Source organism: Phocoena phocoena, chromosome 19 (genome assembly GCF_963924675.1).
Source record: "Phocoena phocoena chromosome 19, mPhoPho1.1, whole genome shotgun sequence".
NCBI lineage: Eukaryota > Metazoa > Chordata > Mammalia > Artiodactyla > Phocoenidae > Phocoena > Phocoena phocoena.
The window spans coordinates 37,716,117-37,859,091 of NC_089237.1; the positions used below are offsets into that span (position 1 = coordinate 37,716,117).

Below are 142,975 nucleotides of genomic sequence, written 5' to 3' on the forward strand. Positions count from 1 at the left end.
TGCCCGTCTCTGTGGTCCGCGCTTTTAGCCGCGGCTCGCGCCCATCTCTGGAGCTCCTATAAGCAGTGCTCTGAATCCCCTCTCCTCGCGCACCAGGAAACAAAGAGGTAAGAAAAAGTCTCTTGCCTCTTCAGCAGGTCCAGACTTTTCCCCGAACTCCCTCCCGGCCAGCCGTGGCGCACTAACCCCCTGCAGGCTGTGTTCACGCCGCCAGTCCTCTCCCTGGGATCCGACCGAAGCCCGAGCCTCAGCTGGCAGCCCCGCCCACCCCGGGCGGGTGAGCAGACAAGCCTCTCGGGCTGTGAGTGCCGGTCCGCACCGATCCTCTGTACGGGAATCTATCCGCTTGGCCCTCCGCACCCCTGTAGCTGTGCTCTCCTCCGCGGCTCCGAAGCTTTCCCCCCTCCACCACCTGCAGTCTCTGCCTGCGAAGGGGCTTCCTAGTGCATGGAAACCTTTCCTCCTTCACAGCTCCCTCCCACTGGTGCAGGTCCCATCCCTATCCTTTTGTCTCTATTTATTCTTTTTTCTTTTGCCCTACCCATGTACATGGGGAGTTTCTTGCCTTATGGGGGGTCTGAGGTCTTCTGCCAGCGTTCAGTAGGTGTTCTGTAGGAGTTGTTCCACGTGTAGATGTATTTCTGGTGTATCTGTGGGGAGGAAGGTGATCTCCACGTCTTACTCTTCCGCCATCTTCCCAGAAGCCTCCTGCAGTTTCTTCCAAGTCCTCTTTAAACCAAAGTTTACATCCAATCATTAGCTCAAATTCATCACCTCTCTTTGAGATGAACTGTAGTAGATGAGTTGGCCTGCTTAAAAAGATCTGAAGAGAGATACTCTTGTTCCCTAGGGCCCTTGTGAGTTGTCATTTGTAGGGGAGGTAAAAGTGTGTGTGTGTGTATGATTTCAAATCCAGGTTTCATTCTTCATTAGCTGTTTGAGGCACGGGGAAGTTAAGCAGCATGATCCAGGTCAGTTTTCTCATGTGAATGATGGACATAATATGCATCTCATCCAGATTATGAAATGAGCAATTTGTTTCAAGCACTTCTCACATTATGTTTAAAATAAAGCATTAACATTCCTTTTTGTAACAGCCTTTAAGAACCTATGTTTTCCGGGAGTTCCCTGGCGGTCCAGTGGTTAGGACTTGGCGCTTTCACTGCTGGGGCCCAGGTGGAAGAGCTAAGGTACTGCAAGCCGCTTGGCACAGCCAAAAAAAAGAAAAAACAAACAAACAAAAAAAATCCTATGTTTTTCTCATGTAACATTACAAAGTCAACCAAACCAGGGAATCAAAGCCAACTGAAGTAGATTCCTTTAGTTTCGTTGATCAAAAGTAGGTGGAAATCTTCAGCCAGTGGAAATCTGGCCACCCATTTGCAGAGTAGGGGCAGGACTGACAGAAAGTTAAATCCCTCAGGCATGTTGGAGAGAGAGTTAAGCACTGGCAACAGTTATGTCCCAAATCAGTGATTTTCAAAGTGCTCTGGAGAGCCTTAGTGTTCTCTGGAGAGCTTCAGGGGGTGTCAGTGAGAGGAGGCAACGGGGGTGCAAGCCTGACTCTTGCTCCATGTGAACTCTTCATTATCTTTTAAACTTTTGCTTGAATCATGGTCTCCAAACAACATGGTGGGAATTATGATCAATGGACTCACTGATCACAGTTGATTTCTCTTCCTCCTCATTTGTAGAAAACCAGGGCTTCTACTTTCCTAGGTACTCATGTCTGTTGTGTGTCCCTTGCAAGGGACTGCAACTAGCCATTGGTGCCCCTCATGATGAGGCTCAGGCCTGTGTGGATTTACCATAGACAGACTGGCACCTTGTCCTTAGCTCTGGACTTGGGTTCATTCACAAGGGCATCTGCTCCATTTCCCTGGTTTGATGTTGACTCCGCCTCTCCACAGAGTTGGATGCTGGTGTCTCACAGGAGCTCAGCATGTGATTTTAAATTCAGATGGTCAGATAGCTAAGAAAGTGCTGATAGCTTATGCTGTGGTGAAATATGCTTTTGTTTTGTTTTGTTTTCTGTACATAACTGCTTTTGTATTTTGTTCCCCTTATCCCCAGCTGGCAATATTTTAATTAAAAGTTGAGATGAGAGAACATGGGGAAGTTTGTGGAGAAACGTGCTTGCCTTTTGTTTAATCCTACCACTCCAAAAAATGCTTTAAGCCCTTTGGTAAGAAAATAGAGAATTGAAAAGTGAGAAAAAGCCAGACAATGTGTTTTTCAAAAATATCTTATTTTGTTTTTTCTTGTCTTTTAAAAAAAGACTCAGAATTCAAACGCCTTTGCTCTCCCAGCTCTATATTATTGCTTCAAGAAATGATCAAGATCACTGAACCCTTTCATTCCTAAAGCATATAAAAATAGACACATCACATATCTATCTATCTATATATATGTCTATTTATGATTTTTAAATGGCAAATTCAGCACAGGACCTAATCTAAATCAAATATGAATTCCAAACCTGAATGTCACTGATAAAATTAAAATCAAGAATTGTTTCTAAAAGGGATGCTCCTATATATTACCACTCATAAGGTTACAGTGGGAAGAATGCATTATTTTACTTCTTCCATCAGATGGTTTTCTCTGTTCACTTTTGCAGAAAAATAGAAGTTGCAGGTAACAAGGAAATAAATTTATTTCTGTTCTCGCTGTTATAGCCTTACTCATTTTCAGCTGCCCCCTCCCAGTTACATGTAGTCTCTCACTAATGTGGTCTTCTTCCTGACATTTTTCCTGAGCTTCTCTTCCAAGGGAAGAAGCAAACATACTTGTAAGCTTCTTCTAGAAGCATAGTTGGTTGACTTTTGCCACCTTTTCTTTTTCATGATATAGTATCAGTAAAGCCGCCCTTAGCCTGGTTTATTTTCCCAGAGTTGGGCCAGTCCACAAATGATCTTTGTAAACAAGCTGATAAGAGGTGCCAGGAAAAAAAAAAAAAAAAGCTATTTTAAGGATTTCTCCTTTCTTTAGATACAGATATTGTTGAAGGCTTCACTGGGATTTGCTGTCTTCTATTTTGGAGACCCTGTAATTTACACAGGAATAGTTCTTTTAGCATCAGCCCTGCCAAAGACTGAATGTTTGTGTCTCCCCCAAATTCACATATTGAAACCTAATTCCCAGTGTAATGGAATTTGGAGGTGGGGCCTTTGGGAGGTGATTAGATTATGAAAGCAGAACCCTCATAAATGGGATTAGTGTCCTTATACATCTCAGAGAACTCCCTTGCCCCTTCTACCATGTGAGGACACAGTGAGATGACAGCTGTCTATGAACCAGGAAGCAGGTCCTCACCACACACCAAATCCAATGGTGCCTTGATCTTGGATTTCCCAGCCTCTAGAATCCGGGGTGGGGAGTGGGGAGGTGGGGGAAATAGGTGAAGGTGGTCAAAGGGTGCAAAATTCCAGCTATAAGAGGGTTAAGTTCTAGAGATCTAATGTACAGTATGGTGACTGTAGTTAACAATATTGTTTTATATACTTGAAAATTGCTAAGAGAGTAGATCTTAAATGTTCTCACTAAAAAAAAAAAAAAGTAACTATGTAAGGTGATGGATGTGTTAACTAACTGTATTGTGTTAATCATTTCACAATATATACATATATCAAATCATCACAATGTACACCCTAAACTTACATAATGTTATATGTCAGTTATATCTCAATAAAGCTGAAGAAGTTTTTTTAAAAAGGGATCAAAAATATACATTTGTAAAAAATTTTACAGTTATGATTTCTGGACTTAGATGTAGGGGGCTACATGTGACTTTTATAATGGTGCTTCTCAAATTATATTTACATACTTGGTATAATAATAAATATTTGTTTTATTCATTTATCCATCCATCAATGTATTTGTCACAGGTCTGCATCAAAACAGAGCCCAAGGCAAGGATTAATTCTGATGCAATCAGCACGCATTCACTTGGCAGTTAAAAGGATAGGGAAAAAGAAAATGAGTCGGGGAGAGATGAGAGACATTCAAAGAAAAGTGGCTACTGCTTTATAATAAGTCACAACAGACATAGCTGATTGCTCAGTAGATCCAATACTTAAGATCAGAGGATGCTTTGGGACAGAGAAGCTGTTCCTTGGAATGGTACCTTGGAGGGATAAAGGATAAGAGAATTTGTCTTCTGGTTCCTTCTCCTCTTCCATCTTCTGTCTCTCATTGGTTAATGTTTGTCTTATTGGGAGTTAATGCCTCCAAACTTCTGGGCTGCTTTTTAAATCTCTGTTGGCAAGCATTATAGAAGCCATTTGGTGTGGCACCTTGGGTCCACACTGATATGATAGGCAGAAATTACTTTTACGATTAGCAATTTTGCATCCCATTTGCAATATTTTTACTTACTCCAAGGTCATGAAGATATTTTCTTATTTTTTTTTCCAGGAGCATACTGTTTTATTATTCACTTTTAGATCTACAATTCATATAAAATTGATTTTTATGTATGGTGTGAGGTAGGAGGCCAATTTTTCAATTTGCATTTTCAGTTGGCCGAGCATCAATTATTATAAAGGCTATCTTTTTCTCATTTTATTGCAATTTCACTTCTGGACTTAAAAAAATTCTTTTTTCATTGGTCTTTTAGTCTTTCCTTGTACCAATATCCAACAGTCTAAATTATTAGAATTTCATAATTAAGTTTTGATGTCTAGTAGTGTAAGTGCACAGCTTTGATCTTCAAAACAAAGTTTAGACTATTCTTTGCATTCCTATAAAATGTTAGTATTGACATCATTTTGCACGCATAAACATCCTTGAAATTTTTATTGGAATTGCATAAGATCTACAGATCAATTTAGGGAAAATTGATAACTTTAAATCATTGAGTTTTGCATATTTAAACATGACTTTTCTTTCCATCTTTTTATCCATTTTTTCTTTTGTTCCATCTTTTTGTTCTTAAAATTTTTTTTTCTCAATAATAGTTTTTAATTTTCAGTACGAAAGTCTTGCACATTGTTCTTAGATATATTTCTGGGTAATAGATATTTTGGGATGATATTTTGATAAATTTTTTTTAAATGATTTTGTTTCTGGTGTTTATTAATACAATTGGTTTTTGTATATCAACCTTGTCATTAGGAATTCTTGCTAAATTCACTTATTATATCTAATATATTATCCATAGAGTGCTAAATTTTCTATGTACACAACCATGTATTAAATAGTTTGTAAATAATCACTCTTTTAGTTTTTCTTTTCAAAATTTATATATATATATATATATATATATATATATATATATATATATTTAATCCTAAAGCCTTGACTAGGCACTTTTTCATTATTAAATGCTGAATCAAATTGGTAAGCAATGACATTGCTTTATCATTCCTGATCTTGGGGAAATCTTTTAATATTTCACCTTGAAGTTTTTTACATGAAAATGTATAAAGTATGATTTTTTAAAAGATGTGATTTATCAGATTATGTTCCCTGCTATTTCTAATTTGCTGAGAGTTTCATTGTGAAATCATGAAAGAGTTTGAAGTTTATTAAATGCCTTCCTTGCATCTGTATGATGGTAGATTTTCCCCGTCATTTTATTTTCTTAATTGGTGCATTACATTGAATTTTCAATGCTAAACCAATCTTGTTTAGAAGAAGTACCAATTGGTTGTAATATATTTCCCTATATATTGGTGAGTTTTATTCTGGTCAGGAATGTGTGTCTGTATTCATTAAAAAAATAGGTCTGTCTCATCAGATTTTGATGTCAGCTTATTCTGCCATTATAAAATGAGTTGGGGTTTTTCTCCATTTTTTCTTCTGTTCTGTGGAAGAGGTTATATACTGTTGGGGTTATATACTCTTTCTTAAATATTTAGAAGAATATACTAGGAAAGTAATCTGATTTGAAATTTTATTTGTGGGAAAATTTAATAACGGATTTAATTTCTTTAAATTTGAGTATAAAACTATTCAGAATCCTTATTTTTTCCTGTATTTCTTTTAGTTTAAGTTGTATTTATCTAGAAAAATACAACTTATTCATTTAATTTAATTTTCAAATTTATTAGCACAAAGATGTTGATAATCACATCTTATTATCTTGTTAACATCTGTAGAATTTGTAGAGATGTCCCTTTGTTCTTAACTGAAATTGATGGTTTGTGCATTCTTTTTCTGTTTTTATGAATCATTTTTGTTAGGAAGCTGTTAATTTTATTATATTTTCAAAGAAACAGTTTTTGTATTTGTGGACTTATTATTTGATGTTTGTCTTCTATATTATTTTCTACTCTTGTTTCTGTTACATCTTTCCCCCTGTTTTCCTGTGGTTTTATTTTCTAGTCTTTATTTTTAAAGACTTTCTTTTTGAAATGGATTCTTAGTCATATCTCTTTTCTAACACATGTATTTAAGAGTAGCTTTAGGCTTCCCTGGTAGCACAGTGGTTGAGAGTCCGCCTGCCAGTGCAGGGGACACAGGTTCGTGCCCCGGTCTCGGAAGATCCCACATGCCGCAAAGTGGCTGGGCCCGTGAGCCATGGCCAAAGTATTGACACAAGAAGAAACAGGAAAATGTGATACATAGGAGATGATCAATGGAGACTGGCCCTAAAGCGACACAGAGTTTGCAATTAGCAGACAGTGATTTTAAAGTAGCTCTTATAATTGTGCTGAAGGATGTAAATAAAGTATGCTCACAATGAATGTAAAGATAGAGCTAATTTCAAGCAAAAAATAAAACAAAACACTATGAAAGAGAGCCAAACACAAATTTTATTTATTTTTATTATTATTATTATGTTTTGCGGTATGCGGGCCTCTCACTGCTGTGGCCTCTCCCGTTGCGGAGCACAGGCTCTGGACGCACAGGCTCAGCGGCCATGGCTCACGGTCCAGCCACTCTGCGGCATGTGGGATCTTCCTGGACCGGGGCACGAACCCGTGTCCCTTGCATCGGCAGGCGGAATCTTATTTTTTACTAATTTGTATTGGAGTATAGTTGCTTTACAATGTTGTGTTAGTTTCTACTGTACCAAAAAGTGAATCAGCTATACATATACATATATCCCCTCTTTTTTGGATTTCCTTCCCATTTAGGTCACCACAGAGCATTGAGTGGAGTTCCCTGTGCTATACAGTAGGCTCTCATTAGTTATCTATTTTATATATAGTATCAATAGCGTATAGATGTCAATCCCAATCTCCCAGTTCATCCCAACCCGCTTTCCCCCTTGGTATCCATACACCAAATGCAAATTTTAGACCTGAAATATATATCTGAAACAAAAAAGTATTATAATTGACATTTATAAATTTAAAAAATTCAACTTCAGAGAGATTAAGTAATCTTCCTGATGTCGTACTAACAAGTGATAGAATTAGAGTTTGAATCCCAAGTCTATTTGGCTTTAAGGACTTTATTTTCTCAACTCACTAGGAAGGACTTAGAGATCAGTAGGAGTCTGTGGGAAAATGGAAGTGGATTGTGAACTTTTCTGAAACTCTGGTGAGACTAGGGAACCTTGTGTAAGGCTTTGCTGTGGTCCCTGGGAGCAACCAATGGGATTATCTATCCATGGTGCTGCAATGTGCCCACCCAAAACTCCATGTCTACCTACCAAGCCATTTCTGATTATTTGCACCAAGGAGTGGAAAGAGAAGTGAAGATAAACCATAGCAGCTCATGCTTTAGAATCTATCCATTTTGTCTTTCAAGTCTAATGCAATACACTGCCCCATCCATTGCTCTCCTTGGGTTTTGCCCATGTTCTGCATGAGTTTTTTTCCATGTTTTGCAAAAATCTTTTCCTCAGAGGTTGTGGGTAGAGAGCAGGGGCGGGGGTCTTCATGTATTTGCACCGCCTTCCTATAGCTAAGTTCTACTTAAATTCAACTCTTATTTGGTGAGTTTAGTGATGTATCTAATGCTGTACATGGTGTTGTGGAAGGCAGAGAAAGATGAGATCCACACCTGCTCTTCAGGAGCACCCACTTGAAAATGAACACAAAGAAGGAGAAGGAGAAGGTCAGCTGCGTGGGCTCAGTTTCTACTGTGTGTCCTCAAAAGACCTACCTTGGGGCTTCAGAGGAGGGTGGATGTCACTGTGAGTTGGGAGCAGTTACAAAAGATTTTCTATAAGAGGTAGGATATCACCTAGTCTATAAAGGCTAGGCTCAGGAGAGGAAGGGAAAAGATAATTCTAGGACACAGTAGGTGCTTGATAGATATTTTTTAAATGAGGGAATGTGTTCACAGTCATTTTCTTCCTGGCTGTTTTTAAGCATCTGCTTTCAAAAATGATTGTTTTAAATATTAAAAACAGTCTATTTTAACACTATCTGTAATAGCTCCAAACTGGAAACTACCCAAATGCCCATCAACAGTGGAATGAATAAATAAATTAAGATGTGTTTGTACAATGGAATACCATATAACAATGAGAAGGGGCACTCGAGAATGACATGAAACATGGATGAATCAGATGAATCTCAGAAGCACGATGTTGTCCAAAAGAAGGCATACACCAAAGAGGACCTATTATAGGATTCCGTTCATAGAAAGGACAAAACGAGGCAAAGCTCATCTATGGCGCTGAAGTCAGCGTGGGGAATTGATGGCAGTGAGTGCCAATTGGTGGAAGAAGAAGGGGGAGATTCTCGGGGACTGGGGAGGTTCTGGTTTTTCATCTGGATATTGATTACATGGACAGTTCAGCTTTTGAACATTTTGTTGGGCTGCCTGCTTATGATAAGTGCATTTTTCTGTAAGTATGTTGTATTTCAACAAAAAGTTAACAAAAACAGGGTATGTTCCCCAACTTGACTTCCCAGATCCTGTGCTCTTTTGCCCTTTCTCATTGATATCAGGTGGCATGACCCCCTGATGGTCATTTTCAAAGAATGGCACGTGTTGCTCTAGGAATCACCTTTCCTAAGACCAGGCGAGAAAAGGCAGAGCTCCCATTTCAATGATTGGGAAACTGAGGCCTGTATATGGGAAGTAACTTGTCTTTTTATCATACAGCGAGTCAAGGAAAGAAAGAACGTCTGTCTTTAGGGAACCTCTTTTCTGTGGCCCGGATAATAGATTCCTGCCTAGCCTGATCCACCTGAAGAGACAAAGGATGTCACAGGAAGTCAGAATGATGGTTGGGAATTGCCTGGAGGAGTTCAGAGGGCTTTGGAGCCCCTGGCCACACTGCCAGGTCCATGTAAAACAGCATCTGGAGGGTCCCGGGCCTGCCACCTGCTTTTGTGAGATTTGAGTGAGTCAGTTCCTCTCCTTGGACCTGTGCCCTCAACTGTAAGATCAGAGATCGCACTTGACGACAGTTCTAGTTTTTTAAGGTCTAGATCTGAACTAGGGTCATCCAAGTTTGATTAGGCATAGTCTCTACTGTTCTCCACCCTCAGGGTCTGTGCTGGGTCAGGATTAAAAAAGGAAGTCCTTAGGCCATTTAAAAAGCATTCATTCTTTCATTCATTCAGTGTCCATTCCTTTATTGAGCATCTGCTCTACGCTAAGTACTGTGCTGGGGACACAAAGATGAATGACAATGCCACTGTCCTAGAGGAACTGACTTTCTGGGGGAAGAGATATAGTAAATCGTTGTAAAAAATGTGACGAGTATTGCACATACAGGTAATTATTGAATGCTACGGACACACAGAAGAAGACTCAATTCCTGCTTTGGGGGTGAGGTTAGGCCAGGAAAGGCTTTTAAGAAGAGGTGATATTTGAGCTGGACCTGGAAAAAGGAGCAGGTCAGACTGGGGAAACTGGGGTGGAGATCATACCCTTGACAGAGACAACAACATATCCAGAGACAAAGGAGTGGGGAGGAAAAGGCATTTCTGTGTGGCTAGAACTGGGGACGGGGAGAGAGGGGAGAGGTAAGGCTATAGGTTTAGATGCCAAGACAACCAGCTTGGGGGTGGGGAGTGAGCATACATGTCCAGAATGAGTATGAGACCGTGTGAGGTGGCAGGGACCTGTGAGGGGCCCCCTCCTCACATTTTCTTCCTCGTCTTTGTCCCACATTTGGATGAGATTCAGATTTCTGCTGCACAAACCCAGCGCCCCGAGGCTCTCCAGTCAATAAGCTCTTTAAGGAGCCAAAGAGAGGCAAGATCAATGCAGTTGTCATTGATCTCACCTCGGCAGCCGGTTAGCACCAGGGACTTGGTCGGCCTGGGAGCCCCTCACTAATGCACTGCGGAACTCAGATTAAACTGGGAGCCCCCAGCAGCCCTGGGGAGAGCTTCTGCCCTCCCCATATGCCGGGGGTGGGGTGGGGGGAGTAGAGGAGGAGGGACTCTTCCACCCAGATGAACACCGTAGATTCCCCAGGGAGACAGCTAGGATCGTGTCATTCCCTTGCTTAAAATCTTCCGATATCCCCCATCAACTGCTGGGTCTGTGCAGACTCTCTCATAGGACAAGTGTGCCCCCTGTGATCTGGACCCTGGGTGCCCCATCCAGCCTTATCTTGTGCACTTTCCCCTCAGCCTCTGAACTCAGTCCAGAAAGACTGCCTCCCGTTCTTCCAACTCACCATCACTTGAATAGGGTCACTTAGGAGGCTCTTATGTAACATATCACATGACATTTAATTCTCAATATGGTTCTATGAGTCAGGAGGATGAGTAATAAATGTCTCATTTTGCCCAGGGGGACCCTGAAACCCCCAAATCGTAAGTAAGTGGCCAAGCCTGGGTGCCAAAGCCGGAAACAGACAAACCAAGATCCCAGCCTATCGTCAATCTGAAATTGTTTTCCACAGAGCCTCCTCTGCGGCCATTAGCCCTGCAGCCATCGGCCCTGGTTCCTCTCCCTGTCTGCTTCTCTTCCCTTGGACAGCCTTTCCATAGCGGAGGGTGGTGGCCTCCCGAGAGCCTGCGGAGGCGGTCCCAGTTCTCCCAACCTCATGGGGCAAGGCAGGGAGGCTGGTGTGGTGGCCCCAGGGAGCTCCAGACTGGAAATCAGAACTGGGGTCTAGGTCTCTGCCACCCACAAGTTTCATGGACCTGGACCTGTCTTCCTAGAGCCGTATGGGCAAAGTGGGGACTTTTCTGTCCCTGGACACAAAATGGGGACAACAGCTTTCAAGGCAAGGTCAAGGAGATCACATATAACAAAGGCTGTGTACAAGTATCATCAGACTTGGGGAAGAGGCTTGGCCCAGATGTTCACCCCACCTCTTCCTGAGCTTTGCCCTCTGACCTTGCCTTCCCATCTGCTCTGTCTCTACAGTGTCATTAGCTCTTCTCACATTGCCCACAGGCGGCTGGCCAGAGCATAGGAATCTCACTGGCATGCCCCGTGGTAGTTTATTTAGACACACGAGCTTATTTAGCGAGAGATGGAGATGGATCTGTGTCTGTTTCCCTGGGGCCTTTGAAGCAAGGGACCAGGGCCTCTGTCTGACTGAGATGGTGGGAACCCTGCCCTCCTGCTGCTGTGGGAAGTAGAGGAACTCCCCAAGAGCACCCATCCCACAGCTGGACATCGTGAAGCAGGAGAGCATAGTGAGCCACCACCAAAATCTGATAGGTGTCCTTGCAAGGTCACCTTGGAGGCAGGTGAGGCAGCCCAGGATCCTCAGGGACCCTTCCTACAGAAACGTCCTGGATGGGGGCGGAAGGGCCGGGAGGGGAAATGAGTGGGAGGCGGAGACAGAAGTGAGAGAGGGGTCAATTCTCCTTGCCCTCGTCCCGCGGGGGGATGGCAGTGGTAACAGAGCCCAGGCCACCTGAGGCCAAAGTCAGGACCAAAATTCTCAGGGCAGAATCACTAAAAGGGGAGAGAGCCCAGGTGAGCAGGCCCTCAGGCTCCACAGCCCCTCATCCCTTCAATCATATTTAGTACCCTAGAGTCATGAGCCCTTGGGTCCCGGGAGAGCAGACACCATTTGGCCTACAGTATTGTAAGATACTTCTTTTTTGATTCAAAATTACATTTTTTTCCCTTATGATGTCCAGGACTCCAAAGAAGTCAGGCTGCAACCTGCTTGAAGAAGAGGAAATTTTCTGGATAATCTGGACCTCAAAAGTCTGCTTGGGTGGCCAGGAGGGCTCAAGGATCCAGGTGCCCAGGAAGCCAGGTGGTGCATCTGATCTTAGAATTTGTTTTCCTTTGATATTTTCCCCAAATTTTTGAAGCTCAGATACACAGAATTTGAATAATTATTGAATATAATCTTTGTTACACTCTCCTCCGGTCCATGTTTGGCCCTATTTTTCGTTCATTCATTCATTCACATTAAAAATAAAATAAGTACCTTTAAAGCCACCACCCAGCATAAAAACTAAGACCTTAACAATGCTGGCTACCTAACTGTGTGGCTTCCTCCTGTCCACCCCATCTCCTTGCTTTCCTCACCCAAGGTAAGTATCACTGTGAGTCCTATATCTGTCATTGGTCTGCTTTCTCTTTTAATATACTTATTTTATTGTATCTAAATGTTTTCCAGAATCTTTGCTGATCCCTCCTCCTCCCTCTCTTTAGGGAACTTGTAGCTGTAGAATACAGGAAATGAGATGTGAGTTGCTCCATTATTTTTAGCTGCAATAAAACTCTTACTGAAACCATCTTGGCATCCAGTGTTCTCTGAAGCAGAGGGGACAGAGGAGGAGGGAAATTCTCCTTCCGGAGAGGCCACTCTTTAATGAAGTGGCGTGAAAGATGTGCTTTGCTGGGCAGAGTTCAGAAGGGTGGGCTTTCTGAATAATCTGCCTCCTTCTAAGCCTTCACTTAATCCATCTTTGTCTGCAGCCTGGAGCCTTGTATAACTGACATCCCACCCACCCCCCCGCTACTCCTGCCCAGCCCTGGCAGAGCTGCTCCCTAGAAGCCCTGGGTCTAGGTGGGCCAAGTTTATTCTCAGGGATTCCGGCCAACAAGGGCCCTCTGGAGGACACAGAGCAGGCGCTGACCCAGGACGCTCCGGAGATGTGATTATTGGAAGGGGAGGAGGGCCCTGGTGTCGCACCCTGGACTTGCCGCAGCACCGCCCACATCCCAGGCTGCCGCAGTGCCAGCGTGAGCCCCGGGCCCTCCACGAGGCTCTTCGTGGACTCCTCCCTTGCTGCTCCTCAGGCCAGGAACCAATTTTACCCATGAGTGAGTCTGCATAATCCTCTTCCGGTCCCTGTCCACTGCTTTGGGGGGCTTTGGTGAGGGCGGAGAGGGAAGCTGCCTGGGCTGGGAGGGCCTGAGCCACGTCTGGGCCACAGAGGGAAGCAGTAGAGGGACAGGCCTGACCTCAGCTGCCAGTTCAGCTACCTCTGCTGTTGGAGATGTCCAAGCTCTCCCCCTGGCTGGTCCAACCACGACTCTCATTTCCTCCAAGAGGAAAGGGAGGCTCGAATGAGCCCAAAGGAGGCCACTTGGAGCCCACTATCAAGACCCCAGTCCCCATTAGATTTTTGGCATAGGTGGATTTGGGGTGGAGTCCCGGTGGGGAGCATCTGCCCTGAACCCCTTTCTCCTCTTTAAGGCTGAGGGGTGGGGTAGGAGAAGAACACTGCCCAAGCTGAGCTAGAGATGCAGCAGGGGGCCTGGGATAGCTGAAGACTCCCCAGACCAGGAGGATCTCTAGAGAGAGCCCCTACCCTAGACTTAAGGATGGGGAAACTAAGGCCCACAGAGGGAACTCGCTCAGTTAGGATTTCCCAAAACCAGTCTGGCAGGATAACTCCAGCGCATCACTCCTGTCACCCACTCTGAAGCCCTTGTACGTGCCCCTCCCAGGAGTCTGTTATCCTGAACACCTCATATCCCAGCGGTTAAGCACAAGGCTGGCATCAATGGTTTGGAGTTCAGAGCATGCCTCTGTGACCACAGGCATATGACACAGCCTCTCCAAGCCTGTTTCTTTACCTGGAAAAAAGCAGGGTGCTAATAATCAAGTTTATCCTCAAGGCTTGTTGTCAAGTTTGAAGGAGATGCTGCAAGCGCCCAGCACAGTGCCTAGAGCATAGTAAACAGTCAAGAAACCCTAGTAGTTGTGATTGTCATTGAGCCAGCGGGCTCCTATTCATCCTTCACAGCCCTGCCCAGACAGCCCCTTCCCTGTGAAGACCTCCTTGCTAGCCCCACACACAGACCTGGTAACTGACCCCTCACAGCTATAGCTTCATCCTGGGCAAATATCATGTTCTCTTATGGCTGGTTTACACATGGACCAACTGTGCAGGCATGTGAGCTCCCAAGGGGATGAGGTGTGTCTCACTCTCCTGTAGTGTCTTACAGGCTGCGATGGGGCCAGGGCTGAGCAAATAGCACTTCAGTGATGGGCACTGGGTTGGAGCTGTCTTGACTTGCTGGTACCCAACCTTGCAAGCCGGCTCTTCTTTTGTCCTTCATGTCCCATCTTTGAGGCCATTCAGGTCTGCATTTGGTGGGCTTTGCTGCCCTCTACTGACTGCAGAGGGCAGGACAGTGCCTCGGGTGAGGGTGAGGGTTGAACTGGGGCAGAGAGGCAGGAGCTGAGTGAGAGTTTTACTTCTCACTACACAGCCTTACATATCCGTCTGCATCTTGGGCTTCGACCCCTCTGAGCCCACAGGGAAACCAACAGAAGATTGTGTGCCGGGTGGGCAGACCTCTAGAAGGGCTATCATCCCATGGGAAGCCAGCCCTGCACGGTGCACAGAGGTCCCACCCCAAAGCTGGTACCAGCCCGGTTCACCCTGGAGCTCACTTCTCCAGCAGAAGCCTCTGAGGGCGAGCCCTGGGCCACCCGGCTTTACACACACAGGTACCAGGTTCACTCATTTGCTCACAGCTATCTCCTGCCTTCTGGGAGTGTGACAGATTGAAAGAAGATGGTTCCAGCTGAGAGAGTCCTATAATTATCAACTGCAGATTATTTTAATTAAAATGCTTTGCATCCTCAGCTCTTAATTTCTAAAATGATTATAAATGTTATTAATAAAGAAAAATCCTTGAAGTGTGATCCATAAATCTCAGCCTGGGCTGAGATGACAGGGCGAGCCGATACAGCAGAGGAGGCCCTGCCCAGGGCTGAAACCGCAGAGGGTAGAGAAGAAGGAAGGGAGAAGGGAGGTGAGGCGGGCTGGAAGAAAGGGAATGGAGGAAGGACAAACCCCCTATGCATTCTTCCTGCTTCACCTCTGGATCCTTAAGCATTTGGGACTAAGAAAGCAGACCAGCTCTGGGTTTGGAACTTGAGTCTGCTGTTTGCTGTATGACTTTGGGCAAGTCAGGTGACCTCTCTAAGCTTCAAGTTTCTCCTCTAATGATGTTTTCATCTTTCAAGTTTCTCATATAAAGAATGGAAATGACTGCCGTCTGGTAGGGTTATTCTGAGGCATGTTGACAAAGCGTGTAAAGCGCTTGTCACATTGTAGCAATTTTTGGTTAGCTCTGGCCCCATCCTCAGGAGGGTTCCTAGGAGTCTTCTGTTGCTTCATAGCTCCATTCTCTGGCTGTCCTAGGCTCATGGTAGGTGGACCCCTCACACTCCAGGAGGGGCCCTCAGGGGTGTGATTACTGTCAGCCCGAGTCTGGAACCAAGGGAAGGCCCTTCAGCTTTCACTGGTCTCGCATCACGGAAGGGCAGGGCAGAAGGAGGAGAAGAGACCAGCCCTTTCACCTGACATGCAAGGAAATGGATTGGAGAGCCAGAGAGGGAAATGTCTAGCCCAAGGTCGCTCAGCAAATTTCTGGAAGGTCGTTTTACCCATTTTAGCAGATGGCTAAAGCCTGACTTTTTCATTTATTTTAAGCCTGTCTTTCTAATGGCTGAGAACAGATCCCCTGAACAAGGAGATGATGCTGACGATAACATTGACGAGGTAGACGGGGGAAGGGGTTGGCAGTGGGAGATGGAGAGGGCGAGGACCGGCCTGGGGTCACGACAGCTAGCTGCCACGTGCGCCCTTGGGCCCATCGCTTCTCTCCCTGGACCTTAGTTCTCTCCTTGGTAAAACTGGGATGATAATCACTGCCCCACTGAACTCCCAGGCTGGTGGTGAGGATCAGATGAGATGATGAATCTGAAGTTGCTTTGTAAGCTGGAAAGCGTGAAGCAAATGTAGGAGATTATTAACATTAATATTAATGAACTTACTCACAGTTGGCCACTGGCCACAGACAAGATGGAATGCTGCGAGTCTGGCGGAAGACGAACTTTTCCAAGCCTCTGTTGGGTTTGCAGAGGGGACAGGGATGGAGATTGTTCTCCGTGGTCATTTCCCAGATTCTTATAGATGGAATTACTTAAGGGAAAACCCCTCAAGATTTTCAGCCAAGGGAGCTGGTAGTGCGCCCACGGCACTGGAGGATGGTGCAGGAGGCACTCCCCTTCCCTGGTTGGCACAGCTATAGAGGTTGCTGGCTTTGTCGTTCAAGGCTGATCTCTTCTTGGGGCTCAGGAGGTCCAGGGCTGAGGACCAGGCCCCTTCTGTGGACCCCACTGAATGCAAAAGGGCTCCCTTCCCTATTTGTTTCCCCTCTTCCATCCTCAGAAGACTAACCCATTCCTCCTTGGGAAAACCGCCAGGTCAAAGAGATGAGGATGGAGTCAGGCTCCTGCATCCTCTTTCTAGCACATTCATCCTCTTCCCTCTCCCCCCACACTCACTCGGGAGTCTTGCTTCTAAGCATGAAGCTGTGCACAGTGTTGATCTGTGTCCTGGGCGAATCCTCCATTCATTCATTCATTCATTCATGTGTTCTGTAAAGGTTTGTTCAAAGTCTGATATGTGCCAGGCACTGGGATGCAGAGGTGAATGTCCCTGTCATTAGGGCTCAAAGGCTGCTGTAGGTGACAGATGACAGAAGTGCAAACAGGCCCTTGTGCCACCCTCTGTGGTTTGGAGCTATGGAAACATACCAGAGCCCAGGGTAAGGGGAAATTTTCAGAAAACATTTCCTGGAGGAAGCAATTCTGAGCAGAGGCTTGAGGGAGGATACATAATGTTCAGAAACCCCATTACTTAATGCAAATGGAACATTCCAGTGTCTCAACTCACAGAATAAGGAGGCACAGATCCACAGGCTTCAGGAACTCTGCTTCCAGCTAAACACCCAACTGGCCACAGTTCCTGAGGATGTAGAGACTTCCACAGCTTCTGCCCTCAGGGGCTGGGGAGTCAGAGTCCTAAGATGGGACTTCCTAAGAACCCCATCTCTGCCTCTAACAGACTGTGCCCTCTGGTCTCTGCACTTGAAAGATGAGACCAGGTTGTGAGGATTCTGAGATCACAGTGTGAATAACGCTCTGTCAAGGAAGAGCCATGCTGTCACTCCCTATTATTTTATTATCCAGCTGGAAGTGTTCTGATATGCCCAGTGGGATGGAGGCTTGGTACACTTCAGTATTTGCTGATTACTTTGTACCAACTGTAGTGTTTAACAATGTGAAGATTTGCAAGATGTCTGTGTGCGTGTGTGAAAGAGACAGACACAGAGGGAAGTGGGGAGGGTATTTGCGTGCTGGCTTGGCACAGAGGGCCCTGTGCCTTGAGGGTCACACATACACACTTGTGGGCTGTGGTCCACAAATGCCCACCCACTTCTGCCCCTGAGCACAACCACACTCTTGACAACTCACACCTTGCATCCCACGAGCGCCCTGGAGCAGCCCCGGTGCACACTCGCTCGCTGTGTCCCTGGGCATCTCTCTCATCGACACCTCAGTTAGAACTCACATCCTGGTCCCCATACCAGCTTAACTGCGGATTTAGATTATCCATAGGTGCAAATACCCCTATAATAAAGAGATGTTGCTGAGCCCTGGGATGAGGAGTCCAAATTCCGCAGGGTGAGGGAGAGAATATTCTGGCTGGTAGGATTCTGGAAGAAGAAAGCATTTTAGGACGATGGACCTTCCAGGTGGAAGGGACAGCATGAGCAAAAACAAAGAGGCCGGCTACGGTAGGCTGAGTCTTGGGGATGGCAGCGGTGTGGACAGAGGGGAGGACGGAGCAAGGCATGAGAGCCATGGTTGGGCTCACCAGGTGCCATGCTGGTCATTCCATTAGTCAGGGGCGTCTGGAATGTGGCTGGCTTTGACTGCCAAGTGGAGCAGTTGGTGATGGGCAGTGAGGCTGGGTGTTGTGCAGAGGACGCGAGCAGCCACACCTGGGCTTCTGGGAAATGAATGTGCAGCTGTGTGCTCGGTGGGCCCGGGGGAGGCTGGAGGCAGGGAGGCCTGTGAAGAGGCGGCTGGGGCAGCTCAGGAGAAGGACAGTGGGGAGGTTAGCCATGGGGGTCAGAATGGAGAGAGAGAGAGAATAATGGCGCGAGAGCCCAGATGTGAAGCTTGTCTGTCTCTGAATCACGGGGAAGATGCTTCTAGGGAGCCAGAGAGGAAGGGCAGCTTGGTGGGGGCAGGGGGATAGCAGCCTTGGTGATTGGACACCTGAGCCCACCCCATCCCTCCCCTTTGTCTGCAGAGGTGAGAAGCACCACCCAAGGAGCACCTACTGTGTGCTATGCATGGGGCCTGCCAGGCAGCTGTATCATCCCATTTCACAGATGAAACAATGGAGGCTAAGGATGTGTGTGACTGGCTGGAATCACAGGATGAGGACTCAGGTCTGACAGCACAACCAATGCTGGTCTCACCCCCTCCCTCCCTCCCTCTTGCCTGAGCTGGCACTGACAGCCCTCCCCTCCCCACCAGTTACATGCCCACCAGGCTCCTGTCTGGCACAGCCTGGGCCAGCCTGAGGCATTCCTGTGAGCCCAGGAGGGTGATAAGAGCTCCCTTCTGGCTCCTCACCTTCAAAGAGCCCAGCGCTCTATTTGCAGCTGCTTACTCGGCAGGCCCTTTGATTTGCAAGAGAGGCTGGCGGCAGGGCTGTCCCTGGCCACCAGCAGAATTAGAGATCTGGCTTCAGGTGAAAAAACTTCCTTCCTCCTCTCTCCCTCTCCCTTTTTTCCTTTCCTGACTCCTCTTCTGACTTTTTTTTTTTAAAGCTTATTTTTAACAAGGGATTTGAAACTTCAGATGCCTCAAAGCTCTGGGACAATGGGAGATAGAGGGTTGATGCTGATTGGCTGGAGAGGGGAGTGGCTTGGAAGCAGGTCTGGACCACAGTAATGTCCCTTAGCACTGACTGAGCACCTAAGTGCAGACATCAAGCTGGGTGCTTGACGGCCATCCTCTCCTCCCCACGCCTCTGTGAGGCAGACTTAATTCATTCTCCATGTGGAGAAACAAAGTTTTGTTCCAGGTCACGTTGCTGGTAAGGGGTGGAGTCTGGCTGTACCCACTCCCTGGGCTGGGATGCTGAAGGGACTGGGACCCCTCCCAGACCCTGTCCCACCATGAGATAGAAAGCATAGGGGTTCAGATCTTTCTTTGCCTTCCCTGCTCCCAGACAGATTCCCGGACATTCAGAGATGTGCTTCACAAGCCTGATTTCATCTTTCTGGTCAACCAGGAGGACTTACTGAAGGGTGCTCCTTCCTTCCTTGGCTGTCCCCATCCTGGGTAATTTGGGACTTTAAAATCTTAAGGACACTAGCTCAGCTCTGTGCAGCCCCGGTTTGGGACTAGGAGAAGAAAACCCCAGCCTGGGAACCCCCAGAGTCCTCACTCGGCCCACTCTGTGACAATGGGCAGACTTTCCAAGGAGGTGGCCGCCATCTTCCTGTCCCTCTTGTGGGAGGAGAAGCACGAGGTGGGAGGGGACAGCATGGGATGGCAGTGGGAACCTGGCTTTGGAGTCCAACAGATCCGGGTGACATTGGGCAGCAGCCTCTCGTCACACTTAGGAGAAAATCCGGAACATTCTACAGAGCTGGTGAGGTCCTGCCTGGTCTGGGCCTGCCTCTGTCTCTGCTGCAGCCAGCTATATCCTCTCTTCGCACAGGTCCCAGCCACTCCAGCCCCAGTCACCCATCCCTTCCCTCCTCAGGGCCTTTGCATATACTGTCCCCTCTTCCTGGGACACTCTTCCCTCACTTCTAGATGGTTCCTCTTCATACCTTGGGCTTCAGGGAAGCCTGCCTATCCCAGACCATCTAATCTGCCACTGTCCCCCTGTCATCTACTCAGCAACACTTGTGGCTGATTCTGACCCTGCCATGGGGACAAAGGATCGGCTCCAGTTTGTACATCTTTGCATCCCAAGGGCCCACCTGGAGCCTGGTCCAGCCTAGGTCCACCAGAAGTACCTACTTACAAATCATTGAATTTAACCTCTCTGGCAACCTCCGCTTCTTTATTTGCAAAATGGGTGTAGTGACATCTACCTCATACGGTTGCTGCAAGGGCAAAACGAAGTAAAGCGCTCAGCATGAAGTTCCAGGAAATACCAGCCTCTATTCATATTCATATTCATTCCTGAGTCGAACTGGTTAGGCATGGCTGGCACACATGAGCATCTTGGAAACTTGCAGTGAGGAAACCCAGATTCGGAGAGGCCGCTCAAGGCTGTCTCCTAGGCAGGCTGGCCACCTGGCTGCCTGGGGCTCCTTCCTGCTCCGTCCTGGCCTCCTGCTGACCGTGGATAATCGTACGGCCTCCTCTTGCCTCAGCGTTTCTAATGTGGCTGATGGGATGCATGATGCAAGGCCTCGGGGCAGCGGGGGAGGGGGGGAATGAGTGGGCCGGCGGAGTGCTTCCCAGGAGGAACCAAGAGCCGCGCCTCCACCCCCTTCCCTGCCCCCATAACTGGCTATTCAAGGCCCTTGGTCTGCCTTCCAGCTCAGCCATCCCCCGCCCTTCAGCTGACTTCCCTCCCTAGCGAAGGACTTTTGCACGAGCAAAGCATCTCCAGCGACTGCCTTCTTGCCACCTGCTCCTGTGGCTCTCTCCCCACCTGAAGCCATAAATACATATGCAAAGGCCAGGATATTAATTTGTGTTTGAGCACGGAGCCGCGGACGCTGCCGAGAAAGGGGATTCGGCGGTGGCAGTGGGTGGGAGGCAACAGATGGCCTGATGGCTTTTACCTGTTGCTAATTTGTTAGGCACCAATTCCTGGTTTGTGCTTCGTTGTGCCCAGACCCCGAGACGGCAGCGTGCCGGGCACTGGATGGCCCACGAGTGCTCCCGTGGGGTGATGGGTCAGGTGCCTGCCTGGGGATTAAATGTTGAAGTCTGGAAATGAACGGCTCTGCCTTGTTCTCTCTTGACTGGACTCTGGTCCCTCTTGCTGGCTGGGCACGAGGACCCTCAGAGCATATGCAGCAATGAGGAGGATGCTGAGTCGGGGCAGCCAGCCTTACCCTTCTGTTAAGCGGCTGTGTGACCTTGGGTGGGTCACTTAGCATCTCTGGGCCCCATCTGCCTGTCAGGGAAATGAGCATAATCACACCTGCCCTATCTACTTTGCAGGGTTGCTGTGAGTGTGAGCTGAGATAATGGATCTGGGAGCACTTTGACACGTGGAAGCCTCTCTAATAGCGAGGCATTATTTGCTAGCAGAGCAGTTAAGAGCTTGGATTCTAGAGTCAGTGAGGCCGGAACTGAATTCTGACTGTCACTTATAACTGTGAGGCCTTGGGTAAGAAACCTAAGGTTCTGGAGGCTCAGTTTCCTCACCTATGCAGCAGGTGATACCAGTCCCTACCTCAGGGGTGCTGGGAGGAGTAAAGGAATTAATGCCAGGGCTGGTCCCAGCTTTCCCAGAATGCGGTCCCAATGAGCCATTATTAGTTTGCTATGGCTTTCCCTTCAAGCCTCGGCTAAGCATCACCTGTGCTGTGAAGCCCACTCTGATCTGTATCCCCGACCACTGTGGACTGTCTTCTCCTGGTGGAATTTGTTCGGGGTTTACTTCTTCCCCATTAACTACAATCTGGTGGGATGGTAATCTGGAGCCTGTGAGCCTGTCACCAAAAGGACAACACGTGAATAAGCACAGCCATCCAAAAGCATCTTCTGGAGTACAAAAGAGGCGACAAACCTCAGAAAACAGGGAGCTCATGCACCCACGGGGCAGGGCCCACAGCAGAGGGACACTGCTCTCCCCCTTCCACACCTGGCCCTCCAAGTGGTCCTGGGACCCATCCACGTCTGAGCCGAACTCCCCAGCCTCCCTTCTGATTCTTTGAGCCTCAGATATATTTCCAAGAAAGTTCCATTCGCTTCATTGAGCTTATCTTTCAAGAACCTGGCTTCTACACCTCTAGGCCTTATACGTATTTCAATGACAGCATGGAGGAACTTTCTTTTGAATGTTTTCTATATTTGTCTCCATTACTTCTTTGTTTTGTGACGTTGGGCAAATCCTTTCACCTCTGAGCCTCAGTTTCTTCTTCTGTATAATGAGGGGTGGGATGGAGGGTAGGGCTCCCTGGATTATTGTGAGGATTAAGTGTCCTGCTAGTGTCAAGCATATCACTGGCACTCAGAGATGACCGATCGATTAACCTCTATCAGATGAGGATAAGTGACATTGCTTTCATTTGAAATCATGGAGGAAACCAAGGCCTGCAAGGTTGTCAGGAAAGTATCCTTCTGAGAAACTTGCTTAAGGGCTTATTGACCGAGAAATCATCTTCTCTCTCCTTTGCCTTTGAGTCTCTCTCAGGGAAATGCGCAGTTATTAGAAGAGGGAATGGAAGGTGGCAGAATGTTCTCTTGGGCCAAGTTGGGGACAGGGGATGGGGGGAGGTTGGGGGAGGGGGGAGGAGCCAGGGCCATGGTCGGGGGAGGCAGGAGCTGTGGCAGGGTGGGCTGGGTTCCCTGCTGCTCCTGTTTGGAGTGGGAAGAGAGGGAGAAGAGCGGAGGGAGAGGAGGAGGGGGGGGAAGGCGGGAGGCAGGAGGTGGTGATAAAGACTCTGACTTCCCTTTCCATCCCTCCTCATTTCCACCGCACCTCCCCCTCTCCTCTTATATTATTTAATTCTACATGTAAATAACGCCCTCCCTCAGTCATGCCCCCGCTGGCCCTACCTCTGTGGGTAACTCAAGGAGCACACATCAAATGGTCCAAGAGTTTCTCTTCTTGAACTGACGCCTTGGAGAGGGCTCTCCTGCTTATATCTCTCCTGTAGTTTTTCCTCTCTTAGGCGGGAACAACACGGGGTGTCCAGAACAAGGGCACATGTAGTTTGAATGAGGATTTTCTCAGGTACCAGCTGGAGACTTGGGGCAGCTTACAAATCCCTCTCGCTAGGCAGTGTGCCTGATGCTCAGAGCTGCTACCATCTGCCTCGCAGAAATTCCTGTATGCAAGGTACCTAGCACAGCACCCAGCCCAGGTGCAAGAGCTGATGCCTGCCCTCCAGCCTGACACACGTTCAGGCAGTTGGTGCAGGGACCCCACTGCATCACAGGAACACCTCAGTGTCCGAGGCAGGTGCGTGAAACCAATTCAGTGCTACAGAGCCTGGTCACGTAAGCCAGCTGGACCCAGGGACAAGTTATTTGTGCTATTATTGAATCTGTCCCATGTTCACCTAGATTCTGCCCTTGATCTTTAAAACACCTCTCTTCTCCAAGTCAGTTCTGCCTGGCCACCCTCCCCTAGAGCTAAGAAAACAAGGATGGCAAGAGAGGAGCCCCCATTTTGGGCCAGCATAGTACTAGTGCCTCTGTATACCTTACTCCTCTAATCCTCACCAGAGCCCTTGGAGGCTGGTCATCTTGTGTCTTTTGTGGGTGTAAACACTGAGGTTTAGTAAAGTTAATGACCTTCCCAGTTACGTGGCTGTTGGAACTAGGGCTGGAACCCACAGGCACCTGACCGCCTTGGCGTCACGCTGGTTCCTCCCTCTGTCTCTCAGCTCCTGAGCTTTTACTGCCCCAGCAGCAGCTATAGACTCTTCCATCCCTTCTGACTCAGGAACCACATAATTCTATGACATCTAAACTTTTGTAGACTCTAAAGCAACTTCCTTCTTCATACCATTTACTCCCACTATGTTCCATCCCCCTGGAAGGTATACTGACCACACATATTAATAGTAACACATATAATGATGGGAAATATTTAGAATAGACCAATAGGAAATGTGGTGGGGTTGGAGGGTTAAAGGTCTGGCTCTATGTGTGCTTGACCAGGAGATGCTGCAGAGCCCAGCAGGAGGAGGCTTACCCTTAATCCCAGATTAACTGATGTTTACTGAGAAGTGGCCACTCTTGGAAATCCAGCAACCAGTTCCTTGGAAAGTGGTGCTGCATTTCATCAGAAACCTGTGGGGAAAATTGGTGATGGGAAAATAAAATTGAGAAGCTTGGGAAGGCTGGGAATGATGATGAACTCAGCTGCTTAAAAAAGACAAAGGGAGCAGTTCTCAAAGGAAGGAAGTCCCCAGGGCAAGGCAGGACCCCTTTTCCTCACCCCTCATACATCATCACCGGGCCCCTCCAGTTTGTGTGCAGATGTGTAAAAGGCAACATCTGGGTGAGGTTTGAAAGCTTACGAGACTCTGCATATTTTATGAGAATTAATATGTGTTTAATTTAGGTGTTCCAGTGCCCCACGCAAAAGTTTTCATGCACTTGTGGGGAAGTGAGAAAAACATAAGTGAGTTTTCCACAAAGCTAAATTTATTCATTTTCAATAGGATTGTCTTTTTTTTTCTGGGATTCTCTCTTTCCTCCTTTCTTGGTGTTAAAACATTTATGAAACTATGGTGATAGTAGACTAAACTTGATTTCTTGAGCATCTATGCTTGGCAGGCTGTAAAGCCGGCAACCTTATGTTGAATCCTCTAATTTTCTCTTTAAAAATTTTGCTGGGGCTTCCCTGGTGGCGCAGTGGTTGAGAGTCCGCCTGCCGATGCAGGGGACACGGGTTCATGCCCCGGTCCGGGAAGATCCCACATGCCGCGGAGTGGCTGGGCCTGTGAGCCATGGCCACTGAGCCGGAGCCTGTGCCCCGCAACGGGAGAGGCCACAGCGGTGAGAGGCCCGCGTACCGCAAAAAAAAAAAAAAAAAAAAAAAATTTTGCTGAACTACCAAATCTCGAAGTCTGAGGACCACTGGGTTGCACTATGTCAGTCATCATTTGTATCAACTCTCTTCCTAATCTTGGAGCAATTTTTTTCTGCTTAGTACAAACAGTCTTTGAAATTCAGATACCTCAACCCTATACTTAAATTTAATAACTTGTTTTTTGGCCTACAGTATTACAGGTATTATACTCCACATATACCGTAATTTGGGGATAGGAGATATTTATTTTATAAGATCGTGTCTTTTGCTTTTCTGTATCTGTTACTCTGCTGTTGACAAGTCTTGTGGTCTGGGGTGGGCCTCAGCTCTTTCCGGCTTTGGTTTTTCCATCCGTCCTGGGAGCAGGTGAACCAGATCATCTTTAATGACCTGTCCAGTTTCCACCTCCTTTGTTCTTGCACTTTCTACTTCTGAGCCCCTCAGGGCCACTCAGCCCTGATTCTGGAGTTTTGGCTTCCGAGCACCAGTGGGTGGGACCACTCCCCCTTTCCAGGACTTGGGTCTTGAATAAAACGGAGACAATTCTATCCACTTGGAGAAGGCAGTCCTTTGGGACATGTGTTATCAGGTGCTCTGCTGAGCACCCCAAGAGTCACAGGCTTGGAATCTGTTGTGAATTCCTCCTCTGGGACCTGCGTCTGATGGACCAGTGCCAGGCTCCTGTCTGCCCAGCCATGTTTCTGGAGAGCAGGGAAACAGGCTTTGCAACAGGAAAATCAGAAAGGACACAGCCTGAAAAGTCGTCAGAGAGACAAACAGAGTTCTCTCTGTCTTGTTATTTACAGAGGGTTTAATTCGAGTGGGCAGAGGTGAGAGCAGACAGGGCCGAGGCAGGACCGAGTGGGAGAGGGCTTTCTAACAAGACAACACCCTGTATGCACAGTGACTCACAGCCCATGGGGAGGGGGGCGTTGGTGGATCATCTCCATCCATACAACTGAGGTCCAGAGGGGAACTTGTTCAGCAAATGTATGGCTAAGCATTTGGGTGGAGAACCCAGGCACTCTGACTCTTGTTTGGTGTTGTTTCCGGAACATCTATTCTGATGCCTTGTCTTTGATAGAGTAGGATACTGGGGTCTAGAGACGCAAAGAGACCCACAGGTCATCTAGCTGCTGAGTGACACATTAGGGACCAGATCTGACTGCCTTGCCAGGGTCTCCTGCCTGTAACCGGCAAAGGGTTAGTGATGTCGCCCATCTGTCTCTTATTTCAGAAATTGCTTGTCTCTGTGCGTCCCTCTCCCTACATACATCATCCACTGACATCACACAAAAGTCTCCTCCATTATAAAAATACAAAGAGAATTTAGACAATAAAGCAAAGTAGGACGCAAAATGGTCCTACCACTCAAGCATTAACTTTTGGGTGCATTTACGTCCTTTGTTTTTCCTGTATGTGATATGTGATTCTTTTTTTTTTTTTTTCCTTTTCACATAATTGAGTTCATATTGACTAGACCATTTCATGCCCTGATTTCACTCACTATTATAAGTATTTTCCATGTTATTACATACACTTCATAAATGTCATTTTGAAGGCAGGAAGCTTGCTAGACCAACCCCTGAGTGTTGGACATTTAGACCGTTTCCAGTTTTTCACTGCTACACACAATGCTTCAAAGAGCAGCTCCATGTAGGATGGCTTTGAATATTTAGGATGATTTTCTTGGACTGGAATTTTAGGGAGAATACTGCACACAGGTGCTCCCATGGCTGGCTCTCCCATGGGCGGCCCAGTCTTGGGGGTCCAAGACAGAAGGCTAACAGGTCCCCTCTCCTCTTTCTACAGCCTTTTCTGAAGGCTATGTTGATTTCTTTTTCTCATTATTCACTCAGGACCTATAAGTTCTTTCCCAAGACTCCTCTGTTAAAACCTGTCACATTCACCAGGATATTCTCTCTCTCCCCACCCCTCTATCTCTCTCTCTCTCTCTCTCTGTTGAAAGTGAAGAAAACTATTGATTGAAAATAGAATATATTGTTTCAATAAACTGAAAAGTTTCTCACTTCAGATATAGCTGGATCCAGGCACTGAAGCAATATGATCAGAACCTGGTTTTTCACTGACTCTAAGCCCAGTTCTGTTGGTGGCTCCATCTTGAAGTCCACTGTCAAGAAGACTTTAGAAGATTAGTTTCAGCCTGCCTGTTTCCAAGCCTGTAGGAGAGAGACAGAGAAACAATTTCTCCCTGGTAGCTCCTATGTAAACCCCAGAATTCACTCTGATCGGACTAACTTAGCTGCTCACTAACTCCTGAACTAATCACTGTCATTTGGCCTGACCTTAAGTTTAGGCAACTTGGATAACATGTGTGCCTGGGGCTGGGGTTGGCTCTGCTTGTTCCAGAGCCCGTAGATTAGGAGAGGTGTTCCCTGTGAAGTGTGCTTGGGGCATTTATTATCCCAAGAAAGGGGAGTGGAACCAGGAGGGAGAACACAAAACAATAGTTGCTGCTCTATTTGGGGAAAGACTCAAAAGCATAGCATTTTGGACCTGAAAGCTCCTGTGAACACATGCCTCTGTTCTCCCAGAGAAAGAGGATCCCCTGTAACAAACTTTCTGAGAGACAGCCCTTCTGATTCTGCTGTATTCCTCTAATGACAGGGAGCTCACCACTGTCCAGACCAACTCACTCCACCCCTGGTACAGCTGTAACCGTAAGAAGATGAATTCTCCTCTACACTGAGTGTTCAATCAAGCCTGTCTATCTAACTAACTGCACCCCCATGGCCCTGGCCCCATTGGACCCATCTGGGGGACCATCAGATATATGACCTTTAGAATCAGAGCCATCCTGGGGTTTTTTCTTCTTGACTAAACAGCCCCTGGACTTTGTTGTGTGCTACTTGGTTTCCTGTCCCTGCTATTGGTTGACTTTCTCCATATGCTCTTGTTAGTCGGTATAAAGTCAAGAACTGAACACGAGGCTGGGGTCCGATGCAAGCACACGGATTCTGGCTTTTTGAGAAATCTTTAACAAGTGACTCAGCCTTCCTCTTTAAAAAGCTGCCCAGCTGTGGAGAGAGTTTGTTCCAGTCCAGGTATCCGAGTCACCAGTCCAGGTATCTGAGTCATTCCTTCCCTTGTGGCTCATGTGAATTGCTCTTTTAACCAGTTTCAGGGTCCTGAAAGCAAAAGTAACAAGCCCAACAATGTGTTACTTAAAAGGAGACTTATTACATTCAACGGAAGGGATATTTTTCTAGGAAGAGACTGCTAGGTGTGAGACACAGGCAGATGTACCCGCCATGTGGTTGGCTGCCTGGGCCTCCCCACAGGTCCCCTTTCCTGCCACTGCTGCCCTGATGTCAGAGCTGTCTCCTGCCCATAGGTGGCATCCATAGCCTCACGGGTCCAGCAGATCATAGCCCATGTAGCACAGGGGTGGATCATGGTGCCTTGGTGGCCCTGCAGCATTTTGTAGACTCTGTTTTCCTTCCTGAGGCCCTAGGGGGCTGCTACTCAAGGCAACCACCAATGCCCCCTTGTTGGCCAGCCTTCAATGTATGCTGCCACCATCCCTCCAACGGCCAAAAGCAAGCAAGGGTTCCAGGAGATCATCCATCGGCTGGATTCAGTCAGAGTCAGAGCTGGGTGACTAGGTTGCCATCTAAGTGGGTTACGGTAATGCTTGCTGCTGTAACAAATAAACCCCCAGCTGTACAGTGGCTGAGATGTGACAGAGACTATTCCTTCCCTCTGCCATGGGCCTGGTGTGCACTCAGGTCAGCAGGAGGCCATCCTTCGTGCTGTCTCTGGACCCCAGGCGGCTAGAAGCTTGGCCACCTTCACCTAAGGGCTTTGGTAAACAATCCAATGGTCGCCTCCATTTCAGCCGGTTAGAGAAGGAGAGGAGCACCAGCAAAGAGGAACCTCAGTGACAGTTGTATGGAGGGTGACCCTGGAAGGGACATAGATTTCTGCTCATCTCCCATCGGCCGGGTCAGACCTTTGTCACATGACTGCAAGAGATACTGAGAAAAACTGTCTAGCTGTGGGCCAAGAAGTGGATGCAGATTTTGGTGATCAGAGAGCAGTCTTTGCCACACAATCCCACCCCAAATGACAAGCTTGGACCATTCCATAGGGAAGCGGGGGGACTTGGTGCGTGTCAGGGGAGGAAGGTCATGGGCTGCAGGGCAGCCAGGCTGTCAGCCAGTCCCTGTCATTGGTCATTTCTCTCACAAGACTCTCCTCCAGCCATCCCTCAAGCCCAGGTCCCAGTGCCCTTGGCTGGTTACCATGACCCATTCCCAGGGCAGAGGCAGGGAGGCCTTGTGTGTGCATAAACCCTCGAGGGGATTCTCTGATCTCTCCACTCCACTCCCCTCTTTTGCTTCTCAAACACACACTAGGCGTGATTTAAAGACATCCTGATCGAATCATCTGGACACATTTTGCAACTTCGACTAAACCACCGGGGATGTCTTGAAGGCTTGTCGGGCAAGAGGAACCATGATTGGTGATGTGGAGACACACGGGCACTCGGGGAAGGATTTCTGATAATGCAGTGTGATCGATCTACAGCATTTCCTGACTTGTGTGAACAACCTTCAGCTGCCACTTTTCCATCTTGTCAGCTCACTTCATACTAACGTTCCCTTGCAAAGGATCAGCTCAGACTCAAGTATCTTTTATAGACTCTCAGCCAGCTCAGTGGCTGTAATTATTGTCTTGATGCTCAAGTTCAAGTTCTACTTGCTGTTGCATGACAACTTTTTTTTTTTTTTTTTTTTTTGCGGTACGCGGGCCTCTCACTGTTGTGGCCTCTCCCGTTGCAGAGCACAGACTCCGGACGTGCAGGCTCAGCGGCCATGGCTCACGGGCCCAGCTGCTCCGCGGCATGTGGGATCCTCCCGGACCGGGGCACGAACCCGTGTCCCCTGCATCGGCAGGCAGACTCTCAACCACTGCGCCACCAGGGAAGCCCTGCATGACAACTTTTGCAAGAGAGATCCTCTTACCTGCTCACCCCCAAGGCAGTCCGACACAACCCCCCAGAATATTATTGTTCTCCAATCACTGGGCGTTCCTGACCCAGCTTTCTTCGCTGAATTTATCTCTGGAACGACCCCTCCTTCGGGGAACCCCAGCCTTCTAAGAATAACAGTCAGGAGGGGTCGCCTTCTGCACTTGTGACTGTGTTATATCACTTGCAAACTCCCTGATTACTGGCCAGACATCTCCATCGGCCGTTGGGTCATCTCGGCAGAGAAGGGATTTTTTTCAAAGCCACGGGTTGATGCTGAGGTGTTGGTGATCATACCATGTCATTAAGCCCCTTCTTTTATTATTCTCAGATAAGGAACTCTTGATTTACCTCCTGGATTCCTTTGCAAAGCTCTCAGCTTTCCTTCTCACACACATACTAGTTTCTAAATGCCAAGCTGTATATTGTCAAACAAAACTGTATGTGGAATTGTCATAACGTCCACAGCTTTCAAAACATCAACGCTCAAATGCCGACTTGAGGCTGCTTGCTCTCCTGATAGCTCTTTATGACATTTTACACACCCCACATCTTAATATTTATCTGACCTGGGGAGCTTGCATTCTTGATTGACTTTCCTCACTTTACTCAATTTATTAACAGCAGTTTCCATATCCAGCACGTTCAGGAAACTGGAAACAGGGTAATTTCACCTGAGGTTCCATGTGTCCTTTTAATATGCTTGGATCCTATCCAAGCATCCTTTTAAGAAAGAACACTCCACCGTGAATAAGATGTGGACTCTAAAAAATAAGAATCCTTTCCTGTTTAAACTGGCCTTTAGAATAATCCTATTCACACAGAATATGACACAACCAGATCATCTTTACCCAGGGCAAATGGCCCTGGATGATTTCAGGGAGGGGTGTGTGTGGTGGGGGTGAATGGGGGAAGGGGCTCGTTTGGGAGGGGAAGGTAGTGATGAGAAATGGCAGGGTTGGCTTGGCTTTGGGAAGACAGTCCTGAGCCCCAGGAGAGAAGCATCCCAGACTCATCAGATCTATTGGGATAGAGAGCACACACACACACACGTACACACACACTGGATTTCTATGGCCACTGCCTGCGCAATTCTGTTCCTTCCCTGGAACACTGCCTTCCTCCACTTCTGCCCAACCTGTGAATTATCCTAATTCTGCATATGATGATCTGTGACGCCGTCCACATGGCTTGCCTTCTGTGCATGACACCGTATCTATACCTCTTGTACCATTTGCCACACTTGATTTTAGTATGTATGTGTGTGCGTGTGTGTGTGTGTGTGTGTGTGTGTGTGTGTCTTCCCTTTTGACCACAGGCTCCTGGGGGTAGGAAGCATTTCTTCCTCATTTTAATATCCTTAGTGTCTGGCATGGGGTCAATACTCATTGAATTGTGAATGAACCACTAAAATTAGCATCCAACTTACCATAAAATCTTTGTGGACGTTAAACTTGAAGGGAATGATATCCCATCCAAAGTCTGTTCTTTATCAAAATCCAGGAAGACATTTGATGTGCTCGCTAATGACAACCATGCATATTTCATAGAAACGTTTCCAGAACCTACCAAGCCCCCACTTCCGTCATTCACAATGGCAGCGTGTTATTCCACTGTGTTAACCCATTTCTCTTTGCTTGGTTAGCCCCCTCTTCTTTGGCCTCTAGGTGGTTGACAGTGTTTAGTTATCACAAACAGTACCGCTATAGACGTGTTTTTCTTTCTTTGGGGCTAATACTATGGGGTCTGTTACCAGAGAGAGGATCGCTGGGGCAGAGTATAAAGAGTCCTCACATCTGTTGCCTGATTGCTTTATGTAAATTGGTCCAGCCTTTCTCGATAGCAATGCTGAAGGCTGTGTTTTCACTGGCTGCCCATCTTGGATTTTATCATATTTATTTTTTGTGACTTTAATAGGCATGTAATGGGACCTGAAATGTGTTTGCTTGTAAATTTTATTTCTTAGTTGGGGGGATGGTGCCTGTTTCCACATGGTGATTTACTGTCTCCATTTCCTGGCCTAATTCTGTTCATCTCCTTTGACCACTTATCAGGGGGAGTCATGTAGCGGCCCATCCGTTATCTGTTTGGGGCAGTCAGCGAGCTTGGGAAGGGGAATATGACAGACGGAACGGATGCTGCTATTTTCCTTTTGATATTGATTTTTATTACATGGCAGTGTAAAAATTTTCATTCTTAGATATTTGAACCCATCCATCAGAGCCCTGATGGTATCTGTTTCTTCAGTAGCTGGGAATTTATCTCCTTGTTGGCGTCAGGGATGGTAATGCTTGTCCCTTGTTCCCGGGTTTGTCACCGATTAATGGTGCCATACGGCTGAACTTGACAGGTGTGCTGTATGGATTTAAATGAACTCTCCCTGGCCCGTTAGCCAACTGTCCCGGTGATGTTTATTAAAGAACAATTTCTTTCCTTGGTGTTCTCCTTTGTTGGCCTAACGTTAGTTTTACCAGGGCTCAAATTCATCTCAGGAATCTCTCTTCTGGTGACCTTTGCTGCTTTTAACTCAGCATAGGCTGGTTCCACTGATTGACGGTGCATATTGTAATTGCTCCAGACGGATGGTCTATCACTGCCATTGAAAGTCAAATCCTTTGATTCTTCACCTGGAAGAATAAATATTCCACACTCAGAGCTGTCAAATTCTATTAGAGGACTTAGGGAGATTTACATTGGTATTGCATTAACTCTATACTTTGACTTTGGGACATAGCATATGTACTTAGGGATTACAATTAGACCTGAGCTGGGAAGCTCCCCAAAGACCTCAGGGCTTTAGACAAAAGGAAGATTCACCTTTCCTTCCAATGGGCCTGGCCTGGGGATAGTCCCATAGGGTCAGGCAGTCCCGAGGCTGATGGTTTTAAGTAACGTCACTTTTCTGTAAACTCCCTCCTCTCCCACCCCAGGAAGATGCTCTGGATATTAGAAAGAGAAGACCAAGAGGGAATCTTGACTAGATCACATGAGTCCCACGATAAGGGTGTAGTGGGTGAGTGGTGGGTTGGGACGGGAATGACAATAGAGGACTAGCAGCTCCTCCAATCAGGCTGGAGTCCACGGAATGTGTCTCCTAACACTTTATTTATCTATCTATTTATCTATCTATCTATCTATCTATCTAGGCCGTACCGCTCAGCATGCAGAATCTTAGTTCCCTGACCAGGGATCGAACCCACGCCTCCTGCAGTGGAAGGGCAGATTCTTAACCACTGGACCACCAGAGAAGTCCCTCCTACCACTTTAGTGTCAGTATTTTCCTCTGTCCCTTTGTCTTTAGGTTACACTCTCCTGGTAAATCTGCCACATTGACTCAGTCGACCGGTCCACCTCTGTCACACCTGGGCTGCTGGGCACTCCCAAGGAAGACCCTGCGGAAAATTTATGTCTCCAAGCCCAGGGATGCCGGTGGTCCTCCTCTGCCTCTGTGGTCTTCACTCTCTTTTCCATCCTGTCTTTCCTTTCTTCTTCCTGTTTCTCTGGGAGCAGCATCCTTGCTCACATTTGGATCTGTTCCTCCTGGAGCCCTCCCCTTTTTGCCTTATCAGAGAGTTCACTTCCCTGATTACACTCTCTGTCCTGTATCTGCAAACTTGTCTTCTCTATTAGCTCCTTCCCATTCATACTTATATAGACCTGACTGTCTTCATTATTGAAAAACTCTTTTCTTTCTTTAAGATGTTTTGGGACTTGAATGTTCTTCGTGTATTCAACTTAAAATAGTGACAATGAATGAACCCTCGAGGAAGGTACTCTTCAGCTAAGCCCAAGACTCCCTCTAGCCATTGCCTCCCTCCATCCCCCCTTCAACAGCACATTCAAGAGCTGGTCTACACTTGCTGTCACATCCCTTCCATTACAACAACCTTCTCAACACAGTAGCTTAAGGATTTGGCTCCCATCACTCCACAGGGACTGTTTTCCCCAATGCAACTATCAGCTTCCTTATTTATTTATTTATTTATTTTTTGCGGTACGCGGGCCTCTCACTGCTGTGGCCTCTCCCGTTGCGGAGCACAGGCTCCGGACGCGCAGGCTCAGCGGCCATGGCTCACAGGCCCAGCCGCTCCGCGGCATGTGGGATCCTCCCGGACCGGGGCACGAACCCGCGTCCCCTGTATCAGCAGGTGGACTCTCAACCACTGCGCCACCAGGGAAGCCCTCGGCTTCCTTATCTTTAACTCCTACGGTCACTTCTGTGTTCTCGTCTTCTCGACTTCCAAGCAGCATATGGCTATTCTCTCCTTCTTGGACCACATTTTTCTCTGACTCGGGAATAGCTTTCCTTCTCGACTTCCCTCATACCTCTCTGGCCATCCCCTCAGTCTCATCTTTTGGTTCCTCTTCGTCTGCCCAGTCCCCCTCTTCCTCCCGGGGCTGTTTATGCCCTTGATTCTCCCCATTGGCCACGCCTGTGCCTTGGCAACCACATCCATTCTTTTGGCTTCATGGCCCTCTGTTCATGTGTAGATGACTTTGCAGTTACACCTCCAGGTTCAGGACAACTCTCTCCTGAGCTTTACATCCTTCATATGAGCTCTGGAACATGAATGTCTTTGTATGAAACCACCCCTGCCTCTTAGGGCCTGTGTGACCTTGGGCAAGTTACTTGACATCTCTGTGCCTCGTTTTTCTTCCTCCTGAGATTGTCCCGAGGGCCAAATTGAGTTGTTGTCATTAGTATTATGAACAGCCAACTGCTTGTTGAACATCATCTTCTTCTGGTGACCAAAAGACATAGCGAATGTGACCTGCCCAAATCTAACCTCACCATCTTCTCCACCTGTCCTTTAAAACCTTCATCTCCTCAGGTGCTCTTTTCTTTCTGGTGGATGATACCACTGAAGTCCCCCAACATCCTGGACTGCCCTGCTTTCTTCACCCCTGTGGCCAGTCAGTCCCCGAGTCCATGCATCTACCTTCTAAACGTCCCTCTTACCCCCTCCTACCCACGAGCCGTGACCCCACCCTCGCTCTGGCTGCCACCATCTCTCACTTAGGTTTGCCTAAGTGAGCCTGAGCTCTTCAGTGGGTCCCCCTTGCTCTTCAAGTCCAACCCCCTTAGTGTGGCTCACAGGTTCCTATCTGGTCCGGCGCTTCTCATTTCTCTTTCCCCTCCCTCCCCTCCCCCTAACATCCAGCCACTATCAACACGACTCCTTTTACTGCGCTCACTATGTCCTCTTGCATTTTCACCTGCTGTCCCCTCTGGCTGGAAGTTTTTTTCCTGTTCCCTTTCTGTTCATTGCTAACCCCTCATCTCTAAAGCCTCATATTAAAAGCCATCTTCTCCAGGCAGCTTCTTGGACCTCCCCATGTGGCAAGAGATGCCTAGTCCTGTATGCTCCCACAGCACCCTGTGCTTCACCCATCCTCGGACTCATCACCACTCCCCACCCCACACGCACACCAGCCTGTTTAGAAGTTTATATTCCCCACCAGAGGAATCATGACACTCTTGTTCACTCTTTTAAGTCTGGTGATTGGCACAGAGTAGGTGCTCCATAAATATTTGCTGAATAAACATCTCATTCCGCATCCTTGTGACGATATGCATATGCTCTAGCCATCCTCTTCCATATGTTGCTCCATTCAACACTGGGTACTGGATATCAGGTATCTTTCTCTCTTGCTTACTCTCCTTGAAATGTTTCCCAGCCCTTGCCATTAAGAAGCTCAGAGTGCGGTAGTGGAGATGTACAAGGCAGAAGGTAATGACCAGGAGGATGACCCAAGGTGATCTGTGTGTACAGGAATCAGTGGTGTGGGATAGAGGCAGCAGGGCAGAATAATTCCTGGATGAATTGACTCTGAGCTGAGTTTTAAAAAATAAGGAAGAGTTGGCCTGGGGAATGAAGGAGGGGAGCAATGCTCATATTCTTCTATGGGCCAAAGAGCAGCTAAGCAGACACAACCCTTATGTCTATTTCCATCAACAATTTTTACAGCTCATATCAGCTTCGTTTCATTGAAAGACTGTGATGTACTCCTGGGGTACCGAGAACAGCACCCCCTTCTCAAAACCCCTGCTATGTCTTCACTCATCTAATGAAATCTGGCTGACCCTGCAGGGCAAACTCTGCATAACTGATGCTACCAATGTCCAGGGCATGCCTATCTTCACTCATGATTTCCCCAGACGAAGGAATGGGCTCGGAGGAGATGAATCATTTGTCCAAGGTTGCACAGAGCTAATTAGAAGCACAGCCGGGGGCTTCCCTGGTGGCGCAGTGGTTGACAGTCCGCCTGCCGATGCAGGGGACACGGGTTCACGCCCCGGTCCAGGAAGATCCCACATGCTGTGGAGCGGCTGGGCCCATGAGCCATGGTCACTGAGCCTGCGCGTCCGGAGCCTGTGCTCCACAACGGGAGAGGCCACAACAGTGAGAGGCCCACGTACCGGCAAAGAAAAAAAAAAAAAGAAGCACAGCCGGGTGTCAACTCAAAGGACCTGCTCTTTTCACCTGCTGCCTGCTACATTTGTAAACACATGTGTACCAAAGAGTGATATTAAGGATGGTTTTTCAATGGGGGTGGGGTATAGAGTAGCAATACTCAAATCTTGAACTTGACCAGTTAATCTTCCTGGATAGATTCTTCATGGAATGTATCACTTACTGGGAAGCAAAGACACTTATTCAATATGAAAAGACAGAAACATTTTGCCTTCTGTATCCTAAGACGGCAGTTCAATGAAATTCAAAATAAATCTCACAACCAGAAGGGGTTATCCATTCACACAGAAGTTGGCACTCCTAAATAATACCACGGAAAGAGGAGTAATTCAGAACAGAGTATTTAAAGAACAAAGATATAAACACAGCATATCATATAAATTTATGGGATGCTGCCATACTGGTCCTTAGAGGAGAAAGTATTGTGTAAGATCGTCTCTAATAGCGAGAAAGAAGAAAAACTGGGAATTAAGTCTCTACCTAAATAACCCAGAAAGGGTAAAAATTATCAAATGAAAGGAAAGTGGAAAGAGTAATAAACCCAAAAATAGAAATGAATAAAACAGAGACATAAAACTGAATTTGAAGCGCAAGCTAAGCCAGTGCCTCCAAGGCATCAGAAATACCTGGAATGCTTGTCTGAACCATAGATGCCCTGACTTGAGCCTGGACTTACTGAGTCAGACTTACTAGAGACAGGGCCTTGGAATCTGTATTTTTTTAACATCTTTATTGGAGTATAATTGCTTTACAATGGTGTGTTAGTTTCTGCTTTATAACAAAGTGAATCACTTATACATATACATATGTTCCCATATCTCTTCCCTCTTGAGTCTCCCTCCCTCCCACCCTCCCTATCCCACCCCTCCAGGCGGTCACAAAGCACCGAGCCGATATCCCTGTGCCATGCGGCTGCTTCCCAATAGCTATCTACCTTACGTTTGGTAGTGTGTATATGTCCATGACTCTCTCTCGCCCTGTCACAGCTCACCCTTCCCCCTCCCCATATCCTCAAGACCGCTCTCCAGTAGATCTGTGTCTTTATTCCTGTCTTACACCTAGGTTCTTCATGACATTTTTTCCCCTTAAATTCCATATATATGTGTTAGCATACGGTATTTGTCTTTTTCTTTCTGACCTACTTCACTCTGTATGACAGACTCTAGGTCTATCCACCTCATTACAAATAGCTCAATTTCGTTTCTTTTTATGGCTGAGTAATATTCCATTGTATATATATGCCACATCTTCTTTACCCATTCATCCTATGATGGGCACTTAGGTTGTTTCCATCTCCGGGCTATTGTAAATAGAGCTGCAATGAACATTTTGGTACATGACTCTTTTTGAATTTTGGTTTTCTCAGAGTATATGCCCAGTAGTGGGATTGCTGGGTCATATGGTAGTTCTATTTGTAGTTTTTTAAGGAATCTCCATACTGTTCTCCATAGTGGCTGAACCAATTCACATTCCCACCAGCAGTGCAAGAGTGTCCCCTTTTCTCCACACCCTCTCCAGCATTTATTGTTTCTAGATTTTTTGATGATGGCCATTCTGACCGGTGTGAGATGATATCTCATTGTAGTTTTGATTTGCATTTCTCTAATGATTAATGATGTTGAACATTCTTTCATGTGTTTATAGGCACTCTGTATATCTTCTTTGGAGAAATGTCTATTTAGGTCTTCTGCCCATTTTTGGATTGGGTTGTTTGTGTTTTTGTTATTGAGCTGCATGAGCTGCTTGTAAATTTTGGACATTAATCCTTTGTCAGTTGCTTCATTTGCAAATATTTTCTCCCATTCTGAGGGTTGTCTTTTGGTCTTCTTTATGGTTTCCTTTGCTGTGCAAAAGCTTTGAAGTTTCATTAGGTCCCATTTGTTTATTTTTGTTTTTATTTCCATTACTCTAGGAGGTGGGTCAGAAAGGATCTTGCTGTGATTTATGTCATAGAGTGTTCTGCCTATGTTTTCCTCTAAGAGTTTGATAGTGTCTGGCCTTACATTTAGATCTTTAATCCATTTTGAGCTTATTTTTGTGTATGGTGTTAGGGAGTGATCTAATCTCATACTTTTATATGTATCTGTCCAGTTTTCCCAGCACCACTTACTGAAGAGGCTGTCCTTTCTCCACTGTACATTCCTGCCACCTTTATCAAAGATAAGGTGTCCATATGTGCACGGGTTTATCTCTGGGTTTTCTATCCTGTTCCATTGATCTATCTTTCTGTTTTTGTGCCATTACCATACTGTCTTGATTACTGTAGCTTTGTAGTATAGTCTGAAGTCAAGGAGCCTGATTCCTCCAGCTCCTTTTTTCGTTCTCAAGATTTCTATGGCTATTTGGGGTCTTTTGTGTTTCCATACAAATTGCGAAATTTTTTGTTCTAGTTCTGTGAAAAATGCCAGTTGTAGTTTGATAGGGATTGCATTGAATCTATAGATTGCTTTGGGTAGTAGAGTCATTTTCACAATGTTGATTCTTCCAATCCAAGAACATCATATATCTCTCCATCTATTTGTATCATCTTTAATTTCTTTCATCAGTGTCTTATAATTTTCTGCATACAGGTCTTTTGTCTCCTTAGGTAGGTTTATTCCTAGATATTTTATTCTTTTTGTTGCAATGGTAAATGAGAGTGTTTTCTTGATTTCACTTTCAGATTTTTCATCATTAGTATATAGGAATGCCAGAGATTTCTGTGCATTAATTTTGTATCCTGCTACTTTACCAAATTCATTGATTAGCTCTAGTAGTTTTCTGGTAGCATCTTTAGGATTCTCTATGTATAGTATCATGTCATCTGCAAACAGTGACAGCTTTACTTCTTTTTTCCGATTTGGATTCCTTTTATTTCCTTTTCTTCTCTGATGGCTGTGGCTAAAACTTCCAAAACTATGTTGAATAAGAGTGTTGAGAATGGGCAACCTTGTCTTGTTCCTGATCTTAGTGGAAATGCTTTCAGTTTTTCACCATTGAGGATGATGTTGGCTGTGGGCTTGTCATATATGTCCTTTATCATGTTGAGGAAAGTTCCCTCTATGCCTACTTTCTGCAGGGTTTTTATCATAAATGGGTGTTGAATTTTGTCAAAAGCTTTTTCTGCATCTATTGAGATGATCATATGAGGAATCTGTATTTTTGACAAATGCCCTTCATGACTGCTATGCACCCAGAACTGCTATGTCTAATCAACATTAGACAATGTTGATTCTTTCAAATGAAACTTAAGGAGTCCTGGGCCAACATGGCTTTTAGTAACCTCAATCTTCTCCTTCCTCCACATGGTGGGAGCACCTAGGTCACAGTGGAATACCAGCCTCTGGACACAGTTGATTAGTCTAAGAATGGGCCCTCGACCCTGGCTGGGCCAAGGTGTCCTTTCCCTGGGAATTTTAGATTTGGAGCCAAGAGAGTTGTGCAGCCTTTCTCATGGTCGGGGTTGTTATGTATGAAGCGATAGTCTCGCTGATACCCTATTTCCCACCTTGTGAAATGGAAAGAGGAGGAGGCTGGTCTGTAGAGAGAGAAGGTTCAAGGTGACACATAGAAAAAAGTAGAGAGGCCAGAGAGAAGGTGAAATCCCAGCAGCATTCAAGTCCTGCTTCCTTTTGTCCCTAAGACAATTTCAAAGAGACTTCGAAGAGTTTCAAAGAGATGCTCCTGTGCACTTATTTTTCCTCCGTGTGTCAGCTGGATGTATGATGTGTCCCATACATCAACAGAGGCATAGCTAATTCACAAGTTTATGTAGTTCCTTCCTCTCCAGGCACAGGCCCCTAGTATCTCCTCCCACATCTATCCTTCTAAGAGAGTAGTAAGAACGCAGTTATGGGAGTCATGCCATCTAAGTCTTGGTGACAATGAGGCTTTACAAGTCCGGGTATCATAGAGGTGTATCGTAAGTCAGAATCTACTTTCTTCTCTGTGACATACTTTCCTGATTCTCAAGGTCAAATCTCACCGTGCAGCCAAATAGCCATGCCGATGGGCTTCAGATGCAGCAGCATGACTGAGGTGGCCCATCCTTTGGAAAATTATGGAATAAGTCCTAGACCATAGAAGCTATACTCATCATATTTTTAAAGGTTGATAAGACACACAGTAGTAGGTGCTGTTGAAATAATCATCACCAAATAGTCAAGAAATATATGTTGAATATCTCATTTAAACTGAAGATGGTGTTATGTCTGGGTATTCTGAACGGCACATAGCCACTGTCCCATGGCGTCTGAGTCATGGAGGACACGTACACATGAAGACACAGAAGGGGCAAGATGACAATGAACAAGGCATTAAGGAGGACAGAGGTGGGGATTCAACTCTAACTGGAGATGTCAGAGGAGGCTGACCTGGAGGAGGAGCCATCTGCCCCGCGTCTTCATAAGTGAGTTCACAGGCGGATCAGCGGGTGGGAAGAGCCTGAGTTCAAGGCAGAAGCATGGACAGCCATCTGGGTCTTTGGAGGCTGGAAGTGCTGTGGAGGCGCATCGGAGGCAAGGTTGGTGGATCAGGTGGGAGCCACGCTTGGAGGACCTCATGTGTTCTGCTCTGGGGCTCATACTGGATCTTGGTGGGGAGAGAAAGCAGGGAAGGTTTTTAAGATGGGGTGTGGTCTTGGTAGATGTGCCATCATTCGTGTGGTTTATCAGTTATTTCTGGTTCTCCTCTGTGGGCCTTTGGTGGCACTGCATTTCCCAGCCTCCTTGTGATTGGATGGGACCCCACGAATGGCTCTGGCCATCAAGACGTGAGTGGACATGACATATGTTATTTCTGGGTGAAGCATCTAGTGGCTGGTGTAAGACCCCATCAAGTTCTCTTTCCCTCTACCATGTTAACTGTCAGTGTTCCAGATGGCTGTGGCTCCACCTGCCTGGAGGTAGAGCAGAACCCTTGGAAGCCCCCTGCTGGACATGTAACATGAACAAGCAATAGACCACTGTTCATTATAAGCCAGTGAGCTTTGGGGTTGCTGGGTACCACAACATATCTCAGCCTGTCCTGATTAATAGGCCCGACTTGTCATCCATCCCCCATGTTGGGGGGAGGGTAAGGTAGGATGCTGGCAGAGCAGGCTGGGCCTGCTGTCCATGCCAGTGAAGGACATGGAGGCCTGGGGACCCTCAGATGGGCAGCCCAGGGACAGGCCATTGTCCATGTAGGCAGTACTCTTGACTGCCCCTCTCACTCCAACCCCCCAGTTAATCCCTGGAGAAATGGGGAATTCTGAATACAATAATCAAAAGTGAAAGGTGAAAGCCCAGAGAAATGACGGTCATGAAAACACCTTGACTTGAAAACTAACACGTGAACTTTGAAAATGCAAATCTCTTCCCAGCTAAATAAATGGCACACACAAATTTTGAAAAGTGTGATTGAAGAAAAAGGATGAGAGAAAACAAAATATAGTGGCAAGATGGCAGAATATAGAAGAAAGGATATGGACTTCAGAGCTGCAGACCTGGGATCAGACTCTGCTTTGGATGTTCACAATATATCCTCCCGACATTCATCCATTCATTAGCCATTCAATAAATATGAAATGCCTGCTGGGTGCCAATGACCATGCTACGTCCTGGGGCCCCGTCCCTTTAAGCCCTTCCAACACCGACTCTGCCTACGTGGAACTTATGGTCCAGTGGGTCACCCAGTCAAGAACCAGATTTCCTTACCTGTTTAGCCAAAACCGCCCACCTGCCAGGTGTTGCGGGCAGCTCCGTTATTGAATAAGCCCCCTTGCTGCGTGCACAGCAGACCAGAGATGCTAAACGGATGATAAGATTATGAAAATGCCAGAGACCAGTAATAGACCACAGGATGTTGTAGGAAAAAAAAAAAAAACAACTCTGTTCAGTAATCATTGGAGAGTCATGCATTATTTAGAGTCTGCAAAGAGGCAATTTGTAACGTGCAAAGTTTCAATAGAAACCAAAAGGGAATTATTGCTCCGTATTCTTAAGTCCAAACACTTTCTCCTGAGCCCATGCATGGGAGTCTAAACGTTCTATTATAGATTAGGTGGCCCTTTAACATGAGCAGACAGACAAGGGCTAGGAACCAGGGGGTTGAGGTCATCAGGCAGCTCACTGGGAACTGGTTCTCTGGTCTCTTGGCCTGGCACACCTAGGCTACCCGGCTATGCCCAGAGCATGCTGCCACCTCCCTCCCCCACCCTTGGGTTTGGTAAGACACATTTTGGGGATGCCTGGAGTCAATGTACACAGAATTCAGAAGAAATATTTCAGGGACCTAGATCTGTCATGTGTATATTTATGTGTTTTTTAACATAAATTTATTTATTTAATTATTTTTGGCTGCATCGGGTCTTCGTTGCTGCACGCGGGCTTTCTCTAGCTGCGGCGAGCGGGGGTTACTCCTTGTTGCAGTACGTGGGCTTCTCATCACGGCGGCTTCTCTTGTTGCGGAGCACAGGCTCTAGGCACGTGGACTTCAGTAGTTGTGGCACACGGGCTCTAGAGCTTGGGTTCTGTAGTTGTGACGCACGGGCTTAGCTGCTCCGCAGCATGTGGGAGCTTCCCGGGCCAGGGATTGAACCTGTGTCCCCTGCGTTGGCAGGTGGATTCTTAACCACTGTGCCACCAGGGAAGTCCCTATGTGTTCTTTTTAGGAGAAGAAAGAGTGTGGAAAAAACATGGGTTTCCCAGTCATGAGCATTTGGAATCAAATCTGAGTTAATTAATCTCTCTGAGCCTCAGTTTCCCTAATTTTTAAATGGGTTGTTAATGAGGGCTACTGTGAGGATACACACACACACACACACACACACACACACACACACATATACACACTCTCTGTCTCTCTCCACTGTATACATATTCACACATACAGTATATATAGAAATGTGTATACATGAGTACGTCTAGGGATATGAATATGTATATATACATATGCATACTCATGTATACAAAATATATATTCACATATGTTTACATATATTTATACCCTCTATACACACACAGATGTATGTATACATATATACATAAATAAACATATGCATATGTATATACACACATACATATATACATAACACATACATTTATACAAAATACATATATTTATGTACACACACACACACATACGGCTTAGCCCAGTGCCTGATACCTGGTCAAAATTTGGAATGTATTAGTACCTTTTATGCAACTGTGATATCATTTAAGGTTCCGTGTGATCTGAAGAATAATAACTGTGTGGGGGGTCTCTGGAACCCCTCTTCCCCCTCAAAATCCTTTCACAGATGCTAAGTTCAGGTGCCAAATTGTCTTCCCAAATACCTTTTAACCTGGTACCAAGCTAGAAGAGTGACATCAGACAGCTGACAAAATATGCTGTTCTAAGCCAGAGAAAAATTTCCCTGTTGGTCAGTCACCCTTATAGACCATGCGGGTAGACTTCCTATTTAAGAAGCAAAAGTAACAAACCAAACTGGTTGTTATCTAAACAAGAAGAGAGATGACTGGGGGCAGGGGAAGGGATAAATTAGGAGACTGGGATTAACATATACACACCACTATATATAAAATATATAATCAATAAAGACCTACTGTACAGCACAGGGAAATCTACTCAATATTTTTTATAACATATATGGGAAAAGAATTTGAAAAAGAATGGATACATGTACGTATAACTGAATCACTTTGCTGTACACCTGAAACTAACACAACATTGTAAATCAACTATACTCCAGCATAAAATAAAAATTAAAAAACAAGAGAGGTGATTTATTACCTTTTACCCAAAGGACCAACTGTTAAAGGGAATATATAGGTGAGAATAACGGAAATAACAAGCAATCTTTATTGAGTACTAGGTAAGTATCAGGAGCTGTTTAAACTCATTGCGCTCTTACCACAACATGATGACTTAGGGGCACTTCTCATCCCTGTTCTTCAAAAGACAGAGTAGAAGTCAGAGAGGTTAAGTGACTGGGTCAAGTTCACACAACCAGGAAGTGACTTGAACCTGAACGTACAAGACCTCAGGTCTAGCTTAAAATCCCAGTGATATAATTTGTAAATTGGATGTCCTTCAGTAAGCCACTTGGCCACTCTGAGCCTCAGCTCCTCACGGTTAAGTGGTAGCCACAAGTCTTATTTCAAAGGAGAGAGGTTAGCATTAAGCAAGATGATTTATGTAGCAGCTTATCCAGTACCTGCCACAAGATACGTGCTCAGTAACTGTACCAGCCCCTTTTCCTCCCCTTCCCACAATGCTGGGACCTCAGTCCCCTGCCCAGCCTTGGCCTCTGGTCCCAGAAAGACAACTCTATTTCCTATTGAAATATTTGTGTTTCTCAAATGTTTTGTTATTTTGGCTTCTGGGAATGTAGGCAACGCCTTTGGGCAATGCTGGTAGTGAGAGGCCAGACGGCTCTGTTCCAATTTCAATGAGTTCAATGTATAGGGGGAGGTGAGCCTTAGGGTTGGGAGCCCCAGGCCTGAGAAAACAACCCCCCCTCAACAGCTCTCTGATGAGGTCTTAATGCTTTGCTGTCAGGAAGAGGCAACTTTCGGAGGACACAATCCTTACAATGTAATTTCACAGCCCTGGAGGTTCAGACAGGGCAGGAGAGGAAGTAACTGCCAATAGTTGGTGGCTCCATCTTCTTGCCTCAGCCTCTCCTAAGCACAGGACTCCAGCAAAGCTCTGATTTTACTCCTGAGGATACCTAGATCAGAGGGTTGAGTCTCCATAGGTTTTTCCCAGAGCTATGACTGGGAAGAAGTAAGACCAGAATTCCTAATATTTCCCCCTCTCTTTTATATTTCCACTGCTGTGCTGGGCTGTCTTCTGCCCAGACCAAAGACACTATGACCTTCTACCCTACCCTCCAGTTCACACTAGCACCCCACCTCCAGAAGTTTCTCCTGGTTCCTAGTTTTTCCTTTCTAATTCCTTTGGGCTCCTTTGGAGATGATCTTGGGTAGGGGGTGAGCAGCTGGGTTTGTTCCGAATCTTGATTGGAACTGGAACCTCTATTGTTTCATCCCTTTCAGCTTTGACATCTCATATAACCATTCCACGAGGCCTTAACATTCCAAATGTGTGTGCACACACACACACACGTGCACACACCCCAGGCCACTCCCCAGGCAGGGTCGGGGAGAGGTGTGTTAGGAGGAGCTGGTAGACCCAGTTTTTGCCCTTACTCTGTCGTGCACTCCTCCTTCTGGGATCACCAGACCTGCCTATGATTTTTGATCTTCCCGGGCTTTGATGTCCAGGTTTCTCTTTGATGCTATGAGATGCCCCAGTATCTTTCTGATACATTTCCTATTTTCTTAAGATACTCATTCATGTGTTTAACACAGATTTATGGAGCTTCGACTATTCACCAAGCACTGTGCTAAGTGGAAATTTGAACTGGCTTCTGTTTCTGTCACTTACAACCAAAAGTGTCTTAGCTAAGACACCCAGGTATTATTAAGTTTATTTTACAGGTATAAATGTGGGGAACAAGAGGACATGAATGAGCCTAAACTAAGAGCCTTAGGCAAGAAGGGTAGATATAGAAAATATACCCTTGTCTGGGCTCTTTCCACTGCACTTCACTGCCTCGGGGAGATACTTGTCAAATTTTCTCTGCATTCTGCTAAGATCGGAAGGTGAATGTGCATGGTGTGTTATCCCAAGAGGGAGGCACTAACAACCTCCTGGGTAAGGCTGAAGAATTTGATGACATTCTTAACTTTTAAGGCAGTACAACATGATAATTATAAAAATGAATTTGCGGACCAATAAATCTGGGTTCAAATTCTCACCTTGCTGGGCAGATGACCTTGATTAACTTACTGGGTCTCAGTATCCTTCTCTGTAAAATGCGGATCACTGTAACTACCACCGTGTTTGTCATGAAGCTTCGCTGAGATAATGATGCCTGTAAGCACTGAATGCTGCACGCCTGGCATAGATCAGGCACTTGGTACCATTTGTTAAGATGGTGACGATGATGATGATGTTGATGCTGCTGCTGCTGACCTACCAAATTATTCATCTTGGCAGAGCACTGTGGCCCTCAGGTGGTTAATATTAAGCAATTCTATTCAACAGGTTAGCCTGTTTAGTTTCCTAGCAGCTATATTTTAAGGCTGGTATTGGTGTGTGCTGTGGGGTCGGTGAGTCGTTGGCCTTGGGTGTCTTTACGTTATCCAGGTAAGGTTGCCTTTGCTATTGTTCATGCTGAAGACCTTTGGGGAGCTCCAGCCAGGTATGTCATCGGGCCCTGGAGAGCATCTAGAGTGGCTTTGCATTGGAATTTGTACAAGGTGTTCTGCCGCCCAGCTGAGTCAGAATTAGTGGTGTTCTAGATAAGGCAGAGACTCCACTCAGACTCTTAGAGTCTCTTCAAAGCCTCTTTGCAAAAAGGTCACTGGTCTACTTTCATCCAACAGCAGAAGCTCCCAGCCCACTGGGTTCATTTTGGAAGCTGTGGTGGGCTTGTCTGCCATGCAGTTGCTATTAAAATCTCAGTAACGGGGGAAAGTCATCTTCCCATGTTCCTTGGTGCTCGCTTGGCACTGAGGATGGTAGTACGAGGAGAGAGTCCCCACCCGAGGAATGAAGCAAAGCCCAAGCCCTGGAGGTAAATCCCTAGCAGGTCCCAGGGCAGGCAAATCATTAAATGTCTGTAAGGGGGCTGTGAATTAGAACTGTCCCTCAAGCTGGACCACAATGCCACAAACTCTTCAAGGACAGCTACAAAGGGAATTTTTAAAGTCTCAAGGTTATTGGATAATTTTAGAAGTTTGAGGTCCTGCATAATAAAAATCATATATTATTTAAATGCCACTCTTTTTTTTCCCTATAAAGTATGTGGGGGAGGCAGAGAGAGAGAGAAGAGAGAGAGAAAGGGGCAAATATAGAGACCAAAGCAGAGAGAGAGAGATTTCAAGTATCATTTAATGCCTAAATGTCATAGGCTTAAAAAATTCAACAGAATTCTCATGCATTCTTTCCCACAGGGGGCTACCCTTTAAACAACGACCTTTTAAAAAAACCCAAGCAAACAAACAGCCCTGATACTGATGACGTGTGTTCTTTTTCAGCATGGACATTCTGCAGTTGACAGGATGAATTTCATCAGCCCAAATGGTCAGTATTTGAGGTGGTAGATCTTAGGATCTAACAGATTTTTATGGCCCACATCTGTCTGGGGTGATTGAGTTCCTGGTTCTTTCAAGATGGGATGATTTAAATAATTGTTCTTTACTGCGGTTGTAAAAATTCCATTCTGCCTTTCTAGCTGCGGTGATTTATTTGAAGACCCCAGGGGCAGGCAAGGTTGGAGCGCAGAGTAAGCTATAGATAAACATACCAATTACATTGCAGGTATTACTTCCCCAAAGATTTCAAAAAATGGCTCAAAAAGCAGTGTTTCACAATGGAAAGGGCATGGTTCTTGAAGTCTGAAGGCCTGGGCTCATGCCTTGGCAACATTAATAAGCTCCCAGAGGGAGCTACAGTGCAGCTACACAGAGAAGCCTTTCCAGGTAATTGCAGATGTTTTGCAAGGCTACTGGAGACAGCAACTCTCTTGAGAAAATAATTAATAAGAACTCTGCTTAAAGTCAGCACTTTGAACAATTGCACACTGAGAGACTGATAAATCTCTATAATTAATATTAAACATGTTGATACGTGGAAGTGACCTTCCCAGCTCGGACCGGTGTGGAATGAGACCAGTTCGGTCAAGTTAAGCAGGTCCTGGGTGATACAGAATAGGGATCCAGGTAGGCTCTACACATAGAAATTCTTTTCCTAGCTAAGGGGTCCACTAACTGTTAGCGGGGAGGATTGGAAGTTGTGTCTGAATTTCGCTCTATGTAGTATGATTACGAATCTTCTATTCTCAGTCCTTTGCCAGTCCTCAAATACAGCAGCCCTTTCAGGTATTAAGAGAAAAGTAGGCTCTGTAAATAGTTGTCTATACTTACTGTCTTCAATTCTTTTCTTCCATCCTCTCTTGAATCCGTTGTAATAAGGCTTGTCAAGGTCCCCAGGGACCAATGATGAAGCTAGTTGTCAGTTATTCTCCTTGAACTCTCAAAAGCATTTGACTCGGTTGATCACCCCTTCCTTCCTGAAATACTTCCTTTTTTTGGCTTCCAGGAGACCATAGTCTCCTGGTTTCCTATTGTTCCTCCTTCACCACCACCCCTCCCTTCCTTCTTAGTGTTCTTTCCTGGCTTCTGTTAACCTTCCTGACATTCTAACCATAGAGAATGCCGGGGATCAGTCAATGAACCTTGCCTCCTCTTTGCCTACATCCAATCCTTGGTGACTGGATCCAATACGATGGTTTTAACAACCATCTCTAGGCTGATGCATAAGAAATCACCGTTTTATGGGTCCAAGGGGTTGAATATCAGTACCTTCATATAGTTAAACCTAATGACTCCCAAACATCATTGCCCATGTGCTCCAGGTACCTCCATCTACTTGTATATGGGGCTTGATATTTTCTCTGGGGTGTCTAAGATGCATTACAAGCATAATATTCTTGCTTATTTCAGTTAATGACAAGTTCATTTTCCCAGTTGTTCAGCTAAAAATCCTTGAATCCTCTATTCCTCTGACAACCAACATCCAATCCATCTGCAAATCCTTTTGACTCTAACTTCAAAATATATCCAGCCCTGACAACAATTACCGTCCCCTCTACATGTTGGCTCATGGTATTATAATCTCTCATCTGGCTTATGGAATGCTTTCTAACTGGATCCTTGCTCTGTCCTTGCCCCATAAAGCAGCAGGGGAACTCCTGTTAAAACACAATTTAGATCATGCCAATTCTTTGCTTAAAACCTCTGACTTACTCCGAGTTAAAGTCAAAGGTCTTGCAATGGCTTCAAAGTCTCTGTAGAGATCTGGTTGCTGTTTCTTCCCTAGGCTTAACACTGAACTTCTCCTTGCCCACTCCAGGCACACTGACTCCTTGTTGTTCTTCTAGACATGTTTCTGCCTCAGGACCTTTGCACTGACTAGTTTTTCCACCTGGAATTCTTCTCCCCTGGGTAGCCTTATGGGTCAGGTTCAGTTTCTTATTGTTCTGCTTTGGAACCCACTATTTCCACTACCTGCCACTATGTGCCAGTCCGTGTGCCAAGTGCTATTGATACAGTGATGGCAAAACTATAGCAGTTCTTACCCTTGTGGAGCTTCTATTTATTGGGGGTGGGGACATATACTAACTGGATAATTGTGCAAACCTGCAGAAGCAGAACTCAGATGAGTGCTGTAAGAGAGAGATACTTGTGCAATGAGAGCTTAATGGAAGGATCTGGGGAGGCTTCTCAGAGGAGGTGATACTTGAGCTGGGAATGATGGAGGGCCATGGTTCTCTCGGTGCGCTGATTAGTGCACACGTGGACCTGTGACTCTTGCTAGGTCAATGACTGTCACCAGGCCTCCATGCCCTGGGGGTTTTCTATCAGGATGTGGGAGAAAGTGATCCCTTTTTTCCAGGTAGCTGAGCTATTGGCTGTGAGCCCAGAGCTGCTGGTGGTTACATCTCCATAGTTGGAAGGATCTTACCTGATGGAAGAAAGAATCAAGACCGCATTAGAAAAAACTTAGATGGGCTGGATGGAGAGTTCTGACAGTAGGGGAGGCTCCTGATCCGGTGTCCCCAAATCCAATTCTTTCCCTGGGTTATATGAGCCATTAAACTAGTTGGGCAGTTTTAGCAAGTTCAGTTTAGCGATTTGTCCCTTGAGATATGTGCATCCTGACCAATCTTCTTCCCTCCATAAGAGGAGAGAAGGGTGCATCTCTGGGAGAAAGAGCTCAGCTTGACAAGACCCAGAGCCTCCTTCTCAGGTTCTCCCCTCCTCCCCAGCATCTTCACTCTCTTCCTCACAAGAGCCGCATCAAAAGGGAGGAGGGTCATGGATTCTGGTGGATTTGAGGGCAGCCGTGACAATGATCATGGACAGAGCTGAACCTGACAATGATCATGGACAGAGCTGAACCAGGTGGGGCGTCAGCTGCTTTATCAAGTGTTCTCACCTTTTCTAAAAATTAAGGTCTAGAGAAAAAAGCTCTCTGAGCCCAAGATTAAATACTTATCATGAAATGCTTCCTTTCTCTTTCTTATCTCTTACAGTAGACACTTCCTGGTATAAAATGTAAGAAGCCCTTAGGGTAAAAAGTAAGCCTCTCTTTGTCTTCTCCAGTCATGAGTTCCTCTCCTTAGAGACAGCTTCTGGAGTATCCTTCCAGAGGAATTTTACACACAGACAAGGGAGTATGTAACTCTTGAGTGCATATGGTTTCACACAAATGGTTTCCTGCTATGCATGCTGTTCTGTCTCTGGCTCTTAGTACTTACTGTATGTTTGGTTATTGTTTCATATAAGCGCACATAAAGTGGTCTCAGCCTTCTTATAAGTTCCAGAACATTCTATTGTGTAGAGGTATATGTGCTTAACCAGCTCCCAATTAAAGGATTGTTTCCAGTCTTTTGCCATTATCAAAGCTTTCCCGAGTGCTCAAAAGATGATACACACATCTTTGGGTCTATGGACAGGGCTCTCGGTAGGGTAAATTGGGTGATGTTTTCCCTTTAATTTTCATTTTGTCCTCCTCTGGATCTGAAATGCACTCTCTCTCTTAGTCCAGAGAGGGGGTATAATTAGAAGAAGATCATAGAATAAGTGATGAGCTAAGTCAGAATTAGAACTCGGATGCCAGGCCTCCTAATCCATCCAGCATTGCCTCTGCCCACCTCCACGTGGCCCCCTGGCTCACCAGAGAAGCAGGCAACAGCAGCTGAGCTGGAGAAGGTGCAGGAGTGGGGCTGGGGGAGGGAGGGTGATTATAGCCCAAGCTGTTGATAAGGCAAGGCAACAAGGGAGGGCTCCATCCAGGGTATTTAGGACCTGGGGAAGGACAGGCTGAAGGTGCATGGCCCAGAAAGTGAACTTAGGAGTGAAAACAAAAGGCAAGTATCCATTTTCCCCTTTTTCCATTGTCACAGAACTTTTAGCTGGGCTTATGGCCACCCAGAATAAAAATTATTTTCCAGCCTCCCACTGGAGGCTGTAAAGTGATGTGTCATGTGACAGGCTCCAGGAACCCTTGTTAAAAGACAAGGTCTGCCCCCTCTTCTTCCTCATCCTGCCCTGCTGCCTGGAGTGCAGGTGCCCTCACTCGAGGCTGTAGGACCAAGGCTATAAGGGATGGAAAGAGGGTGCTGGAGTGAGCCTGGGTCCCTGGCAACCTTGTGGATCAGGGCTCTCTCATAGCCTGGACCTCAGGCCTCCAGACTTTCGCCTGAGAGATTAAAAACTAGGGTGCAAAAGCTCGGAATGTTTCGGGTTTCTTTGTGCAGCTGAATTGAATCTTACCTGAAGCTGAAGCCATGGTTGAGTATGTTGAGTTCTTACGGTTCTGACAATGGATTTGTCCTGGGCTGCCTGAGCTCCGTTTGCTAGATCACCTGTCAGCCTTGGTCAGGGGTGTAAATGGAGCCATGATAGTGCTGGGGATGGGCCTGAGGAGTCAGGATACCTAGGTCCTCAGCTGGCTCTGCTGATGCCAGTACGTTACATGACTTCATGCAAAGAATTCCTTTTCCCCGGGTCTCAGTTTCCTAATCTGGAAAATGAGACGTTTGAATCAGAAAACCTCTAAGGTCCTTTCCAACTGTGATGCTCATAGCTCTGGCTCAGCTGGTTGACCTGGATCTCTCTCCCTTCCCAGCTCTGTCCTCTGAACTCCTCGTGGCATTTCACTGGTCTCGCCCTTGGACCATGGTCAGGTTTTGCCTTGCATCTCTCTTCTCCTTGAAGTTCTCTGAGGTCAGGCCCTTGGGCTTCTTCCTGTCATACCCGTGTCTAGCTTCTAGAATAGTGCTTTGGGTATAAAGTGTATTCAGTACACCTTTGTCAAATAGATGATCTCACACAGACACAGCTGGAATATGATCCCGGATCTTTCATGCCCTACTCCCCAGGCCCGCCCCCCAGCCCCAGCCCATGCTGGTTCCACTTTGACCCTGTGGAAGTTGGGAGGGAACAGCAGTCCACACCCACCTTCCCCTGCTGGAGCTTTGCCTCCCTCAGAGCTGCACCCACACAGGGTTTCCCTGCCCCAACTTGTTGCTAATTTTGGTCTCTGTGGCTTGGTCCTCCTCTGCCACACCTTCCTGTGACGTCCTCAGGCCCCCATCTCCCAGCCAGGGAGCGAAGGAAGGGAGATACCACTGAATGCCCTGGCGGGGGTGGAGGGGTTCTTTGCTGAGGTCTTCTACTTCTTTCCTTTCCAGTAGTTTATTCCTCCTCATTCTCATCCCTCCCAATCAGGAGCTTTGTGAACATCATTCTCCTAGTGCAGACACCAAAAAGAGAAGGAACAGAGTGGGTGAGCAACTTCCCCTGGGTTACACAGCAGGAAGGTCTCTGTGGACAATAAGTTTCTTGGTGGCCACCTTCAGCAGAAGATGACTGAAAAGGGTAAAGACCCCAGTCCTGTAATGTTCCCATCCATCTTTGCTCCGTGAATATCATAATCTCTCTCTGTGGCTGGGAAATGCCCACCTTGGTTTGGCAGTAGGGTTTGGATCTTTTGGGGCATCTGAACCTTCCTCCACGCCCCTTCCCCTCTCTTTCTTACTGCCCACAGCTCATCAGTCTCCACCACAGGGCAATTCCAGTCCCTGCCTCCTGGTCTCTGCTCTCCTCTGAACCGTGCTAGGGGCTGTCACCTACCCGGCGTGACACCATTACCCTGCACAGTTGGTAGCCTCACTATCCTCATTCTAGAAGTGAGGACACTGAAGTTCAGAGACATCCAGTGACTTGTCCAAGGTAACACCCCGGGTAATGTGTAGGGCTGGGCTCTGAAATCATGTCCTTAGCCCCCAAGCCCAGGGCTCTCTCCTTTGCAGCCTACATGGGGTAGGGGCAGCCATGCTTTCTTCCACTCTCCCGGGGAGTGGCTTTATTGGAGGAGAACGCAAGCTCCACAGTCGACATAAATGGAGCACTGACTCTGTACCAGGCTTGGCTTGAACTCCTTCAATCCTCACCACACCCTGCGCAGTGGATACCACTACTCTCTTTGGTTTATAGCCAGGGAAACTGAGGCCCAGAGAGATGAGTGACTGATCCGAGTTAACATATCTAGTGGTTGACAGAAGTGTCAACTTGAACCCAGGACCGACAGCTTCAGTGCTTAAGAATGGTGCTGCCTTTCTGAAAGGAAAAGCATAGGTTTGAGAGAGCTATATAGGTCTGGGTTTGAAGCCCCGCTTTGCCAAGTCTAGCTGGTGCCGTCTCTCTCACCTGGGCCCCTAGATATGCAATGGGGGTGCTGCCCTGCAGTGTTGGGTTTATCTAGAGATAAAGCTCATTATAAAGTTCTGGCCCTGGGCGCAGGGTAGAGGCTCAGTCAACCCAAGTTCCTTTCTTCTCTTTCTAGGCTTCAGCTAAGGTTCTCCGGTCTCAGCCCACGAAGGAAGGATCTTAGATTACAGGAAAGAGGGTGTTCTACTGAAGTTGGAGCCGGCTTCTTCCTGGTCCCAGGCAGCTTGCCCTTTTCATGTTCCTGGACCTCGCTCCGAGGGGCTGTGGGAGAGACTGTGCCCTGTGTCTCCCTCTCTGTTTTACAGCCTGAAGTTTAATCTTCTCCCCTCCCTGCCGACCCTGGTGTCCCCTTTCCACCTCCCTAGCACACTGCCCGTGGGTTTCTACCATGGAAAGGCCCTACTGCCTGAACTCCTATCTACTTCCTGTGGTTAATATTGGGGCAGGTTCTTTGAATGGGAACATCTGTCTGAGTCACTGTGCCCTCCGCAGCTCCCACTGACTCAGCATTGGGCTTCCCTTCCTGTCCCCATCCACCCCCTCACAGGTGAGCTTCTCCCTGCTCCACTCTGACCACTGGCTCCTCCTTTACCAGCCGCTCAGAGCCTCTGAGAGAAGGCAGGGCTCAATTTCAAGGCTCCACTCCTTTTGAGCACCTGCTCTGAACCAAGCCCTGTGCTAAGCATTTTCTGTGCATTATCTTATTTGACTCTCAAAACGTCACTGTGTGGTCACGGTTACTTACTAACTGTTTCCTCTTGGAGACTCAGGGAGGTTAAGGAGGTTAATTTACCCCAAATCGCAGAGCTAGGCAGAGCCATGACACAAACCCATGTCTGGTGGACTCCAGATCCCAGGTTCTTAAACACACTGTCCTGTGTGATATTTGGTCCTGAAGCAGAGGGAAAGACAGACAAGAGTCCTTCTAGCTGGGAGAATTTGAATACCCAATCACACACTCAACTTTGGGGGAAAATTTGGCTCCTGGGCACCCACTTAGAAGTCAAAAGTTGCCCTGGGATTTCCCAGAGACCAAAGAAGGCCACCATGTGTGGGAGGGAGGAAGTGTGAATTTCCAGGGGCCGGAGGGGTTCTCAGTGCTTGGAGTCCAGTGGTGTTGGGCAGTCCAGTGGTGCTTTCCTATAATCTAAGATCCTTCCTTCGTGGAGGGGTGGTTCTCATCTCCTCGAAGGTCTGGGTTACTTGGACTGGGCTGTTCATTCCCTAGCAGACCTTCACAGAGGGCCCTGTGTGTACTCACACTCTACCACCAAGGCTCTCTGGGTAGTAAAAGAGGCAGAAGTGGCAACAAGTATTGGCATGGCTGGTGACAAGGGCTATGGTGGAAGCAGGCAAAGAAGGAAGGCTTTGAGGAAGGCTCTGAAGAAGGGCAAGGACCCACTCTTCCCAAGGTCTCATGTAGAGTGATGGAAGGTCAGAGAGTGCTGGGTTCAAATCCAGGCTCTGATGCTTCTGACCTAGGGGATCTCCAGCAGATTTTCTCTGAGCTTCAGTTTTGCCATCATGAAATGGGGATAGTCCTGTCTACTTCACTGGAGTGTAGTGCCTGGTAAATAAGGGGAGGTTTTTTTGTTGTTTCTTTTTTTTGATTGATTGATTTTGGGCTGCGTTGGGTCTTCATTGCTGCATGCGAGCCAGGGCTACACTTCATTGTGTTGCGTGGGCTTCTAATTGCGGTGGCTTCTCTCGTTGCAGAGCATGGGCTCCAGGCGCATGGGCTTCAGTAGTTGCAGCACGTGGGCTCAGCAGTTTTAGCTCGCGGGCTCTAGAGCGTAGGCTCAGTAGTTGTGGTGCACGGGCTTAGTTGCTCCACAGCATGTGGGATCTTCCCGGACCAGGGCTCGAACCCGTGTCCCGTACATTGGCAGACGGATTCTTAACCACTGTGCCACCAGGGGAGTCCAATAAGGTGGGTTTAAAAGCCCTGAGAGGTATCAGATGCTACTCTCTGTTTCCGTTCCCACCTTGTCCTGTCATCAAAAAATACTTGCAGGAACAATCTTCCCAGCAGCCATGGTTGCTGTCTAAGTCTATGGCTTGATCCTCAAGTTAGACAGTAACTCTGAGCTCTACTCTTTTGGCCTGATCACAGAGGGTTTTAGATAAGAGATTGAGGTGAATTGGGGGTCACTTCCATACCTCTTCTTAAAAACAAAGCAAAAAAAAAAAAAAAAAAAAAAACAAAGCAAAAGAAAACAAAACAAGCAAACAAATAAGAAACCCAAAACTAAAAATGGTGTTACAATGTCAATTGATGGCGAATTGGAAACCTTAACTCACAAAGATGCTACTTAACCCTCAAAACTGGGAGGCTTTACAGGCTGGGTTAAGAACACAGATTCGAGACCCAGACTATCTAGGTTTGTTCTTGGCTCCATGATGTTCAAACTCAATGAACTTGGACACTTTTCTTATAATGCCCAGTATCCTTGCATCGGGCCTTATCTTCCTCAGCTGAGAATGGGGATCCTAAGAGTACTACTAGGGTCTTCCTCCTGGAGAACATGTGAGGCCAATATAAGATAGCATGTGTCAGGAGCTAAGCACAGATCCTGGAGTATAGGAAGCTCTCAGAAAACATTAGCCGGTCTGTTACTGCTTGGAAACTGCGGTTTAGCCTTAGAGAGTCGCAGTGCTGGCCGGGACTCTGGGGTTATCTAGATGCATGGTTTTCACCTGGGGGGCTCCAGGGTGTGTGGACGTGCCCCAGGAGCCCCTCGTCAGATTCCGGAGAGGAGTAGGCAGGCCCACCTATCCTCTGCCTCTGCCCCTGCCCCCATCTGTTTCATAGCTTGGGGTTCCCTGTAAAAGTTGTTTGGATAAAAGTGTGTGTGTGTGTTGACAGGGTTGGGGGGTGGGTGGTTCTATTGGTTTTTTTAGAAGTTTGAAATCTACAGATTTGTGTCAGTGATTTCCAGCTCCCTCTACCCCATGAGGACCTTTGACTACCTTTTCATCATAAACCCCATGGTTTGAAGAGTTTGGTCTACCTCCAAACGACATGTATTTACCAATGACGTGTAAGATTTTTAGCTCTGGTTAAGGTATTTTGGGAAGACCTTTGGCAACACTTACAATTAGGAATCATCGTCTATTTCAGAGTCTGAGAAGAGACTGGGGCCCTAGGCCTGGGACTTGGGTCCCCTCCACTCCTTTTCCTACAGGGGACCACGTCTTCTGAGCACCTTCTATGAGCATCATCTTATTTAACTTTCACAAGCATCCTTTGCTCCGATCTTCATTTTAGACTCAGAGAACAGAGCACGGAGGCATGGGTGGGGGTTGTTGGTGGTGGTATGTATCACTGCCCAGTATCACTCATTTGATAAATGCTTTTCAAAGTCCCAACCCACTAAAGCTTTATTTATTTTCTGCATGAAAACTAGAGGCTTGTAGGATCTGTCCACTTTTTCCCAAATCGTCCCAACTCTTCTAAACATTTCACTGTTATTTGGAATTCATTAATTGGTTCCCTATGTTAGCAGAGCTATGCAGGAAGGTACAGATGAGAGAACTGTGTTAAGCCACAAGTGGTCTGTGTTTGATTTCATTACTTGCATCTCCTCCACGATTCCACGCTACAATTTATTCACACATACATATGAGCATTCTCCAAGGAATACATGCTCAGAAACAAGGTGTCTGCAGCAGAACCCCAGACATATACACTCCACAACACGTCTGTTCTTTGAGGCATAAACATGGAAGCGGATGCACACACAGAGACGGTCAGATACTCGGACTCCTATATGTATCCAGATACAAAGAGCCATAGCTACACAGCATGCACACACATACACGTACACCCTAATTGAAATGAATTCTCTCTGAAGCCCGTTTGACCAGATGTCTTTGGAAGGAAGAAGGGATATAGGATTTACAAAAAGGAAAATTGCAACGATAACAGGGTAAACTTACATGCTCACTAAACTGGCAAAAAAAAAAAAAAAAAGTTGGAGGGGAGTTGAATAATGACACCCAATGCTGAGGACTACTTTTTATAAAACAAGTGTCTTTATACATTGCCACTAACAAAGAAATGGTCGCTTTTTTGGGAAACATCTTTCTTATCGCTCCAGTAGTCAGATGTGTTTATACTCTCTTTTGCTGTAATTCCACTTCTAGGAAGTTAATCTAAAGAAAAACATCAACAAGAAGAAAATTTGACTTATAGAAAAGTAGCCACAACACAGTTACTTAGGAAATAGTGGTAGCCAGATAAATATCTACGATTGAATCCCGTTATCTCAGTTTGAGGCAATCTTTTCCAGCCACATCACAATGACAATTATGAAGACTAGGGAACATCACAGAAAATATTTATGATAAAGTCAGTGAAAAAGAAGAGCACAAAACTGGGAGTTCACTGTGGATGGGATGAGATGAAGATTTGTCTACAAAGAGCTAAACAATGGAAAGTGAGAAACGAACAGTTCTTTGAGAGAGATATGACTATTATTGATTTGGTTTTTTGTTTGTTTACTTTAATGTTGGTATAATAAAGATCTCTGTTCCCAAAGCTATCTGTAATATAAAAATCCCAATGTAAGCCAGCCTGACAACTGAAGTAAAGATTTAACCCACTCGCGGATAATGGACCCTTAGCAACTCCTATGTTCGAGGGGCTGTATACACAGACATGTGCATCTCTAAGAATGCCATGTGTACATTGGACTTGGTCAGCCTCCCAGCCTCAACCTACAAGAGTCTTAAATGACAAGCTAAGAATTGTCCATGGTGCTTCACAGGCCTAAGGCTCACCTCTGTTATTCTTCCAAGCCCTAAACTTGAATATTTTCAGGTGATCTATTTAATACAAATATCTGACCTTGCAGCTCTTGATCCTTGGAGATAAGACTCCAGTTGGTGAAAAAAGTTATTCAGTAGGGCCCGAGACCAAATAAGGTCTAGCCTTTCCATGAACTAGCTCTGTGACCTTTGACCAAACTTGTTAGCATTCATTGAAAATTGACCACTTTGGGTGCTGTGGTGGATGCCCTACACCAGAGGTCCTCAACCTTCAGGAGCTCCAGAATCACCTGGAGGGGGTTTCTTGTTGATACAGAGGTTACTGGGCCTCACACCCTGTGATAAGACTCAGTAGGACTGGAGTGGGGCCCAGGAATTTGCATTTCTAACAAGCTGCCAAGTGATGTTGAAGCTGCTGACCCAGTATGGAGGGCCACTTGCTCTACATATATTTTGCTCAAAATAACCTTGCAAATGAAGTGCCTTAAATATTACTCCCATGAACTAAGAGGATAGAGAACTTGAGTGACTTGGAAAGTCATTTAATCTTCTTGGTAATAAGATTACCTCCTTCTCTTTCAAGAACTGAAATATGGAATTGATGAAACAATCCAGATACTAGTCATTTGCTCTGATGTGAATACCAATACACACACACTCACACACACACACACACACATACGCACACACACATCTTCCCCTCTATTATGGAGACCCACTGCCAGCCTGCCTTCTTTTTCAATATGAACTATCTCCAGGGGTCAGTTTCCTGTTTGTTTTTTGTTTTGTTTTTCAGTCAATGAGAATGAACTGACTTAGATGGTCAACTTAGAAACTTAGATGGTCAACTTAGAAACATGCATGGTTTCTGCTGTCACCAGGGATCCTCAGCAAAGTGACAGCATGCACTGCTAGTGACTCTGCAGATGACCCAGGCTTTGTGGTCTCAGGCTTATCAGTGTATCCACTGTGCTGCCTGGGTGAGCTGGGTGCTGGGGCATGCAGAAGAGCTACTGCTTTGCAGCTGTGCGCCAGCAGTCCATCTCTGTGCATCTCAGCTGTAGTATGAGGAAAATAACACTGACCTTCATCAGGTAGTGGTGAGGGTTCAATGAGCTGGCTGTGTAAAGAGCACAGACTGGTACCCAACAGAGATTTTCCTGGGACTTGATGAAATGGCTCCAAACTTGACATAAAAGAGTAAAAGGGTGAAAATAGCCAGAACACTTCTGGTTGAAACACAAAAAAACAACAATAACAAGAGAGGGGAGCCTTACTTAACCAGATACCATGGCTCATTATGGTCAATGCAGTGATAAAGTAGGTGACCAATAAAAAGAAAGTCCATAAACAGAACCACATATGTATGATGCTACGGTATGTGATATGGCTTGTGTGTCACATCAATTCAAAAATTAGGCCTGGAAAAATGGCAGTCCATATGGAAGAAAAGATTAAATTGGATCCTTACGTTACACCATATGCAAAAATCAACTGCAGATGGTTAAATGTTAAAAATACGCCCCTGGGGCTTCCCTGGTGGCACAGTGGTTGAGAGTCAGCCTGCTAATGCAGGGGACACGGGTTCGATCCCTGGTCTGGGAGGATCCCACGTGCCGCGGAGCAACTAGGCCCGTGAGCCACAACTACTGAGCCTGCGCATCTGGAGCCTGTGCTCCGCAACAAGAGAGGCTGCGACAGTGAGAGGCCCGCGCACCGCGGTGAAGATGGCCCCCGCTTGCCACAACTAGAGAAAGCCCTCACACAGAAACGAAGACCCAACACAGCCAAAATAAATAAATTAATTAATAAACTCCTACCCCCAACATCTTCTTTAAAAAAAATACGTCCCTGAAAATTTTAATAGAAAACTTTAATAGAAATATCTTTTGAACTTTGGGGAAGGGAAAGATTTCTTAAACAAGATACAAAAATGTTGACTGTAAAAGAAAAGAATGATACATTTTCTGTATTACAATTAAGAGTTTTCTTTCTTAAAAAGACAACTTGAAAATAAGCTACAGGTACTTCCCTGGTGGTTCAGTGGTTAAGACTCCGCGCTCCCAGTGCAGGGGGCCTGGGTTCGATCCCTGGTCAGGGAACTAGATCCTGCATGCTGCAACTAAGACCGGCGCAGCCAAAGAAAGAAAGAAAGAAAGAAAAAAGAAAGAAAATAAGCTACAAATCGTAGACTATATGGCAATCCACATCCTAACACAGGATTATATAAGAATGTATCAAGAGCTCCTTGATATCTGTGAGAGACTCTATTCTTGTTTAAAATGATTCAGAATATATTGCCCTACAACATTGGCTTTGTGCTTGGCCATGTAACTTCCTTGAGCCAACAGAATGTGAGCAGATAGGACATGTGCCATAGCTTAGCAGAAGCTTTAAAAGCATTGCAAGTTTCTTTTTCCTGGATCCTCTGCCAGGAGAATGACATATCCTAAACAAGAGCTGTTCCTTTAGCCTGAGCCCAGGAGTGGGAAGACGTGGGGCAAGGAGCTGACCCACAGGCTGGAGCAGAGATGCAACTGACCTGCAGACTTGAGAGCAAAAAGGAATGTTTCTTGTTATAAGCCACCGATTTGGGGAATGAGGTGGGGGGGTTGTTATGGTAGTGAAAGCTGACCAATATGGAAACTAGTACCTAGCAGTGGGGTGCTGTGCTACCCAAAGAATAAAATGTGTGGTTTTGGTTTTGGGGCTGAGTGGCAGGCAGGGATGTAACTACTACAGGGAGCTGGAAAACCAGCAAGCTATGTAATGTAATAGGTAAACATTTGGAAAAACTGTCACATGTGATCATTCGGAAGGGCTCCCTTCCCCTACACTGCTCCGCTGGGAACCCACAGAAGGAGAGCTTCCCAAACCTCCAAAGGCCAAAGCCTTCCTGGCTTGACCTGTCATAGCATGTGTCCTCTTAAAACACTTATAGCCCCTTAGCTGGGTGTCACTAAATGTCCATGTCAAGGTCAATACCATCCCATGTGGTCCACCTCTTCGCTAGGGGTCCATACTCACCCTCCAGGAGCTTGGGCACAAAGTGGGCGGCTGCCTTGGTCTTCTTGACTCGATTTCCCTTCATGACTCGGCCCTCCTTGTCCAGGCCCATGTACCAGGCCCGGCCAGAACGACGCTGGCGATAGAGAGCAGAGGCGTACAGGACATAGTAATTCTCAAAGACGCACTCCTTAAAGCGACACTCAGCTGTGAAATGTGGCTGAGGAGACAAAGACCCAGAAAGGCACACACAGACAGAAAGACAAAAAGACACATCACTGAACAGAAGGGAGCCCTGGGAAGAACAAGGTAGGATATAATCCATATGTTTGAGACTGGCAGAGCCAACTTCTGAGTCCATGCAGGAAATGGGAGAAAGGGAGGATGAGGAAGAGTCTGGTGGCCCCCCGAGGGCCGGGAACTAGACTTCTGGGGACCTGGGATAAGAAGATAACTTCTCTCTGCTCTACTCCCAACCTCTCACCATCCAGGGCACCTGGAGGGAATTTCTGCTTGGAGGAGTTCCTGAATCCTTCCCCAGCATCCTGAATGACTCTGGGGAAGTGAGTAATAATGAGGTCTAGAGGAGGTTGGAGAAGACACAGGGGTCCTAAAAGGTGGCAAGAGTTGGACATTCAAAGAGCCTGGGTGTATTTAGGAGGCTATTGGAGGAGAAGGGATTGGAGGGACGCTAGAGGAGGTGCTTGGGAGCGGGCAGTGAGGACAGGGTGTCGGCAAGAGCTGGAGGGAGAGGAAGCCCTGAGCTGCAAAATATCTAGTTGGGAAGACTGTAGCTAGGGGAGTCCCCTGACTGCAGGCCACCCTGCCCCCTTGTCTCACCGAGCTGTAGAGCAGCCCCTCAGTGTTCATGGCCACGTAATGACCCAGCTTGGCACTCTGGATGGTGACTACACGGAACCCCACAGGGATCAGGTTGAAGTGGGCTGCGGGTAGAGAGAAGGGGTATCGGTACCCCAAGCCTCCAATGCCCATCTGAGCCCCCCCCCCCAATTATGGTCCTAGTTCTACTTCTTCCTTTGCGGGGTCAAAGAGCCAGACTGAAAACAACAGAACCTGAAGCCACAATAGGACTGTCATCTCCTATGCCTGCGCTCCCCCTTCCCACCCAGCAGCTGGATTCCCCTCTCACTGAAAGAGCTGGTGTCCTCTGGGGTGCCCTGGATGCTCCCATCGGGATTCGCCTGGAGGTAGAAACCCTGGCGGCAGAACAGTTTGGTGACGATGCCTTTGAGCTGAGGCTCTGGAGAGAGAGACATTCATCTTGGAACATGACATCTCTGTTCCCAGAAACATTGCTACACTTGGCGGGATCAGAGGAGAGAAAGAAAGGAGGATGGAGGGAAGGAAGAGGGTCCCAGGGCCCCAGCTCCCTGACCCTCTAAGCAAGCTCTATCCCACCTCTCTTTGACTCCAGAGGAAGCTGGGGTGTGGGTCCCTTCTGCTTCCTCTTACCAGCTTTCAGTTTAATTGACTGAAATTTATTTAAAGGTTTAATTCCTACTCTACAGCTCAACCAGGATGGGGGGAGGGGAGAAGAAGGAAGAGGAAAGGGAGAGATACATGGAAACGCAGAGGACAGAGGGAGACAGGCAGAGCTGCTGAAAGTGCAGTGTGTTTGCGAATGTGGGGGGCATTAAGGTGACCCCAGGGTAGGGTCGCACCCTCAGGAATGGGGGTGGGACTGGACCTGACGCTGACTCAGCACCTGCTGCTGCAGCTGCCGCTCGCTTCGCGCGGGCCTCGCCTTGGCCCACCGCCAGCCTGACACTGACCCATCTGTCTGTCTGTCAGTCTGCTGGCTCACGGGGGCCCAGCCCTCCCTGAGGCTCAGCCTCTCCCCTTCAGCCAGGTAACCCACCTGGGATGGGGGATATTCGGTACTAAACCAAGGAAATGGGGGAGGGGCCAGGGAGCTGGTGAGGCAGGCTGACTCACGTGGGGGCTGAGTCCCACACAAAGGGTGGGCTGCTGACCGTACCACTGCGGAGGGCCGGCGGCGGGGGGAGGAGGACGCCAGCGGGGGGGTGGGGGGGTCTCCCCCTAGGGGAGCTGAGAGCGGACGGGAGCGAGGCCAGAGGGACTTCCCGCCTGTCGCACCTGGACGGGGACCACAGGCTAACTTTCACAACTCTCTTTGCCTGGCGCTTGCGGCCGAGTTCCTGGTACCCCCTCGTAGATGGTACGACCACCAGTCTCCGTGCGGCTATCCAGCCGTGTAGTGTGTCTGAGTTCCTCGCGGCAGAGGGTCTCCTGAGCCCGTGGGGCCCGATTTCTGAGCCGCGTAGGCGGTCATTGGGGAGTGCCCAGCTCCCTTCTTGAAGTGCAGGTCACGGGAGGAGGGCGCACAGAGGGGCGGACTCGCGAGGTAGCTGCAAGGACACCCGGGGGAGAGCTGGGGAGATTGGTACCGAGCCAGGCAAGCTCGGCGAGGAGGAACGGAGCCAAGGCTCGGAGGAGCGGGAGAACCGGGGCGGGGACGGGGCTTCCGGAGCCGCAGAAACCCTCTGGGTGACCCAGGCTTCCGGAACCCCCAGGCCCCTCCGCTCGGCATTGAAAGAATCGAGAGAGAGGGCACGTAGTAAGAGGATGGTGGGGGTGGGGACTCCTGTGTTGGTGGGGGGGGCGAGCGGGAGCTTCCAGGCTTCGGGGCACCAGGCTTAGCCCCTCAAGCCTTCCCCTTGCCCTCGAAAGCGAGGAGACTCGGGGTTATGGACGCGAGACAAGGGAAACTGAGGCATCGTCTGGCCGAGGGTTTGTGGTCCAGGCCCACCCCCTTTCACTTTCGGGCAGTCCCCGTCAGTCGGGCCCCGCTCTTCCGAGTCCCTGGCCGCAACCTCCCAGGCAGAGAGACCCCCGGCCCGGAGACCCCGCCCCAGCCACTCACCCGGTCAGCGGTCCGGTCGCGCGCGCCAACCCCCCCCCCCACCCCCGCACATTCGCACCTTGGACAGCAGGATGAGGAGCTGCTTCTGGCAAAGGGACTTGGTGCCGCGGGGACACACGCGCCGCTGCGCCGACACGGGCCGGCTGCCCCCGGGCTCGTGGACCTCCCGCTTCTGCCGGATGAGGCTGCTGGCCAGTGCCGCCATGGCGCCCCGGGAGGAGACACCCCAAAACCCGCAGGCTCCCGGAGCGCGCTGGGCCACCCCGGAGAAGCCCGCTAGCTCACCAGGACATGCTCTTGACTCTCCGGTCCGACTCGCCGCCTCACCCACGGGACCTGAGGATAAGCCCTAGACGACCCCCACCCCAGGCACCAGCTCCCACCCTTGGGCCTCGTGCTAGCTTCGCCAGACCCAGCAGCCTATGTACCTCTCAGTTGACCCCACCCTCGACCTTTGCCCCCCACAGAAAACTCCCCCTTCTCTGATCTCCAGTGTCCCTGTCCCCCACTAACACTATCCCAAAGCCAAGACCCTCAAATTTTCCAGGATGTGGTTCCAATATCCCCAGGCACCTTTCCACCCTATTTCCGGGCCCTGCACTCCTGCCAAAGCCACTCTTGTAATTTTAAGGGTGTGGGTCCTTAGCTTTGGGGATATTAGCTCACCCCACCCCTGCTGGGGTGCTGCCAGTGTCTAGGAAGAACCCAACCTTGGTGTCTTTTCTTTTGCCACCCTCTAATTGAAGACTCCCCCACTTTTTTTCCCTGAAGTCCCCAAAAAGGTATGCCTTGAAATATCCAGACTGTCGCCAATCAGCAAGAAGAGGTTCCCAGACCCTGTCTCTGGACGATACCGCTTTTTACCAAGTCACCCCCATTTCTAGTGGCACAGCATTCCAGCTGCTGAGCCCCTTTCCTCACCTTGTTACCATCCACTCCTTTTGAAGTCATCTCCAAATCCGCCCTTCCTAGTGGTTACACCAGGTGGTTGTCTGGAGGGCCCTGTGTCACCTCGGAATAAGGAGCATAGGTTTTTGGCTTTTTTCCTTTTTTCTGACAGCCCCTAATATCCTCGGGGACAGCTGGTGCTGTTTAGATCCCACGCCCTCCAATCCAACCAGCCCCCCGAGAGAGGAGTGCACCCACGTTGTCACGGGTCCCCAAATGTGAACAGACCCGCTATAAGTCAGAGCGCATCAGAGCTTTCTGCGACAGGGCTTCCTTGTCCTCCCTGGGACTGCCTATAGCGCCCCCTCTTCCTTCCCTGACACCCCTCAACCTGTCCTCTCTTGTCGATCCGGGGACGGCGGGCGCTGGCTCCGGTTCCAGGCTCCTCCCTCCCTGTACCCCACAAGCGGAGCTTCCCCCCACGCCCGGCAAGGCGTCCCGGACCCCAGGAAGGAGTGAGAGTGTCTCCGCAAGCGCCCTGGTCTGGCGAAGTGAGCGCTGGGCCTGGCAGCTGGACCAAGCGGAGCGGCGGCAGCGGTAGCGGCTGTGGGAAGCTGAGGCTGAGGCGGCGGCGGCGGCGGCTACAGCGGCTTCCCCCTCCCACGAGAGCCGGTCCGGGGGCGGGGCAGGGGGCGGAGACGCCGGGAAAGAGGGGGAGGTGAAGCTGGGCGGGCGGAACCCCGGTGTTCCTTGGAGGCAGGGAGTGGCGACGGTCTTAGAGACAGGCGGAGCCGAGGCAAGGCCGCATGTCTCGCATGTCTCCGGGTTCAGAGGAGGAGGGACAAGGAGGCGACTTCACTGAATGGAACTCTGGATGGGGGGGAGAGGTTGGGCTTAGATAGATGGAATGGCGGATGCCCCGAGAATGGAGAAAGGGACCCTACTGCCCGGGATGGAGGAAAGAACTGGATGAGGAAGGTGGGGGGAATAACTGAAGAGATAGCGGTGGTGGTGAGGTCTAGCCTGGGGTGAAATCCGGCCTCCTTAATGTCTCTGCTTTTGTGTGAGACAAATTGGTCAGTCCCTGGTCTCCATACCTTTCTCCTTTACACGTTCTTTCAGCAAATATATTACCCCCACCCCTATTGACTCCTAAGAGAAAAGACCATAAGAACAGGCGGGAGATGGATGCCAGAGGCTGCACCGGAGTGGGAGGGGTGCTGGCCACAGATTTGGAAAGTGGAGAGGCCAGAATGGAACGACCTGTGCCAGGGATGGGGCGGGAGGAGGGGGGAGGAAGCGGAGGAACCGGCGAGGAGGCCTTCTAGAACGGGCTCTTCAGGCCCAAAGGGCTCAGCCTGTCTCCCAGGTGAGGGGAGAGCAGTCCCCTCCACATCCCGCTGGCCAACAGAAGCACATTCCAGGTTAGTAGGAACAGACTCTTTAATGGGCCCCGCCTCCCACGCCCGCTAAGCCGCCCCCCCTTGCGTGCAGCCTTGGCCTCTTCCACAGCGGCGCGCAGGGCGCGGGCAGGGTCCCTGCGAAGCAGGGCCAACGCCCAGAGCAGCGAAGCGGCGCCGTCCCCCGCACGGAGCTTTTGGCCACTCAGAAAATAGTGGGGCAGCGTCCCGGCCTCGAGCACCCGGCCCAGCTCATCCAGCAGCCCGAGGCAGCAGGCGCCCGCATTCTCGGCTCGCGCCAGAGAGGGCGCGGGCAGCCGCTCACACGCCCAGTAGAGCAACGTCCGCAGGAGGTAGGGCGCCGCGACCCTAGTCCTGGCCACCAGAGGGCGCAGCAGCGCCTGAGCCGCCGCGTGCGCTTGCAGCAGGGGAACGGATATGCGCGTCTTGAGCGCCAGCTCTTGGCGGGCGAAGCAGAACTGCCAGCCGGAGGCGTCCGGCCGCTCTGTGCCGCCGCCGCCGCCGCCGGGCACCAGGTAGAAGGAAGACGACTCCGAGGCCAGCGGGCCGGCCCACGAGTGGCTCCGAGGCCCCTGGGGCCAGCCGGCCACGGACACCACGGGGATCAAGTCGAAAAGCAGGAGGCGGCGCGGGGGCCCGGGCGTAGCCAGGAGGATGCTGGTGACCCCCGCGTGGCGGGCTGCGTGGACCAAGCGCGGGGCACCCGGAACCGGAAACGGGGACTCAGTGACCGCAGCCAGCGAAGCAGAGAACCAGGCAGCCACCTGGGCGGGGCACAATGTGGGCCACGCCTCCGGAGCCTCCAACGGCTGTGGCACTGGGCTAACGTCGGTTGCTTTGGTGACGTCACCATTCCGTTTTTTTCAGTGGTGAGGGAAAGCCAACATCGGTTACGTCTTGTTGAGGCAACTCTGGCACTGAAACATTACTAGGTGAGTTTTCCAAAGACTCGTGTGCCTCAGGCTCAGTGACGTGTAGCCAGTCCACGGAGATTTGCGGATCCTTGGGAGTTTCTTTGCTTTGGGCTGGGTGGATCGAATCACGTCCTCCTGGGACTAGGGGTCCTAGGAAATCCTGCCATGCCTCCCGGGCCGAGGTTCCGCGTACCTGCTCTGGGAGGAAGAGCCATGTGTAACAGGATCCCACGTCCGGTTGCAGCTCCTGCCCAGTGCCATCTAGCGAAAGCACGGGCACCAGGAGTGTGAAGCCGGCGTTGTAGTGAGGTCCCCGAGCGTAGGGACCTAGAGGCGCAGGCCCCAGATCCAGGGAGCCCTCGCGAATCCCGCAACGAAGCAGCAGGAGCTCTGCCTGAGGAGGAAAGCGAGGGTCCCGGCGGTGAACGAGACCTAAGGAAAGAGAAGGGATCGTAAAGTCGTGATCCAGAGCCGGGGCGGGGTGAGGCGGAGCTGAGAGCTGCAAGTTCCCGAAGGCTCGGAGGGTTACTTAGCAAGCAAAGAGAAAACAAAGTCCTTGGCCTGGAGGAGATCTGGTCCTGGCTTGGGACCTTCACTCCAGCTCGCCTGCACACCCAGCTCCTGGATCAGTTGGGTTAGTTCTTGCAGCTGCGCCCCAGAGCAGAAGTCGATGTCCGTGAGCGGCCGGGCTGGGGCTGGGGGCGGTGGGCCCAACCAGGGAGCACTCCCCCAGACCGCGGAAGCCATATGGCTCTGTCGTTTGGGGGCTAGGAAATACACAAACGGGAGGAAGCCCAGACGGGCCGTACCTTTTGCTGCGGAAAACTGGTCCCCGTTCTTGGCTCTTCCAGAGGCCAAGAGGGTTCCCAAGACACAGTCCGCCAATGGGTCTGCAGACGAAGGGCCCTAAATTTAGTCTTGAAAGAGAACAAATAAATACCTCCTCCGTCCTTGCCCTTTTCTCATATGCTGGTCCCCGCCCCCATGGAACGGTTCACCTGACTCAGCAGGTAGAAAGTAGCTGTTTGGCCCCTCCTAAGGAATGCAATTGCCTCCTTCGCTGCCCCTTGTCTACGTCCCCTTACCTCTTTTTCAGAAGAGGCTGGTGGTTTGCGGCTTCCCTCTTAGGGTTAGCTACAAAGGCTGGGAAGAGAATGGATAGGAAGATTCAACAGGTAACTTCTTCCTGCTGCCTGTAAGGCCACGCCCTTAAATTATAACCACGCCCCTTTCTGGAGACTGTCGGGGTGGTTCCGGACCAGCCCGGCCTCCAGTCAGAGTTCAGTCACTCCTTTCGCTCTGCAGAGATCTCGCGGCTATCCTGGGAGTTGTAGTGTGTCTTCAAAGCTACCAGGGCGTTGGGGCCACGCCCCCACATCCTTTGCTGTTCCGTTGAAGTAGTGCCTGATGGAAGTTGTAGTTTCTATGGAGGTAAGCTATTCTTTGTCTTTATGATAAACTATTCTGTGTCTTTACAAGGCCAGGTGAAGCGCACAAACACTCCTTGGGGTTAGAACAGAGGCCTAATAGGATGGATCTGAATAGCAAACAATAATGAGGGACATACACTAGGGAATGCGGAGAAATAGGGGACTCTACATCTCACTTGGGAGTAGAGGAGCCCTGGTCATTTAAATCTAGAAGGGTTCTTGCATGCAATTATAACTTCAGTTTAGAGATGAGACTGCAAGCCTAGAAAGGTTGCACATGACTTGTCCAAGTTCAGAGCTCAGCCAGAGAGCTGTTGGAAATGGGCTCTCCAGCTGGGACGTATCTCCTTGGAATCGGTGGTGGTAACGTTAGACAAGAACACACCGATAGTGTGCATATAGTGACCCAGGGATGGACATCTGACTCAGTGAAGGGACATATTAGTGTTGCCCACCTCAGACACACAAGTGGTGTCAGGGAAAACACTTTGGAATCTCGCAGTTTATGTGTGTATACAGAACAGTTATCAGGACTGAAAATCAAGTCCAGAGGAAACTCCAGCTGGGCTAGGGCAGGGCAATGAAAAATTATCAGGCGAAGGAAATGGCTTTCAGCGACCAGTGCTATCATGGACACAGCTTAAGTCCAGGATGAACCTAGGAGTCAGAATAATAGGACAGAAAGATAGGACACCAGAGACACGCTCACAGATTAGACCAATGCATACTGGACCAGGAATTCTAACATTCCTTTTTCCTAGGGGTCTGTCTCCCCAGTGAACTAGGCCTGAGTCCATGGGCAAGAAAACTAAGTGGAGACACCTCGAAATATTTAGAGGCCTATGAAGGAGGAGACCCTCAGAATCCAGGGCTCAATTTAGGGAGCCTAAAACACAAGGTTTCCTAGTCACTGACAAAGAGAGGTCTTCTCCCTCAGTAACCAAGAGCCCCAAACACAGCCCAGAACGGGGGAGGTAAGTTTCCATACATCTGGTCATGAGCCAAGAGACCAGATGAGGAAAACTGAAGCCTGGGCTCTTTCTCACAGTCTGGGGAAATCAGGCACTGGGTGTCCAGCCCCACATCTTACCTCCTCCCTAGAGGGTGGCTTCTGAGCCACGCTAAAAATAGCTAAGTTCTCTGGTCTCTGGGGGAGCTTTAAGATGCTGGGGGTGGGTGACAGGGAAAGGAAAATTGCTCTAAACTCTAAAGCACTGCTCTCCAATAGCATTTTCCATGATGATGGAAAAGTTCTAAATCTGTGCCGTCCAATACAGTAGCCGCTAGCTCCATGTGCCTACTGAGCACTTAGAAGGTCGTGGCACTGAGGAACAGAATTTTTTTTTTTTTTTGGCCAAGCCATGAAGCTTGCGGGATCTGAGTTCCCCGACCAGGGATTGAACCCCAGCCACAGCAGTGAAAGCGCCAAGTCCCAACAACTGGACCACCAGGGAACAGAATTGGATGCCAGGGAAATTCTGTTCCCTAAAGAAGAGAATTTTTAACATTTTAAATTAATTTTTAACAGAACTAATTTTCCTTAATTTTAACTAATTTACATTCTAATATGCATTTGGCTAGTGGCTACTGTAGTTGACAGTGCAGCTCTAGGGCCTTGGGGATAACGGATTTAGCTAGACAACGATGGAGGGAAAGCACGGATACCTTAGATCCTCATCAGGTCCTGTGGAATTGGTCTGGGGTGGATGTCCTCAACCACCCACAGAACACTTCTCTTTTCTCTTTACTCCTCATGCATATCTGTCCCCTCTTTTTCTAAGTTGCTCTGAGCACACTGATATCCCCAAACCTTGATGGTCTCCGGTGAGTTGTTGGATGTCTCTCGGTGAAGGCGCCTGGGAGACAGAGCTTCGCACTTGTCCCTGCCTGCTCTGAACTGTCTCTGGCGGGCCTGAAAGACCACATGGCCGAGCCGGGTGCCTGACCCAGGACAGTAGGGCTTCCAGCTGGTTTTGGGAGGCGTAGACATCTGGCGATAGTCCTGGCAGGCTGGAGGAAGTGTATCCATTGGGTGGTACACCCAGTCTTGGCTGCCTGCTCGCCGGGAGGATGATTGCAGCTCAATCAGTACAGGTACCTCTGAGAAGGTTTGCAGGTCATTGTAGGCCACCTGAGCCTTGGGAGAGCAGGAGTTCTGACTGGGTGGGATAGAAGTCCATGGTATGTGCTGCCCTGCATCCTCCTTTCGAGGAGCTGCCTCAGATATAAATGACTGTCGGGTCTGATGTGGGCCCAAAACTTGGACAGAGTCAGTTCCTAGAGGGTTCTTGTGGAGGCCGGGGTTTGGGATAAGGCATGAGTTGTTATGGAGGCCTGATCTCTTGGATAAGCCAGAGTCTTGAGTAAGGGCTGGACACTTATGGGGGCCAGGATCTCGATTAATTCCCGAGTATTTGTGAAAGCTAAGGTCATGGTTATGTTCTGAGCTCCTGTAATTTCCAGCATCTTAGGTAAGGCCACATCTCCTTTTGACTTTAGTGGCTTGGGTAAGGCCTGGTTTCTTACAGAGGTCAGAATCCTGAGTAAGGCCTTGGCTCCTGCAGACTCCAGAATCTTGGGTAAGACCTGGATTCTTGTAGTCTCCTGAGTCTCAGGTAAGGCTTGAGCCCTTATGGAGGCGAAGGGGTTTGCACAAGGCCTGGGCTCTTCAGATTCCTGGCAAAGGCCTGAGCTCTCTTTGACTCCAGAGTCTTGGGCAAGGTACAGACGCTTCTCTGGCCCAGAATCTTGGGTAAAGTCTGGACTCCTAGAGACTCCTGAATCTTGGGCGTTACCTGTACTCTTGTCACATCCAGAATGTTGAGAAGGGTGTGGGCTATTATGGAAGCCAGTTTTTTGGGAGAGCTCTTGACTTTTATAGAATACAGTCTCTTGCTTTCGTTCCAGATTCCTATAGACTCCAGAATCATGCATAAAGCCTGAGCTCCTCTGAATGTCAGAAGTTTGGAGAAATGGTGTGTTCTTGTGGAGACCAGAGGGTTGGGTGAGATATGGGCGTATAAAGAAACGTCTATCTCGAGTAGAACCTAAGCTCTTCTGGGAGCCAGAATCTTGGGTAATGACTGGATTCTTCTGAAGATCAGAGTCGTGGAAAAGGCTTGGATTCTTGCAGAGGTAAGGGGCTTGGGTAAGGCCTGGAAGCTTGTGGAGGCCTGGATCTTGAGCAAGGCCTGGGTTCTTGGGGAGACCTGGGTCTCACGTAAGGCCTGGGTTCTTGTGGAGGCCTGGGTCTTGGATAAGGCCTGGGTCCTTGTGGAGGCCTGGATTTGGGGTAAGGCCTGGGTTTCTGAAAACTCTACAGTCTTTTGAAGGGCCTGGGTCCTTTGGAGGACAGAGCCTTGGTTGAGGCCTAGACTCTCATGAAGTTTAGGGGGTTGGGGCTGGTTTGGGGTTTGGGAAGTAGTGGCTAACTGGGGAGGGATGGGGCCCTGGGAAGAGAGGACAGACTGAGGAGACTTGCAGGTTGGGGGAAAGGTGGGGGGTTGTATTAACGTGGAGGGCTTCTGGTGGTTGCTGTGTTGAAGGACAAAGGATCTGGGAGAAACAAGAGGCAGAGAAAGAGTGCATGGTGGAGGCATGGTGCATGGTGAGCTCTGGGCACTGGTTGGAGAATGGAAGCAAGGTTGAGAAGGTGCAGCATCCTTGGAGTACACCAGGAATGTGGGGTAGACTGGAGTCTGGGGGTCCGTGTTTCTCTTCTCAGAACTGCCAGGATGGAAGCTGCAATAAGGGAAGGTCTTGGACTGTACAAATTTGTCTTTGGCATCATTTGAGATCTTCCCTTCCATATTCCCCAACTCCAGGTAACCCAGTATGGATCCTGTGGAGGGCTTGGCACTGTCCCTACTACATTGCTTCAGTGTTTGCTCTGCTGTACCAGAGCTCACCAGACCATGCCCCTCTTGGGGCCTGGAGGGGGTACCAGCCCGTCCACACTGAGCCGGCATCCAGCAGCAAGTTCTTTCTGGAATACCCAGAGTTCTGAGGCGGACACACATGGAATAAGTTCTGCTTTACCCTGCGGTCATGGTAGACCACATGGCCGGAGGAGAGGCCTTGGCTAAAGGCAGACAAGGTAGAGGGAATAGAACCTAGAATGGGCGTAGGGGTGGTGGACGGGACTTGAGTGTTCGTCAGGGCCATGCCCAGCCCTGGGACAGAGGTTGTGGCAGAGATCGGGACAGGGACTGGTGTAGGGGCTAGGGCAGGAGTAGTAGCAGGGGCAGAAGTTGGGAGAGGGACCAGAGTGTTGGCATGGATATAGGTCAGATGAGCATGGGTCAGGGTGCAGACAGATGTTTGGCCCAGGGACTGGGCTGAGGCATGTGAGGTGTCCTGGTCTTGGGCCTGGGCTGGGGTATGGGCTGAGGTATGCTCAGGGCCATGGACCTGGGCAGGGCTGTGCTCAGGGGTGAGGGCTGGAGAGGGGGTCTGGGCCTGGGGGGTGGTGTGCTCAGGGGAGTGGAATGTGGAGCAAGTCTGGGCCTGAGGTGGGGCGTGCTAAGAGGGGTGGGTGGAGGAGAAGGTCTGGGCTTTGGCAGGAGTGTTCCCAGTGGGGTGCAGTAGGGAGAAGGCCTGGGCCTGGGCGGAAGTGTGCTCATGGGCGTTGCCTCGGGAGCAGGTCTCAGCCTGGGTCGGGGGCGGGTGTGCTCAGGGGGGTGGGCTGAGGAGGTGGTCTGGGCCTTGGCAGGAGCATGCGCAGGGGGCTGAACTGGGGGGCGGGTCTGGGCCCGGGCTGGGGACTGGGCTGGGTCAGAGTCTGGTGTCTTAGTCTTGCTGTCTTGGGGCAGGCGGAGTGGAAACACGTCCACCTTGCTCATCCTTCGGAGCTTGGAAGATGTCTCCTGCCTGGAGTACAAAGAGGCTTGGGACTTTAAGGCTGTGGCCGGAGGGGCCTCCCCAGCTCTCACTACCCGCTCCATCCACAGTCCCCGTGGAGCCTCCGTGGAAGCCGCAGCCCGTCCACACTGAGGCGGCATCCAGCAGCACTTAGGAGCCTTCTCATATTTTTTGTCTGGTATCCAGGAGTCAAGGTGGTTTGGGTGCCCGAGCAGGAAGCTTGGGCCATGGCGGAAGCGGGAAGAAACTCTTGAGCACAGGTTCTTGGGATCCACGGAGCAGCGCATGCACATGCGATGGCTGCCTACACAGCTGGCTTGCTTGTCTGCGGGGAAAGGCGAGATGGGTCAGGGCCTGGCTTCCTGAGGGGCTGAGAACCAACGCAGGGATAGAAGAAAGGGGACAGGCCCACATGCCCTGAGCCCACGCTGGCGCCCACTCACCCTTGGGGAGAATACGATTGAAAAGTACCCGCAAGTAACCCTTCAGATGGCTCCAGAGCTGAGGGAAGCAGGGGAGGGGGGAGACTGAGAGCAGGGTTAGCCCTGAAATCCAACCCTTGTCCGGCCACACCCCAGCAGCCCTCCCACCTCAGCCCCTTCAAGGCCCCAGGGCTCCCCCAGCTCCGCTGCCCAGATCCTGCTCTGACCATAGTCACCACGTTCATCCCCAAGTTGAGGAAGATGAATCTGATCAGGAGCAAAAGAATTGAGTCTCCTAGCTCCTGGCATTTCCTGGGGATGGTGCCAGAGCACGGCTCGGCTCGGTAGAGGGCTCGCTCACCCATGGCCGGGGGTCCAAGGACTGCCTGGGTCCCCTGGCCTCCACATAGTCACTGGGAGCCAGACTGGGTCATAATGGGGCAGGTGGTGAGGTCACAGGGAGGGAGGGGGACGAAAAGGAGGACCCAGGGTAGCATTCCCTGGTAACCAGGGTCAGGTAAGCTGAGCCTGGACAGTCAAACAGGGCCCGGTGGCCGGCACACCTCCCCTCGAGTGGTCATTCATCTGCTCACCACCCACTGACTCACTTGTTCAAATGACACATTCCGTCTCTTGGCCCCTCTTGAGACTAGGAAGACCTCGGCCTCAGAGGCCTGCTGAAGGCCTGGTTGGAGTCCGCCTCAGCCTTCTTCATGCCCTTCACTGGGCCTGGAGCTGGACCTGCCCAGGTGTGGAACCTCCCAGTTTGGAAGCAGCTACTTGTATGAGGCTCTTTGGGGACAGGGACAGCTGAGACACAGAGGAGGTGCCCAGAGACCAGGGGTTTGGAGTCTGCAGCTGCAGATGTACTTAGTGCATGGTATAGGACCAGGAGGGGCCTGCTGGCAGAACTGTGGCCACTAAACCAAGGGGACCCTCAGGCCAAGAAGGGGACACTGGCTTCTTATTGCAGGAACCCAAGGGCAGGGGCCCAGGCTGGCAGAAGGAATGGCGCTTCCAAGCCACAGACCACCAATGTTTCCTGGACTCTGGCGCTCTTTATTCCTCTCTCCATGCCTTGCGCCCCCGCCCCCGCCCCCGCCCCCATATGCCGCCGGTCAGTTCATTTTCCCAGTCTGGCTCCTGTACAGAGAGGGCCTCGAGGCCGAGGTGGAAGGTAGCGGCGAGTTGGCCCGTGCTTGGCTCTCCTGCGGTTGCCGCTTCCGCTCCAGGCTGTCATACACCTGGTAGTTGGCATTGCCCCCCGGGTTCCGGCTGAGTGGCATGAAGGTGGGTGGAGGTGGAGGGTGCTTGTTAGCCTGACGTCCGGCAAGTGCTGGGAGGGGCGGAGGAGCAGCGCTGAGCTGGGAGCCGGGGCCCGCTTGTACGAGGCCTCGGCCAGCACCGTGAGGGAGGCGGACGTGGCCAGAGGGCGCCGCACGGGCAGCATCTCGGCCCATTGGGCCGCCCGGCGCCACACCTCGTGGGGTACCCAGGAGTAGTTCAAGTGTCCCGTGAAGGGGTGCGGGCTGCAGTTGGGCTGGCTGTGAGCACAGCTGGGAGGCTCCGTCCGTGGGCCAGGGGGGAGTTGCGCCGCCAGGCTTCGGGCCGGCAGCCCAGGAATTCTTACATTCCTTTTTCCCAGGGGTCTGTCTCCACAGTGAACTAGGCCTAAGCCCATGGGCAAGAAAATTAAGTGGAGACACCTCGAAAAATTTAGAGGCCTATGAAGGAGGGGACCCTCAGAATCCAGGGCTCAGGTTGGGCAGCCTAAAACACAAGTTCTCCTAGTCACTGACAAAGAGAGGTCTTCTCCTTCAGTAACCAAGAGTCCCAGACACAGCCCAGAACGGGGGAGGCAAGTTTCCATACATCTGATCGTGACCCAAGAGACCAGATGAGGAATACTGAAGCCTGGGCTCTTTCTCACAGTCCGGGGAAATCAGGCATTGGCTGTCCATCCCCACATGTTACCTCCTCCCCGAGGGTGGCCTCTGAGCCACCCTAAAACGAACTAAGTTCTCTGAGCTCTGCGGGAGTTTTAAGGTGCTGGGGGTGTGTGACAGGGAAAGGAAAATTGCTCTAAACTCTAAAGCACTGCTCTCTAATAGCATTTTCCATGATGATGGAAATGTTCTAAATCTGTGCCGTCCAATACAGTAGCCGCTAGCTCCATGTGCCTACTGAGCACTTAGAATGTCATGGCACTGAGTAACAGAATTTTTTTTTTTTTTGGCCAAACCATGAAGCTTGCGGGGTCTGAGTTCCCAGACCAGGGATAGAAACCCAGCCACAGCAGTGAAAGCGCCAGGTCCCAACACCTGGACCGCCAGGGAACAGAATTGGATGCCAGGGAAATTCCGTTCCCTGAGGAAGAGAATTTTTAACTTAATTTTTAACAGAATTAAGTTTTCCTTAATTTGAACTAATTTACATTCTAATAGGCATTTGGCTAGTGGCTACTGTAATTGACAATGCAGCTCTAGGGCCTTGGGGATGACAGATTCAGCTAGACAGCGATGGAGGGAAAGCAGGCATTCCTTAGGTCCTCATCAGGCCCTGTGGGATGGGGCTGGGGTGAATGTCCTCAAACAACCGCAGAACACTTCTCTTGCCTCTTTATTCCTCATGCATATCTGTCCCCTCTTTTTCTAAGTTGCTCATCACACACTGATATCCCCACTCCTTGATGAGCAAATTTTCCAGGGGTCTGTCTCCACAGTGAACTAGGCCTAAGCCCATGGGCAAGAAAATTAAGTGGAGACACCTCGAAAAATTTACAGGCCTATGAAGGAGGGGACCCTCAGAATCCAACCCACTCCTTGATGGTCTCTGGTGAGTTGTTGGATATCTCTCAGTGAAGGCGCCTGGGAGACAGAGCTTCTCACTTGTCCCTGCCTGCTCTGAACTGTCTCTGGCGGGCGTCAAAGACCACATGCCCGAGCCGGGTTCCTGACCCAGGACAGTAGCGCTTCCAGCTGGTTTTGGGAGACGTAGACATCTGGTGATAATTCTGGCAGGCTGGAGGAAGTGTATCCATTGGGTGGTACACCCAGTCTAGGCTGCCTGCTCGCCGGGAGGATGATTGCAGCTCAATCAGTACAGGTACTTCTGAGAAGGTTTGCAGGTCATTGTAGGCCACCTGAGCCTTGGGAGAGCAGGAGTTCTGACTGGGTGGGATAGAAGTCCATGGTATGTGCTGCCCTGCATCCTCCTTTCGAGGAACTGCCTCAGATATAAATGACTGTCGGGTCTGATGTGGGCCCAAAACTTGGACAGAGTCAGTTCCTAGAGGGTTCTTATGGAGGCCAGGAGTTGGGATAAGGCATGAGTTGTTATGGAGGCCCTATCTCTTGGATGAGCCAGAGTATTGAGTAAGGGCCGGACTCTCATGGGGGCCAGGATCTCGATGAATTCCTGAGTACTTGTGTAAGCTAGGGTCAGTTGTATGTTCTGAGCCCCTGTAAATTCCAGCATCTTCGGGAAGCCTGGAAGCTTGTGGAGGCCTTAGTCTTGAGCAAGGCCTGGGCTCTTGGGGAGGCCTGGGTTTGTGGTTAGGCCTGGGTGTCAGGAAACTCTGCAGACTTCGGAAGGGCCTGGGGTCCTTGGGAGGACAGAGCCTTGGTTGAGGCCTTGACTCTCAGGAAGTTCAGGGGTTTGGGCCTGGCTTGGGATTTGGGAAGTAATGGATAACTGGGGAGGGATGGGGACCTGGGAAGAGAGGACAGACTGAGAAGACTTGGAGGTTGGGGGAAAGGTGGGGGTTTGTATTAAGTTGGAGGGCTTCTGGATGTTGCTGTGTTGATGAAGGACCCGGTATCTGAAAGAAACAAGGGGCAGATAAAGAGTGCATGGTGGATTCATGGTGCATGATGAGCTTTGGGCACTCATTGGAGAATGGAGGCAAGGTTGAGAAGGTGCAGCATCCTTGGAATACAGGATTTTGGGGTAGACTGGAGTCTGGGGGTCCGTGTTTCTCTTCTCAGACCTGCAAGGAAGGAAGCTGCAGTAAGGGAAGGTCTTGGACTGTTCAAATTTGTCTTTGGCATCATTTGAGATCTTCCATTCCATATTCCCCATATTCTGGGCCTCGGCGGAAGTGTGCTCAGGGCGTGGCCTTAGGAGCAGATCTCAGAATGGGGGATGGGTGTGCTCAGTGGGGTGGGCTGAGGAGAAGGTCTGGGCCGGCAGGTGCTTGGGCAGGGGCTGAACTGGGGGGCGGGTCTGGGCCCGGGCTTGGGACTGGGCTGGGTCAGAGTCTGGGGTCTTAGTCTTGGTCTCTTGGGGCAGGCAGAGAGGAACCACGTCCACCTTGCTCATCCTGTGGAGCTTGGAAGATGTCTCTTACCTGGAGTTAAAGTTGGCTTGGGACTTTAAGACTGTGACCGGAGGGGCCTCCCCAGCTCTCACTACCCGCTCCTTCCCCAGTCCCCGTGGAGCCTCCGTGGAAGCCGCAGCCCATCCACACTGAGGCGGCATACGGCAGCACTTAGGAGTCTTCTCATAGTTTTTGGCTTGTATCCAGGGTTCAAGGTGGTTTGGGTGCCCGAGCAAGAAGCTTGGGCCATGGCGGAAGCGGGAAGAAACTCTTGAGCACAGGTTCTTGGGATCCACGGAGCAGCGCATGCGCATGCGATGGCTGCCTACACAGCTGGCTTGCTTGTCTGCGGGGAAAGGCCAGATGTGTCAGGGCCTGGGTTCCTGAGGGCCTGAGAATCAAGGCAGGGATAGAAGAAAGGGGACAGGCCCACATCCCATGAGCCCACGCTGGCGCCCACTCACCTTTGGGGAAAAGACGTTTCAAAAGTGCCCGCAAGAATCTCTTTAGATGCCTCCAGAGCTGAGGGAAGAAGGGGAGGGGTGAGGCCGGGCTCAGGGTGAGCCCTGAAATCCAACCCTTGTCCGGCCACACCCCAGCAGCCCTCCCACCTCAGCCCCTTCTAGACCCCAGGGCTCCCCCAACCCCGCTGCACATATCCTGCCCTGACCATAATCACCATGTTGATCCCCACGTTGACGAAGATCAAGCTGACCAGGAGCAGAAGAATTGCGTCTCCTTGCTCCTGGCATTTCCTGGGAATGGGGCCAGGGAACGGCTCAGCTCCATAGTAGGTTCTCTCACCCATGGCCGTTGGTCCCAGGATTGCTTGGGCCCCCTGCCCTCCACTTTTAACTGGGAGCTAGACTGGGTCATAATGGAGCAGGTGGTGAGGTCACAGTGACGGAGGGGGACAAAAAGGAGGGCCCAGGGTGGAATTCCCTGGTAACCAGGGTGAGGTAAGCTGAGCCTGGAGAGTCAAACAGAGCCCGAAGGCCGGCATACCACCACTTGAGTGATCAATCATTCACTCACCACCCGCTGACTCACTTGTTCAAATGACACATTCCATCTCTTGGTCCCTCCTGAGAATATGAAGACCTTGGCCTCAGAGCCCTTTGGGAGGCCTGGCTGCAGTCCAGAGCCTCAGCCTTCTTCATGCCCTTCACTGGGCGTGGAGCTGGACCTGCCCAGATGTGGAACCTCCCAGTTTGGAAGCAGCTTCTTGTATGAGGCTCTTTGGGGACAGGGACAGCTGAGACACAGAGGAGGTGCCCAGAGACCAGTGGTTTGGAGTCTGCAGCTGCAGATGTACTTAGTGCATGATATAGGACCAGGAGGGGCCTGCTGGCAGGACTGTGGCCACTAAACCAAGGGGACCCTCAGGCCAAGGGGACACTGGCTTCTTATTGCAGGAAGCCAAGGGCAGGGACCAAGGCTGGCAGAAGGAGTGGCGCTTCCAAGCCACAGACCACCAATGTTTCCTGGACTCTGTCGCTCTTTATTCCTCTCTCCATGCCTTCCCGGCCCCCCCGCGCCCGCCCCCATATGCCGCCGGTCAGTTAATTTTCCCAGTCTGGTTCCTGTGCAGAGAGGGCCTCGAGGCCGAGGTGGAAGGTAGCAGTGAGTTGGCCCACGTTTGGCTGTCCTGCGGTTGCCGCTTCAGCTCCAGGCTGTCATACACCTGGTAGTTGGCATTGCCCCCCGGGTTCTGCCTGAGTGGCATGACGGTAGGCCTTGGAGGAGGGTGCTCGGTAGCCTGGCCGTTGGGCAGGGGCTGGGAGGAGCGGAGGAGCAGCGCTGAGCTGGGAGCTGCGGCCCGCTTGTACGAGGCCTCGGCCAGCACCGTGAGGGAGGCGGACGTGGCCAGAGGGCGCCGCACGGGCAGCATCTCGGCCCATTGGGCCGCCCGGCGCCACACCTCGTGGGGTACCCGGGAGTAGTTCAAGTGTCCCGTGAAGGGGTGCGGGCTGCGGTTGGGCTGGCTGTGAGCACAGCTGGGGAGGCTCCGTCCGTGGGCCGGGGGGGAGTTGCGCCGCCAGGCTTCGGGCCGGCAGCCCAGGAATTCTTACATTCCTTTTTCCCAGGGGTCTGTCTCCACAGTGAACTAGGCCTAAGTCCATGGGCAAGAAAATTAAGTGGAGACACCTCGAAAAATTTAGAGGCCTATGAAGGAGGGGACCCTCAGAATCCACGGCTCAAGTTGGGCAGCCTAAAACTCAAGTTTTCCTGGTCACTGACAAAGAGAGGTCTTCTCCCTCAGTAACCAAGAGTCCCAGACACAGCCCAGAACGGGGGAGGCAAGTTTCCATACATCTGATCGTGACCCAAGAGACCAGATGAGGAATACTGAAGCCTGGGCTCTTTCTCACAGTCCGGGGAAATCAGGCATTGGCTGTCCATCCCCACATCTTACCTCCTCCCCAGAGGGTGGCCTCTGAGCCACCCTAAAAAGAGCTAAGTTCTCTGGGCTCTGGGGGAGCTTTAAGATGCTGGGGGTGGGTGACAGGGAAAGGAAAATTGCTCTAAACTCTAAAGCACTGCTCTCTAATAGCATTTTCCATGATGATGGAAATGTTCTAAATCTGTGCCGTCCAACACAGTAGCCGCTAGCTCCATGTGCCTACTGAGCACTTAGAAGGTCGTGGCACTGAGTAACAGACTTTTTTCTTTTTGGCCAAACCATGAAGCTTGCGGGGTCTGAGTTCCCAGACCAGGGATTGAAACCCAGCCACAGCAGTGAAAGCGCCAGGTCCCAACACCTGGACCGCCAGGGAACAGAATTGGATGCCAGGGAAATTCCGTTCCCTGAGGAAGAGAATTTTTAACTTAATTTTTAACAGAATTAATTTTCCTTAATTTGAACTAATTTACATTCTAATAGGCATTTGGCTAGTGGCTACTGTAATTGACAATGCAGCTCTAGGGCCTTGGGGATGACAGATTCAGCTAGACAGAGATGGAGGGAAAGCAGGGATGGCTTAGGTCCTCATCAGGCCCTGTGGGATGGGGCTGGGGTGAATGTCCTCAAACAACCGCAGAACATTTCTCTTGTCTCTTTATTCCTCATGCATATCTGTCCCCTCTTTTTCTAAGTTGCTCATCACACACTGATATCCCCACTCCTTGATGGTCTCCGGTGAGTTGTTGCATGTCTCTAGGTGTAGGCGCCAGGGAGACAGAGCTTCTCACTTGTCCCTGCCTGCTCTGAACTGTCTGGTGGGCGTCAAAGACCACATGCGCGAGCTGGGTGCCTGACCCAGGACAGTAGCGCTTCCAGCTGGTTTTGGGAGGCGTAGACATCTGGCGATAGTTCTGGCAGGCTGGAGGAACTGTATCCATTGGGTGGTACACCCAGTCTAGGCTGCCTGCTCGCCAGGAGGATGATTGCAGCTCAATCAGTACAGGTACTTCTGAGAAGGTTTGCAGGTCATTGTAGGCCACCTGAGCCTTGGGAGAGCAGGAGTTCTGACTGGGTGGGATAGAAGTCCATGGTATGTGCTGCCCTGTATCCTCCTTTCAAGGAACTGCCTCAGATATAAATGACTGTCGGGTCTGATGTGGGCCCAAAACTTGGACAGAGTCAGCTCCTAGAGGGTTCCTGTGGAGGCCCGGATTTGGGATAAGGCATGAGTTGTTATAGAGGCCCTATCTCTTGGATGAGCTAGAGTATTGAGTAAGGGCCGGACTCTCATGGGGGCCAGGATCTCGATGAATTCCTGAGTGCTTGTGTAAGCTAGGGTCAGGTGTATGTTCTGAGGCCCTGTAAATTCCAGCATCTTCGGGGAGGCCTGGAAGCTTGTGGAGGCCTTGGTCTTGAGCAAGTCCTGAGTTCTTGGGGAGGCCTGGGTTTGTGGTTAGGCCTGGGTGTCAGGAAACTCTGCAGACTTTGGAAGGGCCTGGGGTCCTTGGGAGGACAGAGCCTTGGTTGAGGCCTTGACTCTCAGGAAGTTCAGGGGTTTGGGCCTGGCTTGGGATTTGGGAAGTAATGGATAACAGGGGAGGGATGGGGACCTGGGAAGAGAGGACAGACTGAGAAGACTTGGAGGTTGGGGGAAAGGTGGGGGTTTGTATTAAGTTGGAGGGCTTCTGGATGTTGCTGTGTTGATGAAGGACCCGGTATCTGAAAGAAACAAGGGGCAGATAAAGAGTGCATGCTGCATGGTGAGCTCTGGGCACTCATTGGAGAATGGAGGCAAGGTTGAGAAGGTGCAGCATCCTTAGAGTACAGGAATTTGGGGTAGACTGGAGTCTGGGGGTCCGCGTTTCTCTTCTCAGACCTGCAAGGAAGGAAGCTGCAGTAAGGGAAGGTCTTGGACTGTTCAAATTTGTCTTTGGCATCATTTGAGATCTTCCATTCCATATTCCCCATATTCTGGGCCTGGGCGGAAGTGTGCTCATGGGCGTGGCCTCAGGAGCAGACCTCAGAATGGGGGATGGGTGTGCTCAGTGGGGTGGGCTGAGGAGAAGGTCTGGGCCTTGGCAGGTGCATGCGCAGGGGGCTGAACTGGGGGGCGGGTCTGGGCCCGGGCTTGGGACTGGGCTGCGTCAGAGGCTGGGGTCTTAGTCTTGGTCTCTTGGGGCAGGCAGAGAGGAACCACGTCCACCTTGCTCATCCTGTGGAGCTTGGAAGATGTCTCTTACCTGGAGTAAAAGTTGGCTTGGGACTTTAAGACTGTGACCGGAGGGACCTCCCCAGCTCTCACTACCCGCTCCTTCCCCAGTCCCCGTGGAGCCTCCGTGGAAGCCGCAGCCCGTCCACACTGAGGCGGCATCCAGCAGCACTTAGGAGCCTTCTCATATTTTTTGTCTGGTATCCAGGAGTCAAGGTGGTTTGGGTGCCCGAGCAGGAAGCTTGGGCCATGGCGGAAGCGGGAAGAAACTCTTGAGCACAGGTTCTTGGGATCCACGGAGCAGCGCATGCACATGCGATAGCTGCCTACACAGCTGGCTTGCTTGTCTGCGGGGAAAGGCGAGATGGGTCAGGGCCTGGCTTCCTGAGGGGCTGAGAACCAACGCAGGGATAGAAGAAAGGGGACAGGCCCACATGCCCTGAGCCCACGCTGGCGCCCACTCACCCTTGGGGAGAATACGATTGAAAAGTACCCGCAAGTAACCCTTCAGATGGCTCCAGAGCTGAGGGAAGCAGGGGAGGGGGGAGACTGAGAGCAGGGTTAGCCCTGAAATCCAACCCTTGTCCGGCCACACCCCAGCAGCCCTCCCACCTCAGCCCCTTCAAGGCCCCAGGGCTCCCCCAGCTCCGCTGCCCAGATCCTGCTCTGACCATAGTCACCACATTCATCCCCAAGTTTTGGAAAGATGAATCTGATCAGGAGCAAAAGAATTGAGTCTCCTAGCTCCTGACATTTCCTGGGGATGGTGCCAGAGCATGGCACTGATATCCCCACACTGATATCCCCACTCCTTGATGGTCTCCGGTGAGTTGTTGTATGTGTCTCGGTGAAGGCACCTGGGAGACAGAGCTTCTCACTTGTCCCTGCCTGCTCTAAACTGTCTCTGACGGGCGTCAAAGACCACATGGCCGAGCCGGGTGCCTGACCCAGGACAGTAGGGCTTCCAGCTTGTTTTGGGAGGCGTAGACATCTGGCGATAGTTCTGGCAGGCTGGAGGAAGTGTATCCATTGGGTGGTACACCCAGTCTTGGCTGCCTGCTCGCCGGGAGGATGATTGCAGCTCAATCAGTACAGGTACCTCTGAGAAGGTTTGCAGGTCATTGTAGGCCACCTGAGCCTTGGGAGAGCAGGAGTTCTGACTGGGTGGGACAGAAGTCCATGGTGTGTGCTGCCCAGCACCCTTCTTTCGAGGAACTCCCTCAGATATAAATGACTTGTGGGTCTGATGTGGGCCCAAAACTTGGACAGAGTGGGTTCCTAGATGGTTCTTGTGGAGGCCAGGGTTTGGGATAAGGCATGAGTTGTTATGGAGGCCTGATCTCTTGGATAAGCCAGAGCCTTGAGTAAGGGCTGGGCACTTATAGGGGCCAGGATCTCGATTACCTCCTGAATACTTGTGGAAGTTAGGGTCATGGATATGTTCTGAGCTCCTGTAATTTCCAGCCTCTTGGGTAAGGCCACATCGTCTTTTGACTTTAGTGGCTTGGGTAAGGCCTGGATTCTTACGGAGGTCAGAATCTTGAGTAAGGCCTTGGCTCCTGCAGACTCCAGAATCTTGGGTAAGACCTGGATTCTTGTAGTCTCCTGAGTCTCAGGTAAGGCTTGAGCCCTTATGGAGGCGAGGGGTTTGCACAAGGCCTGGGCTCTTCAGATTCCTGGCAAAGGCCTGAACTCTTGTTGACTCCAGAGTCTTGGGCAAGGTATGGACACTCCTCTGGCCTAGAACTTGGGTAAAGTCTGGACTCCTAGAGATTCCTGAATCTTGGGCGTTACCTGTACTCTTGTCACATCCAGAATGTTGAGAAGGGTGTGGGCTATTATGGAAGCCAGTTTTTTGGGAGAGCTCTTGACTTTTATAGAATACAGTCTCTTGCTTTCGTTCCAGATTCCTATAGACTCCAGAATCATGCATAAAGCCTGAGCTCCTCTGAATGTCAGAAGTTTGGAGAAATGGTGTGTTTTTGTGGAGACCAGAGGGCTGGGTGAGGTATGGGCGTGTAAAGAAATGTCTGTCTTGAGTAGAACCTAAGCTGTTCTGGGAGCCAGAATCTTGGGTAATGACTGGATTCTTCTGAAGGTCAGAGTCATGGGAAAGGCTTGGATTCTTGCAGAGGTAAGGGTCTTGGGTAAGGCCCAGAAGCTTGTGGAGGCCTGGATCTTGAGCAAGGCCTGGGTTCTTGGGGAGACCTGGGTCTCGGGTAAGGCCTGCGTTCTTGTGTAGGCAGTCCTGGGATCATTGCTGGGGTTCATTCCTGAGGTTTCTGAAATTGGTACCTGGCGATCCTCAAGTCATTTTGTTTGCACAATGAACATCTCAACAGATATAGAGGAATATACACTTCACTTTCCATACCAGCTGGGTTCCTGGAATGTGAGCAGATAGTCCTTTTATGAATCACCCTGCTTCTCTGTTCATTTTCATTTGACTAACGTTATCGATCACTTTAAGCTGATTCCATTAAGTGGGTCTATATTGAGCACCTGCTATGTGTTTGGAGTCTTGATGGAAAATGCCCACTGGCTGTTTCTATTTCTTTCTCTCTTTTTTTTTCTTTTTGGACATGCAGTGTGGTTTGCAGGATCTTAGTTCCCCGACCAGGGATTGAACTGGGGCCGTCAGCAATGAAAGCGTGTAGTCCTAATCACTGGACATCCCGGGAATTCCCTGTGGCTGTGTGGGCCCTGGCACCCCGCACACCACCACAAACCACCTCCTTTCTTCTTTTTATTCTTCTCCCAGTCACCTCTCTGTCAAGGAACGGTATACCTAGGCCTTTTCCGTCCCCTCAGCCGTGCTGGATCCAGAGACCGGGAGGTAACAGTGGGACAGGGCCTCCACCTCCCTGGTCAGCTCCCGCAGCTGCCGTCTCACGTCTCTGGCATTATAGGCTACGCGCCCTGAGGAGTGGCGCCAGGGGATGTCTGCGACGTGGGCCGGGCCCAGGATGGGTGGCTGGGCTGGCGGGCACTGCTCCTGTTCTGCTTGGGGCACCCCCCAACCGTTCTTGTGGCTCAGGGCCTGAGGGCTGTGGGGCGGGGGTTCACAGGGTACGCGTAGGCCTGTAGGCCCAGCTCTGACTGCCTCTCTTTTGAGCGGCCTTCCCTCTACAGTTTGCTGGAAGCAGATGGTCTGGGTAGGTGGCTCCACAGCATCCTGGGCCCAGGGAGTCCAGAACCCCTGGGTGGACTGAAAGCCTTCCCAGTCCTTGGGGAAATTCCAGTTGTGGGAGCAGATTGTTGTGTGCTGTCGTGGGGGCTTCTCGTCCTCGCTGTCAGTTGTCAGGGGCCCAGGCTACAGGGCGGTGGGTGTGGCGTACTGAAGTGTCTCGAAGGCGATGGTGGCGAGTGGGTGGGGGGGACACGATCATTTTCACAGGGTCCATGGTGCACCGAAGGCAGACTGCAGGGGTGCTCTGCTTCGGGGGCTGGGTTTGCTTCCCAGGTGAGCATAACTTAGAAGCTTCTGTGGATCGGGGACAGGTGAGAGGCTGTGGATCGGGGACAGGTGGGGAGCCTGGCTCCTCCAGGGATGGAGAGGCAGGTTGCAGGAAGAGAAGCTGCATAGTTATGGTGTCTGAGCAGGGAGAGCGGGAGGGGGAGGGGCCAACTTAAGGTCAGGGCTAGAACACCTGGTTTCTGCCTTTCCTATTCCCCAACCTCCCCATCCTCCACTTACCTTTCTCACAAATAACACGAAACACTTGGTGTAAGAAGCCACGGAGTCTGCGCCAGAGCTAGGTGGGGGAGGACACAGTGACTGAGTGGCCGTGGCCATGGGGGTCCCTAGGGCCCCAACCTACTGTGCCCACAGTACTACCGGCCGCCTTCCTGTTCCAGAGGCTCCTGGGGGTAAGCGGGTCACAATGATGTGGGGCTCTCTCTCACAGTGTGCCAAGAGGGAGAGTCCTGGGCCTGTGTTTGACCCTCCAGCCTGGGCCAGGGCTTAGCAGAGGCCAAACCCTTCACCTTGCATGTCTCTCCTGTAGCCAGCCACCTGCACCAGCCCATAGGCCCTCTGGCCTGTTTGGTGTCTGTCCCCATCAGCCCCTGCCTGGTCCTCTACGCCAGGCTCTGACCTCTGCACAAACACTGGTCCTGATCTTAACTCCCCGAACAACCCCATTACCAATGACCATCTCACCCCAGCACTCACTCCCCGTTTCTCTCTGACCTCAGAGCTGTTCACTGGAAAGGGCTGTGGGCTCGGACCCCCTCCTCCTCCCTCACTGGCAGAGTCACTTCTCCAGGGTTTGTTTCTTCAGAGCCCCACCCCTACCACCCAACATAACAGCAGGCAAAACCAACAGTTCAACTTTTATATTTACAATATTCCATCCTGGAGTCCCTGCGCAGTGACAAAGTCATGATGCAATCAAAGGCAGGACTGCAAAGCAGCACTGTGCCAGGACGGTGGACTACATCTCTATTGATTTGTTTGGTTGTGTTAAGCTTATATATGGAAACAGCACAAGGGGGATTTGCGCCCAGGGTTAGGAAAATGAGAAAAACTACTACCCCCGCTACTATTGTTATTACAAAATGGAAAGTACCTATTTCGGCCCCAGGAAACTGGGAATGCAATACACAAATGGAAATATAGGGATGTTCCTATGGAAAACACCCCCAATTGAACAACAGTGGCCCTACAAAGGGGTTGTTGATGATTTTGCTTTCATATGGGTCCACTATAAAGAAAGGTTAATACTCTGGCAACAATTGCCAGGTGATAAACAGGAGCGTAGGAGGTATTGTAAGTGCTACTAGTGGAGTCAGGTACACAGGAACTGTAGGATATATCGTAAATATTTTTAAGGCACTGTTCAAAAAACTTGCCCATGCATTTAAGAAAAAAAAATGTCATGAAGAACCTAGGGGTAAGAGAGGAATAAAGACACAGACCTACTGGAGAATGGACTTGAGGATATGGGGAGGGGGAAGGGTGAGCTGTGACAAAGCGAGAGAGAGGCAGGGACATATATACACTACCAAACGTAAGGTAGATGGCTAGTGGGAAGCAGCCGCATAGCACAGGGAGATCAGCTCTGTGCTTTGTGACCGCCTGGAGGGGTGGGAGGGAGGGAGGGAGACGCAAGAGGGAAGAGATGTGGGAACATAGGTATATGTATAACTGATTCACTTTGTTATAAAGCAGAAACTAACACACCATTGTAAAGCAATTATACCCCAATAAAGATGTTAAAAAAAAAAAAAACTTGCCCATGCAGAAAGAACACGAAGATTGCACTTCTGTATTAAAGACTTACATAATAGCTTGGCTTAACTATTAGAAAATAACCTGCAACTAATGAGAACTTGGGGAATTATCTTGTTAGTACATCTAGAAACTGTGGACATTTTCAGAAAACTGACAAAAATATTTTGAGGTTAGAACATGTTGAGATGTTTTGATTTTGTACATGATGATGAAACCTGCCTATATATAAATACCCGCTCTGAAAAATAAATTTGTGCTTGACGTGCTGACATCTACAAAGGGTGTCAGGTCTTGTTTCCTTCGCCGACGCCGTCCATCCCTCAGGTTTACCTGGACTCGTTGGAGCTGGACTCCGACAATTTACAATATTCTCTTCATCTTTCGCCAGGTTTAAAAATGTGTACAGAGCCGCGAAGGGTTGGGGTGGGGACATGGGATTGTCAAGGAATTGTTCTGGGGACAGGGGCTGGGCATTGGAGTCTGTGGCTGAATCATGGGTTCCCCCAGCCCCACTCCCATGCCCCAGTTTGGGGGGCATCTGTCTACAGGGTTCAGGGCCCAGGTCCCTAGCATTTAGAAGGCAGGGCTGTTTGGAAAGGAGCTAGACCAGGCAGGGGAAGGGGTGGGAATAGAACTAAGTTTCCATGGGTGGAGGTGGGGGCAGAAGGGACAGTCAGGAGGCAAAGTTCTGAGGAGCCAAGACCGGGGATTTGGGGGTCAGTGGAAGACAGCACTCCACCCCCTATTCAAATTTGGCACTAATGAACCCACAAAATGCCAGCAGACGAGGATTGGCTCCTTCTCGGCTGGTGTCCCTTGAAACCCTTCCCGACATTGTTCCTTTCCCCAGAGGCCCAAACCGTTTCTCTTTGGGCAGTCCCCTTACACACATCCTTTCAAATCAAATTCTTCCTGCTGGTGTTTGCCCAAGCGCCGTCCCCCACTGCCCCCTCCATCTGTTCCTCAGTACAGCTGACCCCGTTCTCTCCCCCAACCTGTCCGGGGAAGACTTTCTCCCCTGCTCTCCTCCCCTCCCCCCTCCACTGCTCCTTTCCTTCAGCCCTGGGGGCGCAGGGGAGAGGGGGCAGGTCAAAGGAGGGGGTGGGCAGCTGAGGGAGAAGCTGGCTTGAGACCAGGAAGGGATGTCTTCAGAGGGGGACGGTGAAGGGGGGAGGGAAAACGGGGGCAGAGAGGGAGGGATGAGACATGGCGAGAAGAGGGACGCAGGCGGGACACCTTTAGCTGCCACCTCCCCCTCTCCTGTATCCTACCTGCCCTGGCCCAGGGCTGAGGAATCCTTGGCACGTTTTGGGGGGTCTTCGCCCCTCAAACCCACCTCAGCAGTTTGGCACGGGTGAGCGACGGTCTGAGGACTGAGGGAAGAAGGGCTGCCCTCAGACCGCGGTGAGGGCTTTGGTCAAACATGCACGGCCTCTGTGAGTGGCAGGTGCCACGCAGCCCCCCACCCCACGAGCTCTAGGGAAAGGAAGGGCAGAGCTTAGGGTCTGTTCAACTCCTCAGGGTTTGTCCCTCCCCCTCAGCTTCTGTCAGTTTGAAGTCCTTTCACACCTGCTGTGTGAGAAGTTAAGTGCTGGGCCTGAGGCCCTAAGATGCAGGGCAGTGCTGCAGAGAAAGGGGCCGTCTGCATGGGAAAACGTACATCCACATGCAAGAACATGTTTCCACTCAGAAATGCATCCTGGACCCAGGGGAAGACAAGTTCCCAGGCAGCACAGGGATGCAAGATCTCCTCTCTTCCCCGTGGCAGAGAATGTGTGTCTGTCATCTGTGAAAGGCGAGGTCTGCCCGGGGGAGACCGTGCTTCACCTCACTTGTGCCCCGGGGGATACACATGCTTCGCTAGGGCGAGAGGGCTGGGGGCAGGGCAGGGGGGCTGTGATTTCCTCGATACTTCCCAGGCACCGCCCTGCGTCATCCGGTGGCCAAGGGTCGCTGTTTGAGAACACACCACTTCCAGGGTCTCCAGGGGGTGGGAGGAGGGAGGAGGTGGGGGCACAAATCCCCACAGAAATTCTTTGAGGGAGCCAACATGTGTCCAGGGCGGCAAAAAAAAACCTCACCCTGCACATGGTTTCTCACCCCCTCGTGAGAAAGCACACCTCCACGTGGGAAAATACTTCCACGTCTCCACACACCGAAGACGGGTGTCCAGACGACGGAGGGGAAAAAACACCCCCCTAGTTGTTCAAAGGCCCGGGTCCAGAGAAGAGAACGGGCCACTCCGCGCGGGAGAAGCGCACACATCCCAGCGAGGAAACCCATGTCCACCTAAAGCTCCTCGATGTGTCACAGCTCCACACGACAAAAGCCTGTTGCCATGTCCTCCTCCCTGCCTTCTGAGCTGGCCGGGAGGGCCGGGGAGGGGGGCCTCCCCGAGCCGCCCCCTATACCCGAGTGGTGGAGTGAGGATGGGGGAGCGTGTTGTTGTGGCTGGTAGCGGTGGGGGGAGGCGGGGGGAAGGGCCCAAAGGGATGGAGGGAGGGGGACGGCGGGGGAGGGGGTGGCCCCAGGCCGCAGGGCAGCAGGGTCAGGGCCCCGGGGGCCAAGAGTGGCAAATCGTCCGGCGCCCGGCGCAGGGCCAGGGTGTAGTCGGGCGGGCAGGCGGGCGCAGGGCCTCCGCAGGTTCCGCCCCGACGTCCCCGCCCCGCTTCAGCTGCAGCGACACCAGCTCCTCCTCGGGTGGCAGCTCACGGCCGGCAGCAGGGAGCAGGGTGCCCCCGCCGGGCACGCCGGTGCCCGAGCCGCCGGGGCGGGGGCGGGGGTGGGGGGAGGCTGAGCCGCCTTCACCGCAGTTCCTGCCGCCGGTCCCGCTTGTAGTAGAGGGCGGCGAAGGCAAGGATGCTGAGGAAGAGGAGGGAGGCGCCCACGGCCACGGTGACGCTGAGCTCCGTGGAGTAGTCTCGGGAGTCCCCGGGGAAGCGGTCGTAGGCCCGGGGGCCCGGCTCGGGCTTGGGCTCGGGCGGCAGGGTGGCCGGAGGCGGGGGGGCGGCGAGTGCCGGGGGCACCAGGGGGCGGGCGCGGCGGCCGGCGCGTGGCGTAGGGAGGGAGGCGCGTGCTGGTGGTGAAGAGCTCCGTGTGCAGGTTGCGCAGGTGTGGCACGAGCTCCAGCCAGAAGGCCACCTTGTTGGCGCGGTAGTTGGCGCGCACGCGCGGCTTCAAGCCGATGTGCAGGTACTGCTTCTCCTTGCTGTTGAACTTGCTCCACACCACCTCCTCGAAGCGGTTGCGCTTGGTGTGGATGAACTTGGTGTCCTGTGGCACCGTCTGGTTGGGGTCGCTGTGGACACAGCGCGGCAGGGAAAGGAGGAGTAAGGGTGAGGCTCCCATGAAAGGCAGGGGTGGGGGCGTGCTATGGGAGGAATGGGGAGAGAGATGGACAGAGATGCAGAGAGCTGGGGAGACGGGAAGAGAGACAGAGACGGATACAAAGAGACAGAGAAACTGCCAGAGACGGACGGACAGACAGACAAATAGGGATGAAGCCAGACTGCCAGAGACAGTCTGAGATGAGGACAGAGGGGCAGAGAGGGAAGAGACAGACCACCAGTGACAGAGGCAGAGTCTGAGAATGAATGAGATAGAGACATATGGAAACAGAGACACAAAAGGACATGAGAGACAGCCAGGGGGAAACCAGCGAGTACAGAGTAACCAGATCAAAGCAAGCAGAGATATCAATAGATTTCAAGAGAGAGGGGCAGAGACAGCAATAGACAGACAGACACAAACCCTCACAGACACTCAGATACACAGATGAGAGCACTCAGACAGCGGGCCGAGCTCTGGGAGGAGAAGGAGAGAGCTGGGTGGGCAAGGGAGGGAAGGAGAGACAGACACGGAGCCAAAGGCACCAAGTGAGCCCGCCCCCCAGAAAAGACAGGGACCTCTTTGTCCAACTCTTCTGAGTCTTCAACACACACAGAAGAGCTGTCCGGCAGGAGTCTGAGTCGAGAAGGCAAGAGTGCCTTGATGGAGGAATGATGGCCATATGAAGGAGAGGGAGAGAAGGGGCGGAGGATGGAGGCGGTGTGTGCCCTGACCTGCAGGGATGCCCGACCCAGCCCCTCTGGCCCTCACCCGGTCTTGGCGAAGTTGGTCCAGTAGGTCATGACCACGGCTCTGAGCATGACATCATTCTTGGAGAAGTTGCAGGGGAAGAGGTCGGTGGCACCCACCATGGGCACACCAAAGACGTAGGGCAGCTACGTGCCCCGTGCGCTGCATCTGCCCACTCGGGCTGGCCCTCAGCCTGGCAGTGGTGGTAGAAGGTGTAAAAGTAGACAGGGGACTGGTAGTCAGCGTGCAACTTGGCGGTGGCCACAGCCGGTGCCACCCACTGGTGGCCGGTAAAGAGCGCCAGCTGGGTCTTGCGCCGCATCTCGCCATTGTCCCTGTCGGCCCAGTCCGTGTACATAAACTTGATGGTCTCCCGCAGCACATCCTTGCCCTCTGGGTAGCCATACAGGTTGTCCACAAAGGTGGAGACGGTGAAGTCGAAGGCTCTGGCGGACACACCGTCCTCGCTGTCCGCCGAGTCCTCCACGAACTTGAGGCCTCTCCCTGGTTGACACCGATGAGCATGTCGTAGGTGAGGAATTCTCCCTGCTGCATGAGGATCTGAGGGTCATCAGGGACTATGTCACCGTCCACCACGGGCCCAAAGGCGATATGGTAGCTGTGGAGAAGGGGTCAAGGTCACATCACCTGTTCACCGGCCTCCTCTCAGCTCACAGCTTGCTGAGTCCTCTGCTCAGAGTCCCCTAGCTAAAACCTTCTGAGCCCTTCAGGGTACTTGACCTCTCAGGAGGAAGTCCTCCCTCAAGCACTTCATGGAGCCTCGTGCACACTGGCTCTCTTTAGGCACCTCCACCTAGGGAAGGCTACTGGGAGAAGGCAGGGCCCCGGGAGGGCCTTGAAGTCCACCTCTCCTGGCTAAATGGAATGCTTGTTGCCTGTGGGCACCTCTCACCCTCAACCTCCTTGGAACCAGCAAGGAGAATGGAGGCCTGGACCTGGCCCTCTCCCACCCCCATACTGGGCGGGCTGTACATCCTGGTCCACCAGCTCCCGAGAAGGCTTCCGGCACAGACACTCCACAGCCTCGGCGCTGTCCTCCCAGTCACAGCCCACCTTGGCCGCCAGCAGCCGCGTGTACTTGAGCGGCTGGTAGTTGACAGACCAGCTAGAAATAGCAGTGCCACTCTGGGTGATGGCCTTCTGGAACAGCCCTGGTGGGACAGGCAGGCTTTAGGCTGGGCTGTATCAGCCTGAGGGAGGAGAAAGGGGCCCTGGTGGGGTTGGGGGTGTGAGAAAGGGGACAAGAGGGACAGGCTGAGGAGGTGGCTGGTACCTTCCGAATGGTGGGAGAGGATCAGAAGATTGACACAGGAGACCCCTGCCCCAGATCCGAAGACGGTGATGTGCTCGGGGTCGCCCCCAAAGTGGGCAATGTTCTCACTGAGCCAGCGCAGGGCCTGGATCTGGTCCACGAGCCCGTAGTTGCCTTTTGCAGCCTGGTCCCCAGTGCTGAGAAAACCTGGGGGTAGAGGAAGAAAGGGGGCTTCCTGGGGGTGTCACAGCACGCTTGCCCTCTTTCTGGGCAGCTCAGTCCAACCCAGAAGCCATTCTGCTCCTGCTGGGTTTAGAGGAACCCTGCCAGCAGGCCCTCCTCCCAGACTCCAGCCCCTAGAGTTGGCTACCCACCCTCACCAGGCACCCCAAGCCGGTAGTTGAGTGTGGCTACAATGACGTTGCCGTAGGTGGCCAGGACAGAGCCATCCTACATATTCCCTGTGCCCTCCATGTAGGAGCCACCATGCAGAAACAGCACCATCGGCTTCTTCCCGGAGTCCCGGATATCTGCGTGGGGAGGGGGCGGGTAGGTGGGCCGGGGTGGGGGTGGGGGACAAGGACACAGTCAGACCAGAAGCAGCACTGCCCGGCTCCCAGGTCTGCTGAGTTCCAGCCCTGAGCTCAGGAGACATGTCACTCCCATCCCTGGGGGGCAAGACCGGATTCCCCTCCCTCCCTCCCCAGCTAGCCCTGGCGGAAGATCCCTCCCCACCTCCTGCCCGTGTGCCCTACAGCACTTCTCCCCATGCCTGGCAGACCTTCCAAGAAGCCTAGCAGAGGCAGGGCTGGGGGCTGGCCCTCCTCAGGGCATCTGCTGGACCCAGGGGAACCCCTCCCCACACACACACAGCAAATCTCCTTCCTGCTCCTAGGAAGAGCGAGCTCCCAAGGCTGCCACTGGAGCTAGAGATCCTGGGAGGGTCTTGGCGTTGCCTTCGACTCAGGCCGTGGGCCTCAGCTCCACATGGTAGCCTGTTCTGTGGGTGAGGGGGTGCCAGGCCCTAGGGTCCCTGGGGGCTTGGTCTCCTCCCCAGTTACCATGGCAACCCCCAGCTTAATTACTGTGGCCGGAGGCGGCAGGGTGGGAAAGAGCCTGCCTAATGAAGCCAGGGTGCAGCTCTAGTCTCGGACCCCCCAAACTGGCCTAAGTCCTGAGCTCTGGACCCTTCTCTTGCCATGTCCCCAAAGGATCCCATGATCACTCCCATATGTAGAAGGCCCCTTGAGCGGTAATTCTGGCAGAGGGTGGGAGTCTGAGAGGGCTTGCCAGGGTCCCTGCCCCTGCAGCTCCTCCACGATGCAGCCACAGTGCCTGTGCTGGCGTCACCCCTGGCCTCCAGGCCCTCCTCTTTCTTGACACCTGCAATCTCTGACCAGCCTGGGCACTCAGGCAAATAAGATCCAGGCCTGGGCCTCCACAGCTGGTTCCCAGTGCCTCTGCCCGCCTCCCTCATGCCGCTAGGAACTTCCCTCCTGGCAGAAGGTCAACCAACAGGTCACTGAGACACTCCCCTCCATCCCCCCACAGACAGCTTCCTGCCTCCTGTCTCTTAGGACCTTCTATGACACCTCCTTCCACCTGACTTTGGCCAGGAGCTCCTAGGTAGGCAGTGCCCTCTCTGTGTCCTCCCCCAATCCTATTCTTCCCTTTGTTCCGGAACCTCCAGTGGCCTTCCAACAGTTCAGGCTGGTCTCCTTCCCTCCGAGGTCCTGTCCTAAATGTCCTCACTCCTCCCTGCTCCTCCCCACCCTGCACCTCCACTCCCAGTGAGGGGGGAGGGGGAGTCAGAAAGGGGAGGAGCAGGAAGGGGGGCTGGGGCGACAAGAATTCAAAACCAACAACAAAAAAGAGGATCAAGAAAGAAGAAAGAAAAAAACAACAACCAGAAAACAAGAAGCTCTCGGGGCAGATTCAACAAGAAAAGAAAAAAAACCCCAAAAAACAAGAAACCAAAAAGATCCGTTTTTGGAAAAAAAGAAAAAAGTTCTTTGCACTTTTTCAAAATTTTGTGGTGAAACTTCAAGATATTGGGCCCTGTTTTCAAAAATGTCCAAATTCTTTAATTTGCTTCAAGTGTGCATTTTCTGCATCAGACAGGCTTTCTTTTGGAAACTGTAGCAGCTTTCTGCTGTTTCGATTGTGGTATCAATTTGCCAACTTAAACTTGTTTTTTTTTAATGTTATTTTGCTCCAAATTAAAATTGTTTTTTCAAATGTTATATTTCCCAAGTTTAAAAACAGTCCAAATGTCTTGGGCTTCCCTGGTGGCGCAGTGGTTGAGAGTCCGCCTGCCGATGCAGGGGACACGGGTTCGTGCCCTGGTCTGGGAAGATCCCACATGCTGCGGAGCAGCTGGGCCCGTGAGCCATGGCCTCTGAGCCTGCGCGTCTGGAGCCTGTGCTCCGCAACGGGAGAGGCCACAACAGTGAGAGGCCCGCGTACCGCAAAGAAGAAAAAAATAAATAAATTTGTTTTAAATACAATTTATTGAACTGTAACTTTATGAAACTTAATTTTTAGTAATGACTGTTTGACAACTGGCTCAAAACATTCCTGAAAAGTTAACAAATGGCTCTCGAGCCAGTAAGAGCCAGTTCCAATACACCACTGTAAGGCAATCATCCCCAGACAATTTTCTTTTCATCTGATGTGGGAAATTGCCTTTTATAAGATACTTCATTTGGGCTTCTCATCACCCAACAAAATTTTCTCATGTATGGAAAGTAGGATACTTGGAGATTCAAAAAACACAGAATTTAGTGTGTGTGAGAAGTTCAAAGTCATAGGAAACAGAGGGAAACCTGTTTAATATACAGGTTCCAAAGAGGTAGAAAGGACAGGGAGGGAGTTTTCTCCATCTTACCTGGATCTGTGTCCATCACCATGCCTACCCATTCCTGAGTTGTCAGTTTGCAAATATCCTTGTCCTTCACCATCCAGGAACAGGGAGCTTCTGAGAAAAGTGCACCACAGAATGGCTTCACTCCGATCACACAAGCATAGCCATATAGCTCTCCCCCAGCTAACACATCCAAGAGTTTGACTGTGAAATCTATCTGGCATTGAGACTGGCAAAAATGGACACAAGGTAATTTGTATATTGTGTTTTCTATTTTCTTTTTCAAAGAATCACGGTCAACCTTTTCTTTAGCACATCCCAGAACTTTCTTACTCCTATCATCCACTCCAATAAAAAGATAGCCTCGGGCTTCCCTGGTGGCACAGTGGTTGAGAGTCCGCCTGCCGATGCAGGGGATGCCCCGGTCAGGGAAGATCCCACATGCCGCGGAGCGGCTAGGCCCGTGAGCCATGGCCGCTGGGTCTGCGCATCCGGAGCCTGTGCTCCACAACGGGAGGGGCCACAGCAGCGACAGGCCCGTGTACCGCAAAAAAAAAAAAAAAGAAAAAAAAGAAAAGAAATAGCTTCCTTATTTTCAGCTATAATTTGTCTCCCTATAACTTCCACCTGCTGGGACTCACAAACAAATCTAATTGCTTTTGTACTAGCAGAACTATACTCTCATGACTCCCAAGGCTCATTGATGTTACTTGGTTGCTGATGACAACCATGATAGATACAAAGTTTTCTGAGAGTCTAGCTCCATATGAACATCTGCTCCACATTTCCCCAAATTTCTCACTCATTCTCCTTTACAAGTTGCTCCTGAGCTATGATTTTACTAAGCTCTTCAGGCTCTCAGAAATAAACTGAGAGGAATGAGATTTTTTAAAAAAATTTTTTTTTTTACCTGATGTTCTTGCTTTTCCTCTTGTTGCTTCAGTTCCACATCTGGCTTTGGTCTGAATGTTTGCCTTCTGTCACAGCCCCTGTTGCCCTTTGATATCAGCCTGGGAGGAGCAGGAACTCTGCCAGACTCCCCTAGTCTTCATAACATTGACCCCTGAGGAAGGCTGATAAGGACTCAAGAAAAGCCTATGACAGGGCAGATTGGCAGGCCAGGGTCTGACCTCTGGGAGAGAATGAAGTATTAGTGGCGAAATTCAGGGGTTTTCAAGTGAGGGGCCAAAGCTAAAACGTCCCTCCTCTAAAGGGCTGAGTGTTATTTCTATACATCATACAAGCATCTCCTGTCATGGTTAATTTCATTTCAAAGCTCTACATTTATTTTAGATTAAGCTGTCCTGTACATATCTATGATGAACAATATTAACCTATTCTATCACCTTCCAAATCGTTTGTGCTATTCTATTCACTTTTATTCTCTTTTTCCTACTTTCCCTCTTTGTTGTACACAAAACCCAGCCTAGAAAAATACTCTTTGGTGAAGGTTTGGCTACCCCTGGGTGAGAGGATTACAGATGATTTTTCATTGAATTTCTTTTCCTTTCCTTTTTTTCTTTAACTTTTCTCTATTTTCTAAATGGTCTGCAATGAACATCAATTGTTTGTGTAATTAAAAAAAACAAGTGAAAAAAATAAACAGGTAAGAGACAGTTATCTCTTTGGGGGATGTTGGTTAAACTGGAACAAGTGAATATTGGCCAGCAATTATTGATGATGATGATGATGATGAACCTATGAACGTTAACTTACAAGGACAAAGGGTCTTTGCAGATGTGATTAAGAAAGGATGTTGAGACGAGGAAATTATTCTGGATTATCCATGTGGGTCCTAAATCCAATCACAAGTGTTCTCATAAGAATTCAGTAGAGGGACTTCCCTGGCGGTCCAGTGGTTAAGACTTTGCCTTCCAGTGCAGGGGGTGTGGGTTCGATCCCTGGTCAGGGAGCTAAGACCCCACATGCCTCGTGGCCAAAAAACCAAAAACATAAAACAGAAGCAATATTGTAACAAATTCAATAAAGACTTGAAAAAGTGGTCCACATCAAAAAAAAATCTTAAAAAAAAAAAAGAATGAGGTAGAGAGAGATTTGATACCTACAAAAGAGGAGGGGGCAATGTGACCACAGAGGCAGAGATCGGAGTGATGTGGCCGCAAGTGAGGGAATGCCGGCAGGCACAGGAAGCTGGAAGAGGCACAAAATGGATTCTCCCCTGGAGCATCTGAGAGGAGCACAGCCCATGCTAACACCTTGATTTCTGCCCTCGTATGTCAAACTTCTGGCTGTGAGAGAATAAAATGTTATTGTTTTAAACAACCAAAGTTGTGGCAATTTGTTACTGCAGCCACAGGAAACTAACATACTTCTCTCGAGTAACTCAAACCATCAAACAACTCTTTGTTTCTACTCCAATTTGCTTATGCTGAAATGGCATTCTGAAATAGGTTTCTGAATACCCCCTCGGGTTTTTTTTTTTTTTTTTTAACTGAGGTTACTCTTCCTATGGAGTTCTGCTTTGTTGGCATGACACTTTGTACCTGTCTGGCTCAAAAGTTATTTCCAGGATAGGAGGCAGAATACATACCATGATGAATAATCAGCACAGCAACATAGTAAACTGCAGACGTCTGCTCTCAGCTTCAACTTTAACCCTTTTTCACTCACGTCATTTCCAAATTCAGTCTCACTTTTATTTCATTTTAAAATTTATTGGCGTGCCACGCGGCATTTGGGATCCTAGTTCCCCAACCAGGGATCGAACCCGCGCCCCCTGCAGTGGAAGCACAGTCTCAACTACTGGACCGCCAGGGAAGTCCCCAGTCTCATTTTTAGTTCTACTACGTACCTTAATTCTCAGCTTCACTCTCACACTGAAATCCTTCTGATATCACTTACTTTTAGAAAGATTAAAAAGGACCGTCATTTACTGGACATATGCATTTGGGCACAAGGGACCAAGCTGGGAGTGTGGCACACGATACGGAACCTGAGATTACATGGCCAGTTAAGTGGAAGAGATGGCATGCACAGCCAGGTCTGTTTAATACAAATGCCCCTACTCCTTCCACTGCCTTTCAAGTTTGGGATTCTGGATTGCTTCGGAGTCTTCAAAATCTGAAATCTACCTAAGTACCTCCTTTTTCCTTCCCAATCAACAGGAAGGACATTTCTTGGGCAGAAGAGCTAGGAACTGTATTGTGTTCTCCTTCTTATTCTTTAATGCACTATTAGGGACCAAATCAGGAGAAGGAAGGATAATGTGAAAGATGAGCAAAGAGGGTTTCTCTTCCTTCTTCAGAGTTCCTTAGTTAAGTCCTCTGGCTATGAATAGTACGTTATCAGGCCAGCGAGGAGCTCACATTCTGGCTCTGATACCACAAAGCAACTTGAAATGAGTAGCTTGTACAGTGGTTTTTTCTAGGTCTGGGGAAAATGATCTGGACACACTGCTGACAGTTGGCTAAGAACTAGAGCTCCCAATTTATTTGTGTTTATTCACTGAGCATTTCAATTTATCAGCCGAGATAGGTATAGCACAGCTTTCCTGGTCAGTAGACACAAACTGCCAAATACCAGCGTCCATCTCACTCTCAATTCATTTGTCAAGATGATTCGGCTGGAATAGCAGACTAGATAGCATGGTGACCAAGAGTAACAGTGCTGGTTCTACCACGCCACCACCTGACTCTGGGTGAGTCTCCTTTCATTCATTCTCTCATTCAGTCAGCTGTTTTTTAAAGCACCAAGGGCCTTGAAATCCTAGCTCTAGCACTTTTTGGCTTAGAAGGCTTCGTTAAGATAATCCAAACCTCACATTCCGTCTTTGTAAAGTGGAGATAATAATAGTGCCTTCTCCATACGGTTCTTGTGAGAATGAAGTGCGATGATGTATATAAAAAGGTTAGCATGGTGCCTGGCATATAACGTCAGCTTTTCATTCGATAATCAGTTACTAAGCATTTACTGTGTTCTGAACATGGTACTATGTCCTGGGGCCACCCATCATTTGCACCATTTAGTGACTGCCTTCTTTGGGCCAGATCTGCAACTTTGATGATCTCAAATTGTCCTCGTAACAACTTATAAGACATGCATTATTTTCACTATCTTATAAATGAAGAAACTGAGTTCAGGGAAGTAAAGTTGAAGATTACACACCTAGTAAGTAGCAGAGCTGGGATTTGGACTCCTATCTATCTGATTCCAAAACCCATTTACTATCATTCTGCCATGCAGCCTTTACTGTTAGCAAGAAGAATAAGACACATGTCCTGTTCACAATCTAGAGGGGGAACACATATATTAAAGAACTCATTGCAATACAACGTATGTGATAACACCAGGTGTTATCGCATTGTTCTCATTCAGTTCTCGTAACAGCTCTGTGAGGTAGGTACTGTCATTATTCCCTTTTCACAGATGGGGAAACTGAGGAACAGAGAGTTTATGGTGCTTGCAAATACTATAGTCCATATACACGACCACTACACTCTAGCGCCATTCTGGAGAGTTAGAAACATATGAACAGTGTGCTTGGGGTGTTCTAAGGAGTGACAGTGACTATGCTTGTGAGAACAAGATAAGATTTCATAAATGAGATGGTATGTGAGCTGAAACCTGCAAGTAATGCACCAAGTTGAGGGCTTCCATGGTGGCGCAGTGGTTTAGAATACTCCTGCCAATGCAGGGGACATGGGTTCGAGCCCTGGTCTGGGAAGATCCCACATGCCGTAGAGTAACCAAGCCCGTGTGCCACGACTACTGAGCCTGCGCTCTAGAGCCCGCAAGCCACAACTATTGAGCCCGCGTGCTGCAACTACTGAAGCCTGCGCGCCTAGAGCCCGTGCTCCACAACAAGAGAAGCCACCGCAATGAGAAGCCCGCGCACCGTAACAAAGAGTAGCCCCCCCTCGTCACAACTAGAAAGGCCGCGCACGGCAATGCAGCCAAAAATAAAATAAATAAAAAACATAAAAAAGGACTAACCTCATTTCCATAAAGACAAGCAAAAAAACTTACCTTAAAAAAAAAAAAAAAGAAAGAAAGAAAGAAAGAAAGAAAGAGGGCTTCCCTGGTGGCGCAGTGGTTGAGAGTCCGCCTACCAATGCAGGGAACACGGGTTCGTGCCCCGGTCCGGGAAAATACCACATGCCGCGGAGCGGCTGGGCCTGTGAGCCATGGCCGCTGAGCCTGCGCGTCTGGAGCCTGTGCTCCGCAACGGGAGAGGCCACAGCAGTGAGAGGCCCGCGTGCCGAGAAATAATAATAATAATAATAAAAATAAAAATAAAAGAATGCACCAGGTTGAGAAAGGACGATGGAGAAGGAAGGGGAAAACCAGGCAGAGGAAACAGCACTTGCAAAGGCCCGTTCTCTTCACTGTCTAAAGTCTATCCTTAAAGTACAATGGAGGTCCTTCATAGGCCTGGTACAGAGGACATTCCATTTTTCTCCATTTATTTCCTCATATCTTTCTCCCCATCCCTATCTGACACTCATCACATTCCTCCTGCTGTCCTTCATATGCCACCTCTCCATTTCTTACTAGCTCTCACCTGGACCATTGCAATCACTTGGCAATAGCTTCCCCTTCTTTCACTCTGCCTTCCTTCAATCTATTTTTAAAGCACAGTTGCATATTGAGTTTTCAGCTGTGATCACCCATCTCCTCAGACTCTGAAATCTTTAAATCTCCCACTTTCTCCAGAGTAGTCTAAACTACACAGCCAGCAAGCCACTATCTTTAACAAAGTCTTGCCCTGTCTTTCAAATCTCTTATCACCCCCTTTCTTTATGTTAACACTGGTCCTGAAACTTTGGTGTGAATCAGAATCTCCCCTGGGGTACTTATTAAAAATATACACGCCTGGGTTCCAACTCCAGATTCAAGCTTAATGATTCTGTAAGTCTGGATTGTGGGAGTTTGTCGTTTGGTTTTGATACTGGGGGACATCTATGTTGTTAAGTTTCCTCCTGGTATTTCCAACTCACTGAATTTTGGAAAACACTACACCAGTTTCAACTTTACCTAAATTTGATAAGCTCCCCTATGCTTTCTCATTTAATTCGGGAGTTAAATTATTTTCTCCCAGGATCTCCAAATCCAACGCATCTTTCAAAACCCAGATCAAATGCCACCTCTCCCAGGAAGACTTTCTTGCTCTCTTTCGCAGTTCTTTGATATTTAGTGGCACCTCTTGCTTATTCGGGAAGAGTCCAAGGCCCTGACAAGCCAATGAGTTTCTCCTGGTCGGGGAGAGAGGGACACATTCATCGAAGTCCGCCCCAACCCCTAGCCCTCAGGCGGGAATTCGGCGCAAGCACGATAATGTCGGAACACTGAATCGATAGTTCTTCCTGGAAAGCCAGGGCACACACACACTCTACAGCCCGCCTCAAATGCCCTTCCCCAGTTGTGAAACGAGGCACCAGCAAAACCACTCCGGATGTCAGTCTCCCCAAGTTCGGAGATCAGGGAATTGGAGGGCGAGCGGGGACTACTCAGGGTCTTGCTTTCAACTTTGAGCATGCAGCCCGCCACGCCAAGAAGAGACTGCAAAGACGCCTGCGCCTTCCCGCCCGCTCTCCCCACCCCAACCCCGGCGTTCGCCTAGCCCTCCGATTGGCTGCTCCTAGCACCAGCCGAGCCTCAGGGCTGCTGCCCACCTGGTCCACTGGCCGTCGCGGGACTGGTCGTCCGGATCGGGCTGCCACGGCAGCCGGCGGGGTAGCGAGGTGGAGCAGTGTGGGAAGCCCCAAGCCGGTACCTCTGGGACTGAACGGCGGCGGGTGGGCTGCGGTCAGCCTCTGCAGGCCTGGGCAGGCCTCCTGAGAGTCTAGGGCGTAAGAGTTTTGGGGGGTTCCCAAAGCGGGCTGCGGACCCCCTGCCTGAGGCTTTGGTTTGAGCCCTGGATCCGGCCTTGTGTTTCCCCGGAAGGATGGCGTCTCAGTCTTTCCTGAAGTTGGTGGGGTTTGGATGTTATCATTATTATTATCAGCAGTAGTATTGTTATTGTTGTTATTATTATCGTTTTGAGGATACACCGTGTATAAGAATTGGTGATCCTGCGCAGGGTGCCATGCAGAATGCCATGAGTTAGAAGTTGGAGGTCGGAGGGCTTAGAGATGCTTGAGGGACGTCCTTAACCTACGTGAAATGTTGGAGGTAAGTCGGCTTTATAAACTGTGCTGATGCTTGTATAATCCAGGCGCTTAGGCTTTAGTAGGGAGGGTCGTTCACTGACTGAATTAAACTGTCGCTTATTGAGCCGCCTTCTGAGTCCCAGGCATCATTCTGAGTGTAATGGATGCAAAGGCCAGTAAGAGGAAGTCCTGGTTCTTTAGGAGCTCTGCGTAATGGGGCTGGTGGGAGAGACGGGAGGTGGGGGACGTGAATGGGTGAATAATTGGCGTGTGATGCGTACTGTGGTGGGAAAAAGTGCTGTGGGAGTCAGAGGAGGGGATGACTGAGGGAGTTAGGGACCACTTAACAGAGAAGGTGACGTTTGAACAAGGTTTTAGAACTACAGACTTTCTCCAGATTGAAAGGGGTAGGGAAGGCGCTCCAGACAGAGGAAAGCGTACTGAGGAAGAGAACAAGGAAAGTGTGCCCTCTGTGGCTGGAGCACACTTGGAGCTCTGCTCACAAGTTTCATGCTTTTAGACAAGGTTATTTAAGTTCTCTTAGCCTGTTTGCTTTTTGTAATGTGTACTTACTTCTGCACAGGTTGATGAGATAAAGGCTCAAGCCTCTAAACAGGCACTTTACTAGTTTCCCTCTCTTTGTGGAATTCAGTTGCTGAATGGAGAACACAGACCATAGCTGTACGTTTTTAACTATGGAGTATCAAGCTATTGACATTTATAAATGGCTGAAGGAGGCATGCTGTGTCTCCAGAATTGTTATTTAGATACAATGCTGAAAAGCTGGAGAGGTTGACACTGTTTGTGTTCCTAGTACCTTAGCATAGCATGTCAGCGATAGTGAATTAGGAGAAGATGTCATTTAGAATAAATAAAATGCAGGCAGCCTTCTCATTCAGAAATTGATCATCCATGTTGTGAATTACCCAGGCTTTGCACTGTTTCCTTTATCTTGCCCATGGCCTGGAGAAAAATGAAATTAAACCTTGTATTTAGCTGGTAGTGGAAATATATAAATCTGGTAATCAGACCTCAGTTTCTCTTTCCAGCATTGCTGTTATTTTGCTATGGACCTTTGTCAAATCCTAGCCTCCGTGGGTCTTGGACTCTTTAGCAGACTCTTGTATAAAATTTTTTATTACTATGCTTTTCATCTTTGTTGGCAGCAGAATTGTAAATCAAATTGTATGTTAAATGAACTGGAGTTTACTTTATAAAGGCTTTTAGGAGCAAATCTTTTCTAAAGATTTTGCTTTAGAACTAGATTATAAATCCCTTCACAGACATCCCTGAGATTTTATCATGCATGGTGTTTGGACTCACTAAAACAAGAAATGTTTTTCTGAACTGTAAATGCTTCTCCACTCTACTCTGTATTACAAAAATTTTTAAAAAGCACCTCCAAAACAAAACTTGTTCAAGTTTGCATTTTTGTACAGCAGAGTTGCTTGAGGTGAATAGTAGAAGATCAAATATTGAAAGCCCACGGTTGCAACTTATCTAAAAAGAAGTCTTTTTTTCTCATGGGCAAACCTAAGTTTTCTTGGATGTGAAAATAGGGTGTTGGGCTGCTCTTAGATAATACAAGGAGGTGAAAAGCAATGATGCAATGATGAGTGAAGTATAGTCTGACCTGGCATTGCCATTGCTTCAGTGTTGGCATTGACCAGGGTATGACCCCTTAATCTTCTCTCTGCGCTGATTCTGGTTGTGGTTTTTCCACATTGGTATGTTCTAGCCTATTTGGATACTGGTTTTATTATGTGTAAGAGTGTTTAATATTCTTTTGAATTACTGATACTTTCCTGTTTTTCTTTGTAGGTTGAGGTGAAAAATATGGCTTTGATATCTTCATGGAAAACTGCATTATTTCAGTCCTGAATCTGGTTCGGTTCCCTTATTGACTCATTACTATATTAAAAATGTTTATTTAGCAGTGATTGTAAAATGAAAGTAATTAACATGTACATGTTTTTGGGGGGAGACTAAGGGGAAACAGGTGTTCAGCCTAGAAAAACATTTCTCATTGGATTCCCTGTGAAGTCAGTGTGTCTTGGGTTTAACTTTGAAACAAATTAAAACATTTTTAAATTAAAAAAAAGTTTACTTAACTATGGTATTTGTTCTGGTAAAACCTTGTGGTTTAATAAGAATTTTTGCAAATATCCATTATACTCTTCTCATGGTACATAAAAATGTTAATATTTTAAAATCTATAGGATATTCTATTTCAAAATTTAGTTCTATTATCTTAGTGCTATCAGAAAATGTGCTTTGAATTGCTGAAATGAGTTGTATTGGACAACACCTGTCTCAGCAGAGGCACTTAAAAATCATTTTCATCCTTCCTCTTGTAGTAATGATTTTTTTTTTTAACCCGTATGTTTTTAAGCTGTATGTTTAACCCTGCCAATCCGGTGGCAACTTAAGTGTTTATGCAGTATTTCACTTGAGAAATAAGGTATTTCACTCAAGATTGAATTCTTGCTGTTGGAGGAGAGGATTTCTCTCCAATATTGGATTAGCAAAAAAAGCAAAATGTTAATACAGAATGCCTCAAAAAATCAAAGGTAGGGGCTTCCCTGGTGGCGCAGTGGTTGAGAGCCTGCCTGCCGATGCAGGGGACACGGGTTCATGCCCCGGTCCGGGAAGATCCCACATGCCGCGGAGCGGATGGGCCCGTGAGCCATGGCTGCTGAGCCTGCGCGTCCGGAGCCTGTGCTTCGCAACGGGAGGCCCGCGTACCGCTAAAAAAAAAAAAAAAAAAAAAAAAAAGGCAAAGGTGGCCTGAATGAAAAATTTACTCTAAATACCTCCACTAATCTTTCAGTTTCCACATAATCATGACATGGAACAGCTCTTTGCCAAAAAACATTTATTCTTAAATTTTACTTAAGCGTTTTGTAGAAACTTTAGTAATAGCCAGAATAATTCATGTCAGCTTAGCAAACTCTTAACAGCAAGCACGAAGAGCTTATGAAAAGATGACTGTCTTTACACAGTCATAGTTAGGGCAGTATTTTACTTCATCTCTTCATTAATAGCTTTGCTTTCACACTGAAGTCTTCAGACTATTCTGTATATACATTCAACCCCTATTTTCCTGTAACCAGTTTCCCAAGGAAGATATGTGTTGTTCACAAAGGGATCTTTAAAAGGTGATAAACTATAGCAAATGTTACTTAACAAATGAGTCTCAGCATATGGAAGGAGAAAGTGTTTCTAAGTATTTCTATAAAAAGCATGTCCATGGGGGGGGTGGTGGGGGGATGAACTGGGAGACTGGGATTGACATGTATACACTGATGTGTGTAAAAGTGATAATTAATAAGAACCTACTGTATTAAAATAAATAAATAAAATAAAAATTTAAAAAGCAGGTCCATATTTCATACTGTTTGCAAACCGATAAAACCTATTCCTCATAGGCAGATAAATGCTTTCCTTTCTCAAAAGGCCTGCTTCCCCTTCACTACCCACTCTACGAGGTCTAACTTGGGTTTTTCCTGAGAGCTTCTATACCTCTTGTCCTTTAAGGAAGGGGACGGGAAAAGCTTCTGTGCCGAGTACCCTCTTTGATCCCCTTCTCTATGCTGACCCTCACATCCCCTGCCAGTCCTGATTCCCTCACTCTGACCAGCTCGGTCAACTCTAAGTAGAGGTGTCTAGGGAGCAAGCTAAAAGGTTAAGATCAACGAGTATATCCTTTTAAAGAAATCCATGTGGCTGTTTAAAGTTCATACAATTATTAATTGAGGATGATCAAACAATGCTATTTACCGTGCGGAAAACCAGCCCTCTGGCCTTATAGCGCAGTCATTTCGTTGTGAGACAAGGTGCTAATCCCTTTCAGTTCTCAGGGGAGTACAGTTTAATCAGATGCTGTACTTGTGTTGGATAACCTGTGATGGGACAAGCTCGGTGACTCTTCACGTGATTAAACACACAGCGATAACAAAACACATAGCCAGAGGTGGCGAGAACGGTGTCATTCACCCGGTTTTTACGACACAGTGGGCACACAGTCTTCATTTGGGGCAACAGGGGAGAATCAGAATTGTAGTCTAGAGGTACCGGTGGTGGTGGAGTAGGCAGGGCAGTCAATGACTTGATGGTTTCTTGGTTTCCGGATGAATACCACCACTCAAGGAACTGCAGGAAGAATACACCCACCGAAAGGCCAGTAGAGAGGCATGAGGCGGCACCTCCCACGGCTAGCTTCAGAGCTGACTTCATCTTCTCGCCAACGCCGTTTGGAGAACAGAACAAGGAGGCAAAAGGAGAAACTGTTTATTTAGGTACAATCACAGAACAACTAATACGCATGCAATTCTTACACTTTTCATTAGAATCGTTGATTCAGCTTGGGGATTGAATAGTTGCTGGACTGGCGTTTTCACTTGTAAGTATCCATTCGAAACAATTCCCTCTTTCTGACCTACCGTAGTTTAGGAGTTCTAGGAGCTAAGCTTTGTTTTTAATGACTAGGGCTTTGTTTGCTTTGTGTTTTGAGAAAGAAATTAATGAGCCATTGATTATATAGACCTTTTATGGGAGTGGAAGATAGTATATCCAGAAAAAGAAATAACTCACTTAAAGAACAACTCAGCAGTACTGAGGAATATATTTGAACTTGTCAGAGAACAGAGACACTAGGAGCAGGATAGCACAATGGTTAAGAGCAGTCTTTAGAATTGTACTGATCTGGCTTGAATCTCAGCTCTGCCGCCTATTAGCTGTGTGGCCTTGGCAAGGTACTCAAATGTTAGAACTTAGTTTCCTCAACTGTTAAGTGGTGCTAATGCATTTATTTCATTGAGCTGTGATGAGGATTGAGATAATATACGTAAACACCTAGCAAAGGGCCTGGTACATAGCAAGTGTGTGCAAAAATGTAGCCATTATGATGAGGAAGGTTACCAGGATGGCAATCCTTGTTTTATGGACACAAGAATTTTTCGATGATTTTATGAAATACCCCGAAGTGGACTGAGGTGGGTAAATTTCATAAAATTGGGATAAGATTTTAGGATTTATTAATCAAATATGTTGGGGAAATGTTAAGGCCTTACCTCCCAGCTGGTTGCTGCATCATGCTGGCTCCGGCTGGTTTGTGCTCCAGAGCTTGTATATCCTGAACTGTAAGTCGACCTAGCCGAACCCCAGCCGGACTCAGCAGTGGTGAGTGATGCTGAGCCTTTCCTAGGATGTATCGAAGCTGCTGTACAAGAAACCAGCCTTCCCAGGCCATGTTAACAAATGGGTAGGCTGCCAAAAAGGCTCTGTAAAATCGTTTCCAGTGGGAAGTAGGGGGATGCAATGGAATATTCATCCTCTTCTCTCAGGCTAGAAATCAGCTTCTCCAGCTTCACTTTCAGACTGGGAAGAAGAACCAGGAAAATAACTGACTTCCAAAGCTGCTTCTTTGGGAGACCAGCACTGGCCAATCTCTGAAGCTTGTGTGTGTCTCCCATTACGATCCTCTTTAAGCCATAAAAGTTTTCAGAAAACGAGGCGCTGGTTTTAGACAGATAATGTTGCTGGAGCAGAAGATCTAGCAGGGTGAAGATTTCATCAAACCACTTCCACAAGAAGCCGTAGCGGGCAGGATTTGATTCTGCAAGAACCTAAAGCAAAATAAATAAATGAAATTCATTCCATTACACAGCTACTATGCCTTGTATTTATATTTCCTTTTTTTCCCCTCTGAATTTCCACACTTTTCTTTCTGGGTCTACCTTAACCTCCCTGAAGTGCTGGGTATTCAGTACACATAACAAGAGACTCCATAACCATTAAATCATGTGATGTGCATTATATGCTAATTGGTTATTACAAAACTTAGGCCAACAAATAAATTCAGATTATTGGCTTGGTTTTTACCCGGACGTTCCTAAAACTTTTCAGAGAATTAAATCCTTACCTGGACCACATGATGAAGAGCAGGTCTCACTGCTGTCATTAAACTGTCCTGTGCTACCACCTCAAAGATGGATGGCTGGCTGGTCACCCACCGCAGAAGCAGTTGTGATACGAGCCCCGTGCTCAGCCATAGTTTCGTGTGTGCACTGGGTTTTACTTTGCCCACAACCTCTCTAGTAAGCATGAACTTTCTGGGGGTGCCAGATGGGTGCTTTTTACAGGAACTGGGCAAAAAAGACCTCTTCCGGAGGCAGAGGGGAGGGGGCCTCAAGGGAAGGTGAAGAATGAAGTCAACGCGGACACCCACGTTAGGGAAGCAGTGTGTGGGAGAGGTGAGTTGATTAATGCTGCACCTCACAGGGAAAAGCGTGACTATGGGGGGACAGATACGGCGAAGGAGCACTGGCCTCTCGAGCGGCAGTCCTGGAGGCGGCCAATCACGGACTCCCAATCCGGAGGGCTCAAAAGCCAGGAGGCGCTGAGGGATCGAAGGTGCCAATGCAGGCCGGCCCCAACGGCCTGGCTCAGCTGCGGGCTGTGCAATCCCCTCGCCCGCTCCAATCCTTGTGAGCTGACGCCAGGCGAGGGGCGAGGAACCCGCGACACCGCGTTTGAAAGGAGGTCTCGGCTTTATGTCAGAAGCCGCACCCGGAAATAGAAGCCGCTTGGAGCCCGGTGGCGGTGGAGAGGCGCTCTAGCCCCGAACGCGGGCCCGCGACCGGAACTAGAGAACTCTATGATCTCACAGGGACTTCCGCTTCCGCCGCCAGCGGGCTCGGTTGGAGAGGAGTTTTCCGCTGGTAGGTTTTACTTTTCTTAGCTGGTTTTGTATCGCTGTCTTGTTGGAAAGCCACGGCTGTGCTATGTCTCTACAGAGTCTTTTTGGCAAGGTGTTGGGTCGCCGCACTGACGTCTGGCGCCCGGAGCCAGAGCTCGGCCTGTTGCTGAGGCCTTTGTTCCCTGGGGCGATAGAGAGAGGCGAGGGACCCAAGGGAATGTGGAGATGGAAGGCTCACTTTGCTTGCGGCGGGGGTGGTGGCTCACTATTTTTGCCGCCTTCGGGAAGGATTTGAAGCGACAAAGCCGAGATAGAAGCCTTAGCCTTATGGCTGCCAATTATTAACAACAACAGAAAATTTCCTGCTGTTGTTCAGAGTTTGGGACGATTATTTTTCATTCAAGCTGATACCTTAATTGTCTTCTAGGTTAGGTAACGTTCAAGCGGAACTCTAGGCACTTGCTACACTAAATGAAAATGGTTCCTACCCTCGAACACGGTAGGATGCGTCACATTAGCGATATGAATACAGTGCTAAAACGGAGTGATGCTGTTGAATTCTAACTAGCATGAATTGGGGAGGCTTGGCAGAGAAGGTACTTTTCATTGTATACCAAAGTTAATGTAATTAACCTGACCTTTTGCAAACTGCTTTTACATCGTATGCAATTGCCTTGAGTAGCTGCAGGTTTACTGAATTTGGATAATAGTTAAAGTTCATCTCTCTCTCCAACCTTTCCCCTCAACCCCTGGGCTACATAGCTAAAAATAGAAGTTTGCTTACTTTATACCATAGAGGATGTTATGGTATAAAGATAGTTAATTGTTTCACATAATGAGAACGCTGGAACAAGGTTTGGGTTTAGTTGTTTCAATAGGAGAAATAAAATCTTGCAAATTAACCTTAATTGTGGTTCCAAAAAGTGTTTCAGGGAATTCCCTGGCGGTCCAGTGGTTAGGACTCTGTTCTTCCACTGCAGGATGAATGGGTTGGATCCCTGGCCAGGGGAACTAAGATCCTGCATGCAGCGTGGCCAAAAAAAAAAAAAAGAGTGCTTTATAGTCTGATTGGATACCTGCTGGAGAAAGTCACATTGATGGAAGATTTTACCTTACAGAGTTTTAAGGAGTAGAGATAATGTATCTGTATAAAACACCTAGCTTTAGGTTCTTGGTTAGTGGTAGCTCTTACAGAGAGGCTTTTCTTAAGTGAACAGCAAGAAGACAAAGTTAAGAAATAGCATCACCTAAGACGAGTGGGAAGTTAGTTAAACATTGGTATCAGTTAGGGTTCTTTGGTTACAAGCAACAGAAAACAGGCTAATTTAAACTAAAAAATTTATTAGAAGAATATGGAGTAGCTAATAAAATAAGGAAAACCAGCTCTGAGGGAACAGGAATTACACAGTCCTACTGGATGTTTCTAGCAAGAATTAGCAAAGTGTCATACAGGCATCGCTGTTGCAATGAACGAGCTTCAACAAATTTCTGTCACTGTACTTATGATTCAGATCCCTATTGACTGACCTTGGTTCAGATTTCATCTCCACTCGCTGTTTCACTCTTAAGCCAGAAGAGCGCAAGACACCTTAATAGTCCTTTGAGAATATTCCAAAAGTAAACTGATGTTGTTATGTGAGAAAAAAGGCAGTCAAAAATAACAATGTCAATTATTACAGCCAATAAATAATAAACACCTCATCACAAATCCCACTCCCAGGTTTATGGTGTAATAAGCAAGACACAGAAATTGATTGCACTTACGTTAAAAGGTGTGAAGAAAAAAAAAAAAAAAGGTGTGAAGAGCCATCAGATAGGTTAATATGGTGAATTTAGAGGAAGAGACAATAAGAGCTGGGAGAAATGAGGCCGTTTAAACTAGCTTAAACAGAAGCTATATTGGCCTTTGTAACCAAGGGGAAGATCGTTTCTAACCTCACGTTTTATCTCAGCTTCTTTCTGCCAGTTGCTTTCTAATACAGCGATGTAACCTGGTATCTCCTGCATCTTATATCAGGACCAGATGTCCACTGAGAAAGTTTTGTGGATTAGGTGGACCTCAAAAGATGAGTACATTTGGGGAAAGTCACAGTCATGGTGACAGGGTTTTCCAGGCTAAGGGAGCAGCGTGGATAGTATTTGAGGAGGAAATTGTTTGCTTTAAATATAGAGAGGAAAATAGACCAATAATACATAGTCTATACTGTTGACCATAATATAGAGGCTCTTAAATGCTAGTTTTAGTACTTTGCTTGTGGACATTCATTCATTTATTCCTGAATAATTTACTTATTCATTTATTACTGAATACATGCTGTGCGCCAAGCATTATGCTAGGCGCTGGGTAGACAGTAGTAATAAAAACAGACTTGGTATCTGCCCTCATGGAATTTACAGTCTAGTTGGGGAGAGAGATACTAAACAAGTAAAGAGACTAATATATAATTTACAAATGGAATAAGAGGGCTATGATGGGGGTGGCAGTGGGGCCTGGGAGAGAAGAACCTTTTAGACTGGGAAATCAGGGAGTGCCTTTATGAGATTACAATTAAAGTGAGACCTAAATTATAAGCCAGCCAGCCCTGTGTGGAGTTGGGGAAAACGAATATTAGGTAGGAGGAGCGGTAGTTGTGAAGGCCCTAGGATGGGAAAGAGCTTGGCCTATTTGAGAGCTGCAAAAGCTAACAAGAGGTGAAATGAAGAGGAAATGAGGAGTGACTGAAAAGGATAAAATGATATTAAAGAGAGGTAGACAGGAGCCTAACCACTCATAGGCCATGGGAAGGAAACTGGATTTTAGTCAAAGTATAATGGGAGGTCATTGAAGGATTTATACACCGGAGTCATGACCAGGTTTATATTTTTAAGATGACCCCGTAATGGTTATGTGGTTACATTTACTTTGTGAAAATTCATCAAGCTTTATATTTTTGGTGTGCACTTTTTGGGATGTTCGTTTATACTTCAAAAAAAAAAGTGAAACAGAAATCTGGCTGCTGTATGAATAATGGTTGGGAGGAGAGTTGAGGTTTCTAGTAGTTGAGGCAAGAGGCGATGGTGGCTTGGAATAATGAGGTGAATAGAAGGGATTGGATGAATTTGAAATATATTTTGAAGGTAGGATTGACAACTTGGAGATGGAATGAATGTGGCAGTTAAGAGAGAGAGAAATCAAGAATGACCCCCAGATTTCTGGCTAGTAATTTCTGGCAGTGTAATTTGTTCAAATAATTGCAATCATAGCAAATATTTACATAGTCCATACTTTGTGCAGGCATAGTTCTAAGTGCTTTACGTACACGAATTCATTTCATCCTTGTAATGATATTATGATTGGATATTAGTATTTCTCCCATTTTGTAGATGAGAAAACTAAAGAGCAAAGAAATGGGGAAAACTGGGAGAAGGACAGGTTCTGTACAAATTAGGAAATGAGGAGCTGTTGAAAGTTTTTGAACCGGGGAGAGGTATGAATCAAAGATTTTTCTGGTGGCATCTCTTTACAAAATCCACCTCTGTCTTCTGTGAGTTGTACCTGGAACCACAGTTTTTAAACACCCCCCCCCCAATACTCTTATGATTTGCTTAATTTGGGTGGGCCATATGTGCAGACTTACGATCAGTGCGGTTAGCAATTTGGTGGTGAAGTTTGGGGACTAGGTCAAGGCTAGAGATAGATATTTTGGAGTCATATGGGTAGGAAAAATGATTGAACCCATGGTATTGCTAAAGGGTTAGTGTAAAGAAAATGTATGAATATAGAACTTAAAAATAAAATGCTTGCTACTTTCTCCCTCAGACACCATCCTATATCTCTTCTCTTTCAGCTATACTTTCTTATGGAGTTATCTGTTTTCATTTCCTTACCTCCCATTTATCTTCAGACTTCTTCAGCATGGCTTTTGCCTTCAGTATCTCTGCTGATGGTCTCAGCAATGACATCGAAGACCTCTGTGCTGCTAAATCCTTGGACACTTTTCGGCCCTTCCTCCTTTCCTCTCTAGCAACTGTTGTTGTTGACCACTCACTCATACATTTATCCATTCAACAAATTTTGGGGAGGGGGTGGCTAGGCCTCAGAGATATAGTATATAGTTCCTATACTTTCATAGAACTCTAAAAACGTCCTAAATGATTATGACCACCTGCTTTTCCTTCTTCCTCTCTACTTCTCAGTCCCCTTTGCACTTTGGTCCAACTTCTGCCTCAGGCTCTCATTCTTCACATTCCTCTTCTTTTTTTGGTTAAAGACTTTATTATTACTTAGAGCAGTTTTAGGTGGGAAGTTTTCGTTTTGAGGGGAAGGTACAGAGATATCTAGGTCTTGGTTTCTGAAAGGAACTTACTTTTGTGTAAGCACGCCTATTACATGCTGGGCGCCTTACCTACTTTAAGCTTCACAAGCTGGAGAGAGTTATATCACTGGATTTATTTCACAAGTAAGACTAAGGTTGAGGAGACGTTAAGTAACTTTCCTAATCACATTCAGGACAGGGATTCGATCTCAGATGGATTCAAACTCAGATCTGAGGCCATGTCAACCTCTTTTCCTTGCACCACTCTCCTCCAGTCCCACTGCCCTTGTATGGTCTTGGGCTGGATCACCATTGCCCACATTCCTGAACTGGCCAGGGAAATTAGCTGGGTTTTTTTTGTTTGTTTGTTTTGTTTTTAAGAAAACAGGATGTTTCACTATCCCTATGTGTAAGTTTTTAGAGAACTCCTGTGGGAGGAAACAAATCCAGGGAATGTCAGCTTGTTTAATAGATCCGTTCCGATCGTCAGTGAACTTCTTCGGAGGCCCGGACCTCAGGTCGCTTCCCAACTGCGCAAAATTTTTCCGTCTCCAAGGCGACCGAGATGCCCGCCTTTCTGGTTCTCCCGCGCGCCTGGATGACGCGTCCCACGGCGAGGCTATCTGACGCCAGAGTTTCCTGTCCACCATGTTTGTCCCTGGCAAAGTGGGTTTTGCGCAGTGGCTTAGATCTGGAGAAGGAGTCGTGGCGTGCGGGAAACGATTGCCACACCGCTCGGGCCGTGCTCTCTGGCTGCTGCTGCCAGCCCTGCCCTTGCCTCCGGTGAGTTCAGGGCGGCTAACTTTGGGGTGTGTCCCTCTTTTGGGGAAGGGGGCCAGGCTTGGTTGGAGACGGGCGGAGGAGAGCAATCTTAGGAGCGTGACCATTGAAGATGGAGTGAGCCGTCGGGTGTGACCGTTGTGAGGAAGAGGGTTGGAGAAAGGGACTCCACCGCTGGAGCGGGGTGAGGGAATCCGCGGGGTGGCAACTGGGAGTTGGGGGGCACCGGGGAAAAGATATGTTCGAAGTGGGGGGTTAGGAGGGCCAGAGGCCAGGGGTGTGGCCGGTAGAGACTGGAGGCCGAGGGGAGAACTTTCTTCCCGCTTTGGCGTCGTTCACTGAGAGGCTGGGACGTGTCCAGGTACCAGAAGGGGAAAGGGGTTCCCCCAGAGTTTTGCTCATAGATGGGCAGACCTCACCCGTCTTCTGTAATTTGAGGTTGAGACACCTCTCCCTCACCTCGTAATGGAGGAACATATCCCTAGAATCTTGACCACCTGGGGAAAGAAGAGGAATTCCTGACATTGGAGAACGGGAAGAGAAACCTCCAGAATTGACCCGATGTGAGAGAGGGGGAAGCAGGTGGGAGTAAATCTTAGCCCGGAGTTTTTTCTTTCTGGTCTTAGAAGGAGCGGTCTGGTTTGAGGAAAGACTGTAGATTAAGACAGAGGTAAAGAAACTGGAACTTCCTGTTATTCCATATTTGAATCCAAAGAATTGATTCATGCTGTTTGTTTTCAGAGCATGAAAACAGTGCCCATTTGCGGGGCAGACTTTTTTTCAACTCACCTGGCTGCTTCATTATGAAGCAGTGTGAATAAAGTGTGAATGCTTCATTAAGCTTTGACTTTTAAGAAGTGTTTTTTAAATGCCAAACACTGTTACAATCGTGGTTTAAAAGAGAAAGTAAAGAAAACTCAGTAAGTTTAGAAAAGGAAGAGTGACAAAGGAAGTGGTCTCAGTGAGGAACGATTTAAATTATTAATCACCTCCCTGGTATAATTCTGTCGCTTAGCCTCAGGGTACACTTACAGAGTCATAATAGAAAGCAGCAGATGAAGGAGATGCAGCTGTACAAGAAAACGTGTGACACATTCCAATGATGACTAAGCGTGGTGGTAAGATGAGAACTGTTTGCAGGTACCTTAGTAGTTTAAACTCCCAAAGAAGCAGAAAGTATAGTGTGTTCTGCAAATAGCCTCACTGAAAATTGGGTGGTAAAGGTAATACAAAGCTAACGTTCTGTGACTTAAGAGACTCAAGAAAGTCCAGTTCTTCCATCTTTTCTTTTTCTTCTTTAACACACCCGTATTTTAAAAAATACGAACCAAGCTGAACAGGGAATGAATCAGGTAGGACGCATTTTCCTTTCTTCCTTCTTTTCTCTCCTTCCAGGCGTAAGTTTTCCAGAGTTTATTTCAGTTAAGAATTGGATGTAAAACTTTTGAGCTTTTTTCTTACCGGATAATATTAACAGATTATTTTGTGGTCATTTTTAAATGGAAATTGCAGGTGTGTCTGTTGTAATGAGTTGTCTGCTGTCATTTCTTAGCCAATAAATGATACCTGAAGATGCCATTGTCTTTGCATTATTGAAATATCTGATTAGCACCTGTCACCCTTGTAATGAAAGATTGCTGAGATGACCTTTCTGCTTTATAATTTGGTCAGCTGTTCACTTTTTCCCTACTAGCACCAACTGTGTAAAGTCCTACTTTATGCGAAGAGGGGATTTAGTGGCCTCGCCAACTCTAATTTAGCTGCCATTTCCCAGAGAGCCATTTGAAATTAAGACCCTATTAATTTTTTTCTGGCCTTAGTCTCTTTATGGGCACCGGAAGGAGGGAGGAATAGTTGAGAAGGGACTTTTACAAGCTATATTTAGTAGAAATTAGGTTATGTTAAATCTAGATGTATAATCCTGTACAGGGAGACCTTTTCTGAAATGCAGTGACATCATACTCTGGGCTAGGAAAGTTAGACTGATTGTGCTTTTGACTGTGGCAGCATTATTATTATTATTTTTTAACAATGTCCTGAGGTCATACCTCAGGTCCTCAGAACAGCCGGTGACTTCTCTAGTTTGATCTGGTAAAAAGGTAGTGTGAATTCCAGCTCCATGATGGCTTGGCTTTGCCCTGGGACTCTCCTGAGGAATAAATTCTCCCCCAGCTCCCAGAAGGAACTTGAGTTTTGAGGCTCTTCAGCAGATACTTGACTTATTCTTTGAACTCTATCTTGGCTGCTTTTTCTTTGGCTTCTAAAGCAGACAACAGTTTTTTTTTTTTTTTTTGCGGTACACGGACCTCTCACTGTTGTGGCCTCTCCCGTTGCGGAGCACAGGCTCCGGATGCGCTGGCTCAGCGGCCATGGCTCACGGGCCCAGCCGCTCCGCGGCATGTGGGATCCTCCCGGACCGGGGCACGAACCCGTGTCCCCTGCATCGGCAGGCGGACTCTCAACCACTGCGCCACCAGGGAAGCCCCAGACAACAGTTTTCACCATCCTGTGTTTTAGAGAATCTGACCATATTCGTCTCTGGTGTGTGATTAAGAGTGTCTCATTAAAAAAACAACAACAACAAAAAAAACAGTGTCTCATTTAAAAATATATACAGACACTTCCCTGGTGGTGCAGTGGTTAAGAATCCGCCTGCCAATGCAGGGGACATGGGGTTTGATCCCTGGTCTGGGAAGATTCCACATGCCACGGAGAAACTAAGCCCGTGTGCCACAACTACTGACCCCATGCGTTGCAGCTGTTGAAGCCCACGTGCTCTGGGGCCCATGTGCTGCAACTGCTGAGCCTGCATCCTGCAACTAATGAAGCCTGCGCACAGCAACGCAGAGTGGCCCCCGCTTGCCACAACTGGAGAAAGCCCACGTGCAGCAACGAAGACTCAACGCAGCCAAAAAATGCATACATATGCAATTTTTTGAGGTGAAATTCACATAACATAAAATTAACCATTTTAGAGTGAGCAGTTTGGTGGCATTTGGTACATTCACAGTGTTGTGCAACCCCGACTCTTCTCATTTGTTTTTGTTTAGGCTGGTTTATTGTTATTTTGGGGGAGTTTCTTTTGGCTTAAGTCAGGAACTGACATGATAAAATGTTGCTCTGCCAATATGTGTAAGGGATATTTCATTACTGTTGTGTAGGACAGTGCGAGATAAGAGAGTGGTGTGTTTCTCCTTTCTCTTGAAAAGCAGGGGTTCTTAATTTAGGGTCTAAGATCATGTACTTGATTCTCTCCTCTTCCCTGAAATTTTGTGGGCTGGTACATTATTCTCTAGTTAAGAACTTAGTGCTCACAATGTAAAAGGACAGAAATCTATTCCTCGATGATGAAATTTGTTAGGGGAAGTAATGAAATGTGTGGGTCACTAATAAAGGTACGATTTAAGACGAGGTTAATTTAATGTTTAACAGATTATGCTGAAATTTTCTGTTAAAAATTTAATATATGTGAATGTGTATGAGAGCTTTAGAAAACAGAACGATTTTGGGGCCCTTTTTCAAAGAAACAGTGAGAAATTCCAAGCAGCTTTTGTCTTTAAATGTTAAGCAAGTTTTAACTTTTGATGATCCCAAAGGATTAGAGTGGTGTAACAACATCCTGGATAGACCATAATGGCCTTGAGCTGTGGCCCTCCTGTCAGGCTCTAGTACTGTAATCATTTCTGTATACTGGTTTTCCTCTTTGTATATATAAGTTCTTAGATGATAACTTCACATTTATTCCAGGTCTTTTTTTTATTAATTAATTAATTAATTTATGGCTGTGTTGGGTCTTCGTTGTTGTGCGTGGGCTTTCTCTAGTTGCGGTGTGTGTGGGCTTCTCATTGCAGTGGCTTCTCTTGTTGCGGAGCACGGGCTCTAGGCTTGTGGGCTTCAGTAGTTGTGGCATGTGGGCTCAGTAGTTGTGGCTCACAGGCTCAGTAGTTGTGGCACACGGACTTAATTGCTCTGTGGCATGTGGAATCTTCCTGGACCAGGGCTCAAACCCACATTCCCTGCATTGGCAGGCGGATCCTTAACCACCGCACCACCAGGGAAGTCCCTATTCCAGGTCTTTTATGTGAAGGACTCCTTTCTTCAGTTTGCCTATTTCACGTTTAGTTTACACTGTGAATGGATTAAGTGATTAAATGGATTAAAAGATTATAATTCTTTGAATTTTAGCTAGAAAAGACATTGTGAAAATACTACATAAGGCAAGCCTCTGTTACAGGCTCACTTTAAGTTATAACAAATAGTGTCAGATCAGAAATTTCTGTATTCTATAATGATTTGTGTGAGTTCTAGCTCACTTCTTTTAACAAGGTAAATTCAGTGAAATTCTTGTACAACCTAAAAGCACTATTGTGTAAGGATCAGTACTATAAACATTAAGTAGCTCCTTGGAAAGATAACAGATGAGTCTAATTTCCCTTAAATAGTCCAAGTAGTACATTTTAGAGAACAAACTTGAGCCAACCTTTTTTCATTATTTTATGATTTTCTGGCTTTTTTCCTTAATTGCATTGATTTGTTGAGTGCTTAGGTCTTTTTTCTCAGATCCATAATTACCATTGTTTGTGGAGGTATTATCGCTCAAGTTTGCCAAATATATTATCACTCATGTTGTTTTGACCAGAAAATAATGAGTAGGTGCCAGGGCATCTGTCCAAAATTTGGTGATAAGTATTATTAATGATGGTGGTCAGTAAGAAGATAATCATTTTTTAAAAAATTTATTTATTTGGTTGTGTCGGGTCTTAGTTGTGGCAGGCGGGCTCCTTAGTTGAGGCTCCCTGGCTCCTTAGTTGCGTCATGCGAACTCTTAGTTGCGGCACGCGTGTGGGATCTAGTCGGACCAGGGATCGAACCTGGGCCACCTGCTTTGGGAGCGCAGAGTCTTAACCACTTTGCCACCAGGGAAATCCCAGAAGATACTCATTTTTGAATGCAGCAGGAATATTATTAAAAGAAAGTTTTAATGTATTTAAAGAAGTCAAGTACATTGGACAAAATCTTAGGGTTTCTCAAATCAGAAAACATTGTCTCATTATTTGGGGAGAAATGCTGTTTTCGTTTTACCAATGGAGCCTTATGTCAACTGGATTAATTCTGGAAATTGGAACAGAAAAGTTAAATTGAAGCTGGGATCCATGTTCTTTTAAGTTTTAACACCAGTTCTGATCCTCTTTAGCACTCAGTGTGACTGAACAAATAACTCAGTTTTTTGCATATTTTTTATTTTGGGGAATACGCGGGGGAATTGTAGGTTGTTGGAAATATGAAAAGCATAATTTAAAAAAAAATCCATGCATAACACCTCTCTAGATGTTTGCCTCTCTAGGTGTTTGTCATGAAAGAGTATTGTCCTACTAATCTAGGCTTTTCTTTTTTTTCTGAAAGAAATTCCTTTTATTGACAGTTGCATGTAATGGTGAAGAGGTTGATAAAATTTTTTTCTCTTTCAGTTTTACTCTGTTTCAGAATATATGTCTTAGAGTGACTCCATCTTCAGGCAGGGAAGTAAATCAGATTTGCTTTAACGGAAAGTAATGGGGAGATCTTTTGAAACAAACTTTTCCTTATTTTAAATATTGGAGTGACTAACTGAAGATGTATTTGTAAAAAGATGTAGCTTTAGGTCTTGGAGGCTCTGAGGAGATAATTGTGGATAAAATCATAAATCTATGATAGGTTCAGATTATCACTCTATTCCATTAGGCCTTTGGATTTTGTTCCAATTAGCTTTTGAGGCAAGGATTACATTCTTAATTATCCTTGCATCCCTTTGGATCACCAGTGATGGTGGTAAGGATGAAGATACTTTGTGAATGCAGAAATTCTTGTATATAAATGATCTTAAAATTAGTTGAATGCCTTGCTGGACATAAATAACTTGGTTAAAGGAATTCTCTTCTCTTGCTGTAGGTGCACATTAAAGATCCACAACCATGACTGACTCCAAGTACTTCACAACCAATAAAAAAGGTAAGTAAGAGAACCTGATCACAGCCTTTTTTGAAGATTCTTCAAAAGTTGTGGTGTAAGGTTGTTCCAAGTAGAATGCTCCTGACCTCTTCAGACATGTATGTCTTGGACCATCTCATTGGGGATATCCTACAGAAAAGTGTATTGAGTAAATTATTAAAGTATGGGTTTTTAAAGATACGGCTGTGGTGCACATCATTTTGACTTGAAGGTTTTAGTGAAAGGAAGAGATCCAAGATTGATCCATTGAAGATTGATAGACCTGAGGAGGGTAAAAGGAAGAAGCACATTTATTTTCTCTTTTTTAAAAAAATTGAGTGTAATTGGTTTACAATGTTGTGTTCATTTCTGGTGCACAGCAAAGTGATTCAGGGGTGTGTGTGTGTGTGTGTGTGTGTGTGTGTGTATGTATGTATGTGTGTGTATACATATATATATTCTTTTTCAGATTCTTTCCCATTATAGGTTATTACAAGATATTGAATATAGTTCCCTGTGCTATACAGTAGGACCTTGTCGTTTATTTAATATATACTAGTTTGTATCTGCTAATCCCAAGGTCCTGATTTATCCCTTCCTCCCCTCCTGTTTGGTAACCATAAGTTTATTTTCTGTGTCTGTGAGTGTTTCTGTTTTGTAAATAAGTCCATTTGTATCATTTTTTAGATTCCACATATAAGTGATACCATATATTTGTCTTTCTTTGTCTGACTTACTTCACTTAGTATGGTAATCTCTGGGTCCATCCATGTTCCTGAAAATGGCAGTATTTCATTCTTTTTTATGGCTGAATAATACTCCATAGTATATATAAACCATATCTTCTTTATCCATTCATCTGTGGATGGACACTTAGGTTGCTTCCATGTCCTGACTATTGTAAATAGTGCTGCCGTGAACGTTGGGGTGCATGTATCTTTTCGAATTAGAATTTTCTCTGGATATATACCCAAGAGTGGGTTTGTTGGATCATATGGTAACTCTAGTTTTTTAAGGAACCTCCATACTGTTTTCCATAGTGGTTGCACCAAATTCTTTTATTTTTTGCTTGGAAATAAACATTTTATTACAAGGAGTACTACTAAAGCAATACAGCAATATAAAGTAAAAATGAAAGTTCCCTCCCTCCCTATTCCTGTTCCTGATGGGAACTCAGTATGTATCCTCAGTCTTTTCTATGCATGTATTAATACATATGATTTTTTAAATTTTTAACAAAAAATGATTATGCAAAACAATGCATGGAAATTTGATATTTTCTTACCCTTCCACACACGATGATTTCATACCATCATTTCTGAATTATGGCTGCCAAAAGGCATAATCTCAGTGTAATCATGAGGGAACACCCATGACAGCTGAGGGTGTTCTATAAAATGATAGGCCTGTACTTTTTAAAAATGTCATTATCATGAAAGACAAAGGCTGACCAGCTGTTTCAGATTAAAGGAGACTGAAGAGACATGACAGTAAGTGTAATGCATGATCCTGCATTGGATCCTGGCCCAAGGAGGATGGGGGTAAAATTACTCTAAAAGACTTTATCAAGATCTTTGAATAAGGTTTATAGATTAGATAATGACAGTATATCACTGTTAAACTTCCTGATTTTCATCATTGTATTATAGCTATGTAACATAATTCCTTGTTCTTAGAAGTTATACACTGACATATTTAGAGCTAAAGAGACATGATGTCTACAGTTTACTTATTCAATGAATCAGAAAAAAATGTATAAATATATAAAAAGTATGATAAAGCAAATGTGGCATAATGTTAGCAGATGGGGAATTTTGCAACTTTAAGATTAAAATGATTTCAAAAGAAAAAGAAAATGGGAGGGCACACATAGTGGCCTGGAGCACCAGAAAATTTTCTAGAAAGCACAAGCATATTTCTGTCGTTTGGAGTTATTTAAGGGTAAACTTCTATTATAATACAGAAAACACCATAGAGAGTTGCTTAATTACATTAGCTACTAGTCCACGGCTTTCAGCGTTGCCTGCACATTGGAATTGCCCAGTGAAGTAAAAGACAATAGGTGATGTCCAGTCCTACCCCTGCAGATATCCTGATTTCTTTGGTGTGGGATATGGCCTAGACGTGGGTTTTTTTTAAAAGCTCCCCAGAATTTTCTGATGTGTAGCCGGGATTGAGAACTCTTGCTAGCTGCTAGCAATGCTTGGTAGATTTGATTCAGGGGAAAAGGAGGGGGGAAAGATAAGAATTTAATAAAGCTGTAGTATGTATGAGATACCTTGCCTCCGTGCTCCTCCTTGGCTCCACCCAACTTCTTGCTGTTTTTACTGCTTATAGCGTACAAAAGCATTTAGCCCCTTGTCATTCATTTTCAGCTTTTTTTCTTACTCTCTTATCATTCTGAAATGTATTTATTTCTTCTGTTAACATTTTGTGTGCTTTGATGACCAAGATGTTTCTATAATAACACAAAAAGATGTAATTTTAAAACTCACCTGATTTTTCAAACCTTCACTTATGATGGGTCCTGGTAACCTTTTTTTAATTCAGGGATTTTTATAAAGGTTTGAGACTTACAGATGAATCATGGCTGGGTAAATACCACATTTTAAAAAATGGATAGACTGTGTTCCTTTTACTTCCTGTAACACCCACCAGAACTGCCACTGGAGCATATTCTTTAAATGTATGCTGTTGGAGTTGGAATAATTTCAGTTATATCCTGTTTTGATTCTTCAGCTCCTGCTGCTATGCACAATTCAGATTTTCTGAAACCGTGCTGCTTATCCTTTACTGTTTTCAGAAGTAAATGATGGGAACCCTAAGAGCTGGATTTGGCAGCAGAGGACTTGGAGAAGAGGAGAGTGACTCTTTAAAGGGCCCAGCTTTTCTGTCTGTGCTATTTTTGCAGCTGTCAAATAAAAGGGTGATTTTTGTAACAGTTTGTTAGCGATGGATTTTGATGTAACAGGCTTTTTTAGTGCTCAACTTCTGTGCTTCTTGCCAGTTCATCCTTCCCATTTAGAGGCTTCAGCAGATCACCTAGTTTGCTGCCCCCACTATTTCTATACTGGTGAACGAGGTTAAAGTGAACATCAAGAACAGTCATAAAGGTGGAAGAAAACGAGGCAATTCTGTGGATTGAAAGTTGACATGACAATAGTCAACTTCTTTTTCGTGGTCTTATAGTATATTTTCTCCTTTCTTTAAAAACCAGTTGAGGGTGGTTAACCTTTTTTCTTATTTCAGCTCCAGCTTTCTGAAGATAGGTGAGCCTGGGCCTTAAAATAGTGGTGACAGTCCTGGCATTTCACGGTGCAGGGCCTGAGCAGTCAGTCATTTAAGATTATACCTTTAGAAATGACTCTGGTTTGTACCATTCTTGAAGCTTCAGGATTATTATTTCTGTTCTTAGATTGATTGAACAGGGTAGGGCCTTAAAGCCCATTATCATCTTAAAGTACTAATTAGAGCAGTGATTCTCAACCCTGATTATACATTAGAATCACTTGAGGAAACTTTAAAAAATATGAACGTAGGAGTTCTACTCCTTGACATTCTGATTTATTTGGTCCAGAGTGGAGCCTGAGCATTGGCATTTCTAGATACTTCCCGGGTAATAGTGTGTAGCCAACGTTGAGAAACACTGGATTAAAGAGTCGGGAGAAACAGTTCTAAGGCCAGCTCTGTCACTCGCTCACTTAGTGACCTTTGAGCCTCAGTTGTTTGTAGAGTTGAGAGTAGGTGAATGAGGAGTCTCTTCTGGTTTGAAAACATTGATTTGTGAACCTGTTTGCTGCCTGCATTTATTTTTTTCCCAGGACTTTGAAATTCTGACGGGAGATCATCACTCAGATGCCGTTCTCTCCCCATTGTAGTAAGATATCATGAGATATCTTTCCTTTTTCCCACTTCTGTGCTTCCTGAGATCTGGCTTACAGGTTCCTCTCTGGCGATAACCCCAAAATAGCATCCTTATCAATGGGTTGGTTAATATTCTAGGGATTTGAACTGTACCTATCCTATAATTTTTAAATAATCTTATTTCAGTTGCAGCCCTGCCACTGGTCATCTGTTGTGTTGCTTGCTATATAGTACAGTGTTCTGCTCTAGTTCTCTGATCCTGGGACCTCACCCGTTTGTTGTCTTTTAGGAGAAATCTTTGAATTAAAGGCTGAACTCAACAATGAAAAGAAAGAAAAGAGGAAGGAGGCTGTGAAGAAAGTGATTGCTGCTATGACTGTGGGGAAAGATGTTAGGTAAGGGTAATCTCTTCTGCTTTGCTCATTTTAGACTCTTACTCTATGGCTTTTACTGCCTTTTTTTTTTTTTTTTTTAAGCAGAGGTCTTCTTAGAAGCCCACATGATTTAAATTTATTTATTTATTTATTTATTTATTTATTTATTTATTTATGGCTGTGTTGGGTCTTCGTTTCTGTGCGAGGGCTTTCTCTAGTTGTGGCAAGCGGGGGCCACTCTTCACCGCGGTGCGCGGGCCTCTCACTCTCGCGCGCTGTCTTGTTGCGGAGCACAGGCTCCAGACGCGCAGGCTCAGTAGTTGTGACGCATGGGCCCAGTTGCTCCGCGACGTGGGATCTTCCTAGACCAGGGCTCGAACCCGTGTCCCCTGCCTTGGCAGGCAGATTCTCAACCACTGCGCCACCAGACTGCTTTTTATTTAAAGCTATTACAGTCAGAACGTATAAGAATGAGTTTGTCCCACTGGAAACATCAGGAAGTGTAGTTGCTTTTATATTAACTCTGTGACTTAGTTCTTTTTGTTTTGTTTTTTGAGTGAAATGAGTTTGATTTCACTTGCATACAGATCTAGCATAAAACCTCCTGAGAGCTGACACACTTACAAATCTGTTGCTGAGGTAGTTTTAGAAGATGATAAAAATATACTGAGAAGCAGAAGCCCATGTGTACTTTAATTGGCTCAAGCTAGTGCCCTCAACTTTACAACTCTGCCTTTAATTACCGAATTCAAGATGAAAATCAGTGGTAACAAAATCCAAAGGGTCTTTTTTTTTTTCCTCCCTTTTTTCCTGTAATTTAGGAAGGCCATTTGGAAATAAATAAGGATTGTCTGCAGGCCCCTGAGGATTCCCGAGATCCTTTCCATGAAATCCATGAAGTCAGAGCTATTCTTGTAATAATGCTTAGGTGTTATTTACCCTTTTCACTGTGTTGACATTTGCATGGCTGGTGCCTTAGTGTGAATTAAGGCAGTGGTGCCGAACTGTAAAAGTAGTCATTGTATTCTTCACCGTCATGTGCTTGCAGGAAAAAAGGGCAGTTTCACTTAGGACTGTCCTGCATGAAGCACTAAAAATTTATTTCAGTAAACCTTGAACCTTGAGTTCAGGTCTTTTTAATATTCTGTGTGATGAAATAGGAATTAGGCATAAAGTACTTCTACTGCATAGCAAAGTGTGACGATTGACTTGAAAAAAAGCCCTTGCACAATTGTTTGACTTGGGAACACCATTTCTTTGTGAAAGAAAGATTGACAGACAGAACTATAGTTAATCATACTTCAGTATTTGGGAGACATTTTATAAAAAATGGACAAAGTGAACGTGTCACTTCAAGGGAAAAAATTTGACAGTAGATAAATTTCGACTTTAAAGTAAAAATTAGAGTGTTGGAAAACTTGTATCTCCCATCGTGAGTTTGATAGCTTCCCAATACTTAGAGATTTTTCTGATGAGATTGGTGGTGAAATTAATGACTGTGATTATTTGCTGCTGTATAATGAAATATGCCACCATAGAGAAGATCTGCATAACTCATTGAACCAGTATTTTCCAAATGACCAGTGCATACATCACAAAATTATGCATGGGTAAAATATCCATTCAAAATAAGTGATAAATGAATGGAATTTAATGCAACCAAGTACAGAAGGTTTATTGATATGGTTTCAGATTCCATATTGTACCTAACTTTTAAGAAACTACCATTGGTGGACTAAAAACAAAAAGAAAAACAACCATTTGTCTAGCTTTAATGTATCAAAGGAGAACATCCAGTTATATGAAAAAGCTATTAAAATAGTCCTCCATTTTCCAATTTATATACGTGTATGCAAATTGGATTTTCTTCTTACACTTCAGCTAAACAACATTCTACCACAGGTTGAATGCAGGAGCATGTGTGAGAATCCAGCTGTTTTTGTTTAAAGTAGACATTAAAGAGATTGGCAAAAATTAAAACAATGTCATCTTAATTTAAAAAAATAAGTAGATTTTTACTTTAAAATATTTATGTTAATATGAAATGCATTGATTTTCCTTTTATTAGTTGGGTCAAATGCTGCTGATAAGAAATGGATGAGTGCAAGAATGCCAAGTAAATTCCAGCATCTAGTGGTGGATGTAAGGTGTAGGAACTCAAACATCTGAGAAGGTCCTGAGGCTAATGATGACCTTCCTAATGTCATTAAGAAAAGGGAAGTTTAAATTTAAGTGCATTCTGTGTCAGGCACAGGGACAGATGCTTTTACTTACGATGTTTGTTATAGTCCTCATGTCTTCTGAACTAGAGGTTATTCTGAATCAGAAGTTATTCCATGTTAGAGATCAAGCAGTGTATACTTGGAGAGGCTAAAGAATAATCCCAAAGTCATACAGCTAGTGGTAATGTAGCCAGGATTCTAACCTAGGGTCTGAGTCCCAATACCTGTTACTGGTCAGTTCCTTCCTGGGTGTATATATACAATAGAATCTAAATGTGTACATGGCACACACGTTTAGAACTGTTTCATTTTCTGAAAATGGTTAAAATTTTGAACAAAGGTCCTAATTATCTGAGAACTGTTTTAATAAGGAAACTAATCAAATAAGTTCCCACTGGTCAGGGATGGAAGAATATGTGCATTAAAAAGCATAACAACTGTAGTGCTTTGAACTGCAAAGAATTGATATGAAAAATTATGGTTAATTTTTTTGTGTGACATAGTGATTTTTTTAAAAAGTTTGTAAAGATATACACTAAAATATTATATATGAAATGTATGTGCAGGATTTGTTTAGAAATTGTTTAGAGCAACTAGATGGGGTAGGGACTGGGGGAAGGCGAGTGGGTTGAGGTTGTGTATGAAACAAGATCGGGTATGTATCAATATTTGTTTGCAGCTGGGTGATGGATACATGGGTTCATTAAACTGCTGTCTCTAATCTGAAAATTTTCATAGTAAAACGTTTTTTAAAAATCTATTTTTAGACATCTTCTTGGGACCATTATTATAAATTCTTTAGTAATTCATTTCTGTGGTAAGTATTATCACTAGCGGACATTTGTGCTCACATCGAATCACTTTTTAAATTAAGGCTGTTTCTTTGTGTTCTGTCCAACAGCCTGGCACCAACATCTGTTCGCTTTCCCTTCCTCTTTTCTCAGCTGTCTCTTTCCAGATGTAGTGAATTGTATGCAGACTGACAACCTGGAACTAAAGAAGCTCGTGTATCTCTACTTGATGAACTATGCCAAGAGTCAGCCAGACATGGCCATCATGGATGTCAGCAGCTTTGTGAAGGTAACTTTTTCCCAGGGACTCAAGAAAAGTCTCTTCTACCTCAGAAAACCTTTTCAGAAGTGTTTCTTGATACGGTTAGTGTCTGCATTGCAAATAAGCAACCTCTGTTCCAAAAGAGGGCCTCTAGAGAAGTACTGGCCATTGAGTAGGAATATTCACGATTTAAGCATTCTGTATGCCAGAGTTTGTCATCCAGTTCAGATGGTGCGCCTTCTGTCAGCTGGGCTTGGTGCATCCTTGCCAGGTGGGAGAAGAAAGCCAGGTGAAACCTCACTGTTTTATCTTCCAAGGCTGACAAAGGTTGGGCATATCATTGTAGTGTCAGTAACCTGGGGTTTTACCTCTTTTATCTTTGTAGAAATTATGCTTATGGTTCAGACGTAGTGGAAACTACAGGAGCTGCCTTTTAATTTTGTTTTATTGAATAGGTCTTACAATAGTTGATTAACTTTTTTGTTATTGTGGAAATTTTCAAACATATTTGAGTTGAGGGAATAGTATAATAAATTCCTAAATATCTACCTTGTAGTTTCAGTAGTTACCAACCTATGGCCAGTTTTGTTTAACTTAAACTCTCCATACATGCTTTCCTGACCCCCACCTCCTCTCCTACTGGATGATTTTAAAGCAAATCCCAAACATCTTAAGAATGAAAAAAACCATTTAATCAGCTGATCATTAAAGCAAGTCCTTAATATTATTGGATATCCAGTCAGAATTCTATCAGTAGATTTGATGAACACAGTAATAAGGTTGTTCTTAGGGTTTTTGTTTTGTTTTGTTTTGTTTACTTCTTTTTCCTCTGCCTGGAATTTAGTCTACATTAAAAGCAAAAATCAGACAGCATTTCTAAAATTAGCTTCTATTAAATTGTTTTGGAAAATAAACATGCTTTCTTCCTCCTCGTGGAATTTTTGTTCTTTTTCTGTGTTTAGCTACAATGTACAGGATCATTATAACATTTCATTCTTTCTGTCTGGTGATTCATAGATGGATGATATCATTGGAAAGAATTTAGTTTACATTTTTTGGAAGTTAGCTTAAGCATAGGTTTATAATGTTTAAAGAAATTTTTTAGTATAGGGCAATTTAAGGGATGTTCCTTCTTGGTAAGTGTTCTATTTGTACTGTATTTGGAGGCACTTGCTAGGAAAGGAGAATGTATGTTAATCAGGATTTCAGAGGGCCCTCTCTGCTGCTTCGCGCAAGGAACTTATGTTGGGCCCAAACCAGCTTCTAGATTCTCCTTTGCTTTCTTGGCTGTAGGCCCCAGATATCCAGCCCTCTTTTCTCCTTGCTTAATATTTGTGGAGTGGGACATATCTTTCCAATTCCTGATTTTTTGCTGTTGTTTTGGTTTTTTTTGCGGTACGCGGGCCTCTCATCGCTGTGGCCTCTCCCATTGCGGAGCACAGGCTCCGGACACGCAGGCTCAGCGGCCATGGCTCATGGGCCCAGCCGCTCCGCGGCATGTGGGATCTTCCCGGACCGGGGCACGAACCTGTGTCCCCTGCATTGGCAGGCGGATTCTCAACCACTGCGCCACCAGGGAAGCCCCAATTTCTGATTTTATCCTGTACCAGAATACAAGCCCAAAGCCCTTTTCTGCTTTTAATGCAGGTCCAACAATGGCCATGGGGATGGTACAGCTATCTAAGCTTCTGCCCAGCTCTGGAATGAATCCTATAGGGCATTTCTTCATTGTGTATGTAAAGCAGTTAAATGAATTCCTAGCCTAAACTCTTAAATAGGCAACTGTTGTACTTAGGAAAGGAATCGTGTGGGAGATGTGGGTTCTGATGTGGAATGAAACTGGAAGCCTACATTAATTAAATATTCTTTTGTTGCTTATATAAACCAGACTGTTTAGTTTTCTGGTTTATGTACACCTGTAGTTGTCAATGATTGTTTTTTCTAGGACTGTGAAGATCCCAATCCTCTGATTTGGGCCTTGGCAGTCAGAACCATGGGGCGCATCCAGGTGGACAAGATTACAGAAGATCTCTGTGAGCCCCTCCGCAAGTGCTTAAAGGATGAAGATCCCTATGTTCGGAAGACAGCAGCAGTCTGTGTGGCAAAACTCCATGACATCAGTGCCCAGATGGTGGAAGAGCAGGGATTTCTGGACTCTCTGCGGGATCTCATAGCAGATTCAAATCCAATGGTAATATGTTTCTGCGTTTATAAGAGAGCAGTACTTAAACTGGGTCCCTTTAAAAAGCATGTTTAAAATAAATTTTATCTTTGGGACATTGAGCCATAGGTTAGCTATGTGAAGCGTGACTTCTGGGTGTCCCACAGATTGTCGTGTCTCACACCCTATATGTTTCTGAGCTGAAAACCAAGTACTAAAATACAAGGGTGGTTTTTTTTTTTTAATTGAAGTATAGTTGATTTACAATATTGTGTTTGTTTCACACGTACAGCAAAGTGATTCTGTTTTTTATATATATGTATTTTCAGACTATTTTCCATTATAGATTATTACAAGATATTGAACGTTGTCCCCATGTTATACAGTAAATCCTGTTGCTTTTCTGTTTTTTAATTTTTCTAGGTTAATTTGTGTGTGTGTGTGTGTGTGTGTGTGTGTGTGTGGGGTACGCGGGCCTCTCACTGTTGTGGCCTCTCCCGTTGCGGAGCACAGGCTCCAGACGCGCAGGCTCAGCGGCCATGGCTCACGGTCCCAGCTGCTCCGCGGCATGTGGGATCTTCCCGGACCGGGGCACGAACCCGTGTCCCTTGCATCGGCAGGCGGACTCTCAACCACTGCGCCACCAGGGAAGCCCAATGTTTTTATTTTTTATTAAAAATTTTTAAAAATTATTTTTCCTCATAGGTTATTATAAGATATTGAGTATAGTTCTCTGTGCTATACAGTAGGTCCTTGTTGGTTATCTCTCTCATATATAGTAGTGTGTATATGTTAACATTAGTTAAAACTGACTTCCTGTGAAATACTATTTGAAAGAGAAAAGATAGTTTGAAGTAAAAAAAATTCTCACTGTTAAGTCCTAGGTTAACCTCCCTGAGTCTGTTTCCTCTTCTGTAGAGTGAGAGGTACCAACTTAGAGAGTCGTTAGGAGTATTAATTGAGCTCTTGCATAAAAAGCATCTGTGAAAGTGCTTGGCTTATGAGAGTTCATGAAATGATGGCTGCTGCTGCCATGATTATGAAGTAGACATTAGGCAAAGGTTAATATTATTGCTACAATATTAATTTAAAGGGTTCTGACCCCTTTGATAGCTATACAGGTTCATATGGTAAAATCTTTCTGAGGGAATGAAAGCTAAACTTATTTCCAGACACAGATTTATTAGTCCATTATTTTGAACGTAAACGTATTCAGAATGAGGAAGCACTTTGGCACGAGAGGAAAATAGCTATGATTTCTTCACAAATAATCAGAGTTTTGAAAATTCTGTCTCACCAAATTGACATTTGCAAGAAAGATACACTTTTGGGTGATAGTGATAATTCTCTAGCTTTTGCCCATGCATTAGGATTTTCCCTCCTTACTCCAGTTTTCCTTTTCTCTCTTAGAGGCATTTTGAGGTATTCCAACTTCAGTTAATGTTTACACCAGAATCTGCCACTCCAGAGACTCTCTTGACAGCCCCACCACACGTACTTTGCTTTTTGTTTGTGAGCTCAGGTCTCCTAAATCCTTTGGCTCAGCGTCTTAGCCCCTTTGATCTTGTCTTCTAAGCCTTCTGAGTTCTACCATCTCTCCGAGAACTGCCCCTGGGAATGCCCTTCTTCCATTGCTCTGTCCTGTCTGCCAAAGCACAGACTACTGAATTAGTTAAAAAAACAAAACAAAAAAACCCCCAGAAACATATTTTCGTTTGTTGAGGGTTTTTTTGCACAAGCAGCATGCTCTCAGAACCTGGCCCGGTATGGCCTTTAGCAACGGTTCTAGTTACTGCCAGCTTCTTTTAATATGAACTTATTTTGGAAAGCTGTTTTATGAAAAGTAACATTTTTTTTCTCAGAAAAAGTATGTATTTTATCCATGTGCTAGCCAGCATGTAGAAGCCACATGAGATTATGACAGTGGTTCTCAACTGGGGGCGATTTTGCTTCCTGGGAGACAGTTGGCATTGTCAGGAAACACTTTTGGTTGTCACAACTGATGGGAAGGTTGCTACTGGCATCTGGTAGGTAGAGTTCAAGGATACTTTAAACATCCTGCAGTGCACAGGGAGCCCCCTACAACAACATGAGGGACTAATTTGTTTTAAAAACTTAAATAATGCCTGACATATAGTAAATGCTTAATAAATGACAGCTATTCTTGAGAAACAGATCTAACGTGACGTACTTTCTGATTATTGTAATTTCTAGTTAGGCTTTAGAAGGTTTGTGGTGGTTTGCTGTCAGTCTGAGATGAGAAATGCTGAAAAACTGAAGTCTCTCTAGATCACTTTGTAAATTTGAGAAGGATTTTTGTCAGAATATGTTTGTTGTCCTCGTGGGCAACATTAAATCATCTCTTAATGACCTCATTTAATTTAGTACTTTAATTATATGTATTCTGTTATCCCTAAATATATATCAATAAATAGAAGAAGAGTTATAAAATTAAAATATTATACAGAAGCGAAATTAGAAATGCGTGATGCTCTTCATGCCCAGCGTCAATAAAAGAGTACCAGAGCTGGTAGAATTTTAGGCATGTGTGAGAGTGTCAGTATGTGGTAGGCACTGGGTAAGAATGATGTAGGAGGTAACATGTTCACTCAGTCTGTGTCTGGATGCCCCAAGTAAGTAATGTTGTATTTGGTACTAAAAGATGAGTTGCTGGTAATTTCTGCAGGATCAGAGTGTTGAGTAAGTGGAATCATTGGAGGCTGCTCTGTTATAAGGGCAAGTTCCCATCTCAGTGCTTTTCGGTTTTTAAATTCTTGCAGAGGAAGGAAACAATTTTTGTTTTCCTTTATGATAGACTTTGTGGAGATCTTTTTATGTGTATTCTCACCTTAGGAATTTTAATCATCAGTTTTCATTTTATCAGTTATTACTAACTTAGGTTTTTTTTTTTTTTTAAATCTCATTTTGGGGGCGGGTTTTTAGATTTAGAGAAAAGTTGCAAAGACCGTACAGAAAGTTCTCATATACCTATCTTCACACAGTTTTACTTAATGTTAACATCTTACATAACCATGGTACCTTTGTCAAAACTAAGAAATTGGCGTTGGTACATCACTATAAACTGAAGTACAGACTTTATTTCACCTGTTTCAACACAAATATCCTTTTGCTATTCCAGGATTCAATCCAGCATACCAAATTGCATTTAATCACTTCCTTTTATAAAGAGTTGACTCACTCTTTATGAAAGTATCTCAAAAACAGAAAAGTGCTTTGTAACTGTGAACTTTTTTTTTTTTTTTTTCACTCCAGTACTAACACATGAGGGTTAAAACTCAGGCTCTGAAACCAACCAGACTTGGATTTGTATCCTGGTCTGCCATTCTTAGCTTGGTGGTCTCCCTAAATGTCTCAGTATCCTCGTCTACAAAATGGAGATTATAAACAGTGCCTCTATCATTGGATCGTTGTGAAAAATAAAAGAGGGCTTGCAAAGCACTTAATAGTGAACCTGATATAGAGTAAGCCCTTAATAATAACAAACGTTTCTTTATTGTATAGTGATCGTGGTGGTGCTGGTTATTAATGATTTTAGAAGGGTTAATATTTCAACGGCAAATTTATTTTTTAAAGGTGTTTAATTCTTTTTTTAAATAAAGCTGTTTTTATTATTTTTTATAATTTTATTTGATTTATTTTTCACTGTGTTGTGTCTTCGTTGCTGTGTGCGGGCCTTCTCTAGTTGTGGTGAGCAGGGGCTGCTCTTCCTTGCGATGTGCGGGTTTCTCATTGAATTGGCTTCTCCTGTTGCAGAGCACGGGCTCTGGTCTCACGGGTTTCAGTAGTTATGGCACGCAGGTTCTAGAGCGTAGGCTCAGTAGTTGTGTCCCACGGGCTTAGTTGCCCCCCGGCATGTGGGACCTTCCCGGACCAGGGGTCAAACCCGTGTCCCCTGCATTGGCAGGCAGATTCTTAACCACTGTGTCACCAGGGAAGTCCCAAAGATATTTAATTCTTTTGTGTACATTAGTTAAAGCCAGACGTTATTTTTTAGGGTGATTCTGAGGGCAGCTTATCTACAAATGAAGTAAATCTGTTTACAGTATTACTTAACACATCATTGCAGGATTACTTTTAAAAGGTAATTGTTCAAGGATATGCCTAAAGCAGTTTTCGTAGGCAACTTCCTGAAAACTGGATCTGTTGTACATAGTAATTCAGTAGTGTAGTGAAAGATCACGGCTTATTCATTTCTTAGTGTCCCTTTTAAAATGATCTCAAGGCTCTAATTTGGCAGGGGATTACTTACTCTCAAAAGGGAGATAATGGTGTAATAATAAAATTTTTGTTTTGTTCATTTTGCAGCATGCTTTTGTGTGATTTTAGAGCTGGTGGGCCAAGTAACTCTTGGCTTCTTAGGAGTGCCTTTTGTCCATTTGTAGATATTTATTTGTAGTGTTTTAGCTTTGTGAATATTCACATTTCATCAAAACACATTTTAAGCTACTTATGTAAGCCCCTTAACTAAGTAATGAGTTTTATTGAGTCTAATTTTTAAATCTTACTTGTTATCAGATATTCAGACTCTCTTGCTGTAACGGGATGTGTTGACTCCACTAGGTAGATGTGTTCACTTAGCTTCCTCATGCTGGGAAAGAAGATGGGGAAAAAAACGGAACATTACAGAATGTCACATGTAGTCAGCATATTACTAGTTGGCAGTCTGGACAGTGTCTTGGATTAAAGTATGACTGTAAAATTAACTGGTACCATATAGTCATTGTATTCTTTTTTTTTTAATAATGCATTTTAAAATTTTTATTTATATATTTATATTGGCTGCGTTAGGTCTTCGTTGCTGCACGCAGGCTTTCTCTAGTTGCGGCGAGCGGGGGCTGCTCTTCGTTGCGGTGCGTGGTCTTCTCATTGCGGTGGCTTCTCTTGTTGGGGAGCATGGGCTCTAGGCACAGGGGCTTCAGCAGTTGTGGCATGTGGGCTCAGTAGTTGCGGTGCGTGGGCTTCAGTAGTTGCAGCACACGGGCTCAATAGTTGTGGCTCGAGGGCTCTAGAGCACAGGCTCAGTAGTTGGGGCGCATGGGCTTAGTTGCTCCGTGGCATGTGGGGTCTTCCCGGACCAGGGATCGAACGCGTGTCCCCTGCATTGGCAGGTGGATTCTTAACCACTGTGCCACCAGGGAAGTCCAGTCATTTTGTTCTTAAGGAGATGATAATGACTGAAACATGCTTAGAATAAATGTCCTGTGCTTTAACGTGTTATTTGAGGCAACTCCATAAAGAAGAAAGTGAGATTCTGAACTGTTGCTGATTTTCAAGTGGATAAAAGTATGCAAATCACCTTTATTTTCCATTATAATAGTTTTGGTCAGTTATTCTACTGCGTTCAGTTTACTCAAGTCTTCAGGGGCAGCAGCCAAAAGGATTGTAAATTGAGCAGGAAAATTGAAGTGTTTGTTCACAGTGTGTGACCTTGAAGGTCATTGCTAGAAATGAAAGTCTTCTAAATATAGTTAATAGGAGGAAGTCACTATATTGTGAGTGCTATCTTTCTTGGGTTCTGAGGCTATGAAAATGAGTGAAATTAGATCATTCAAAGGGACAGGGAAATGTGTGAGAGATTTCTCCTAAAGAAGCTTCTGTCTGTGATACTCCACTCCCAATGTATATCTAGATTTCCTTCTAGAGTTCTTTTTTTACAGGATCATTTTTATTTTAATCATACCCACCACTCCAGCTTGCTCCTTTAAAAAAAAAAAATGAGGTCTGGGACGTCCCTGGTGGTCCAGTGGTTAAGACTCCACTTGCAGGGAAGCAGATCCTGCAAGCCGCAGGGCACAGCCAAAAAATAAAAATAAAAAAAGTGATGTCAAATTTATGTCCTCAGAATTGCTGCATATGAGACAGGGATAGCTTATAAATCAGATTTTGTAGCTGGATAGTAGATCTTGCCTCTGAAGTGCTGCTAGGATGTGATTATCTCTGAAATATATAAAGTAGGAGAATACATTTTTCTCCTTGTATAAATCTGCCTGGAAGTAATGTTTTGATTATATTATTCTCCCCAGCTCCGATTTTTCTTTCCCTTTCCCCCATTTGATGTTCACAGCTCTTGGAACTTCTATAAATGCAGGCGGCAGAGTGATTAGTACTCAGACACTAGAATCAGATACAGGCCTTGAGTTTGTTTGTTTTTTTTTTTGTTTTTTTTTTTGCGGTACGCGGGCCTCTCACTGTTGTGGCCTCTACCGTTGCGGTCCCGTTGTGGAGCACAGGCTCCGGACGCGCAGCCCCAGCGGCCATGGCTCACTGGCCCAGCCGCTTCGCGGCATGTGGGATCCTCCCGGACCGGGGCACGAACCCGTGTCGCCTGCATCGGCAGGCGGACTGCCAACCAGTGCGCCACCAGGGAAGCCCCAGGCCTTGAGTTTGTATTCAAGCATTTTCCCTTTCCAGCTTTGTTGGCTAAGCAAGTCACTGAATTTCTCTAATCTTATTTATAAATTCATTTTTAAAGCCTATTTCCTTATCTGTAATAGGTGAATTTTGATAGCAACTACCTTAGAGTTGCTGGGAAGGTAAATGGCATGGTAAGTGTTCAGTAAGTTTTAGCTATTATTGTCTTTTATCTCTTTGTCCAATTCTATTAGGTATAGTATAAAGTAAGTCAAAACACAAATTGTTTACGTTAAAAAAAAATTCAGCAGACTCCAAGGGTCCACAATGAACTGTCAGATTGAAGGGAAGTCTGTAGTTAGGGCAGAGAAAAATTTGTCTAGTATTGCGTGTGATTTTACACATGCACGTGCACGCATACTTCTGTATGTATGCATGTGTTTGTGTTTAATATCTGTATCTGTAAAGTATACATATTATATTAGGTCTACAGGGGGTAGGGGTGGGGTGGGGAGGAGGAATGTTTCATTGCAGTCTTCCAAAGAACAGAATTTACCATAATTGGGAGGCAAGATGAATTAAAAAAAAATTTCTTTTGATGCTATGGGACATGTTCCTTTGTAGCCCAGATGCCAGCTCTTTGTAAATCAACCAATGTGCTGAGAAAACTCACTTAAACCCTATTTATAAATCCATTTTTAAAGCAAAACTTCCTTTAGAAACCCCTTTCTTTCTTGGGAACTCCAGTTTTTCTGAGATTATAATTAAAAGGCCATTGTTCTTTTCATGGCAGTGTTTCCTAAAAGAACTGCCAGTTTTCTAGGGGGGAAAATGTTATGCATGTTAGTCTTAGTTCACATTCAAAGTGATGGTACAAGAGAAAGAGACATAACCTTTGTTTTAATACACTAGTAAACCAGGGCAGTTACTGCAAGAGTCAGATTTTTTCTTTTGATAATGAATTATTGTTTGGAGAAGGCTCTCTGGGAAGAGGAAGTAAATCATGTTTCAATCCATTATTTTTAAAGTTTATTTTTACAAACAGATAATATATGTACTACATTCTATACAAAATTCCAAAGAAACACAGAGACAGGTGAGTTGTCCTGTATACCCCAGCTACCCAGCTGCTGTCTTGAAGTCAGTCTTTGCCTGCTTGAGATTCGATGCTCATTTTAAGTTTCCTTTAGAGTGAGAGAAGCATGGCTTACTGACCAGGAGAACTCTGAGCAGCTCTTTATGGGCCCACCTCAGTATATTTCTGAAAACTTAGCAGTATGAATGTGAAGATTAGGAGATGAAAGCGGAAAGGTAGAATAGAAGGAATTTTAGAGGAATAGCAGTAGAGTTTTGTTATTGGGGGTGTATCTCCTCTGGTCAGTCATTGGCTCAGTGACCATTTGGCAGTGATCTTCTTTCCCCATGCAGACTTTTCTAAACATAATCATATAATCTGATCTCTCTGGATCTTTTAATTAGATTTACTTTTCCCTGTTTCTTTTCTTGTTTTAATGTGATAATAAGTGAAAATTGCCTGTTTTACCACCAGAACATATACTTCATTAGCTGCATTATATACTTGGTTTAATTTCCAGTTACCTGTGATGGTAGCAGAGGAGTTCTAATTGTTCATTCTGTTCAACATTTCCTGTTAACAGTCGTCCTATTTAATTTTTTTTTAACATTAAAAAAATTTGACTGGCAGAAATGGTAAGTTGTGACAGGACATTTGTTTTGGACGAACTGGTAACCAAGACTGGGCATGTGTTGGCAGCAAGAGAGGAAAACAGACATTTGTTCTTCCAGTGTGACATTTTGATCCTTTATCCTGTAATCCAGCGTATTAAGTGTATTATACAGGGGAAACACAGTACCTTTTCCCTGCATGTAAAGCACTGAGATGATGGAGATTATTGTTTCCCTTTTCATGCTTTTTAATTTTTTACTAAAGGCCATGCTTGATGGTGTGGTTGGCAAACAAAAATTAAGTCAGGAAAGAACCTCATGCATGCCATCATGTGATAGGTGAACTAGATAATCCTTCTCGATTTGTCTTAATAACAATAAAATATTATATCCATAATCATACTTACCAAGTGAACCTTTGAATTTTTTTCATCTTGGAATTTTTTGTCCTGATCACTAAGTTATAACTGAAGGTGATTCCATTTGTGGCATCATTATCTTAGTTAATGGATACTGTCATGAATGTATTATTTGATTTAAAAAGCCATATTCTCTAGAATTTATCTTCTAGGTAAAATCATATACTGGGATAATCTGCAGAGTAGCCAAGTGATATGGGTATTAAAATCAATAGCTAAACTGTAACCATTATGTTTCTTCTCTTGCTAGCAAAAGGATAATCATACAACTCTTAGTTTCTCAAGCTTTTAACAGGGACTTCAGTCAGAACTAAAAACGAGTTGACATTTTTGAGAATCTTTTCAATATACATAATTAATGAAGCTGCTACCTATTGCATCTCATTTATGCTTACAGAATATTTATATATAGCCTTACTGTGCTAATATTTAGCGACAGCTGAGAGCCTCACTGCAAAATGTGGTTTTAAATTCATTTGTACAGAGCTATAGTTTTTTGTCTGTTTTGTTTATTTTGGGGTGTTTTTATAATCTTAAAATTACTTAAAACATTCATTGGTTGTAGATTTCTTAGTTAAATTAGACATAATCTGTAATTTTGATAAAGTGTCCACTGTTTTTTCTTGCAGCTAGTAGGGATTTCTGGGTCTGTTAAGTCAGGATACAAATGTACTTTCTTATATTTGGTAGCAATTTTTCATTTATCATGCTGCCTGAGTTAAGGATACATTTGAGGTACCATATTTCATTGATTCTAAGATGCATTATTATTTCCTGTATTAACGTAGAAAGAAAAATACCTCCTATTAAACTGACATGCCGTTGATTATTAAATATATCCCAACTTCGGAGATGTTAATATGAAAAACTGTGCAACTTAGTCTTGATGAATTATGGTAATATTGCCACCTTAACTTTGTATAAGGCTTTGTAGAAAGCACTTATACATAAGCCATCTGATTTTATCCTCAAACTAAAGCTAATCTGTGAGGGGGATTAAATTATCCCATTTTCAGATGAGGAAATTGAATTTCACGGAGATTATGTGCTTTCCCAACATGATGTTACTATGTGAACCATGTGTTACTATGTGAACTAACCACGGTGAACTGTGGTTTCAAGGTCACATTTTCTTACTCTGAGACTTAAGGTATGATTGACCCCTGAAGTATCACCTCCCCAGCCCCCAGTACATGCACACCCATACACCTATAAAATTGTTTGGCCTAGATTTTTCTTTCCATTGCCTAATGTACATGTTTCATATTTAAACTTCACTGTTTTGTGTTTTTTGTTTTGTTTTGGCTGCGAGGCATGTGGGATCTTAGTTCTCCAACCAGGGATCGAACCCATGCCCCCCTGCAGTGGAACCACGAGTCTTAACCACTGGACCGCCAGGGAAGTCCCTAACCTTCACTTCTTTTACAGCTGTTCATGTGTCTTAATTCTACTGATAGTGTTGACTACTATTAAAACTATTATTGTTTTAATAGTAAGTCATGTGGGACTCTCTGCTAATATGTGAATTGTTTTAATTCTGTGTTGCCTGACCATGAGGAAGCTATATATGCCATCATTGGTGGTTTATTATACATTTTGAAAGCAGTATATCTCTTTCTAGCTGACTGCGTAAAACATTCAGGAACGGTTATGGGTTGAGATCTATGAAGTGATCCAGAGAAATAGTTGTACTGTTCTTGACAAATCAAGGTCATATCTGCTTCTTTCCCAGGTGGTGGCTAATGCTGTAGCAGCATTATCTGAAATCAGTGAATCTCACCCAAACAGCAACTTACTCGATCTGAATCCACAGAACATTAATAAGCTACTGACAGCCCTGAATGAGTGCACCGAACAGGGCCAGATTTTCATCCTGGACTGCCTGTCTAATTACAACCCTAAAGATGACCGGGAGGCTCAGAGGTCAGTCTGTTTTTCTGGATAGTATCTAGGAGTCTTGCCCGGTTCAATAATTTCTAGTAAGTCTGTATTAGAATAAGGGTCTGTTATGTTGGGAAAATCAGTGGCTTATGGGATATATATTGCTATCCTGTGGTATTTTCTCAATGTATTTAGGAACATTTTAGGTGGTAGAGTAAACCATGCAAAAAATAGCTCTTCCTAAGAGGAGATGTGTATATTTCATTTCTTCTTTGAACAGTATAGTTACAACCCTCTGAAGAAACTCTCCCTCATCATGGTCTCACATCTCCCATACAGCAATTCCTAGCCATTTGGCAAACAAAGGTTTTTTGAGCGTCTCTCACTGTAGTAACAAAATTTTCGTTCTTTTACATACATAGTAAGTGGCTTGATACTAGTTATTGAGCTGCCTTATACCTATAATTAGTACTAGAGAAACTGTGTTGGAGCCAGCAAAATGTATGATGTCTTCCATTAGATATAGGAATCTCATGAGTCTGAATTTGGAGAAGATTTTGGAAGACACACCTGGATTGTTCTGCTCAGCTCTCTACCACTTTAGTGTTGCAGATTTTCTTTGACTATCAGATACTGACTACTAAATTTCATATACACATACATACATTTTAGTTTACAGAATTGGAGGTATCATCAGTTTTTATTGAGCATTTTGTGTATACAGGCACTGTACTAGGCACTGTACTAGGCAAAATAACAATTCTGAAGAATTGTTGGCTCTTCATTTTATTTTATTTTATTTATTATTATTATTTTCTTTTGCGGTACGTCGGCCTCTCATCGCTGTGGCCTCTCCCGTTGCGGAGCACAGGCTCCGGACGCACAGGCTCAGCGGCCATGGCTCACGGGGCCCAGCCGCTCCGCGGCATGTGGGATCTTCCCGGACCGGGGCACGAACCCGTGTCCCCTGCGTCGGTAGGCGGACTGTCAACCACTGCGCCACCAGGGAAGCCCTGGCTCTTCATTTTAATTATGGTAGATAGGAACCTTCCTTGCCCGGCTAAAGCTTGAGCTACTATAATGTAAGTGCTCTTCACTTGTCTGGGAAATTGTTCCCTCTGGATTTAACCAAAGCTCACCCTGATAGTTTCTTTCCATCACTGAAAGTACAAATATCTTCTGGAAAGAACTTTACATACAATTTTATTTTCTCTTGGTCATTGACATCTCACACTTACTCATTCACTCAGCAAATATTTATTGAGCCCGTACTGTATGCCAGGCATTGTTCTAGGCTCTGAGGATATAGCAGTGGACAGACAAAAATCATAGCTCTTATGGAACACTTATTCTGAGGGATAGGGCAGAAGTATATATAAAATGTATACGTAATACAGCATATAATAGGTCAGATGATGATAAGTGCTAACAAGAAAGATAAAG

At 47.0% G+C, this 142,975-nt stretch overlaps 3 protein-coding genes, 1 non-coding gene and 7 pseudogenes across 4 annotated transcripts in view; 2 read left to right on the forward strand and 9 right to left on the reverse strand.

Annotated features, from left to right (window-relative positions):
• Nucleotides 1-11,678: 11,678 nt before the first annotated feature.
• LOC136139101 (fibroblast growth factor 11-like) lies at nucleotides 11,679-64,539 on the reverse strand (annotated as a pseudogene).
• A 2,126-nt stretch (nucleotides 64,540-66,665) lies between these two features.
• Nucleotides 66,666-68,304, reverse strand: LOC136138041 (transmembrane protein 102-like). Its single transcript, XM_065896558.1, is given in 4 exon segments — nucleotides 66,666-66,704; nucleotides 66,706-67,506; nucleotides 67,508-67,993; nucleotides 68,095-68,304. Coding segments are annotated over 4 exon segments (1,536 nt in total).
• A 2,459-nt stretch (nucleotides 68,305-70,763) lies between these two features.
• On the reverse strand, nucleotides 70,764-74,634 carry LOC136139103 (uncharacterized protein SPEM3-like). The gene is given in 10 exon segments (XM_065898012.1): nucleotides 70,764-70,811; nucleotides 70,813-71,619; nucleotides 71,621-71,657; nucleotides 71,659-72,178; nucleotides 72,215-72,328; nucleotides 72,331-72,931; nucleotides 72,963-73,508; nucleotides 73,619-74,172; nucleotides 74,291-74,348; nucleotides 74,497-74,634. Coding segments are annotated over 10 exon segments (3,423 nt in total).
• A 2,438-nt stretch (nucleotides 74,635-77,072) lies between these two features.
• On the reverse strand, nucleotides 77,073-79,395 carry LOC136139104 (uncharacterized protein SPEM3-like; annotated as a pseudogene).
• Nucleotides 79,396-82,235: 2,840 nt separating this feature from the next.
• LOC136139105 (uncharacterized protein SPEM3-like) lies at nucleotides 82,236-82,950 on the reverse strand (annotated as a pseudogene).
• Nucleotides 82,951-83,011: 61 nt separating this feature from the next.
• LOC136139106 (uncharacterized protein SPEM3-like) lies at nucleotides 83,012-84,127 on the reverse strand (annotated as a pseudogene).
• A 1,834-nt stretch (nucleotides 84,128-85,961) lies between these two features.
• Nucleotides 85,962-87,344, reverse strand: LOC136139107 (spermatid maturation protein 1-like; annotated as a pseudogene).
• A 3,497-nt stretch (nucleotides 87,345-90,841) lies between these two features.
• On the reverse strand, nucleotides 90,842-103,144 carry LOC136139108 (neuroligin-2-like; annotated as a pseudogene).
• A 2,218-nt stretch (nucleotides 103,145-105,362) lies between these two features.
• LOC136139582 (Z30 small nucleolar RNA) lies at nucleotides 105,363-105,459 on the forward strand. The gene has a single exon (XR_010657103.1). It is a non-coding gene; the product is annotated as a Z30 small nucleolar RNA (small nucleolar RNA).
• A 2,148-nt stretch (nucleotides 105,460-107,607) lies between these two features.
• On the reverse strand, nucleotides 107,608-109,811 carry LOC136138979 (peroxisome assembly protein 12-like; annotated as a pseudogene).
• An 11,673-nt stretch (nucleotides 109,812-121,484) lies between these two features.
• LOC136139109 (AP-1 complex subunit beta-1-like) overlaps nucleotides 121,485-142,975 on the forward strand; it is a 69,171-nt gene continuing 47,680 nt past the window's right edge. The window contains 5 exon segments of the mRNA XM_065898013.1: nucleotides 121,485-121,521; nucleotides 125,654-125,759; nucleotides 128,905-129,040; nucleotides 130,959-131,204; nucleotides 141,384-141,574. Of these exon segments, the coding sequence (XP_065754085.1) occupies nucleotides 121,485-121,521; nucleotides 125,654-125,759; nucleotides 128,905-129,040; nucleotides 130,959-131,204; nucleotides 141,384-141,574 (716 nt within the window).